Raw genomic sequence first — 110,029 nt, 5'->3', positions numbered from 1 at the left:
ATTGTTTATGTTAACTTGAGAAGAATAATGGTAATATTCTAATGCAGTAATGCTCCATAATTACTAAAGAATGTGAGTGAATTAATCACATTAGTACATAATCGGATGTCATGGACCATATGCTGAGTTTGATGTTACAAACCCAACAATCTCTACCTTGAGAGCAAAATCACCGATTCACCGTCTAGGCGTCGCCCATAAATTTTAACTTCTCTCATGAGACAAATAATTTAATAAGAATTATTAATCTCTCCCCTCTAACCGAACGGTTGAGATTGAATAATGCTAAATAAAATTAATCGGAAATATCAGTCATAGAAACCGAAAGTATCCATCACTTTTTTAAATTGTAAGAATAAATTAGTCATATTTTATTTCTCTCTTAGCTATCTATTTTTTTATAAAAAATAAAAATAATAATAATTTTATAGAAGTTAACACTCCTATCATTAAGGAAACTGTTATAAGAATAAGCAATAAAAAATACTTAAATTTTAATTATTTTATTAATTAATCTAGTCTCTTACATACCCTTTAATTTATCAATAAATAGAAATTATTTTTAATAACTAATTAATTAGTATCGAATCATTGCTATTCCTCAGAATTAATACTCCACCCAAGGAGCTTCCATGAAGTATCAACCCCTTTTTCTTTTCTTTTTTTACAAAACCTCCCATACCCTAGAAGTGCACTACTCGCTATAGTGTCCATGTCAAGAGAACCTTCTTTGATGCAAACCAAAATATGTAACTAAAACCAACATAATTTTCAACAATATGCACAGCAATAATGGTCTTATTCTGCTTCACCATAGAAGACCTTGGTGCCTTATTTAGTCTTTAAAGAGAACAACTTTCTCTTTACAAAGACCCAGTTGATAACAGTTGGGGTTTGGTACATATTCTCTAGCTTTATCAATATGCGAAAGAACATCTTCTCCCGAGTAATCTCAAGGACAAACACCAACTCGAATACTAGATAATCATTCATATTCATCTCATCTAATTATTCGATAGACATCTTCTCTAGTTTTTTTCCTCTATCAAGAGCCTTGTGTTGATCCTATAGCACTAGTAAATCATAAACCATGAACATCCAAAGCTCAAACTTTCTCTTCTTATTTGAGTTTAGCTAAGTTATTTTTTTTTTATCTTTATCTTTTTAGAAATAAATCATTGTTGTAGAAGCATCCAAATCTTCTAAATCTTAGCCACCTTCTACCACCACCGGCCACCTTAACTTATGGCCGTTTACCACCATCCTTGGCCGTCCACCACCCTCCAATGACCACCGTAATGTTAGTTAATTATTATTCTGCGCTACTTTGACGTCGCTCTACTATTTTAACCATAACTTTTTATTTAGATCTCTGATTAATTCATTTCAAAGTCATTAGATTCGGGGCTTCCGAAATTAGAATACTTAACAAATATTTATTTGAAGGTGAAGGACTGTGTCCTATTAGAACAATAAACATGGACGAAATAGAAGCTTTAAATTCTGAGCTGCACGATAGATCATCCTCTTTTCTTTTCTTTTCTTTTTTATTTTATAAATGTTTGTAGACTTAAAACACTTGATATATTTAGATCTGTCCATGAATCAGTCCAAACTTTAGAGTTACAAGCTTGAGAAGCTAAACTGGCTAATCTATAAGCCGCTCCATTGTTAACGCTAACATTAGGCCAATTAACCGTCTTGACCACGGTGAGAGATGACTGTTCTCATTAGATCATCCTCAACCTCAGGAAACAAGCTAACTTTGCTATCTCTTTGGACTGCTCCCGCCCTTGCGATGGGGACGTCGTCGCCTGGTCCGATGCTGCATGGCGTGGCTCTAACGTGGGTGAAGCTGGCATTGCATTGGCTGAGCATCCTACATCTATTTACATTTGCATGGGGAAAGCCACTTTTTTTAAGCACTATTTAAATGCTTTACATGGAGAGAAGCTCAAGCTCTCTTTATAGTCATAATTTGACTTCGGGTAGAAAAATTTGGATTTAGAGTGACTGATATAGTCCAAACCTGGACAAGATTGATTGGATCATGGCGTCTCTGGTCTCGGAATGCCGACAATGGATCTCAAAAGCCTCTTTTTGCTACACTAGTATGAGTAACAAGGTTATAGCTGACAGTCTTGTAACCTTACTTTAAATGAAACTATTTTTAAAAAAGAAAAGAAAAAGAAAGCACTGATTTGTTCATTGTTTGATGTTCAATTGTATTAACCGAGACTCCAACCCAGAAATATCTTTTACCACACAATGCCTTCTGATTGTAATACATGGAAAAGAAGTAAACCCATCCTGGTATCTCTCCTATTACAAACGTGAGCTCTTCTTCCATGCATGAAAGAGAAGTAATGCTAAGCTTACCAACACTATATAAATATTCCACCAATAAGATGATATGGAATCATTTTAAAATTATTGATAGTGATAGTTATAATTTGTTTAGAATGACTATCCAAGGACATCAAATAATCTAATTATATAATTATTATAAAGAAAATTATTTACTAATTTATTGGCTTGACTTAATGTATCTAATCTTCAGACTCTTGAATAATTAAATTTTTTTTTTGTGTAGAATGTAAAATATTTGGAAGCATGGTATTACACTAAAAAACGTATGAATATGATGGGGAGTTTATAAAACGGGTTTGGTTGGATATTCATCAGTTACCATTGGCAGAGGGGTAAGACAGAGAGACATAGATGGGGACAGATAAAAGGGATCTGATTATTTCTACATTTTAAACTCCTTTCCATGCTTATCCACTCCTTACTATATCTCACATACATCCTCTACATAAGGTCCCAAATATAACATACTAGGAGAGAGATCAAATGAGAGATTAGCTTATAAAAGGCGAATCTTAACTCACAATTTGTATACCTAAATAATCGGAAGTAGTTATGGTATACTTTAAATGTCTAATTAGTCCTTTGACAGGGTATTACGATATGTTATTAACTGTACCGATTTCATATATAAAAACTCTTTGTCATCTACTATTACAGCCGTTGGATAAAAGTATTTGCCTATAACATCACATTGTTCTCTCTAATTTCTCCACACAAAAATAGCACATTATTCTTTCTCTAGTTCTTTGTTAGTAGAATTGCAGCAGCTCCAGCAGATGGAGTTCTAATAAGTAGCCTAAATTAGTTTAACTTTAAGCATCTGCAGCATGTTCTACTGGCTCTTTTAACCTCTCAACCAACAATTGATTTGCCATTGCCCAGTGATCGTGGCAAATTGATAAATAGCATAAATCATCATAACAATTTGTGCACCCAACTTGAGACTAAATGAGCTGAAACAGAGCATGCGATAGTGGAATAAGACTTATTTATATTTCAGTATATTGAGATCAAATAATTATTTGCTTGCTATATCATTATAAAAAAGCTTATATTAGAAAAAGTGTTATTATATTCTACTCTTGTTCCACAAGTAAAAATAAATGTGAGAGGCTTTACCATTCTATTTCGAGTTGTTTAAATTAGATTTATTTTTAAATTTATTTATTAAAATAGATAACATCTAAAATGCCGATAAATGTTAGCCTTTTTTTTTTAATTTGAGTAAAATGCTAATCTCATTAGCGTTTTTATTAAAATAATATTCCGTATCAAGTCTTTTAGATTTACCTAAAAAAACATCAGACATTTTAATTTTAGATCAATAAAATATTTAACAATTAAGCATTTTACTTACGGCTACAATAAAATAGACCCGTGTGATATTTAAGTTTAGACGTTGTCTATTTGATAAGTAAAATTTAAAATTAAGCTAGTCAGTCAAAAAAAGAAGAAGAAAAAACTCTATCTCCGGTCATCTACTTTCAAAATGACACTCTTCTATCAAGACGTCGTCAGAGAAGAGACTACGATCTAGCATCAATTCCATAACATTGCATGATCTACAGATCAATCCTGAATTCAGCATTCATAAGGAAGAATTTGGATATAATCAAGCTATATATGAAGCTACTAGAAAACCAGAATCCCTCTAGTAGTCTACTCGGTACTTCCATATACAAAATAGGATTATAATATAGCTAGTTTACTGTCATTATTGTTGCAACAATGCAGAATAAAGAATCGCAGGTCAGCCTCAGATGCACTAATATGCCATAACTCACGGCAACAAAAGATGAGAAAATAAATTTACTCAAAAGGGTTTCAACTTTTGAGTGACAAAGAATGAGCTATTATAACTATAAGAAACTCAACATGATCGGTTTCTAGGTTTAGCATGCCAGTGCTAGAATTTGGCATGATATTACTTCAGCCTGTTCCTACCTAATGCCATCAGACCAACATCCATGTAATAGTATTGCCAATAACAGCCACACCTCATGCATAGCATGATGAGACATACCAAATTGTTTTTGAGCTTCAATGAGTGAGCAACACTACTCACTGCTCTGACAGTATACAACTTGGAAAAAAAGAATAGATATTGTGTTATAGTTTTGGTTCTTGTGCTAGATACACTGCGCTGCACATTTGGATAAAAAATCTTTGAAACATGTATGACATAAAGGAAAACAAAACTCAAAGAAGAAAATGCATTTTAAAAGTGAGACATCCTACATATTCCTTTAGAGAATCAATTAGGTGATCAGGCTTGTGTGTAGCACTTGTACCACAGAAATGGACTCTCATTTCCTAGTCATACTTCATGTTCATAATTTTATTCAAGAAGACTGGCTGTAAGTTAGAAGAATTAAGAAAAACCAGCTGCAAGACGAATGTGAATGATAATAACTGATTTAGAAATTATAAAAAAATGCAAATCTTTTGATGAGAAGCAAGAGCTGTTTCTGCCCTAAACATGTGAACCAAGAATTTTAGTCACAGGGTAGAACATCATACTTCCATTAGATAACTTATGCAAGGAAGAAAAAGAAAACAAGGAGAGGAATATATCAGATAGTAGAAATGGTACATGCACTAATATTTAAAATGGAGCTTAAAACAAGAAAAATCAGACAGCAAATCAATAGGAACTCCAGGCTTTGAAGAAACTAGTATCCTGATTACAAGAATGGTTTTCTCTATTTGCATTCCTAAGAACTGTGCAATTAAAGTGAAGATATACAGTATATGCCTCATATGCCCATACATCTTTCTTCTAAGACCACAAAAGGAGGAAAATACGAAAGACAGAGGGATCTCAAGTGCTAAAAAACGAGGGAAACATGCATCTTTCTAAAGTGATAAGACAAAAGAAAAATCATGAATCATCTCATATACAGATGCTGGCCTGCTGCGACAATTTCCACTGCTTGAAGATTGGAGCCAAATAGCACTTTGAAATCTGAATCACTATATTCAGATAGAGCTAGCTTATTCCACTAATTTAGGGATTTTTGAACCTCATTTCTTACCGTGCAGTTTCTCAGTGTAAGTGACTTGAAACAGCCATCGGACATATCCTTTCAAGTTTAAAGGAACACATACATCTGAATAGGCATTATTGAGAAGCTCAACAAAGTTTCAACCAGGTAGAGCATTTAAATCAGCACTATCATGAATCCATCCACTCATAGAAACAAAATTTATAAAGCTCATTAATCAATGTCACAAGACATGCAGAGGAGAACTGAAATTTATACTCATTCAATTGTTTCTAGGACATGACCCATGACAACTCTTTGCATAACCCAAAAACAGCAAGAACACCAACCTAGCATGGCACATGCTGCTGAGTGCTGAACAAGGCATGCTGGTTATTTGGAACAGGCGGCATGCCACAGTATGGATATGCTAATGTGGCAACAAACTATAGCATGTAGCACATCATCAGCATGACTTGACATGATCCAGCCATGCCTACTAATAAGGTAATTCATACAGAAACCTAAATAAGTGCCGCGTTTATGCACTTCTATCCATGGCTGAGTGATTTCCCAGTCATTTTAACCAAGAGTTTACTTTTCATGGCACAAAGTCATATGTTAATTGTCAAAATGGTCCTCCCTGTGGCATTACTTCTATTCATTTAAGTTCCCACTTTTCTCAACAGGAAAAAAAAAGGCCCTCCCTGTGGCATATGCAATGCATACTTGTGTAAAGCCCCTTCAGCATGACTACATATAGAGGATTCAGTGTGGCACAAATCAACAGAGCAATCTATTCCTTTAGCTTCTGTCCTACTATCCTGAATAAAATTGGAAAACAAAAACTGTAATTCACTAATTTGTCGACATCTCAATCTTCATGGTAGCTTGAAACCAATCAGAAATTATCTAAATTCATCCTTTTGCCATATCAATTAGATCATAATCAATCTTCATTCTTCAAAACTCTTGGAGATAAGATCCAATGGTTCTCAATTTTCTGGCCTCTTACTAAGTTCCATCTTTCATCAGGTTATTTACAATATAAATTATAACAGAGTTTCTTATTCATGTAATTCATCAAACCTAAAGTACAAATGCATCACTTATGGACGCAAGAAGGCCATATATTACCTCAAATAGATTGAAACAAGAATCACTGTGACCAATATGACTTTCTCAAAGTCGAAGATTGATAAGAAGAAGACAACGAAGGGGAGATGATAAGAGCAAAGGCGAGGCTAATCAACCTCATGATATAATATGTTGAATGGACAGTAGAAGATCTCATAACAAATGTGCTTCACAGAACTCAATCTATAGTTACTATTTACTTGCCTTGACTGAAGGGTAACCTACACAATTTAGCTTCCAATGGTCATAAACTTCAATTTTTAAATCTAATATCTTCAGATGCTTAATTTTTCAGGGGTAACCAAATTAGAGAAAATAACTTTTTCTCAATTTGAAGTTAAAGTTGCTCTGAATTTTGGATGAACTTAAATATCAATACCTTATTGGCAGAATGGTATGTTCACAAGTTAATCCATATCAACCAACATGAGCGCAGGCATGATCCATGGTCATACCAATACTTGTACGTTGTCAATGTAAAGTTCGCAAGGGTAGAAGCTAGAAAACTGAAATTATCACCACCATAATGAATTGTTCTACAAAATAAATTTCTATAAAGCCCTCAAATCAACATATCAACAAAAGCACATCCTGCGATGACTTCACATCATTATTCCATTCAATCATTTATACAGAGCACATTTATCTCATATGACAAATGCCTCTCATGACTAGACAACAACGACAAGCATACCAAGCAACGATGGAAATGAAAAGCAGTACACATGAAATGCGAAATCAAGGGACAATCTTGTAAGCCTTCATCTTATCAATCCAAGAGCTGAAAGAATTTACCGTGTTTCGGAACCCCAAAAATCCGTGCTCCTTGCTCTTGTTCATACTATCCAGATGCTCCCCCTCCACGTTGAACATGATATCCGCGTACCACCAGTTCCCGACCTCGTCCAGCCTGACCGGAACGAGCTCGTACTCCTTCACCATCTCTTCCCACACCTCCTCCTTCCCCTTCATCGCCTCCTCGAGCTTAAATCGCCCCTCCTCGCCCTCGTAACCAACCCACTCCACCCCGAACTGCTCCGCCAGTATCGGCCACAGATGCTTCCACTTGTACAAATCTCCATTGCTACAATTGAATGCCTCATTCTTCGCATACGGATCAACCGCAGCCCAGATCTGATGCTCGGCGATAAGGTCGGCATCCGACGCATCGCTGAACCCCTCCCAAGCGACCCGACCGCCAGGCCACCGCAATTTCTCGCCCTCCTTCTTGCAGATCGCGGCATAGACGCAGAGCGTGCCGACCAGATTCATGGCGCTTTTGGGGGAGAATCCGAAGATTACGGAGGGGCGGTGGACCGACCAGGAAACGGCGCCGTCGCGCTTCGCGACGGCGTCGAAGAGGATGTCTTCGAGACGGTAGTAGAAATTGGGGGTGTCGAGGCGGGGGAGGTCTTCGTGGAAGGGTGGCTCGTGGGCTTTAACGACACCGAGCGTTTCAAAAGGGCCGAGGTAGTGCTTGCGACCGGTTTGGAGGCAGATGTGCTGGAGATTGGGGGCGGAGGGGACGACGGCGGCGAGGACGTTGCCGAGCATGGCGGAGTTGGCGGCGATGTTCTCATCCTCGGTGCGACGGTCGGACCACGCGACGTAGAAGAGGTGGGTAACGTCGGTGAGGGGGGAGAGCTTGGCGGCGGCGTCGTCAGGGTCGGAGACGTCGCATACGACGTGCTCGACGGAGGGGGAATCGGAGAGTGGAGAAGACCAGGAAAGGCGAGGACGGCGGGAGACGGCGTAGAGCTTCCAAGGGCCGCCGGGGGTGTCGGAGAGGGGGAGAATGTCGACGAGACTCGTGCCCACGATTCCCGTGGCGCCGATGACGAGGGCCACGCTCTCGAACTTTACGGCGGAGGAGCCCGCGCCGGCGGCGCCAGAGTCCTCGTCGAGCTTCTTCTTGGCGGCGCCGATGGCGCCGGCCCACCACCAACTCATGGAGACGACGGGGTTTTTCTCTTTCGGGGATCGGTGAGTTTATGGCGTGGAAGAGAAGAGCGGTGTGTTTGGAATGGCGTGTGATAATAATTAAATAGACACGCGATACAGGTGTGACAGCGAGGATGATGATTAATTAGATAAAGTTGAAAAGGATAAGGGTCCATAGGGACGACGAACTTTTGTCTTAACTGGTTGTCATCACCGTCCATTTAGTATAAGAAAGTTGTGATCAAGGTTGTGACACCCGTAGAACGTTACGTATAAGAATCGTGTTGGTTGAGATGAAATGAGTCGAATTGATTTAAATTTCTCGGGGGCTTAGAGTAGCACTAGGGAGTTGATAATGATATGAATCCGTTTTAGTTAGGACGGAAAGGTAGCTTCTTCTTAGTATTCGTTAAACTCTTTTGACTGGTAGGAAGCTTTTATTTTCCACTAGTGAGACGTGAGAAACAAAATAGAGCTTTTCTTCCATGCCCTAAGAGTAGATATTTTAATTGAAAATTCAACGGTCAGAATTTATGAGGGTATATTGGGAATGTAAAGGAATTAAGAAGGATGACCCGTTCAATAGGTATTTATTTTTAAAATAAATTTTTAATGAATGAGTTAGTTTCTCAGCGCTCTCTCTTTCCTCTCTCTTTCTGTTTTCCAAATCCTCTATTCGCACGATCCTCTATTCGCACGATCGTTTTCTCTCCTGTTTTCTTTCGATCTCAACCGAAGCCACGCCGCCGGTGCATCGTCGAAGCGGATCCCACAATATTCTGGTAAGACTATTTTTTTCTTTTGTGTTTTTAGACTTCTAAAAATTACCGATGAGTATTTGAGATCAAAACTTTTGATTCTGTGTTAGCCAACATTTCGTTGGCTTTCACACTATAAATCTGATGAGGAGAGATATTTGTTTAGATGTCATGCTATTTATTTTTTACCCCATGCTCTGTTTTTAGTTTTCTTCCCAAATCAAGCATGCCACTATTAAAGTGAAAGTAATTTCTTATTATTGTTCAACTCTTTTGACTAGTAGGAATAGGGGTGAAAATGGATCGGATACGACTACGATAGTGCTCAACCCATATTCGGATCCATATTTTTTATCTGGATACGGATTCGGATACGGATATTTGACGGATAGCAAAAATTAAAACCATATCCTAAGAAAACGGATACGGATAGTTTTCGGATATGGATCGGATAGTGTTCGGATAAATTTTCGGATCTTAAACAGATACGTATCAAATTTTAAACAAATTAATATGAACTTACTACGAATATCAATCAAGTCTAAAACCATTCAAATACAATTTGAACAAAACTTAAAGTATTTGAGAACTGATTCATTGGCAAAAAGATAGTAACGGTGCAAAAAGAAAAAACAAAAGAAATTATAGACTTTAAACAAACATAATATGCATAAACTAATGATCTAAACCTTGATCAAAAAATTACAACAACAACAATAATGAGATTCTAATTTTGTCAATCATAAAAGCAAATAAAATATTTTTGCACAAGTTTATATTGTCAACCATAAAAACAAATATAACATTGTTGCACAAGTTCACATTGTCAACCATAACAGTAAATAAATTATCGTAACACAAGTTCACATTGTCAACCATAAAAGTAAATAAATTATCGTAACACAAGTTCACATTATCAACCACAAAAGCAATTAAAATATACATCAAAATAAAGTTTAGAGTTGACACAAGTTTACATGAACTTCAACAAATAAAATTAACCAAGTTTAAAAAGTATCAACATCCCAAAGTTAGAGGAACAAAACATCAAAACATCCAACCATTCAAACCTCCTCTTCAAGTGCATCTGCAAAATAAATGAAACTAAATTAACCAACTTAAAAGTAATATAAAAAAACTAGATTAATCAACTTAAAATATAAAGTGAAAAATACTTACAATATGATTACTCCCCCTTTAAATCAACATCTTCAGATTGTTCAACATCCTGAATAATTGATGCTATTTGTCCTAATAAGAAAAAATTATACGAAGATTAGTAAACAATACTATTTTATAAAATACTATCGAATATTATAATCATTATCTTTTCTTGTAGATCTTATCCAATCTTGAGTGCATACTAAAGTTTCTACTGATTCGGGATCCAACTTGCTACGATAAGCATCAATTACTCGACCACCTATACTAAATGCAGATTCAGATGCAACTGTGGCGACTGGAATTGCTAATACATCACGGGCAACTCGTGATAATATATAATATTCTGTCTTCCACCAAGATAATAAATCAAATTTACTATCATTACGTTGCCATAAAAGTGAGGCATCCTCAATATATTGACCAAAATCTGTTTTAATAGATTGTTGTTGACATTTCTCACTTAAAAATTGTTCTAAATCTTCATCAACATCAAGATCAACTCTACCACTCTACAACACTTGGCTATTATTTATATTCACATCCGGATCAGACAGAGAAGAAAATTTGGATGCATATTCATTATACAAATTCCTTATGACTTCACAAATTTTCTCAAGTTCCTTAACACTACCAAGAGGATAAATTTTAGGAAAGTAATACACCATAAGTTTCATCTTGTACCAAGGATCCAAAAATGAAACCACTGTTAGTATAAGATTGCATTGCTTCCAATATTTATCAAATTTGTCTTGTATTGATGTTGCCATAGAAAGAACAAGTTTATCAAAACTTTTGCACCATTTTTTAATTTGCAACTAAATAGCACAAAATTCTTTGAAAAATAAGTTAGCTGTCGGATATGAAGTTCTTGAAAGCAATTCAGTAATCGTATGAAATATTTTCAAACATTTGCATAACACTGCTGCTTTATCCTATTGCTCATTTGTTGGACATGCAGCAAATTTAATTGGATCAACACAATAAAGTCTCTTAAATGTATTGCTATAATATATAGTATCTTTAAGCATCAAATATGTAGAATTCTATTTTGTAGATACATCAATTGAAAGAGACTTATTGGTATCTAAATTGCATTTTCTTGCTCTTTTGAGAAACTCCTCCCATTGCAAAGGTGAATTTTTGAGAATTATAATAATATGATGAATATTCTCCACTGCATCTTTTATTTTCTTCAAACCATCTTGCACAACTAAATTAATAATATGTGTGGCACATCTAACATGAAAAAAATATGCTATCACAAATAAGAGCTTGTTGTCCATTCAACCGAGTAACCACATCTCTAACACAAACATCATTAGCTCGATCATTATCTAAAGTTAATGAAAAGAGCTTCATGTTAATATTTCAATCAATCATATTCTTTAGAAATATTTGACAGAGATTCAAGTATGTATGTCTTCCTTCTAAATGTATAAAATTTATGATTCTTTTCTGAATACTCTATTCATCATCAATGAAATGTCTTATAACACACAAATATCCTTTATTTTGTCTAGAAGTCTAGAGATCCATAGTAGCACTCATACGGCATGAAAGTGAAATAAACATATCATACAAAATCTTTTTTTGCTCAATATATAGTTTCAAGATCTCTTTTTTGATAGTAATCCGTGACTTTGTTGGAAAAGCAGGCTGTAGAGATTTTATAAAGTCAATAAAATATTCATGCTCTACAATAGAGAAAGGATATTCATGCATTACTATTGCCATGATAAGTTTTCTTTGACTTATTTCTTCATTATATTTGTATGACTCTAACATTCCATCTTCTCCAACTTTTGTGAGATTGAGTACCATTTGCCCTCTATCTCTATTATGCTTGTTTTTATAATGGTTCCTCAAGTGTGATGTTCCCATAGAACTTTCCCCACTAAATTGCTTTCGACAATATTTACATATTGCCTTGTACTTGCGAATTATTTTTCCATCAATTACTTCTGTCTCTTCAATTTTTTTTAAAATTATTCCAGACATCCGATGTCAACTTCTTCTTCTTTGTTCTATCATCATTAAAAACACTACTTGAGGTGCCACCTTGAACTGATGCACTTGTAGATGCCATTAACTCCTAAATATAGATATTAAAACTAATTACAGCTAAAACATTAAAGATCAAAGCATAAAAGAGAGAATACATTAAATACAAATATTCTTACCAGTCTAATAATTTTTGAAAACTAATTATTCTTCCAAATAATTTGGACCAAATTGCAAAAATATCAGACAAGAGAGGAGAGAAAAAAACTAGCTGCAAAATATGCAAACAGAGGCAATTTAGTCAAGCATGTAAAACATAAATGTCATGCATGTAAAACATATGTCATTATTAATGTAATACTTCTACTATAAGAGAATATGTCTTCAAGGAATTAGACTACAAATTCTATAATAAAACTATAAAAAAAGTTGCAACACTTTTGTAGAATTGAGTGAGGTTCCTGGTTCACAAGAGCACATCCGAAGGTGAAAAAAATGCGAAAGTACTTCAGCAAGTTAGTGTATTTCCTAAACGGAGATCAAATAGATCAATAGTGATTGAAACCAAGGAATTGGGCTTAGAGATATTAAGCACCTTTAAATTAAATTCTCAACATTAAGAAATTGTTCAGCATTAAGTTCTCCTTTATACATTCTATTTGCTCATCTATTATAAATACTCTCCAGTTTATCTTTCCATTTTAGAGTATATACATCAGTCTCCTTTTACTAATGCCACTTGCTATATGTTACATTCTTCACAGCCTATACTAAGTATCCTATTTCGCAATCTGTCGTTTACTGATGGGTATTGAAAATGGCTACCATTTTTTATTTCTCGAAAGTACCATATCTTCATCTCTAATTAATCTCTCTCTATCTCTCTCTCTCTCTTTTCTATTACTCATACTATTAATAGTCATTTGCAAGAATAATGCATCCTCATACATTCCTCTGAATTTCTCTATCTATCTGGTTCCTCGACTCCCAGACTCTGACATGCTGATTTATCTTTCATATAGTACATTGCGTGAATTTGCCACTTGAGCTGCTTCTTAGAGAAGTTATCTTCTCCATCTGTCATCTCTTCTGGCTATCTCTAAGAAGACTCTACAGATGGGTATGGGATTAGTATATTTGTGCTTTAGTTGCAGCCTCTCTTTTGGTAGCCACTGCTGTATATGTCAATAAGGCATAATTGCTATTAGCTTCCCATTTCATCTGGTGAAGTTCCATTCCTCATGCAATAATGACCTGGAGATTCTAATGGAGGAGAGTTGACCATCTCTAATTATCCCACAACCTTCATTCATTCAAGCTGAGAGAGAGTCATAGATAGACTCTCTCTCAACTTTAGCTTGATAAAACTAGTAACACTGTAACAGACTGACGGTGGATGTCACTGAGAGATAGTTTTTAGATAAAAAGAAAATATACATTTTGCTTAAAATGCCTCACAAATACACTTGACATTAACTTTATTATAATTAGTTAATGTAAAAAATAGCTATGAATGCATTAATATACCTGACCAATGGAGTGGAGGGAGGGCCGACGGCGGTGGAGGAGGGAGGACCCATGGAGGGAGGGTCGGTGGCGGTGGACGAGGAGGACCCATGGAGGGAGGCCGGTGGAGGAGAGTTGAGGTCAACGAGGGAAGGCCAGAGGAGGGAGGCGGTGAAAAGAGGTGAGGGCGATGTGGATTTTTGTCCTTAGATGGATGCGGCACCGTGGCTAGCAGTGAGGCTGTGAGGGTGATGGAGATTTGGGGGAGATGGTGAGTAGATGGAGGCAGTGATGGCGATGGGCTAATTTTAGATGGAGGCGACGGGATCGAGGACCCGTGGAGTGAGGCTGGTGGAGGAGAGCTGAGGTCGACGAGGGAGGACTGGTGGAGGAGAGCCGAGGTCGATGAGGGAGGGCCGGAGGAGGGAGGCGGTGAAAATGGGTGAACCGGTGAGGCCGTGAGGGCTAGCAGTGAGGGTGGCGCCGCGAGTAGCAATGAGGTCAATGGAGATTTGGGGGAGATGGTGAGTAGATGAGAGATAGAGGTAGGGTTTAGTAACTTTAGTTGGGTATTTAATCTTAAGCGGGTAAATGGATATCTGTTATCCGAATCCGTATCCGATAAAATCAACTAAACCCGTATCCGTATCCGGATCCGGAATATTTTTGAAATAGCTATCCATATCCGTATCTGAATCCGGATCGGATAGGATTTTCCTATCCGTATCCGATCCAATCCGGATCGGATAGCAGGTCGGGTTGGACTTAATCCGACCCGTTTTCACCCCTAGGTAGGAAGCTTTTATTTTCCACTCGTGAGACGTGATAAAATATGCATTCCTTTGACACATTGAAAAAGACGTCGTCAAAATTAACTAGAGATAAAGGATTTTTTAATCCGTGCTTGTGGGGTAATAAATCTCATTAATGAAAAATTATTTGTAGTTCATTTAATCAAATAAATTCTTAGCTACACATAATTTTTCGTAATTGTGAGATTAAGCTCTTGTGTCATCTCTTGTATAGTTGTATATATTATCACAGTCAGTTATAAAAAAATTTAAAAAATATTGCATTTAAATTTTTTTAGTACAAAAATTTCTACCATCGTGAACTTATCAGGATTTAAATGGATAAACAAATCTAAGTCCAAATTAGATAAGACTTCGATGCCAAAAATCTGGGTTCAGTGACTCACTGTCACTGATAACCATATCCGACCCACTATTTGGAGTCATTGGACCATAATCCCCAGTTTAGAGTCACTATGCGGACCTTACCCGGGGCCCATTGGATTTTATCGGGTAAGGACCTGAATCCTCTTTCCCACTGTCCCACTCCCACATGGCCACGTGTCCCAATTAATTTTATGCCCCTCTGTCTAAGCTCATCTCAGGACTCTCTTCCATCTCCATTCTCCTCCAAGCTCACTACCTCAATTGGTAGCCTTTTGAGCCATTTGATATCTCACACAACTTGCAAAGGGTTTCCAGGGGAAGTGAATCGTAAAGATTGGAGCCATGGTGCTCACGAACTTCACTGGCGCTGGCGTCGGGCTAGGTATCCCATTTCAAACCTCTTGGGTTATTTCAATACGTAATCTTCCAACATTATTCGCCCAATTGTTGCAGGTTTTGGCATCGGTTGCGGGTTTGGAGTTGGATGGGGCTTTGGAGGTCAGTTTTACTGTTGTTATTCGTATCATTATTTGGGTGTTTCTGCAGTTCGATGAAAGAAAATATCGTTCGAGGGTAGTCATTTTGTTGCCTTTTAATATATTAGCCTTAGGTAAACATTCTACACTGAGCTGTTTGTGGGTAGCTAACTCTGGTTTATGATCAAGGAGTTAGAAATAGGATTGGATGATATGCACTTGTGTGAAAACAAAAGTAAGCATGGTGAATTATAGAATAAACCGATCGGGCTGTTAGGCATAATTCTAATGAATATAGATGGTCTGTTCACTGCAGGGATAGTTTTTCCCCTCATTGTATTTATTTAATTCTTCCAATACGATATATAGCAAGAGGCTATTGATGAAAAAGAAAGCACAAGATAGCATTTTTGGTTAGATTGATGGTATGGGGAATTTACACATTCATAACTAAATGATAGAGTACTGCATAATTAGCAGTTAGTAAACTTCAGTCAGTTGATTGTCTTTTTTTATATTCCCTTTTTCATCTAGCTTTCTCTTCTTGCTTCTGAACTGTCATGGGCATTGCAGCACAACTGCTTGGAAGAAAAGTGAAAAGGAAAATAAAAGAATATAAACTTTGACAAAAAAAACGGAAAATGGATAATTATACTAAGACCTCCTTAACTATTATCTATTTGTACATGCACCCTCTCATATTTTTAGGCACATGTTGACCTTTGGAACTACAGAAAATCTCTCACATCTTTGACAGTGTTAACATAAAACATCAAATGGTAACCTTACTCTCAATTTTCATCTCTTTCTTTCCTCTAAAATAAAAGCAAATGGTCTTTATAGAGCCAAAAAATAATTACGTGACATTTACATGTTATTTTTTAATGAAAAATCCAACGGATAACTGAAGAGGCATTTCAAAGGTTTACCATCTCTAAAGGGGCCTATGTGAAAATGAGCAATAGTTCACGGGGCCTAAGTATAATTATCCTAAAAGAACACAATAATTTTGATTGCTCTAGCATCATATTATATCCTAAATCTGAAGCTCATTATTGGTCTTCTCTTTTCAGTTGCTACGCATGACCAGAAATAACTTTTACGCTTCATAACTTATTTCTTTAGTAAGGAAATTTGTGTAAATAATCAGATTTCCTGACGTTGTTTCCTCTGTATATATCGATAATCTTAGGTTATTCCTGTGGCAAATTAATTATAAAGTAAGGTTAAATGTATTTTACCTCCCTGTACTTATACATAAAATTATTTTATTGCCCGATACAATTTTTTATAGGGTAAAATGTATTTAACCCTATAAAGTAAATCATTCAGTATAATAAAAAGGGAAGTTGTTGCATTCCTAGAAGTGACGGAGGCATCTAGGAGGAATTTGGAACCTAAGACAAGTTATCAAGTGAAGAAGCCAATATAAGAAGTTTCTATTTATAATTCCATGGAAAAAAAAAAAACATTAACTCATCTTTTAAAGCATCTTTAACTGTTTTTGTCTCAATAAAGAAATATAACTCACATATGATACCTCATTTCTGATTTCCTGCCTCTTCTTTGCCAGACCTCACACAACACCAATTACTTGTGTCAACGGGTGGCCAGCTAACAAGAAAAAATAAGATGTAGTTTTATACCGTAAATTAGCGTAAGCTACTTAAACTTTTAAGAACTTTGGATTTCAAAGGGCACATAGTTGCAAATTGCTTTAACGAGTGGAAGTTTATTCATCTGTTAGCTCTGGAATTTCCTCCAAGTTGAAATGACTGAATAATTCATCCTTAGGCTTTGGTTCCTCAAGTTAACAATTATGCATGCCTTTAGGCACCAATTCTTACTTGTTACTATTGCATTGAACGTACCACCCTGCAGGATGCTCAATGTAGAGTTCTCATATGCTTTGTCCCTTGTAATTAGGGTCTAGGGCTATAGGTTTATTATTTATTGACTTATTTCTGAATAGGTAATTTGTTGGAGGGTACTGAATTAATTTGTACACTGAGTTCTCCTTCATTTGTTGGCAAAGCTAACTGTGATACTTCTTCACTAGAAAAGTAACAAATAAATGATAACTTTAATGTAATATGTTCTCTTTGATGGACTCAGAGTAGGTAAAGTAGTGTAGAATCTTGTATTTTCCTTTATGCTCTTGACTGGCTGACATGAATGAAAATGTGCAATGTTTTACACCATATCCTTCTTGAAACTACTCCAAGATAACATCCTTGGGTTTAGACTTTCTTTCTTTTCCTGAGCTTAATGAGTTCTATCAACCAGTGATTATTGTTAGGGTTGCTATCAACCAGTGAGAAATGTTATTCCAGACTATTTACAATCAGATTGCATGTCCACCAAGTAAATTTGATTGTGAGCAAGTTCTGCTATTGAGAAACAATCACATAGTGTTATCTTCCCACACTTGTGAATAAACAGGATTTGATGGTTTATTCAAATTTTAAGTTAAGATTAAGAAGAAATTCTACTTAAACTATTGCATTATATTTCCAGGAAATTTAAAGAAGAACAGCTTCAAATTGTTGCATACTTAAATTCTGCCGATATGACCTCTAACATTGTTGTACTCCTTCGAACATCTTGCAGATGGCTGTAAGCAGTTCTTAAGAACTTTAGCCAGAAGAAATTATAGAAATTTCTTTAATTTGTCCAAAACAACAAGGTGTAACAGTGCATCACCACAATAATGAAACATGGTTTCAGTTGATTTTGTTTTACATCATCTAACCAGGCAACAATTTTGCAAAAGAAGCCAACCACAAGTAAGATTTAGTGCCATAAGAGTTGATCTATTTTTATACATGGGGAAAATAATATACATAAAGACATGCAAAAAAAAAAGAAAGAATGTATGTAGATTGCTTGCTTTGCTTAATTATGTATATTACCAGGAATTGGTAAAGAGTATTGCTACTATAGTTTGTTACTTTATTACCATATATCTCAATAATGCTATTTGAAAACCATTATAAATAACTTCTTGGTTTTTACTCCCTTTTCTGATACTTAAATGTGTAGTTAATTCCAGTTGAAGCAGTCATGAATTCTCTTTGTTGATGCAGCTATCAGATGTTGTACTGTTTTTCATTAAATCCTGTTCAATCTTGTTCCAAATTATGTAATTAATGAATCAATTGCTTATTCATTTCTTGCTGGTTATGTTCTGTTGCAGGGATGCCTCTAAATACATTTGGTCTAGGCATAGGTATGCATCACCTGTACTGTTAATTTCCTTTCTTTCATACTTGTGATCATCTAATAAGTTGCTTTAATAATTCATCTGAAGGGGGAGGTTGTGGTGTTGGAGTGGGGCTTGGTTGGGGCTTCGGCAGTGCTTTTGGTTGTCAGTATCTCAATTCCAAAGTCAGGTTTCAGGGTATTGAATTTAATAAGGCCTTAAAAGATGAAAAAGCAGTGCCTATTTCTGCAAAGTATGCTGAAGAATCCCAATCGTCCAGTTGACACGGCTCTAGTCGGCTCTTGCTGTGGAATTTGGAAATTGCGTTGCCTCAAGCAAGTCAGTTTTAAAGAGTAGTTAGTTTCTAAGAAATCAATGAACTGTTATCTTGATCTAGAAAGTAAAAACAGTGTGAAGTTAAGATGTTGCGTGAATTACACAACTAATGGTGGGAGTATCAAATGTTCCGCCATTGTATCTTCTACTTCACTGAATCAACTTTTACTATATTAACTGCAGTACACTGTTCTAATATATGCACTACGGTTCAAGAGACTACTACCATAATTCTGTGCAGTTGCGTGAGTCGCAATTTTCTGTGTTACATTATTTTTCTGCAGGAAACTGACCTACTGTCTTGTGAGCAAGCTATTTCTATTTTAATGCAAACAAAATAACTGATCTGAGAGAGATGTTAGCTGATGGCTTCTAACTGAATATTTTGAGTAGCCATGATAAACATGAGTTGATTGGGAATTAGCGTTTAAGATGCTAAATCTCCGGTGAACTAGTCTTAAGTTGGACTGCTAAATTATCTCTGGATTTCAACTTTTGTAAGATGTGTCAATATTAGAATATATAATATAAAAAGTACTGTTCTCTGTTACCAAAGCCTATATGTTGTTTAAATTTACAACAGGTACTCATCGAATAACTTCACATCATTCTTTATCATCTTAAGCATTTAGAATAATTTGTAAATGTTAACGTATAGAATCATATAGATGCATTGCCTTATATTTGTTTTTCCATCGCTCTTGATCTTGATTAGCATGGGAAGTGATCTAGCTCACCATGTGAAACAAAATTTTTCAAGAAGGATGTACCCCGCAATTGACTGGCATCTAGTTCTTGAAAGATAGCAATCTATGCTTTTGGTCGATTATTATCCACTAAAAAAAAAATCATGATCTAACATTTTAAATTTAAAATTGGAAGAATTTTTTTAACAAGGACCAATTTGTACTGAGTACACTCTGAGTTAATTAGTCGCTCAATTGTCCAATCTACTTAAAGATTGAGGAATGATTTGGCTACTTCTTGCAGCCTTCGAGTTCTTAAATTATAAGTAAAAAACTAAAAACACAAGGTGGCTGAGACATTAGACCAGGAGTGAGGAGGTCTCAGACCTAAACCTAAAATCGGATTTGAACAGGCAAGGCCAATCGAGCCAGGACACCTCTCACCCTTAGTAAATATCAACCCTCGTAAACAAATATCCACTGCTCGCTCCTCTTCTCTCAACCATCGTAAAACCTCAAAAACCCAATCCGCTTCGAAGAAGCTTTCCCACGCTCTTCTTCCTCTTCTCTTTTCATTTCCCCATGGCGGCGAACCCCGCCCTCTCCCTCCCTCTCCGCGTCCCGACTCCATCCCCGAGCAAACCCCTCTTCCAAGACCCCGTCCCTAATTCCACCCCGTCTCCTCTCCCTCCCCTCCTCCACGACCACCTCCTCCCCCACAAAACCTCCACTTCCCCTTCTCCCACTTCTCGCAAACCCCGCCTCGGCAAGTCCCACGACCCCAATCGCGGCAAGCCGTGGTTTGTCCACCCCCGCGCCTCTCTCCGCGGCCACCACATCCTCTACTCCCTGCTCCACTCCCCCTCTAATCCCCCCAATCTCGACGAGATCCTCAGGCCCTTCTCCCGATTCGACCAGAACACTCTCGCCGACCTCCTCGCCGTCATCGAAGGCCTCGCCTTCCACAAGAAGCCTGACGCCGCCCTCGCCGTCTTCGCCTGGGCCCGTTGCGCCCACGGCGACGCCAGGCTATTCTCCTCCGGCGGAGGCCCCGTCGTTCCCGCCGTCATCAGCATCCTCGGTCGACAGGGCCGGGTTTCCACCGCCGCCGAATTGCTCGATTCCCTACGTGACCAGGGCTGCGAAGCAGATGTCTACACTTACACCTCGCTCATCACTGCCTATGCCAGAAATGGCAAGTACAGGGACGCCGTTTCGGTGTTCCGTCGAATGGAGGACGAGGGCTGCAAGCCGACGATTATAACTTACAACGTGGTTCTCAATGTTTACGGGAAGCTCTTTGTACCGTGGAAGAAGGTGGTGGCGCTCGTCGATGCGATGAAGAGGGACGGCATTTCGCCCGACCGGTATACGTATAACACTCTCATTAGCTGCTGCCGCCGGGGATCGTTCTACGAGGAGGCTCACGAGATCTTTAGGGAAATGAAGGAGATGGGATTTGCACCTGATAAGGTTACGTTCAATGCGCTGCTTGATGTGTATGGGAAGTCTAGGAGGCATAAGGAGGCGCTGGATGTTCTCCACGAGATGGAAGTGGATGGGTTTGTTCCAAGCATCGTGACATACAATTCGTTGATCTCTTCTTATGCGAAAGATGGGATTTTGGATGAAGCAGTGGAGCTCAAGAAGCAGATGGAGGCAAAGGGGATAAGGCCTGATGTTTTCACTTACACTACTTTGCTGTCAGGTTTTGAGAAGGCGGGTAAGGATGAATCGGCATTGAAGGTGTATGATGAAATGCTGAGGAGTGGATGCAATCCAAATCTGTGCACCTTCAATGCATTGATAAAGATGCATGGGAATCGTGGGAAGTTTGCAGAGATGATGGCAGTCTTTGAGGAGATAAAGGCTCGTGGCTTTGTGCCTGATGTCGTTACATGGAATACGCTGTTAGCTGTGTTAGGTCAAAATGGATTGGATACCGAGGTGTCAGGGATTTTCAAGGAGATGAAGAAAGCTGGATTTGTACCTGAAAGAGACACATATAATACCTTGATTAGTGCTTATAGCCGATGTGGTTCTTTCGACCAAGCTATGGAAATATACAAGAGAATGCTCACTGCTGGCATCGGTCCAGATCTTTCTACTTACAATGCTGTTTTGGCTGCACTGGCTCGTGGGGGGCTTTGGGAGCAAGCGGAGAAGATACTCTCGGAGATGAAGGATGGTAATTGTAGGCCTAATGAGCTTACTTACTGCTCATTGTTGCATGCTTATGCCAATGCAAAGAAACTAGATAAAATGAATGCTTTGTCAGAAGAGATATATGCAGGGTTCATCGAACCACACAACATGCTAGTGAAGACCTTGGTGCTAGTCAATAGCAAAAGTGATCTTCTAGTGGCAACAGAAAGAGCTTTCTTGGAGCTGAGGAAGAGAGGTTGCTCTCTTGATGTAACAACCTTGAATGCCATGATCTCTATCTATGGAAGGAGACGGATGGTTGCAAAAGTGGAGGAGATCCTTATCTTCATGAAAGAGAGTGGTTTTGCACCCAGCTTGACAACATACAATAGCTTGATCAACATGTATAGTCGGATGGGGGATTTTGATAGGTGCGAAAAGATCCTCAGGGAAATTAAATCAGGGGGTGGACGACCAGATCTTTATTCTTATAACACTGTGATTTATGCCTATGGAAGACAGGGGCGTATGAAAGATGCTTCAAGGATATTCTCTGAACTGCAGGCTTCAGGACTCACACCTGATATTGTAACCTATAATACCTTTGTTGCAAGTTATATATCTAATTTGATGTTTGTGGAAGCTGTTGATCTAGTCTGCTACATGATCAAGCACGGGTGCAGACCAAATGAAAATACTTACAATTCAATTGTAGATGGCTATTGTAAATGTGGAAGAAAAGAAGAAGCGGTGTCGTTCATATCTAACCTTCCTGAGATTAATCCTGGAATATCTGAGGATGTACAGCACAAATTATTGGAAAGATTGGGGAGGATCAGTTTATAAGTTTGTACTTCAAGAAAGAGCATTTGCATAGTCAATTGCACTGTTGGTGAGTATTTAGAAGAGAACAAGAAGCTGCAAAAGCAAGGTCACACCCATCACATCCTTCACCTCACCACTTACACTTGGAAGACAAAGTATAGATACAATTGGATCAACTCGTGGAAGACAAATTGTCTGTGGAAATGTTATTCATGGGTCATCTTGTGCGCATATGCATGCACCAACTCCGTAGTGCAGGTTAAGCTATATATAGTACTATTCCACTTTATTGGCTTGCAAGTGTTCTCCATGAGTTGATCCGCCATGCTTTAAGTTTGTCTGATTTATAAATGTAAAATTGTAAATGGTATTGAGATAATAAAAAAGTTCTATTAAAATGCTAGTATATTGAAACTCTATGCAGCATCTGGCAAAGACAATTAAGTAGGATTCTTTGCTGTTGTTTGGAGGCATCACTTCTATTCCTGTGATCCCTTTTTACAATTATTTGATATCTCAAATATTATTGTATTTCTGATAGTCAAGTGTAAGCATTACTATAGAAAGAAAAATGATATAAGTTCTTGATATTCAGTAGTTGTGTGATGCAATTAGTCCTAAAATAAAATAGCTTATTTTCTCAATTTAATTACTCTTCTTAAGCAAACCAATCGTGTTCAATTGTTGTATAATTTTCTTCATTATTTCCTTTATAAACCTAGTTTGTTATATGATATAATACCATCAAACTCATAAAATGATAAATTTCAAGTTTGCATGGCATGTCTAGGTGCTTCTTAGGACATTTTGCTGAAACTAGTTGTTATGGTTATGACAGTTCCGATAGATGATTAATAGTACTTGCATGTTAATGAAATGATGTCTTATTGTCTGTCATATGTGTTAAACACTCTGCGACAGCTTAAGCGTATCTGTGCATTTATGGCAGTTTCATGTGTAAGATAATGAAAACATGCTAGAATAGATTCTTGACTGCTGGAAAATTAACTAACTATTGGCTTTTAATCATCGATGATAGCAGTTTGGACCTCAGGATGGGCTTGCTTGTTGATATGTTGGAGGTAATGTAGTAGGGAGATTGTAATTGTCGTTAGTCAGAAATATTTTTCTGCTTGAAAAACCATTACTCAGTAGGGTTACCTTGGAGTACTCAATACATGCATAACCCGTTCTCTTCAGTCTGATCCATGATCTGTAAAAAATCATTTATTATGGCTTTTATAACCTGTTAATTACTCTTACAGATGAAATTGTCTAATACTTATTTTGGTTGTTATAAAACTGAAACTTTATACTGGAGAGGTGATGACATGAATCTACTATCGTCTTGTATTCATCTTATTAGTTAATGATGTGGTTCACCATTTGAGAATCTGTGGGTGTTCAATAATATTTCTAGGATTGAGTGCTGTGTGTTTGTTTTTGATCTCAATGAAAATTACAAGAACTTTACCTCGATTTTTTCTTGCTCCATCTATATCTTCAGAATTCAGATCTCTTTCCCCTCCCCATGTTCTAATATTTCACAGCATGACACGGTTTACTGTTGGTTTCCTCCTTTGAAGCATTGGAGCTGATGGCAACTGGACTCTTCAGATTATTGCTGTATGTCATATCTTGTCTATAGTTTGAACACCTCTCATTACGCTACAAAACGAATTTAGTTTCTAACGACAACTTCTTGTGAATGATTTTTTTTCTTTTTCAGACATTTACTCATAGCAGTTGGGTGTGTTTGTCTGGTCTTTTTTTCCTTTACATTGTTCCTTTCATGAAATATTTTAAACTATTGGTTCTTTTAGGCTGCTTGTGCCCGCTACTTTTTCGCTTTTAAGTTTAATACCTTGGGATTTCTCCCAATCAAATTATTGTGTAACTTTAATAAGATTAATGCAGCAGCTTGCATCTCCTACTGGTTCCTCTGAAATTTCCTTAATGTGCTAATCAAATCATCATCCTAGATGCATATAAAGGACCAAGATTACTCTGACAGAAGACCTTATACTTATTTGAAAACTTGAAGTTGCTTCTCCATCGCTTGTCCAAGAGGAGACCTTCAATTTGGAGAAAGGAAAGTTAAGCTAAAAAAAGCCAATAATACTGTGGTTGGTAGAGGTATCAAGGAAGCAAGCACATCAGCAGTTAACCACAAGAGACAGAGATTCCAAAAATTTTATTAAAAAAAAACATAAAAATAAAAACAAAATAATGCAAGTGAATGTGTGACTACAACAGCCTGATCCATCTCCCCTTCCTCAAAACATAACACTTTAAATTAGAGAAAACAAATATAATATTTGGATCTAGGCGAGTATGGCGATGCCTAGCAATAGCGTGCATGTGGAGACGAGACTTCCCACCGTCGCCCTCAACTTCTCTGCACCATTCTGCATCACAACATCATTAATTATTAATCACACACACAATATATATATATATATATATATATATATATATATATATATAAGCATGTGATTAGATCTACAGCAGCGTGATTAATTTTCTTAAGAATAGTTTTAAGGCAACCCTGGACGGTGACTTTTGTAATATTAATTTCCGACCACGGCGTAGGATAGTCGGTAAGGGGTAATTTTACTAACTTGCACGAAACGACGGTTCGAATGCGATTCCAACGGATTGGATTTTCTCGCGGCGAATCGGGTTGGAATCCGGCGCAGGTTAACGATGGGAGAGCTATCCTGCGCTCGGATCGTCTAACCCAATTCGTTAGATCTAAAGATTACGCGCCAAAAGGCATCCGAATCTGGCGCACGTTGACGGTAACGCGAGACAATGCAGGCCGTAGGATCCGAAGTTCCGGCGTATCATAGCAACAGAGAAGGCTACTACTACTACTACGACTACGAGTTTAGAAAACGGAAAATGGTAAAGAGCAAAAGAAGAAGCCCTTACCGTTGTTACATCGGCGGCGGCGATTGGTCCGGGAGCCTCGGCGGACACGAACGGCGGCTCCGACGGCGGCGCTGGCGGGCTGGGTCCCAGAGCCACCGGAGCCGGAGCCGGCGCCTTGGCACCCTTCTTCTTCTTCTTCTTCGGCGGCGGCGGCGGCGGCTTCTTCTTCTTGCTCGGAGCGGGAGCCGGCACGTCCGCCGTCTTAGGTGGGGATGCGGCGGGAGGCTCGACTGGCGACGCGGCCGGCGCCGGGAGGGGAGGAGCCGGCGTCGGCGCCGGAGAGGCAGACTTGGAAGCAGGCGCCGGTGCCGGAGTCTTGGCCGGCTTCGTGGGCGGCGCAGCCACGGGGGCGGTGGCGGGAGCTGGGGTAGTAGTCGGGGAGGCGGCCGGGCTGGTAGCTGGGGAAGAGGCGGGGGACTGGGAGAGGGCGTGGGAGGCGGCGAGCGAGAGGAGGGCGACGAACAGGATTGATCGCCGATCCATCGCCGAGGAAGTTGTAGGAGAGGAAGTAGAGCAGCGGGTGTGAGAATAAATAGAGAGTGGTCGGTGGTCGCGTAATGGAACTCGGTGCGTTTGGGTTTTGGGTTCAGATGGGCCGAAATTATATTTGCTTGGGTTTTTGGGAATTGCTATATTTTTGCAAAATTAAAAGAAAAAAATTCATGTGTTGCAAAAGCCTTATCGTCTCTTTCTTTTCTTCCCATTAAAATTTGAGAGAATTTATCTTCACATCTACTTAATTAAAGTAGATGTCACAATACAGCATGAGTCCAATGTTAACCCTTGAAAACAAAATATTTTATAGAATTTTATCAACTAAAAAATTAATTTTTAACATTACACTTTATATGTGTATATATATAATTTTTTTTCTACATATATAAAGAGCCAAACAGCTATAGTTTTTCTGTCTCTCTCTTCTGACAGTTTGTCAAAATATTAGAATAAAATAAAATAGTTGTAGATTAAAATGAAATTGGTGTTATGTCCTTAGTATGCAAGATGTTATAGCGTCGGTGCAATTGGCAGGAAATGGCAGAGCAATATATATATATATATATATATATTTTGGTCAACCATCTTGATCATTAATTCTATATACTGAAGCACGTCAATGCTCAATAAAATAATCCAATTACTTATCTCTAAGTAGTTCGGATAGTGGTCGTGGATCAGATAACTTGGAACAAAAGCTATCCTTACACCAAACATCTCTTCCCAATTCTAATTTTCTTTTTCTTAAAGATAACGTCCCTTGCAAATGCTTATATTCGAAGCTTACATACATCAATGTATACTTACTACTTATAGTCCGTTTGATTGCAAGATAAAAGAAGAATTAAAATTGAAATAAAATAATAATTATATCTTAGGATAAAGAAAAACTTTATTCTAATTTTTCATTAGGTGTTTGGTTGTAAAAAATACGGATAACCGCTGGAATAAAATTGTGGGATAAAATGGTGCTTGGTTTGGATAGTTGAGATGAAAAATTAAAAATGATCAAATTGACTTTGTTGTCTTTTTCCTAGTTTGATGTAAATAGATTTTTATTTTTCGGAGAAATATAAGAAATAGATTTAAATATAAATTATAATTTAATTTTTATAATAATTATATTATAATATCATGATTTATTTTTAGAATTTCTAAAAAATAAATAATATAACATAATTCACTTTAATTTACACAATATAAATGCTTATGTGAACCAATCTTAGGTGATATTTGTGATGGTTGCGGGTGGTTTGGTGAAGATGTTGGTGATGGTGAGGGCATGGATAGTGATGATGGCATGGGGGTAGATTTGGAATTTAGAGAGGAAGACGAGGGGGAAGTGAGTTGCACTATGGGTCTAGGGTTATGGCAATCGAGGAGGAAGGAACTGGTATCAGCTTGGTGGCTCAGCCTTATCGTAAGAGCATGGGAGGGAGGAAGATCAAGAGAGATGAGAGATAGAGAAAGAGGCAAATGCAATATTCTTCATACCCTAGACTAGGCTGGTCTTCACATATTTAGAGCCTAGCCCTAACTTAAACAAACCTTCAAGCTAATCCTAATAAACTGAGATTGGTGTCGAGCGTTCAACTGTGTCAAAGAAGGTTGCTCTTGATTTTGGGCGTTCGAATGTCGTTCAAACGTATCGAAAATTAGTGCTCTCGGTCTGCAACATCATGAAGCTGTTCAAATAACCCATCAAGCATTCAAATGCTTAAACCCGAAAACAATATCCTCTATAAAGTGATTCGATCGAGTTCAAACTACATCAAATACCATTACAAATAGCATCACAAATGAACATACACTATAAATATATTTTAATCTATTATATTGTATTAGAATTCGACTTTTAAAGGGGCAATTTGATAATTGAAAATGATAAATAGGTAAGGTATTCTAATTTCCTTATCCTTGCTAAAAGTCAAGATAAAGATATTAGATAAGTGAAGTATATCCTGCTTTCTTATCATATTTTTGTATCCTTGTTTGGCAAAGAGTTTCACGGTAAATCCCCCTTATCAAACATACTAAATAGGATCTTAGTACTTATCTTTTCGATATTTTTTGTATATTAAAGTGAATAAGTTCTCGCAATATATATATATATATATATATATATATATATATATATATATATATATATAATTTGAGTGCAAATCCACCATGCAAATTTGTCTAAAGTTATCATTGTATTATATAAAGTTAAACAATAGTAGGCTCCCTCAAACCTTTACCTGAGGAAGCTAGTTCTACTACTACTAATTAGAAAACACCTACTCTATATCTATAGTCTTTAAGAGCTATGACTTAGAAAACACCACATTCTAGAACTTATTATGATTCTTTAAACAACTATCCAGAATTGCAAGCTGTCTCTGGTTCATATCCTACTTAGAATAAGACATTTATGTTACCATCTGTAGGTGGGTGATGGGGAATACAACTAATTAAAAGTTGTATTTATGTCTTCATCAACAAAAAATGATAAGAAAAAGAAAAAAAAAGTTGTATTCGTGTCATAGTATGTGACAACAAAAAGATTGTTTAAGTAGCAGTATCATTTTCATTTCTTCAATCATTCAATAATCTTTGTTGCAGCTTTCTCTTAGTGTCCTACAAAATTATGTTAATAATTTATATGAAATTAATAAAGTTCTTTGTCTGTGAGCTTTCCCCTAAACAAAGAAAAATAATAATAGCATTCATGTATTAAATTTCCTACTCACTTCATGTGTGTGTGTTTTATACTTAATTTTTATTATGAACCTAGTCAAGACTAATTAACTTGTTAAGAATATTAATTAAGGTCGTAGGAGGAGTCTATATTTTTGTGACCCTCCTCGTAGTCCTACTTCTTATGTGTAGATAGTGCTGTTGAGTAGGATCAAGGATGAAACTATAGATAATCTATACAATTTTCTTTTTGAAATATGAATAGTATAGTTGGTGACCATAATCTATCTATTGATGGGGAGATAAAAATTTGACACAAATCTTACTAACTCAACTCAACAAAAATATCTTTTTTACTCCCTTTGAACCCAATATCAATTCTGCTCCCCCTCAAGCCCAATCTAATACTTCATTTATGTTGTTCGAGCTTGTGCACTAATCTCACGCATTATTGTCCTAAACTAAGATCCTTGTTCCATTAAGTCTAATCGAGTTTGCACACTAATCTCATATGCCTGAGCCCAATATATTGCCTTGACTCTTCAAGAAGAACCCTTTTAATAACCATTTGTTAGGGTGATAAATGAGTCATAATCCAAGTACCCAATATAGTTTGAACACAAGCCTTAGAACCTAAATTAACCCAAAATATTCAAAGTTGTTAAGTGAAGGCTGAAATGTGTATATAAACTCTTTTCACTCTTTTTTTTTTTCTCACTTTTCAATATGGGATTAAAACCCTAACATGTGATATTCAATAAAACATTAGAGGATTTGCTATGTAGATTGTTTTTATTTTTTATTTTTATTATGGCTTGTTTGTTTAGTTTTGATTGTGGTTAACCCATTCTATTTGCATAATGATAGAAAAGTTTGTATATTAATTTATGCTCCTTCCTAAGTTACATATCTACATATGATATATGAATTAAAACAAAAATATTTGATATATGAAGGGATAATAAATGTGATATACTTCAAATTTATAGTATGTTTATGTCATGCAAAATTTTATAAATACATATGAAGTTACAAATTTCCTTTGCCATCTGGTTGTTAATTTACGAAATTAAATTCCAAAAGATAAAATATGAAGCCCAAAGCAAAGCATGTTGGGCCTAAAATGTGAATTGTTATTCATATATACCAAGCCAATTGAGATCTAAATGAGCCCATAAAAGTTCCAAAACTTTGTAATATAAATATGATAATATTAAGCTTCTTTTGAGCTATATTCTATATGGATGTAGATTATATATTTATCTTTATGGGCTTAAATGTAACAAGTGGTTATCTCGAAAGCAAAGATCTTAATTACCTTTTTAGTAATTATAGACACCAAAACTCTAAAATCATGGAACAAAGAAAGACTTGTTGTTAAGTTCCACCAGGAGAGTTAATTAGGTTTTAATTTTAAGGGTTTATTATACTTAGACTTTTTAAACTATTGCTCATTTTTATATAAACAATCTTACTTATTTTTTTGTGACATTTTGCCCCCTCTTATCTAGCAATTTTACAAAAAATGTCAATTAAATATTTTCCTCTTAATTTTCTCTTTTTGTTCTCTAAAATAAAAGTACAACAATCCCTAGAGGCTTATTAAAATAAATCATATTATCGTCACTTGATATTTTTATTAAAAAAATAAAGACTTAATTACGCTATACTTTAATCCAGTATCACTTTGCCCACTATAGCATACAAATATCTTCCTAAAATTTTAAACTACTACTTCTTAGATGTCGTTAACGATATCCTAAAATTACATTTCTATTTCTTTGTAGTTGAAGAAAATATTAGATTTTATTAGATACTAAATTAAAAATTACTTATCTACTCTTAAATAGTATTAATTAGAGATCCTAACAACTCTTAATCCACAATGACAAAACACATCTTAAAGTGAAGTCGGTTTGGTGTTGCTAATACTCCTATTAAAAGTCACGTGGAGAAAAATGGGATAAAAAGATAGAATTCATTTTAGTCAGATCTGCACCTCATTAATTGTTTCTTTTTCTATTTGTAGGTGAGAAAATAAGGGAGACCCCCAACTTTAATTAATTATTTTTTTATCACCGTTAGATTAGATATCTCTAGGTATCAAATTAAGCTAAGGATTGTAGATTAGATGGCTTCCTTCAAATGTAGAATTACTTTTTAAAGATTGATTGATGCGGACATCACACAGGCGCATGTATCAGTGCAGTTCCTCCTTTAGGAAATTAGTCTTAAATCAAGTATTTTTATTATACATTTTCTATTTACGGTGTTTAGGGTTATATTTGCTTTTTCGCAATTATTTAGGGTGTTATGTGCTTATTGTCATTTGTAGGGTCTATAAATTAGTCAACTGTTTACTCAATTGGGGTTAATGAAGAAATAAAATTTTTTTTGAGATCTCCAATGCAAGTTTTGGGTGTGAAACCCTAATTGAGAATGGAGGTGTGAAACCCTATTCTTTTTCTCTTTCTTTTACCATCATCGTTCCTAGAATCCTAACGATCCATTTGTTTCACATCATTGATACTTCTAGAGTTTAACAGATAAATGCATAATGCTAGAGATTTTCTAATTTGACACTTTTCACGTCTTTTTATTTATATTTACTTATTTTAATTCAGCCATTACATATACCAAAAGATATATACCTTAAGCAACCATTGTACTTTATATTTTATTTTTCGGAAAACACTTTGAATATGGGATTTTATGCGATTTAATAAAAAAAGATAAAATGGTTAAATTAAGAACATCTAAATAAGAGTGTGTAAATTACAAGCAAAATATAAAAAATTTGATAATACATCCATATCGACTTTGAATAGATTAACTCCGAATAAGACTAAAATTCAAAATGGTACGATAATAGTTATTTGATTTTAGGTATAATCACGATTATATATGGGCAATCAATTTACTAACTCACATTTGACAATAATTTAGATTGATCTAAGTAGATTGACTTGCACCAAATCTGCAACATAAATAAACAGTTAAATATATTTTAACACTTTATACTTATGCTCAAAATTACTTTAACTCTACATACTTAAAAAAAATCTCAAACTAATTTTACCTCAATATATTCAAAAAGTCTCAAACTAGTCGGCTAAACTTATAATTAAAGTAAAATCGTTAATTTTTTTTGTCAAACTTAACTAAACGTTATAACCAAAATAGCTATGGTACTTAGTTAAATTTGATAGAAAAATTAACGGTCTTACTTTAATTATAAGTACAATGATTGATTTGATATATTTTTAAAATATAAGAATGTAAAATAATTTTAAACATAATTACATAATAGTAATATATATATATATATATATGTTAAAAACAAAAACAAAAGGATGGGAGAGTAGTAACAACTACCAAGGCAGCAATGAGATATCAAAGAAGAGGCCAAAATATTATCTATATTATCTTGAAGTGCAGTTAAATTTGAACCCAATTACTTGGATTAAATGACAGAGAGATAGACAAAGGTGGCATATATATATTTCCCCCTTTTTTTGGAGATAAAATGTGGCATGTGAAGTGTACTAGAAAATTCCATCTGAGCCTCCTCTGCCCCTTGCTATGGCTTTAAAGCAAGTGGTTGCTACCCAATTACCTAAGCATATGTGTCATACTTTTCTTTGTCTTGAATCTTTGACTCTTAAAATGTTTCCATCCCTACTAACTTAAGCTACATATTTGTAGACAAAATGTCTAATTGTTCAAATGCTATATTAGAATTTATATAAAAAACTTTAAACAGTTATCTAATGAAAATAATAACATCAAACATACCTTGATATATATATATATATATATATCTGACAGTATGATAAAAGAAAAGACCAGCTAGTTTTTAAAAGGACCAACTAGTTGAGAGACCTGAGACCAGAAAGGAAACCCTCCAATGCTAGTTCGCTTTTGTCCAGTCTTTGTAATCAAAATAAACCAATCCGAGTTGTGGTCACACGTGAAACCTGACTCCAAGTGTTGGCTCACCACCAAATCTCTTATTAATATTTAATGCCACCCCAGAAGCTCACTGCCCCAAAAGAAACAGTCCCAGTGCCAACCCATCCTTCTGTATATATATATTCACTCTAAAATTAATACTTGCTCCCATTATTTTTTTTCTCCTATATTTTAATTAATTTTTATTATTATTATTTATTATATGTAAGTCATATAAGCAACTATATGACATATTTATGTTTTTTTATTTTAGATAGAAAGAGAGAGAGAAATTTTCTTTTGTATTTTTCATTTATGATAGTAAAATAGTTTTAATAGTTCAGGACGTCTGCGAAAATCTGACAATTTAGGAGGGGTCTAAATGTAATTATCTAAAAAATAATGTCAGGTTTTTGCTATAAATATGCTTCAATAACTCAGCACTTTCACTCACACCACCATCACTGCTCTCTCTCTCTCTCTCTCTCTCTCTCTCTCTCTCTCTCTCTTAGAAGATAAAGATGAAGCCTGTCTCCTATACCTTGGCTCTCATGGTGCTCCTCCTAATAACTTCTTTTTACCTCCAAGATACCATGGCTTCAGGTAACAATGAGACGTAGATGATTAGTTTTTGTTCGTGGGTACTGCATGCCCACAGTTCGTTTTTTTTTAAAAAAAAAAAAAATCAAATTAGGCTTCGAGATCTTGAATAGGCATGGCCCTGAAGGTCCCTGAAATATTATCATAGTAAGTAGGTTTGATATTCAAGATGTTTAATAGGCAGAGATCGTAAGGTTCATTTCTACCAGCTTTGACTGTTTTAAGTTTGACTTTTTGAATAAAAAGGGAACCTCTGAAGTAAGAAGGATAAATATGAAGGAAAGAAGAAACCCTCTACTATTTAACATGGCTATAAGTTAAAAATACAGAGACCTTTTTCTCGTCAGATAGTAGTAAAAAAAAAATCTTAATCCCTTTAGTATTCTACTATACGTAGATTATTAGTTCATTTGTCAAAGATGACAATTCTAAATTGCTTATCTTCAACTATATGGAGATTTTCTTCTCTATTTTTTTTATTAAAAAGCTGCTTATCTTAAGATAATTTTATTTGAATTCAGTGTTTTGTTGTGTTTGTAGTAACTCATACTAGTAGAGTTTTAAATCTCCAAAGAAACTTATAGCTATTTTATTTTGCAATCTTATTTATTTTTAGAGTATAATGTGTTCTACATTCTTAGACAATAAAACATTCACTAAAATTTATATGATTATAATGTTAAAATAGTATTATGAAATATGTTAGTATAAAATACAACAAACCAAGCATGTGTTTAACAAATACAACATTATTAAATACAATCAACCAAACAATTAATTTATTTCTTTGGATAAAACATGTAGAGAATATGTATTTTTTTAATACATATGTATTTTCTAAATACAAGAATCAAACCACCCTAACTATTTTTAAAGCTTATGTTGTTAAAGAATGATTGTATTATCCACTTTACATTCTAACAAATAATATACTAAGTAAGCTGAACAATATGGAGTCAGTTCCAAATACATATCCTATACTGTCTATATTTTCTATGTAATTCCTACATAAACTCCTTGACACATTTCATGGCATGATGGCACCCATTTCTTTTCTCTCTCTTTATTTTTTTAAAAAAAATATTTGGTTAAAATCTCATTTCTTTGCTACTAGGTGACATGCACCATGGTGAAGTTTAAGTATTCTTTGCATGCGTACTAATACTAGCTAATTGATTGTTTTAAGAATTCTGCGACTCCAAGTGCAAGGATAGGTGCTCTCAGGCTGGAAAGAATGGCAGGTGTCTGAGGTATTGCCTCATGTGCTGCGAGGAGTGCAAGTGTGTGCCTTCAGGGACTTATGGGAACAAGGACGAATGCCCATGCTACAGAGACAAGCTCTCCTGGAAGACCAAGAGACCCAAGTGCCCATGAAGCTACCAATATATCTGGGACTTCTTTCTAGCACTAATATGTGCCATTGCTTAGTTTGTATCACTAGTGTAGTGTGTTCTATCAAACTGGTCATCTTTTGGTGCTTGGATATTGATGTTGTTGGTAGTGAAGTACTAGTAGTGTAGTTTGTAATTGTGAGGGTTTTGTTGTAGTTGGGATGATTTGGGTTGTAGAGTTGGGGCTCTTTAGACTTTAGGGTGCCAAATAAAGATAGTGTTTTATTATTATAATGAGTTCCAGTTTGATCACTAGAACTAACTAAATAACTTGGATATGAATTGACTGGAGACGATCATGTAAGTGACTTGGCTGATCAACTTAAATTGTAAGCATAATATATGAGAGGTTGAAATTTGCTATCAACAATCAAGTCAAGCAGTGCTTGACTTAATTTGGATATTAATAATAAATTAGATTTTTTTTCCCGTATAATAGTAACTTCGATCGGAATGCACTGTAGATCTTAATTTGATTACCACACAGCAAACGATGGAACTATAATTAAGCAAGTTCAAGGATAGAATAAACAAAGTTTTAGAATATATTTTTGGGTTTTGTAGTACTTATACCCCCTAGGGTTCCTTATATGAGGTTGTTAGATTATTGAGAAGTAAAGAAAGTGAAAGTTTTTAAAGAACTTATTTTTTAATAATAATTGATCACTTCCTAATATTTGGTGGGACAAGGAATATAATGTTGGAATTGTGTGAATGTTCTTTTTTTTTTTTACTTTATATTGCATTGTTTAAAAAAAAATAGACGTTAGAATTTCAAAACCAAATAAAAGGATATGTTTACAACTATATCCTTCAAAGTTCTTTATCTATACATGCTCTTTTTAATTTTATATTTATGTTTATATCTTTTAAAACTGAAGTTTTTCTATAGATACTGTTTATGTTACCTTTCACAAATATAAGCTAAATCTTCGATACTTAAAATATAAAAAATATAAATATTATTAACTGAAATGAACGTGTAAGAACAAAAATAAGGGTATTTTTATCCTTCTCGTTCAGATTGTTGAGATTTTAGTGGTTAAAAATATTGGAAGGGTATTTAGAAAAAAAAAATAATAAGAAGAAGAAATTCATGTAAAAATGAAGTGTTTTAAAGAAAATAAACATTAATATTAAGTTTAGAGTGGACTATATATAAATAAGAGATTCTGGAAGAGTATACATGTAGGAAAAGAAAATGATACGGGTTTGAGATAATGTCTTTTAAAAACTTAGTGGTCATGCTTTTGAATTTGATTTCGAACTTGAGATAGAAATTGGACTCTTCCTCCTTCCATTGCCGAAAGTAAATTATGAATTTATAACCAAGCAATACAAAGTGGGTTCATGAAACTACCCAATCTCAAATAAGAGGAGGAGAATATAGCAATATTTTGGGTATATGCAGTTATCAGTTGAGAGTTCATATTATACAGAAAACCAAGGATCTTAATGACTATACAAGCAATTTTAGAAAGTTATACATGCAAATAAGAGACTTTACAGATACAATCATACATTTAAAATAAGAGAAATTACTGAGACAATCATGCAAAAGGATGAGTCAATTGGCAAATATTATAATATAAACAGTTTTTTTTTTTTTGGCATAAGATGATATGTAAGTAGTGGCATGCAGTAAACCAAAGAAAAGAAAAGGAAAAATATACCTATGTACAGAATGATTAGGTTCTGCAGCACCTAAAGCCTAAAGACCATAAGTATATTTTTAACTGTTTCCTGAAAAGGCTAGATCATCTCATCGCATTTCACAAAAGACTATAATTTCCATTTCATCGAACTTGTTCTCCAAAAATACATAAGGCAATTGACCATTATAAAGCTCTCGAACTATTGCTGAAACTGTTGATTGTTTGAAGGAAATTATATAACATGACAAAGACCTTGTTGTATAGCCAGCTACAGGGGAAGCTCTTGATCTTAATTTCTGCACTGGTTATGCACAGACCTTTACAATGAGAATGGTGGTATTTTGCTCCCTGTAAAGTGTATACTTGTATACAGAACTGAATGTAAGCAGAGAACCAGGCTAGTCCAGCGGCAAACATGCTTCAGTGCAATATGTTAGCTTTCTCATGATAGTATCACGACTAAAGAATCATCTGAGCATATAATTGATTCAACTGCTATAAATTATAATGGTTGGAGCTCCTGCTCTGGAAGAGTGGCACCAACAGGCCTGTATGTACCTGGCCCTCTGATTTTATTTCTCCAGATGTACCATACCAAAAGCGCTGAGAAGCTGAGCATCAGCACCACTAAGATCCCAACTATGACTGCCACAAAATGTTGTTGCCACCATTTCCTGCAGAATAGTTCATCTTTATGAGTTAGTAGAAGGAAAAAAACAATGATTCACCTTTCTCTTAACATATCAAAATGCAAGAGGTACCTAAGTGCAGGCAGTATAGAACTATAATGAGCTAAAATCATACAAACTTCCGCAAAGGTCAGGAGAATTTCTAAAAGGACATCTATAGACCATATACAATTAGCAATCGCATTGATCCAGGAGGATCATTGTATTTATGACAAAATTATAGCTTCCTGTGAATCTGTGAAATGATTCTGTCAATTTTATGATACCTGGAAAAATTCCCTAGTTCAACTGGACCCTCAAGAAACATATTGGGATGCCAAACGACAATGAAGGAAATTTGACTCAATAAACACCTATATCACCAATATACAAGTATTTCTCTTGTAGTGTCTTAAATAATGGTTTTTTGCTGAGATGGAATGCATTTTAATTACTGAAAGTATATAGCTGTGAGGTTGAAGGAAATTTGTTGTCCAAGAGAATAGCAATATGAAGGTCAGTAAAGGTAATGGATCTGCAACCAAAATAAGATTAAGATTTGTTTATATATATTAAGAGCTTGAAAATTCTGATCGCCTTCTCAACCTTTCATATGAAAGATTCTTAGAAGGTGATGAAAGAGGGGAAATGCAACATATATTTCAGATGCAAAATGGTATATGCCAAAAAAAGTGCTAGACTCTAGTAAGATAAAACTTTAAGTTCAGAATATTGAACCAGAAAGTTTTCTATTTGTTATCTTAATGCCATCAATTGAGTTATCGGTCTCTTTTCTCGATTTATTTTGGGAATCATTAAGTTTAAAGTTTAAACTGAGTACAATCCCTAAATGCTCTTTGTCTATATCAGTTCCATTGAAAATCTGGCATAAACATCATGAGATTTCCCTATTTGGATCATAAGTTCATACCAAACGTTTCAGTACCTTCTCGATGGAGGCTCAACATTCCATTCAAGTAACTGATAACTCCCAAAATTATCAGGTAGGTGAATACGATGTTCAGTTAACCGAGATATGATGGCCTGCAGAAAACCGTTGTTTATATATCAATAATCATGTAAATGATAAAGGGTTACATGTAACTTCCACCAAAAGATGATGTAGCATTACCATAGCTATCTTATTGGACATGAATTTAGCAGATCCAGCTGGGAAAATAGCCCATTTTATGAGGGTGTAGTTTCCTTTACTTGTAATATTCATCACATGTACCTATAAGGACAGCAAACTTCAGCTTAATTAGAGGAGTAAAATAAGTTAAGCAAATGCTTGAAGAATAATAAATGAATAATGGTCCTGACCAATTAATTCTAACTCATTGTTATCATTTTAATGAATATTCAGATATGTTAGCCAAGACATGGCTCTCGGTAGAGTATTTTTCTAGAGCATTCAAAGAAGTTTTACTTTACCTGATCTAAATCAATTTCTAACTCATGGGCTATAAGCGCAGCTAATTCTGTGATGTGTGGTACCAATTCCGCGTACGTTACATTTATTGACATGTCAAAGTTTATGAGGCCAACTTCCAATTGACCTGCAAAGAGATAGGAAGAAAATAATGACTCCATTGAATCTGTAAAGCATGTTTCTGAACAATTGCAAGAATTTCAATAAACTAAAAATTCAGGACATAGAAGTCACTATTTTCATATATAGTAATTCAAGTATTCAACATAGTGATACAATGTCGATAGAAACCTTGCATCTTATTGTACCAGATACGAAAAGTTGGAAACTATAATTGTAACCTGCATCTTCTGTATCCATTTCTTGGTTCATCCAAGGATGTTTTGCTTTGCTGTTGCATTGGCAATAGATATATTCTCTACAACAACAACAACAGCCACTGCCCATCAAGCTTTTAGTTCCAACCATATGAGGACGGCAGTAAGGATCCTTTCCCCATCTCAATAGTGTAAGTTAGTATGACAGTGTCAAATCAAGTGATACTAGCTTTCTTTCTGCTTTCTCCTAACAGTTATTTCAATAGTAATTTTCTCTCAGAACAAAATTCTTGAAATCTGCATATGTCAGTCTATAAATTATTCGAGTTTCCTGCTCTATGTCGAAGATTAAACAGAAATTATAATTATTAGATCATCGCAATCCATCATTTTTCTTGAAAGAATACATTGTTTGTCAATCAACCATTGTTTGTTTGATAAGTAGAATATCCCCAAATCAAATCATTAAGCTAGCATCCCAGAACCAATATGTGAAGTCAACAATTTACCAGTTAATTTCTTTAACACCTTACTTGGCTAATTCAACATGACATAGTAAAACTAAAGAATGAAACATTGTGCAAGAAATTGCTACGAGATAAAGTCTTTAATATAAATAAATGGTTAAAATTTATAATCTTAGGATCGGATAGGTGACAAGGTTTAAAAATTTTGTATAGGATAGGTGTCAAGGTTCAGAAATTCTGTGTAGGCATTAGAGAAGCAGAGACAGGATAACCTAAGCTTAGGCGCCAGATAGATGCCTAGGTGGATGTCCAGAAATCAAGGCAGGTTAAAAGATAAACAAATAAAGGAAATAATAGTTTACACAAAGTTAAAATTACTACATAAAAAAAAAACTAATGCATTTCTATTAAGAACAATGCTAAGCAATTAGAATCCAAAAGTTTTATTAGTGTGTACAATGAGTTCGAATTTCAAGGTCAACATACATATTAACCTACGGAGGACCTAAGTAGAGACTAGGGGTATTCCATTTAGCCTAGGTGATAAGGGGGTCATTTTTAGAACTATAAAAGCATCAATTGTCATTTCTCTGGGTAAAGAAATCTTTTGTAAGAAACTCTAACATCATAATTCCTGATAACTGCAAGTTACATTGACCATTCTTAGTTACATAGATGTTACATCAAACAGGAACTAGAATCACATGAATATTAGCAACATTGTACATCTTAATTGTGGTTGCAAGCAACGAACTCTTGAAACATTAACAAATAGGTGAAATAAAGTGATTTCACAGGTAGACAGATTGTAAACCTGGTAGAATAGTGTTTAGTCCACTAGGGGAAAATGCCGGTGCCATATTTATGTTTGAATTTGTATCAGATGAAGACGAAGGTGCTGGTGAAGGTGCTCCTTCACTTGTATGCAGCTGCTCCCACAACTCAGAGCAGTTTGTTTTCCAAAATCCAATCCTTTCGTTTTGACGATCATAAGTTACAAGAGTATTTCGGACAATAATCCCTGCCAGATTTATCACTCAATTATTTGTCAATTAAGCATGAAAATAGTAAGGTAGAAGTTTCTCATAATGTCAATGCATTGCAGGCCTCAGGCTATGTTGTACACATGAAAACACAAATAGCAGTATATAAGGTAACAAAATATTACATTGTACAATAAATAAGTTCCTCTAGACAACGAGTTTCATACCTCCTAAAAGTGTTGTTGGATCTTTTCCATTTTGAAATACTCCCAAGCAATAGGCACCTTCAACTTTTGAGTGCTTTAATACATGACCAAAGAAAAGATAAATCACATATATTGCTTTCAAGATAACTAGAATAAGAATGAAGTATTGATATAGCATACAAGCAAGCCAGCTTCCTGGCAGTGCCATTAACTATTACATTTCTCAGAAACAACATCTTACCCGGAACAAGTAGTTTTCTGGTGAAAGTGAAAGCTTTTGTCTGTTCTCAAAAACCATATCTACATCTGGAAATGCCTTTGACAGTTGAGAGATGTCACTGAAAAAGTTCATTTAAGATTAAGATGTCCAACAGAAGAGAAGAATTTTCACATTGTACAACTCTTATCATTATAAAGCTGTTACCTTCCAGCACCTGCAAAGCAGATATCATTATAATTTGGATCTGGACCACGTATCTGCTTAAGAGAATGTAGGTTGCTCATGATCTGTGAAACATGAAAATCATCAGTACATCAGGTTCCTTGGAAGTGTGAAGAACAAGAAGTCCTTGCCTATATATACATCATCGAGGTCCTTGGAAGTGTGAAGAACAAGAAGGAAGAAACAAAAATGCATTACAGACATCAAAAATCAATTCTGCATTCAGAGAGAGATTCCCCAAAATATAGCACTTGAAAATAACTCCAAATATCCAATAAGGCAATGGCAAATGAGACAGCATAGAAAGTGAATTTGAAGCAAAGAAAAGCCACTGCATCTGATTTTCTACCTTCATGTAATTGATGCAGAAAACATGAAACATTATGATGAGAGATTCAAAATCACTGGTCTGATTCTTAACCTTCCTTCAGAGACAAAAGGATCACCCTCCGTAATATCAAGTTTCCTGAATAGTCCACTCCAGCAAGATCCACAACACTCTTGTCATCCACTTTCCTCCCACCTTTCACCCTTTGTTTGTAAAATCCTTTTCATCTATTGCAGTTGTGTTATATTATTCTTGTTTTACTTTCCTATATTACTATCAACTGTAAAATCTTCTATAACCTAAGGTAAATATTTAAAGCATCATGCCTCTAACGTGTTGTGTGATTGACTGATCATCATATATTCCTAAAGCAAAGAGAGAATATTATATGATTGCCACGGATCCTGCCATACTTCTTGGACAAGAATGCTAAGCAATTAAGAAACAAGAAGATAAGTTGAGTGTGGCCAATATGAGGATGTTGTGGTGGATGGGTGGCATTACTAGAAAGGATAGAATAACAAATGATTATATCAGGCACAACAAGTAGCAAAACTAGAGAATAAGTTACTGGAAAATCAATTGAGATTGATTCACATTTCCTATAAAGGCCATATAGTAAAGTAGGTGCACACATATTGTTCCAGTGGAGGGCACCTAAGAGAGAGCATGAGCTAACTTGGCATGGCAAAGAGTATAAAAATTTGATTTGGTTGAAAATGTTGCATTCAATGGAGTTTACTGGATGAAGAAGATATATATATAGCCAACCCAAGTAGATACCACCCAAAGCTTGATTCTTGGTGTATTTCCAAGAAAATATAATTACTTCTTTCAAGCTAGCAAATAACTACTTTATACATGTACATGGAAGTTTCTTGACTACTCTGTTTAGACTTTAGACAAGTCAGCCAAATTTAGATTAGCCTAGATCTTAATCAGGTCACCTCCAATTGATGTTGGATGGACACATGACACTGCCACCTGTCGTTGTATTTGTCCTGAAACCCAACTCTCCAATATTCCTAATGCATAACAAGAAGATGCTTCCTTATAACAATAAGAATAAGGTACACAGATGCAGGTACATGTGTTATAAGAATAAGGTACACAGATGCAGGTACATCTAAGTATATAAAAAAACTATTATCCATAGCTTTGACAAGTCAATAGTATTTTAGGTTCAAGAACAAATGATCATCTTTTCTCATATCAACACAAAGGACAAAAAAGTTAATAAAACTCATTAAACCTAAGAAAAATCTGTAGGTAGAGTTCACAGAACTCTTTACAGCTAAAGGTCATAAGTATGTTGCTACCAAATGTTCAATAATAGATCACCATAAAGTTGATGCGACAATATTTCAAGCTAATAGAGAGACTCTATTTTCAGCTAGCAGGAAGTTCTTTGAAAAATAAACTGTTTCCATGTTTCCAATGTATCAACTTTTAAGCTGGAATCTGGAAAAATGCCAATATTGAGAGGCAGCATGCCTTCGGATAGCAAGAGTACCATTTAACTACATATTATTTGAAGCTCGACTTCGGGAATCAATAAGCCAAAATAATTTAATAAATAAAAGAGAGTCAAAAGGAAGCTCACAGCATCTTTAAATGCTACAAAAGCTTGTTCGGGTAGATAAGCATATGTTGTTCCGCTATCCAAGACAGTTCCATGCTTCCTATTGAAGATCTTTGGATCCAACCGCAATGCCTTTCCAGCGACATGTAGTTCCTTCAGCTCAATATTGTAATATGGGCTGTTGCCATCCCGAAACTAGAGTAAATGTGGGAAATCTATTAAATGAACTTCAAAAGAAGATCCTTTTCATAATTACCTGTAGAACTTATGACATCGTACCTGCGAACTGGGTCCGAATGGGAGAAGACCATATTAGGAGGAGGAGAGATTCCACCAAGAACCATTGCCCCCCCACCAATATTCATTCCACCATAACATAAAGAAAATGAATCACTTATTATACCCTTATCAACAAGTTGATCCATTATGCTAAGCTGACCACGACCAAGACCCATAATGCCATCAGCATGCTGAGTAAACAAATCACCTGTTTCAGAATTTTCACAACCAAACACAGCATGCTGTGGCTTAAGTGCACTTTCTTTGCCAAATGAAACAATATCCTCGCCAAGAACCCCACTGCTAGAGCTCATTTCAGCATACTGCCTCTCATAAACACACTGATTTTTCTCGTTGTCACAAGAACAATCAATATTGCATTTTACCGGCTCATATGTGCTTGACAGATCTGGCTGGAACCTTGGGTCCTACTCATCAATCAAAAATTGAATTAACATGAGAAGACTTACACAATCAATATCCTTAGAGGAAGTGAAGCTTTGTAAATGGCAAGTCCATAGAAAAAAGCTATTATATCTGATAAAGATAATGTAAATTATTCTTTATACTCTCTGCATCAAGCGAAATAAACAATTATATTGTGAAATGAGATGTTGTTCAATGAGATCAGTCAAAATAATGATAATCATATAAACGCACCAAAATGGAAAGGAAAATCCATGGAGAGTAAAACACTTAACAAAGAGTAAGCAATCTATTGAGTAGGAGGAACTCGATTTGCATTGACAACATAACCCTATTCATGAATCTAAAATGACCTAAAACAAGAAAAAAAATCCAAAGGTAATCCCGCAAAGCATGTCAGAAATTACTCTAGTGGAGAGATTTTTGCTTGTAGAAAATCTGTCACCATAGTTCTCTCACTTTTCTCATTAAAGATGAGACGAGAAGTTTGAATCCAACACCACTCACTCTCTTTGTGAAGGAGAGTACCTTAAGGTTCTGGTGACAATTGTGAAGAATCCAACACCACTCACTCTCTTTGTGAAGGAGAGTTCCTTAAGATTCTGGTGATGATTGTGAAGAAGAATGAGGAGGTCTTCATTCTTCACTAATATGATCTATATATGCAGAGGACACATCTCCTGCGAGCTTCCAATATGGGCATCAGTGCATGTGATTCCATGGGTAGTTACACTATATGTCTATCTTTCAAGCATTTCTCATTGTTGAGGAAAAGAAACTCTAATAGTCTGTTTCATGGTTACCACCTTCTAGACATTGGTATTTATCCATGCACAGAGATATGTTGATGTTGCTAGTTGCTACCTCCTTTCTTACCACTTTCATGTCCCTGTCCAGCTGTACCTCTGATTAGGTTGTCAACACAGAGTTAATTATAAATGACTCTTCCCCTTTCCCACCCTTATGAGGCTCGGAAAGACTACATCCAACTTGTCTACTTGGTATTTAGTAACCTCATCTTGCCCCTCCACACCATCGGAAAAATATTTTCCCTCGCCTTCTTTGTCTATGGCTCGTAGATACGACTCTCGCTGACTGGTTACAACCCGTTGAACACCTTGAGGAACTTAATGTAAACCTCCGACCACTTATTGGAGCTATGGAGAAGATGAAAGTGACACTAATGGGATCGAAGTTGATGCCAGAAGTGGAAAGTCAGGATGAATACTGCAGGGAACTAGAGGAAGCTGTTGGATCTAGGATTACAGTAAAGAGTAGCTTCAGCTATGGCCATGGAACTAAAAATGGCAATACTAGTGAGGGTGGGGTGTTGTTGAACTTGCTTGGGGGTGACATACTGGATCTCAAGTCCTTTTGTCATAAGCAAATAATCTACTTATGGTTCATCTATAAAAAGTTTTTTCTACAACATAGACATACAGTCAAATAGTCAATAATACTATAGGCAATAAGATTTTCTATCCACGGCCTTCTTCATACTTCTTCAACTCCAAGACTGTATAGGACTAAAACTAACAAAAAAACTGAATCCTTTATCTTAGAGTGCATGAATGAACCAATATTAATCCACAGGTTCAGATTGATAAGACAACAAAATAATGCACTCCCATCTGTTCAAGTTTGCTTATACGAACTCTAGTTTGTCATTAATGTGACCATACAATGATAAGTACCTTTTACTAATTTGTTTATATGTACCATTTCTTCCATAAGAATTCAAGAAAGATCCAGTCAATCTGTCCTTAATTATCCCATTTATACCCTTCTATAGCATTTTTCAGATCATAGGTGTTGCTGTATACACATATCAAGTCATTGTTTCCTCATAAGAAAATATGTAATATATAAAGCAAGTGCGATACTTTGACTATTCATGATTCTTGTTCATTTCATCCGGAAACGAACAATCCGTGAAATATATCCCACTATGAACTTCAAATAATGGACCAACACATTCCGGATCTCGAGAAAACTTTCAACCAATTCACTTATTCTAAAGGTAATCTCTACAAAAGAACACAAGGAAAAAAAAAACATCGCTCTAGTACGACATCAAAGTAGCAAGTAACACCTGATGATTCCCACACTGCTCACACGAAGAGCAGGGCACGTACGTGACGGTACTCCCCGAATCCACAATTAAAGCAAATTCCTGCGGAGGCGTCCCAATATAAAGCCTGGTGGTGTAATACCTAAACGAATAACAAATTCAAATTCCAAATCCACGAATCAAAACATCAAGGCTAAGAAATTGCCGAAAGAGAAAGGGAGAGGGGTAATTGCACCCGTTGGTGAGGAGATCGTCATGGAGGCGCATGTGGGCGTTGGGGTGGGATGGGTCCTCCACTTTCTGGAGATGGCGCAGTCGGAGGAAATGGTTCGCGGCGGCGTCGCGCCGCGTCGAGTTGGGGTAGGAGAGGACAAGTGGGAGTACCAACGGCGGAGGCTTGGCGGCAGCCGCAGTGGCTCCGGGGAGTAAGAGAAGGATGATGAATGCGGCAGCGGCAGCGGTGGCGGTGTCGCCGAGCCGATCTATCTCTCGCGCCATCGATGGAGAGGAGAGGAGAGAAGAGAAGAGAAGAGAGGGGGATCGGAGGAGGTCGTCGTCTAAAAAGCGAAGTCTTCGAAGGGGGTAATTTGGGGATTTCCCGTCTTCGGAGGCTCCGTTGACGAGTAATCAAATTGGATGGGATGATGGGACTGGCTCAGATGGTGGGGCCCGTATAGAGAGTCAAATAGTCAATAGAAAATAATAGACCCGTTAATAAGTTCTCCTGGGGATAACATATCCTTTAATATTTACAATTCATATCTTTTAATTTTAGTTCACTATTTATTATTTACAGAACTATAGATAAGATAACTAAATTGATTACATTCTTAAATTATATTATCAAAATCAAACATATTCAATTCAACTCAACATAATTAGAAGGGCAAATTTAAAATTGCCTTATATTGGTTTTGCATAAAATTATATTATTTTGTAAACCATAATATGTTAACTTTTCATTCAAACACTTAGTAGTAAAAAAATTTTAAAAATGATAAGAGCAAATTTTTCCACCATAATAAATAGTAAAATATCATAAATTGCCCTTCTCTTTTTATAAAATTTATATTCTTATTTTTTAGTTTAAAATAAAATATATTTTTAATCTCTTCTATATTTCTCTATCTTAAATAATGAGATTCAAATTTTAATTATTATCTTAACTATCACATATCTTTCTTTAAATATATGATTATGGAATAAAAATTTCGATCATCTTAAAAGATTCACATCTACTCAAACAACGAATTATTAATATCATCATCTATACTTTGTTATTTTGTTAAGTTTGGATAGAAAAGTTAACAATTTCCCATTAGTTAAAATCATATGGGAGCTATTGACAAGTGATATAAATAAAAGTTCATAAGATAATTTGAAATTTCTCCTAAGTAGAACTAAAATCAAAACTATAGGAAGGTTAAAGATACTTAAAAAAAAGTTAACTAATTAATATTGTTACTTGTATATCTAAATCTTTAATGTATCATTTCTAATATAAAGACAATATGATAATAAGACTCTTATTCCGGATTTAGATCTCTAGCCGTATATATTATTTTCATACCAAATATAAAATATTTGAGATCTACGTAACAACTAACTTAATCACACCCCTTATATCCCGAAATAAATGCACCCGTGGCCGGAAACGCTGGCTCGAATTGCATTAAGATGAGCATCAAACTCTGCATTACTTCTATGGTTTACTTAATTCTACGGTACCAGAGTCCAGAGATACGTTCTGATTGGAGTTGAGAAAGTCAACGAGTACTTGAATAAGATTATTTGGATAGATATTAGGGAGGTCAAAGCTAATAACTAGGTAGATAAACTTCTTTTAAGTTTATGCCGCCTAGCTTAAAGATAAAAGAGAATAATTTTAGTGTTAGAGAAACAAACCAAAATTATATATTAGTCAAGGCGGGAGGGATTGGTATTGGCAGTTCGGAAAAACGATACAAACCGTTTGTATTTGATCGAACTATTTTTTAATTATCTAAAATTTTAAATATTATTTAAAAATACAGAAAATTTTAGAAAAAATATTAGAAAAATAAGAAAATAAAAATTACTCACATATGAAGTCTAAAAACTTTAAAAATATATTAACTTACTCAAAATTTAAAACTTTGATGAATACCGAGCTAGTTCTCGTAAATTTCTATAGTTTTTATCATCATAATCACCATAAGTTTGTAAATATTGATGTCTGGGACCAGATGCTCCAAAAAGTGATTCCATCATACTAGTAATATTGTATAGATCTTATTGTGTGACTTGCATCTGAGGAGGATAATAATTAGCATATGGATCTTATGATAACTTCAAACAATAAATACTCGATGTACCATAATCATAGGAAGCAAAATTCTCATAACGACGTCGCTGATATGTATATACATCCTCAGTTTCTTTGTCTTCAATCCTTAACCTCCTTGACTTTCCTCAACAAATGTAGATGGGACGATCTCACCACCATGTGTATCATTAAGATTATGACTAGTACTGGTAGGTATACTATCTCTCACTACTGAACAACTCATACCAGTGTCGTGGTCTCCCCCAATATATTATCTAACCATGGGGTTATCTCTATCATCTAATAACATGTCCTCTATTTCTCTAATCCATAGAGTCAAGAGGTCTTCTTCATAAAAAATATAATTTAAATTAATTAGTTGTTCATTTTTTTATTTCTTCTTAAATTTCTCTCCCTCAATCTCATATTATAATAATAAAAAATTAACTTCTCTAATCTTTTCATTGTCGATTGTGTATTTTTGTGTAGATTAAGGAGAAAGTAGTACAATTTCTTTCACACTATAATAAAGACATAGTTTGACTTAAAATCTTATTTGTTATTGGCATAAAATTTGGTGCCTCATCATATTCATAGATAGACCACCGTTCAGCTGGAGTGTTATGAGATATAGCTATAGCAATTTTAGCAATACTAAATTTCCCAGCTCTCAATCTATATCTCTCAATCTAAAATCAGAAATATATTATTGCATACTAATTATATTGAAAATTAAAACTTGAAATAAATAATAATAAAATTATTTAATTGAATCATAACTCACTTCTTTATCGTAAATGATTTGTTTATGAATATCGGGCTCAAACCTACTAATTACCTTCCTAACTCCCAACAAGATTTCATTATCATTATTGACATTTGTAGAGAATTGAAATCTTGGATTAAGAAAATACCCTATAGAAATTTAAAATTTATAAGCATTCAAGTTTTTAAATATTTATAAATAAAAATAAATTAGTAAATTAAAACTTAAAACTTAAAAGCATGCCTATCAACAGCGTGTATATCTCTATGTAGTTGTCTGTTCCATTTAGAATCAATTATCTTTCACCACTTTCTATAACTTTGGCCCACATTTTTTTCTTTTGCTATGTCCATTGCTTCATATAAGAAACTCATCTCAGACTTGTCATTAATGTCTATAAGTCTTAATACTTTGACAAGATGTTCAAATACTGCGATGGTAATTATAATATCATCCCAAAATATATTTCCAAGAGTCATATTTTTCTAAATTTTATCTAAAGATTTATTTTTAAGTTTTATATTCTTAATTTTTATAGACCACTCCTGTGATGTAAACTTCCACATAATATCATCCTTATAACGCATGATGCTCTTCAAGGCTAAAAAGTGAGTGACAAATCTAGTGACGCCGGGAGATATTGCTATTGATATTGCTATTGACAGATGAGAGAGAAAAAATAACCCGTAACTGAGATGATCGATATTTAATAGAAGAGATAGTGGAGAGAGAGAATCTGAACCGTAGTTGAGTTGATTTGTAATTAAATATTATCTAATATAAGAGGCAAAATAGTAATTATAGATTATTATTATATTATATTCGTTTTCTTCTTTTATTTATTTTTTCTCATCCTCATATTCAAACATAGGATTTGAAAAGAAGAGAACAAGAAATTCTTAGACCTTGTAACTTCGTACTAATCACATGACTGTAATTTTATTCACGTAAAGGAAAGTGTTTACCCTAGTAAAATTTCCCCCTGGTAGGATAATGAACCTTTCTTTGATTTGGGATATTCCAACCTCATGGTTTTTTTTTTTCTTTGGAGAGTTCCAACCTCATGGTGATTTGTCCTGCAGCTATCCAAAATGGCTCAGGAAATAAAGAGGCATAAGAGTACTGAACTATCTGTCGGTAATCACTCATGGTGTACATACAAATTTATCACAATAAATATTGGTCTTAATATTTAACTTGCAATTTGTCTCAATAACATAGCTCATAAGATCTGTAACGAGACATATTATAGCAGAAATAAGACAGAATAAAACGAACTTGTGCCTACTAACATATATTACAAGATTTGCTTACTCTGAATCTAAAGGAACACCTGTGAAGAGAAAAGCCAGCCATAGAAAAATTAAGTGTGTAAAGATTCACTACAGTAACTTCTCCACAAGGTATGCTCATAACAACAGTGCAACTAAAGCAGCACACAACTGGAAGAAGATACGGACAGGGAATTAGTATCTGAGACTTTGCAGTTGTATTCACAATATTTCAACCTATGTTGAACTGAGAGAGTATCCTGATGGTATGAATCGCTCAAGAACTCTTCCAGAGTGTACCAAGCCGGGTATATAGTGGACTATCTCGCAGGACAAGATAGATGACGAATGCCACATAAACTGCCAAGGCAACAGAAAGAGCAGAACCAAGCAATAGTCCACGAACTTCACCAGTGAAGAAGTCCAGCAAAAGATAGCCATTGATAATTATTAGAAAGACCGTGACAACCCAACTTACTACCTACAAAAAAGAATATAATGCATGATTAAAGCTGATATAATGAAGATACAGCTACTGAATGCAGAGATAACATACTCTTTACCTTTTAAAAGAATAAAATATTTTATCAGCACAGCTACTGCTGCAGTGGGATTTAATTCGATTGGATGTTTGTGGAGGAAAAGAATTTTAAAACTCTAGAGACTTGGAATTTTGAAGAACTTGGCAAATAGATGCAAGAAAAAGGAAATATAAAACAGAATCTCAAATGCAGACAATAAGGTACAGAACTAAATTCATCAGAAAGCAGTTAGTCTGAGGATAACTATTTAACAAAATATTGAAATATCTGTGAGTTTGTATTGCCTTACCAGTTTCCAAGAAGTCATGAAATACCACAAAAATTAACCAGTTTCTATACAGGTCATGAAATACCACAAAAACCATGTACTACAACTAAAGTTATTGAAATTAACACAATTTTGTATGGAAAAGGACAAATGAATGAAAATACTCCAATCAGGTATGTATTATTTCAGGTGCAGTTCGTCTATCAACACACATGGTACCATGTATAAAAAGTTTAACAAGAGAAAACCAAGAATTGCAAATGACATGAAGTCAAAACAATGATGGTTCAAAAGAAAATTTAGTCTCAAAATCTGTGGATCCTCCAAATAGGAGAGCATTATGCCTCTAGCAAGTGGAAGATTCTTCAGAGTTACTAACTGAACTAAAAGTTAATTTAAGCAGGCATGCATGAAAGGAGTTGCAAAATTTGCTAATGCTAGTTACTACTGAAACTTACTTTGGTAATAGGACCGATCTTGAAAGTTCCCATGACTTGTTCCTTTGAGACCAAAGCAATCAGGGGTATGAGGGCAAATGGTATCTGTACAGATTGAAGAACATTAAGTGACTCGTTCAGAATATCCATGGCAGGACCCTCAGTATCAAAAAGTAAGGCTACTATGATAGTTGGCACAATTGCAAAGCTTCTGGTTATCAATGACCGCATCCACTTCTTCAGGCGAAGATTCAGGAAGCCTCCCATAATAAATTGTCCAGCATATGTGCCAGTAATTGTGCTACTCTGCCCAGATGCTAACAATCCAATTCCCCATATATAAAGAATAGGAAATAATCGGCTGCCATATTTCTCTTGCAGAAACTGCCCTGCATTCTCAAGACCTATAGTACTAGCTCCTTTAGAACCATAAAACCCCTTTGCAAACACGGTCGTTACACAGATATTGATTATGAAGGAAACAAGGAGAGCTAGTGTAGATTCTATGGAATAATACTTCACTGCTTCCTGAACATGACTTTTCTTTCTGGTATTTATCTTTCTCGACTGAACAAGAGCAGAATGCAAGAAAACATTGTGAGGCATGATTATGCAACCCACAACTCCCACTGCCTGCCTTATGGTTTTGGAGCTCAGTTTTGGAACCAAAAGGCCTGCAAAGTACAACTAAAATTAGTTCTCATGGTACAAGAGCTCAATAGAGGAAATAAGCAAAGGACTAAGTTTGACGAAAACAAAAGCTACAATAATAAAAGAACAACTACCAATCAGAAGTTCCTTTCCACTTGGTTCTGTTTCACCAAACATTACTGCAAAAGATATTGCTATTGTTGCAATGAGAACTCCAAAAAGTGCTTCTAATTTCCTCACACCATAGTTCTCCAGGAAGAGAAATATAAAGCTGCCAGGAGCGCAAAAAGAGTAAATAGAAAATCAACAAGAAATAATGCAGATACTTCTGCAGAATTCACAGCCTTCAATAAATTATGACATCTCATAGCAGACTAAACAGCTAATAAAATGTTCTCAGGAAAATAAGTATCGTCAGCATAGAAGTTTCTTTAATTATACTAGGGATGATTTCACTTAGACACTAAACTCTTGCTAATTTCTACATACACCTTCTGAACTTTTTTTTACATAAACTTTTTGAACTATTGAAAACTTCTCATCCATCCATCTTGACATTGTTAACAGAAAAGTGAAAAGACATAATGCCCTTGAATACAGAGAATTATGGTATATTAATATTTATCTTTCCTTCTTCTCTTAAAAAAATAAAGGTGTATAGAGGTCCCAAATCTACTCATGTGTGAGCCATATGGTAAATTACGAATGAAAAAACAGAGGAAAATTTAAGAGATTTCTAATAATATAGGGGGTTTGTATGTACAAAAAAAAAAGTTTAAAAGTTGTACGTAGAAATGAGCAATAGTTCATGAAGTGTAGGTGGAATATCCCATTATAGTAGTCAAAACCCAAGAAATTCCATAATTAAATTCCAGTGAAACTAATTTTATATCGTTCAATTATGATCGATTATACATCGGCCCAATACAAACCCATGTTGCAATTTGAATACTGGACATATGAAGTGTCGCAATCCGCAACCAAAATAAACACTTTCAGTCCTTATCATTTCTTCCTTTTTTTTTTTTTTCCCCGTCACCGAAGTGTTGAACTCTATCCATCTTTTTCGCCAAAGTCAAATAAAATTTAATCAGTAATGCACTAATCCTAGATAGCCAAATATTTGGTCAGGAGAGTGAAAACAGCCCAGCTTCAGTTCTAGTAAAAGGATTTTTTTCCCCCTCAACGTGTGAACCAGCTTCAGCTCTGATGATTGAAGAGATACAAACATAAGAGGAAGAAAAAAAAAACCCACGAAAGAGGAAGAGTAAACCTGAAAACGAGAATTTAATTTCGAAAAGTTCAAGCTTAGTAACAAGTAAGAAAGACAAAATCAATTTCCAATTTAAAAAAGCACCAGAATCGTCAGAGGAAAAAAAAAATGAAGACCCAAAAAAGTAAAAGACCCAATTGTCCAAGCAGAGGCAACATAACTTAGCTTAAATTAAGATAACATAAGAACAAGAATTCTTTTAAAAGAGAAAGCAAGGCGTCTCAAGGCAAAAAGCTTCTAACTTACATCATCTAACAAAGAGATAACGCAATCACCAACAAGATATCACCCAATAAAAAGACCAATCCATCCACCAAAAAATTACCATGACGAATCAATATAAATCATTAGAGTCCATACCAATCGAGTGCGGTGATGAGGACGCCACCCCAGAGCGGAATTGTCCCACCACTTAGTATCTTAATCGCGATCGCGCTCCCGATCACCTCTTGGATGTCGGCTCCAATAAGCGCGACCTCCGCCATGATCCACAGCAAAACCCTAGCCCAAACCGGGTACTCCTCGCGGCAAAGCTCCGCGAGGTGCCTCCCGGTAGCCACCCCTAGCCTTGCGGAGAGCAACTGGATCAGCAGCCCCATGGCCGTAGCCCACATTAGTAGCCACAGAAGCGAGTACCCCGCGATCGCCCCGGCTTGGAGATCGCCTTCTAGGTTTCCGGGATCCAAGAAGGCGATGCACATGAGGAATCCGGGGCCGGTGAATCGCCACAGCTTCCGCCACGAAAAGGGCCGCGACAGCGCCTCCACGGCCGCGGGGTCATGTTCGTCGTCGGAGATGTAAACAGACACCTTGTCGTCGGAGTCATACGCGTTCTCTTCGTCGGGTTCGGCGCCGAGAGAGGAGGTTAAGAGAGGCTTCTCCTCTTCCGCCATGGCTGATAGAGGGGGGGCTATTGGATGAGAACAAGGGAAAAAAGGAGGGAAAAGTGTCAGTGAGCAGCGTCAGGGAGCAAGGGTGAATGCTTTGTTTATTTATCTCCACCAGGAGGTTAGCAGACCTGTTGCGTAGCAACTCACGCCACGTCGACAAGCACTGGGACTTTCGGGTGGCGCGTACGTATTCTCACTGCATCGAATCCTACCACGACGGCTCCACTTGGTTCGAACAATGTTGAGCTACCGGCGAGTGACCAGAACGCGAGCACCAGGATGAAGTGGCATGCAAGGAGAGACGAGATGAAACGAGGATAGGAAGGCAGGCATCCGAAGAGTGGACAGCGACAGGAGAACACGAGTCGGGCACACAAGACGTGAGCTTACCGGCAGTTAGAAGTGTGTGCCCCACGTGGTTCCACGATAGGGGAGGGGAGGGGAGGGGAGTTTGTCCTCGTTCGTTCCGTGCCCTAATAGTAATTAATGGACAATTTTATCATCCCCATTTCAAGCGGCGGGCTAGCTTCATTACTCATTAAGCAGGTTCCGAGATCGAGTCAATATCATATCAAACACGAACACGTCAGGAAAAAATAAATGGATAGTATGCGTATAAAATAGTAAACTCAAAAAGATATATAATAAACTAACTGGGAGGTAGAGAGACAGCGAGGGATGGACGACGGTGGATAGGTCGACGGAGGTGGAAGTTTGACAAAAGGTGCACCGAGATGGGAGGATAGTAGATGAGCAAGAGAAGGAGAGACGGAGAAGAGATTGAGATAAAGGGTGGGAGGGAAAAAGAGAGAGAGGTGAGACAGGGCCCCATGAAATTCCGAAGAATTATGAGTAAATATAAAAGATATAATTTCTTTCTTACTTTTATTTAGACATCAAAGATCTTTCCTTATCTCTATCTCTAACAAGATTGGAATTTTTTTTTTTAGAAGTGAGAGCTTAATGATATCTCAATTAAACTAATACAGCTAGGATTCAAATTCAAAAATGCTCATAATATCCCTCTTCACTGTGTGAGTATATCTCTAACTAGGAGCGTAAACGAGCGAGTCTGAACGAGCCGGCTGTAGCTCAGATTTGGCTCGAAATCAATTTCGAGCCTCTTTATTGAGCTCAGGCTCGGCTCGCCTCAGCTCGAGTCAAGCCTAAGCCGGGCTTGATCGAGTCCGAGTCTGAAATGAGCCTATTACTAAGCCTCATTCAAGCCGAGCTGGCTCGAGCTTGTTAGGTTTTTTAGTATTGGCAATTGTATACAAAATATTCTAAGTATTTTATATATGTACATGAGCATTCATACGAGTCTAGGAAATATTTGGATTTAAGAATTGCAAGATCAAAAGAAAAAAGTTTTCGCGTTCACACCACATTCACACCGTGTTCGAATGCGAGCACTGGCGTTTGTACAGACAGAGACTGTCATTCTTGCGCATGTTCGAACGCAAGCACTGGCATTCGCACAAACAGAGATTGTCGTTCTTGCGCGCGTTCGAATGCAAGCATTGGCGTTCGCACAAACAGAGACTGTCGTTCTTGCGCGCGTTCGAACGCAAGCACTAGCGTTCGCACAGATAGTGAGTGATGTTTTTGCGCGCGTTCGAACGCACCCTGCTACGTTCATAGCGCGTTCACACATACAGATAAGTATTTTTGCACGTTCGAACGCAACCTGTGAAAATTAAGCCACCGCGTTCGAATGCACTTGGGCCCGTTCGAACGCTCCTAAGAACAAGTCAGGTCGCTCGAACGCACTCGGACCGCGTTTGAACGCACCTACGTAGTTTGTAGTTTTTGGACCTTCGTGAGTTTGGATATGACTTGGATTTTGCTCTATCTTGAGATCATATATAAGAATTGTGATGCCCTAACTCTAGGGTGGTTGGGGAAGCAATTTGAAGGAAAATTCTTAAAGCTACATCGTTTCTTCAACCAACAAGATCCGACTCTTCTACAAGGTTGGATATCTAAACTTTCATCTTATATAAACTTTCGTCTTAACTTTCATCTTAAGGGCTATCTGGACGAAAGATCATATATAAACTTTCGTCTTAGGGGGCTATCTAGACGAAAGATCAATCTCGAGAGCTACTGAGGTTGGATATCAATCACGAGAAGTGGTGAATCGTGGGTTCCAACGAGCAAGACTGAGAGGAACAAAGTCGTGGGGATCGAGGGGTTATTTTGTTAGTCAGTCTTGTAACTACTACTATTCTAATGATTGGTTTTGATCCGAGTTTGGATTCGTGGTTTTTTTCCGTTTAGGTTTTTCCACGTTAAAATCTTGACGTTCATCTTTGCTTTTATTTTTTTAATATTTCTTCTATTTTTTTTTACTTAAGCAAAGGAGTGGTATCATTGCCTAGGGTTTAGATACATACGTGTGTCTAGGTTTTTTTTCAGAACTGGACCGAGCCAATTCAAGCCTCTTGCCGATCGATGGAGGAGGACAACGCAGCGGCTGCTTGGAGAAGGAGGACGAGGCGGAGCTTAGAAGATGGGTGCCAACTGTCGAAGGAGTAGGAGGCAGCGGATGGCAACAACTCGAGGAGACGAGCACGGGTACTGACTGCTAAAGGAGTAGGAGGCGACAATAGCTCGAGGAGACGATGGCTTGCCTTCTTCGCGGAGGAGGAGGAGGAGGAGGAGGAGACGACGATAGCTCGAGGAGATAAGCAAGGGTGCCAACTGCCAAAGGAATAGAAGGCGGGGAGGGATATGGGGTGGGAACGTGGGATTGAGAATTTGGGATATTAGATTTGGGGATTAGGGTTTATGGCTTATGGATTTTATACCAAGCCTATCGAATCGAGCGTGAGCGAGCCAGCTCTAGCTCAGGCTCGGCTCAATATTAATATCGAGCCTCTTTCAGAGGCTCGAGCTCGGCTTAGCTCTGATCGAGCCAAGCCGAACTCGAGCTTCAGCCGAGCCCAAGCCACTCGCCAAGCTTGACACCCCTATCTCTAACAAGATACTAAAAATATTATTTATCATTAACTATAATGAATTTGATATAATCTTTCTAATCTTTTAAGAAATATTTATCATATTTTTTAACAAAATTTAAATCCCTCCCAATCTCAAAGAACATCAATATTACTGTAAAATGTGTCAAACAATAGATAAGTTGAGACAATATATAAATACCCTAAGAGATTGATCTATCTCAACACCACGGATCAAAACTTATGCATTATAATTTTTGGTACAAGATTACTTACAAACCATCCCACTACTCGACACTCATGATTAATGATTAAAGTTCTTCTTGTTCACTAGACCTCATGATAAGTTATTCCTCGTGAAATAGTCTATCAATCTGCTCGAATCCACGAAGTTGAAATGTCCACGTCTCTGTACTCCCTTAAGATGATGATGCATATGAAAGAATGTAGAGCATCGTTGATCAATGATCAAGTAGATGTTGGTCCCGAAACCCCTCCCCTTCCCTTACTTTGAGCCCTCATTCGCAATGAAACTTCTATGGTTTATGTGAAATATATCTTCAAAAATCTTTTATGATAGTCTTTTTGATCTCTAAATCTCTCAATCAATCTTCTCCTAGAGATGATCTAAATTTAGGTCAAAGGATCCATAACTAACTTTTCATAAATATATATATATATATCAAAACTATCCCTCACAACAATGTAAATTGGCATCGGAACTTCATGATTATAGTCTTGATTCAGTCCATTATTAGACCTAATCCTCTTAGGATTGCTATTGGTACTCATTAGAATATTGTTTCTCGTCCAATCATGATATTCTCCATCATCTTGATTATATCTTTACACTCTTAGTTAATCCATAAGTTTTTCCTTATGATGTTATTCTTGGTCTCAGGTAATAATAATAACTGCAGCCTTGAAAGTAATACTATTGTATTACTATAAATTTAGGTAATTTGACTAGTGAAATTAGAAAAATCAAAACGCTTTACTAGTTTCCTGGCACATTCTATGTATTGAATTTTGTATGTGCTATATATCATATAAATATAGGTAACCACAAGAAATTAAATCTAGATAAGAGCTGGATGAGTAAGACAAGGTGATGATCATATTTACCTTCTAGAATTTTATAAATTGTTGTCCCATTTAATTTCTGAATTATCTTACATTTCGCAAATATGTAGATCAACTATTGATTATGATAATGGATTAAGACATTTCCTCCAATGGAAGAGAAAGTTATATATGAACATTTAATATGTGATGGATTTATGTAAGGCTAGATATGCTGGATCTTTCAAAGAGAGCAAAATGAATGTGATGAAATAGATAAAATGTTACCTGATGCTTTTGATTATTTTACTTCATATTTTGGCAAATATGATTTTTGATTTAATAATCTAAGAGAGGAGACAAATGGGGACACAAATTTTTTTTTTTTATCAAATAATGAATGATGAGAATCAAGAATTCTATCCAGGGTGCATGAAATTTTTCAAAACTATCATTCCTTGTTAGATTATTCTGGATAAAATATTTAGGAGGATGGAGCAAGTGAAGCTTCAATTTGCCCATTTAGTTATTAAAATAAGCATTATCTATCTGCCAAAAAAAAAAAACTTTTATAAGACAGACAAGGTTATTAAAGATTTAGGTCTAGAATACGAGAAGATCAATGCATATCCAAACAATTGTATATTATTTAGAAAAGAGCTTGCTAATGAATCATCAGTCTATGTTACTTGGAGCTTCTAGATAAAAAGAAATATTTAAAAATCCAAGAAACATTGTCATAGAGTACTTATAAAGATAGAGATTTTTCTCTTAAACGAGGATTTTAAAGACTTTTCATGTTGTATAAAACAGTATCAAGAGATAACATAGCAAAGAATGCACTAAGAATGAAATGCTAAGACTTTTCAATGGAATCTCATAATCGTACGACTAAGACTGGCATGTGATGGCTTTAATCCATTTTGATTAATGGCATTAGGCATAGCATTTTGTTTGGATTCCATATAACTTACCTCTCTGGATGTGCATAAAATAATTATATTTTATTCTCTTTACCTATTCCTGGTCTATTATCATTTGAAAGTGATATTAATGGGTATATACAACCTTTGATATATGAGTTAAAAGAATTGTGGATTGAGGAAATCAAAATTTTTGCATCATCTTTGGATGGAGAGAATAGGAGAAGAGAAGAGAAAGTCAGAAGAGAAAATGATTTTTTTTTAATTAGATTGAATTTTATGAGAGAAAGAAAGAGGAAGGGAGAAAAAAATTAGCCTCTAAGGATTACTTCTTTTCTCTTTGAAAGTGAGAAAAGGGGGAGAAAGGAAGATACTACTTTTCTATTATAACATTCCAAACATGCCCATATTTTATTATAATATTTACTTAATTTTTTCAAGATTCTATTAACAAATTTAAAGGAGAATAATTTAAATATTAGATATTATAGTTTGTTTATATTACTTTATTTATTTTTTAAAGAGTAATCTTATGGATATTATAGCTAGTTTATTTTAATAATTAAATATTAGATAAAGGGTATAATAGTACTCACATATTTTTTTTCTTTCTTCTCCTCAAATCAAATAGAGTAAATTTATTTTTCTTCTCTTTTCTCGATTACATCCAAACGAGGTGAAAGAAAAATTATTTTCTCTTCTTTCTTTTCTTTCATTTTCTCTTCTCTTTTCTCTTAATCTCTCCATCCAAACAGAGTATTTGTGCATCTTATATCTACAACTTTATGGACTATTTTTTTTTTTAGGTTATGCATTCTTATATAGGTGGAATATTGTAGGTTGACTTTCATATCATTCTTGTAATAAATACTTGCCCTAAATATTTGAAGAATAGTAATTAATATGGAAGTAAAATTTGGGCCATTGTAGATTCCTAGATAGTGCTAGCAAATTTCGACAAGATGCAACCTCATTTGATGGTAGTACCCATGTTTCAGAACAAGTGGAGATGAGTTTGAGATTGTTAGGCATCGTTATATTTTTTCTATTCACATACTTGATGTAAACACATAAATATTATCATATTATGTAATTCTTTATATATTATCATATTAAAGATAATGTCACTTGTCGAATATTAGGTTTATCCATATTGACTCATGAAATAGATTGGTTAGGATCATAGCAGAAGCTTTCTGTAACAATTTACTTAGTAGGACATAAGATGTTTCTTCTTTCTTTTGTGTTGTAGATTTAAAAAGGATATGTTTTAATCCTTATTGTAATTTAATTTCACTACCTACTCTTGTACTCGACCGTTTTACTCGCTTTTGTGCTCACTTTACTATTGTCTGTCTCTGTTATTTTAATCTTGATCAATTGATTATATGTATGTTATTAGCTCTTTTACTTTACATGCGACTCTCATGTGTTTCGTTGCTTCCTAACTTGTGCAATATAGAAAAAAAATTTGTTGCGTTAATTACTTTGGGAGGAAAAGAAATCGCACTGAGGTGAAAAGTAGTAGTTTGTAAAGAATGTTATTTGCATCTCATATATATTGGCAAACTATACCTACTTACCTTATGTTGGCAGCTTCGTTAATCCTTTGTTAATCTCTGGTTCTTATACTGCATCATCCAGCAGAGTTAATAGGGATCAAAACCATTAAATCCTTTCCTCATCTCTAAGGGAGCTATAGAACCAATCCATGGTGGTGCACATTGAGCATCTTTACGTGGATATTTTCTACTACTTTTTGACATGCTGAAGTCATATGTATAGATCTGCAAGTGGATCGCTGAAGCAGAAATGCGCCAAACATTGTAGCTTTGCGTAGAGAAATTGCTATCTTGATCGAAGTTGTTAATGACTGTGGCTTTGTTTGGTAACTCTCACATCTCCTATACTGCATGCTGCTCTCCTTCTGTTTGCAGATAAAGGACGTGAAATATTGGGAGAGGTAAACTTGCTAGAGCTACTAGATTTGGAAATATATAAAAAAAAAAAAATCTAAGTCAAAGTAAAAAGTAAAAAAAAAAATTAAAATTGATTTGGTTTAGAAAATTAAATCCTACTAAATCAAGTAGGAGACCCTAATTTTACTCTAACTATGTGAATTAAACTCAAGTTGGTAAGTAAAAATATGAGTAAGAATAGAAAATAAAAAGCGGAGTAAAAATAGGAAAAGTAAACACATCGAAGAGCAAAAGATCACTACATGATTTTAAAACAAAAATCTCTCACCCAAGAAAGGAAAAAAAAAACCTTAGAACTGTCTCGGAAAGCTCAAAAAGCCCATGGGCTTAAAGCTCATTCATATTCAAACCAATAAATTGAGTCAAAGCTTGGTTTGAGCCTGCTTTGGACCCGGCCTAGCCTGACTTGAAAGTCTATTAATTGAATTGTCACCTCCGATTCTAAATTGAATTTCCTGCATGCACCTTTTCGAAGCTATTACTCTTCTATCATCTAAATTTTCTTAATTAAGGCATTTTAATTGTTCGAACAATTGCTGAAATTGATTTCTATTTTGAATATCTTAATTTTTCAGACGATCTAATTATCCATAAACTATACGACTCAACCATATACTTGAATCAAGTTTATACAACTCAAACTCAATTACATGTGAATTTGCCAACAAAAAATTTATCACTACAAAAACATCGCACTGAAGTGCTACATGATCAAGGAGCTGTTAATGTCTAAACACTAATTGTGTCGCTCAAGAACTCGACCAGCTGATGTGTTTTGCCAGGTAATTTTTATATATGAATGAAAGGTACTCACCGTGTTTATCGCTTTCTAAGGATTAGTTTCATTTGCTTTCCCCTAAGAGACGCAAATTGCCACTGCATCAAAACACCATGCTGAAATCAGATGCCTTTACGCTATAAAAAGGGAGAACTTATGCTTTGTACATAATCTGATCAGATGTCTATTGGTGAAAAAAAGGAGGAGGAGGAGGAAGAAGAAGCGTGATGCTTTACATCATTCCAGAGAGAAATTAGGAGGACAGTTAGCTGCAATAAAGCAGTCTTGTCTTTGCTTGATGGTTCTTGCCTTGCAAATGCTCTCCCACCCATCTATTTTGCCACCTGAATGCACTTTGACAATGTAACTTTCATACGCAAGTTGAGTCTTAATCTTTTCCAGGATTGAAAATATATTGATGCGTTCTACGTTACTTTTCGTCGATCAGTACGTTTGATTTACTCCAAATGATTATGTGAGGCAACCAAATTCAAGTCTAACTTGTTAAACTTAGGCTTGGATCTACTAAACCGTAGCTTTGAGTTTCATTTGGTGTTTTCTCTTGGCTCTGACTCATATATAAAGACAAATTTCTGGGATCGGAGTTGCGTCTTCATCTAAACTATTTCCTTCTCTAGAGTATCTTATCTTTCCAAGATTGCTCTAAGGTTGCGTGCTGAAGTATAATTTGTGAACCAAACAGTCAATTTTATCCAATCAATATTCTCAACTTTTAGCTTTAAATCGCAGTGAGTTCATCATTTCGAGCATCACTCCAGATTTTTCATACACTGTGTGATGATGCATGCATATAGTAGCTAGGCTGTCGTTTATTATGATAAGCATCTTTTATCTTTTCCTTTCCTGAACCTGATACAAATATACGCAAGTATATATTCATGGTTCATAAACTTTAGGGGCTCACGAATAGGTTCAGAAAAGCAATTAATTGCTTGAGAGAAACAGGAAGCTCCTAAAGGTTCATGGGGTTGATCAGGATGAAGGAAGTCAAGCAAAAAATGAATAAAGGAGTTGTCTCATTTTCATATTAGTATGATGCATTAGTAATCAAATCTCTCTCTCTCTCTCTCTCTCTCTCTCTGCAGTGTATGCTAAATCGTTCACTAGCATCTTGTTATGGTAATCTATGTTACGATAAGCATATCAGTAGTTTCACTGTTATAAAGTTAAGTGCAAAAGCTATGATTTATTATTAGAGGGGCCTAGATCGCTAATAAATATTCATAAAAACAGTAGTTTTAGATAGTGGAAGGCCGACTATATTTAATTTAAAAACAAAAACAAAAACAAAAACATCCCCTTGGTGATGGTAAGATGGCAAAGTTTTATTTTTTTTAATCCTCTTAAGAAAAATGTAAAAATATTTCTATTTATTTTTTAATTATTTTTGAGAGCTGGAAGAAAATTAAAACATGAAGAAAAAAAATACCAATTAAGCATAGTATTTCGTTCAAAATCTTTTTGATGCTAGCTCAATAGACTAGTGGCCACATCACCTGGAGGTTAATTTTTCACTTGGTTAATTACGTGTTGGGCCTCTCTGTAGCACTTTCATCAAGTGGGCAGATCCCCTAAACTATTTAATGTACCACTAAAGCTCCTCTATCAATATTTTATTAGAATTTTTTTTTATAGAAATATTTAATAAAAATTTGACCAACTTATATATGGACAAAAATACCCTCATCTTCCTTCCATATCTTTTCATCTTCTTTTTGTAGCGATTTTTATGGTTATTTATCCAAATGTTAAATTCTAAACATTCCTGCTTTAGTTCCCTTAAATTTTGCTTTTAACAAACAGGGGAAGAGAAAGTAGAGATATTTTTGTCTATCCATTTAGTTAGTTAATATTTAATAAAATTTCTATAAAAGTGTCTTACCAATACTATTAGATAATTAATTATCTAATTAATAGGTACATTTTATTTTAACGTACTTATGTCCAAAATTATTTTACTCTCTGTATTTTAAAAAATATTAAAGGAGTCCACATACTTATGATTAAAATGAAACCGTTAATTTTTTTATTTTTTTTTGTTAAAGTGGATCATGTTCAAATGATTAAAATATCTCTGTGTGTTTATTAGATAAAATAGATGAGTTTTTTTATCAGATTTTTTTAAAACTATATTTATTTTGTTTCTAGATATGATATAATATTAAACTTCATAAAAACTCAGGTTTAATAAAACTTAATATATAGTTGCCATAATCTAGAAATTAGAGAATAAAATATGTAGTTATTTTTTTTAAGAGAAAATGCTTATATAGGAGGGGAATATATTTTTGTTTATAAAAAATTAAAATTAGAGCCAAATCAGTGCGCTATTTAATTTTTGAAAGTTTTTTAGCGCTCCATTAATTTAGATAGAAAAACTAACTATCTCACTTTAGTTGTAAGTATAGACTGATTTAAAAAATTTTAAAATATAAAGAATAAGGTGATTTTGAGTAGGGGTGGCAATCGGGTCGGGTTAAGCGGGTTCGGGTCGGGTTAGATTCGGGTCGGGTCAACTTTATCCTAACACGAACACGACCCGATTAATAAACGGGTTGCATTTATTAGACACGAACACGACCCGATTATTAAACGGGTAACACGACACGACCCGTCTAACCCGTTTAATAAACGGGTCGTGTTAACACGACACGGTAACACGGCCCGTCTAACCCGTTTAATAAACATGTCGTGTTAACATGACACGATAACACAACCCGTCTAACCCGATTACCCTATATAAAATTTAAATTTTATTCTATAAAAATAATGCTTTTAAGAAACAAATTAACCTACTTTCATCATCAAACTCATTCAAACATAAAAATTACAGTTCTATTAATTTTAGCTAGATCCCGAGCAAAAGAAGGGCGCCCGCCGCCGAGAGGAGTGCCGACGACGACCACCGGGAGGAGTTGCTAGATTTGAAGTCGACGGGGAGAAGGGAACAGAGCTCCCAACTATGCGATTAACAAGGCGGAGGCGGCGGGCGGGGCGGAAGCAAGGCGAGCGAGACGGAGGTGGCGAGATGGGGGCGAAGGCGGAGGCGAGATGGAGGCTAAGGCGAGGCGGCAAACGGAGGCGAAGGCGGCAAACGGAGCGAAGCGGTAGACGGAGGCGGAAGCGAAGCGAGCGTGAGACGAAGCGCGAGAGATGGGGGCGAAGGCGGAGCGGCGAGATGGAGGCTAAGGCGAGGCGACGACGGGAGGCTAAGGTCGAGACGGCAAACGGAGGCGAAGCGGCGGAGACGGAGGTGAAGGCTGCAGACGGAGGCGAAGGCGGCAAACAGAGGCGAAGGTAGAGGCAGCAGACGGAGGCGAAGGCAGAGGCGGCAGAGACGGGGGCGAAGGCGGAGGCGGCGAAGGTGGAGGCGGGCGAATTTTTCCCCTTTTTGTTGAGGCGGGGGAGAGGAGTGAAGAGTGGAGAGGTGGTGTTAGGGAAATGTAATTAGATCTAGGGTTTTAGTTTATATATATATTAAACGGGTTAAACGGGTTAGCGGGTTAACCGACTCCGATCCGATCCGACCCGTATGCTTAAATGGGTCAAACGGGTCAAAACAGGTCAGTAGTATAAACCCGAACACGACCCGATTATTAAACGGGTTAGACGGGTTGACCCGTTTACGACCCGAACCCGATTATACTAAACCCAAACCCGATTAAGAGCCGGGTTATCGTGTCGGGTTATCGGGTCGGGTCAAATTTTGCCACCCCTAATTTTGAGCATATAAGTACAAAATGATAAATATATTTAAACTTTTTTTTTAATTGAGGGGGGTGAAAATAATATGGAGTGAAAGTTTGAGGTGGTAAAATATAATTAACCAATATTCACATTCCGAGGGTCCTTTAGATAATTGTCATTATATTGTATAATATCTCCAAAGACGTATCATTTTCCAAATCGAGAAACTTTGGTAGCTGTTACTTAGAATAACTCAAAATCCTACCCAAAAGGAGGGGTTCTGTCACGTGCCTCCCTGTTCGTCTACCACGTGCGGCGGTTATGTATGTTGTTGTTAGTCCAGTCCGCATCCAAATACGCCCGATTCCTTTGTAATAAACTATAGGTGGGAAGGCCCCACGAAACAAACATGACTCGGAATCCGACCACGGGGATCACGAGATCAAATCTCCAGTTCTCGTCGGTTCGTCTGTTTCTTATCCTTGGACTCGAGCTTTAACCACATCGAGGTCACGTGACTCCTTCTAAAAATCCCATCGCGATTTCCAAGGCAACACGCATCATCCCCATAACCCTCCCATTGGATTTGGATGGACGTAATAAAGAGACCCAACTTTAAGCATCTTGCAAACAGGACAGGGGACTGCTGCAAAGAAAACCAGGTACGGTGTCCCGCACCCCAAGGCCCCAGACCAAAATTCCAGTAAGCTACTCCTACACCTACCCTACCTGACGAAGTTTTGACGAAAAATCCTACTAACTTGACTTGTACCTTGAAATCATCCTACATATATAAGTATATATATATATATATATATATATATATTAACGTACCTTGACCGAATTTGAGGAGGAATGTGGTAGCGTGGAGTCCCAAAATTGTGTAGCGATAGTTTAATTTCTAATTAATTCTACGGGTATATATGTTAGAAGATTCTTTAAAGAAACCATTTTGCTATTCAGCTAAAGATAGACACAACATGGGAATCCTTTTAAACAAGAAAAGAGATAATGAAAAGTTACAGAAAGAAAATAGAAGAAAAGAAAGAAGAAAGAGGAAGTAGGCTACGTCCGGAATGAGGAAACTGATGCCTATCCGTATCCGGCACGGTTTTCTTGACCTAATTTGTGGACAAAACTACCCCCGGTCGGTACGAACCCAGTCGTCCAGCTCAGACGGACCGGTGCGGGGTCCACTTGGGCGGGGCGGGGCTAAAGTGCGCGGAGACGACACGGGAGTCGAGCAGTTCCAGGATGGGTGGGAAGTTGACACACCTCGGCACTTTGTACTGGTTGATGGACGCCCCCCTCGAGATGGCGTAGTCCATCAGCTCCTCGAATGTCCCCGATCTCACAACGCGGATCTCGAGGGGCCCGATCGACCCGTCCGCTACCCGGCTCTGCCGGTACACTGAGTTCATTGCCTCCTCCATCGCGAGGCAGCACTTCCCCATCACCTCCCCGTCCACCGGCCCCTTCCCGTCCCCTGCCTCCCTCTCCAGCAGTTCCCAGTAGATCACATAGTGCCCCGGTATGCTCTTCGTGTACGCGTGGCTTGTGTACTCCACCACCGTCGCGTTGTACGGCTTCAGCAGCTCGGATGCGGTCTCCACCGCCCTTTGGAGCTCCGACTCGTCCGTTTTGTCGGACTCTATGCTTAGGAGCACGTTCTTGCGGCGCACGAACCGGAACTGCGGGGCGGAGTTGTGGAACCCGGTAACCCGGAGGATGTCCCCGACCCGGTAGCGGTAGAGCCCCGCGTAGGTGGTGATCACGAGCTCGTACTCCTTGCCGACCTCCACGTGGGCCAGATCCACGAGCTGGGGGGTTGCTGCCCCGCACGTGCCGGCGGCGTCGATGGTGAGGAACTCGAAGTAGCCCATGTTGGGCATGATAGTGTAGGAGACCTCGGAGGGTGCGCACATGGGGCGCAGGTTAATCCCGAAGTAGCACTCGGAGGAGGCGTACATGGTGCACGCCATCGGGAGACCTCCGCTGTAATACTCCAAGGTGGGTATGTACTGCGCCATCGCCCCCGTCACGATCACGTCCAAGTACTTAGTGTTGGGCCACACGCGCGTCACGATCCCGGACCAGTCTCCCTTGGAGCACTCGAAGGTGACGAATTGGGCTAGCTCCGGGTCGGGTCGGAGGAGATCCGAAACCGCCTCGCGGACGGAGGGGTCTCCGATGCGGGGGTTGAGGGTTCCGGAGGCGATGTCGGCGGCGAGCTGCTCCCAGTGAAGCTGGAGGAAGCGGATGGCGCGGAGGAGGCCGGAGGCGAAGACGGCACCAACGCGGAGGACGTCGAGGCGCTGATAGAGGCCGCAGAGCATCTGGGCGTACATGCTCTGGAACGAGTCGGCGCAGAGGATGGCCGCCGTCGGGCTCGTGTACACGTTGTAAGGGTCGTAGGGTCGGGACTTGAAGTGCTCGCTCTTGTAGTAGCTCGTGAGCACCGGCCGCGCCGTTAAGCCTCCAGGTGTCTTCGTCTCCGACTTGACGAACAAGAAGTAGAGCCCCTTGCCCTTGTCCAAACCAGGGACATAACTGTTACATATGTGCATACGCCATTAGAACAGTTAGCTCATGTATTATATTGAACTTTCTGATTCTTAATTAACTGAGTTTCAATCGAATGTATATATGTGGATATAAACTCACAGGTTCATGACGGGCATGAGGAGGCTGTAGAGCAGCTGCCGGCGATCCAACTCTTCTTTAATAGTCGGCATCAGCTTCCTCTCACCGGCTGACGTCCCGGAGCTTTACAAATAGAAATATTTAGTCGTAGAGATATTTGAGCTAGGAAGACACAACGTATCTAGAAACGGAGGTTACCTCGTGAGGAACTCAGAGATGGGGTGAGCAGAGAGGATAGCAGAGCGATCGCCATTTGCAATACGCTGGATCTCTGGCTGCAGGTCCTCGTAGGTCACGACGGGGACCTTCGCCTTGAAACATTCGCGGTCGGTAGCGCCGTCGAGCTTGCATCGCTCGAGGTACTCCGTCTTGGCGTTACGGGATAAGATCTCGGACAACACCTTCTCCTGGACGGCGTCGGCGTCGGCGGTCATCTCTTCGATGAACCGCAGCTTCTCTGCGTCCTTCTCGTTGGCCGCCGGCCCAAGAGGGGTCGAGGAGACCGTGGATTCTATAGTCTTGATCACGGCCATCATAAACTATATGACTAGCACTAGAACAAGCTAGAAGCACTCTAATAAGCAAGTACAGAAAGTGAGAGAGAGGGAGGGAGAGTAGCTCAAGGATTGGAGATGGAGAGCGGTGTGGGAGAGTTGGGCGGTACTTATAGAGGCGAGAGTGTGGGGGATGGGAGGCGATCGTGTCACGCGTAGCGGACGGGGCCCACGGTGGGGGAGGGGGGGAGAAGGGAAGGGAAGGGAAGGGAAGGGGAAGGATGGAACCAGGGACGAACGACACGCTGGTCTCCGACGTACGTGTCGGGCCGAGACGCAGCACTGTGGGCCCCGCTGTCGCGTCGCGACGCGGACATCCCCCGACCGCCGCGGGGCCCACCGACAGCCACGTAGGACGCGCCAGGTGGGCGTCTGCTGCCGTCCAGCTCGACATCGGGACACGTGGCGGGCGCCCGGCTGCTTTTCCGGTGGACCACGATAGCGACCCCATCGATTGCCGGCGTCATAAGCCATGCATAATTGAACATCGATTAAGCTTAAAAACAAATAAGAATATTTTTTTTTATTTAAAATATGTTACTATTTTTTTTTCAAAAAAAAAAAAAAAAAAACACTGAGAATTTCTTAGTGCAGATGGCCCTGGCCCTCCCAAGTAGCTAGCTAGACAAAATGATATAGTTTTGATCCTGTGGGCTTCAATTAGCAGTTGCAAGTTTAGATCCTTAACTAAATTAAGTGATGGTTATTAAATAAAGGGGGTAGCCATGTGATGCAAGGAGCTTGACAATTATACTACCATGCACAGGCTCATGTGCACAGAGCTTTTAATAATCTAAGCCCCTTTTGGACATATCTCTTAATCAATGCAATTCGTTTCAATTAGTATCTTTCATCCAATCCCTTCCAGCTATGCATATCTATGCAACTAGTTCAAATCTTCTCAATCATTCACTTATCTAATATTTCTATTATATACTTAATAATATATAGGGGGATAATATGGTCAACAAATTTGACTCTAATTATGAGTGCGAGTACATGGAATGAAAGACAATGATGGTAGTGATACGAATGACTACAAACTCTTTGAATGCAAAAACCATCTTCTTTTTGAAGACCGGCTAACAATTGTGGCAGTCACTGAGCCGCATATGGACTTTCTCTGTCCATCACAAACGTACTCTCTGTAACAAAAAAAGTCAACAAAATTGGTGCATTACAGTCCCTTTTCCTCCTTTTTTTCAGAAGGGGAATTATCATCACCCAGTAATATCTACTTTCAAATACAAAAGTAATGGTAAATGTTTTGAGTTTGACTGTTAATTAATTAAATTGTTTGCTTTTATATAATATAGCAACATTTAATGGATATCATATGTTTATAACTACAACGGCGTGGCTGCATGGAGGCAGAGCATTAAAAAACAATAATAAAAATAATAATAATAAATCCCAAATTTTGACTACGGTAGGATGGATGGGAAGGACGAGATGATCTCTGTGACAAGTGATAGAAATTTAATGTCCTCGACCTCGGTGCAGCTTTTACTCTCCATTCATGGCGGAATTATCGTCTTGGGGGAGATTGTCCCCCGTTGTGCAGCCCACAGTTCAGGTCGACTATTTGCCAAGTAAATAGAAATTTTTTTTATTGTTATTCTACAACATGTTTGCTCTTTCTATTGCATGTTTAATATAGAATAATAATCAGATAGAAACATAGTAGTAATATAGTATATAACACCATTCACTTCTCACTAAAATTTATTACATTTTTTTAAACAAAAAATACAGGCCCCACAGTAGTTTCCTACATAATTTATAAACCAATAATATATATATATATATATATATATATATATATATTATACCTATAATATTAATAATTATTTAAATATGAAATAGAGAATTTGACATAGGCTGCTATTAGGAAAAGTGATTCCCTAAAATAGGAAAAGAAAAAAAGAAAAGAAATTAGCTAAAGAGACCATAAAAGATTTAGTCAATCTCATTTATATCATTTTTTTTCACAAACCTTTTTCTGATATGCTTCCAAATTGCATATTCCTTTGCCACTATTGACTATTCTACAGTCTACATCCTTATGGATTTTATGTGATTTAAGCAAGTGGCTGCATTGGTGGATACAGGGCTTAATGGATTAGTAGGAATCTTATAAAGAAAGGCTATATATATATATATGTATGTATATGTATGTATGTATGTATGTATATGTGTGTGTGTGTGTGTGGAATTAGTTAACATGTTAACTAGTGAATGGATTACTCTTTTTTTTTTAATTCTTTTTGCTTGAAAGGGTCATGATTTAGTCTTCAAGAGACCATGGAAATTAGTGATATTGACTTCTACTAAGAGGCCACCAAACCCAACATAGTGGAGATGATATCCACGATTCCAAAGAATAATTTTTTTCTATATATAGTCTTCTTAATTAAGTCTATGTAAGTTAGGCATGGATTATGTGATAAAATCCTACTTTATTCCTTGTAATCAGCATTAGCTTCCCCTCTTTAGTCCAAAAGGGAGCATCTCATGTCCAAGATGGTGACGTCGAGGTGGAGTCTTAAGCCGGAAGATTAGACCAAGAATAGGGTTGGGGATAAGATTTAAGAGATTAACATATTCTTGGATTGTGGAGCTAATCTATCTTTGGAAGGAAGTGCTAATTCGTCAACTACTCTAAAATTCTAAACAGAGAAAAATAATAATTAAAAATTATTTATATTATAATAATTTTTCTTACTTCGGGCATTTTTAATGTCCACTTCAAATATTATACTATGTTAATTTGCTAATTATTCTAAAATTTTTAATTCTAACATTCTCTTCATTTCTAAACTTAAGATATTTTGATAGATCAAAGTGTGAAACAAATTGATTTCACTCTAACCTGTGCAGAATTATATTTTTAAATAACACATGGTCTTGTAAGATTTGAAACTAAGACTATTACGATCCAACTATGGGTGTTGAGTTAGTTGGCTTGAGTCGAGCTGAGTTTAGTCGGTCGCTTTTGCTTATTACTTTTATATTTGAATTAAAACAAATAATTTGTGTATGTAAACCTAGTTTGGTGAGTTGAATTCGACCCACTATATCTCTACTCCTATAAATATGAGTGGTCATTGCTCATTTAGAGTGGAAATCGTGGATTAAATATCGAATTTAGTTAATTTATTTATCTTGCATTTATCTTTTTATCGTACCCGTCTATTTTCCTAAGAGTATATCTTAAACTTAGAAATCCTATCAAGCTATCAAACCCTAATCCACACCACTCTTCTACAAGTCACCCACTCATACGGCCAACCTCCACCCATCTTATAGTTGTCCACCACCTACCAACGATTGCCTCAACGTCAGTGTTTCTATTTGTATCAAGTTTCAACTTTCCTCCACTATTTTATTAATATTTTTTTATCTCAATCTTAGAATCACTTCATTCTAAAATTATGAGCCATAAAAATTTAAGAATTTTTCTATGAATGAATCATTCCAGATTTGATTTTAGATAGATAACAGAAGCATGGTGGACTCTTACGATCCAACCATAGGGGTCAAGTCAGTTAAGTTGAGTCGTGCCGAGTTTAGTTAGTTGCTTTTTCTTATTACTTTTGGATTTAAATTAAAATGGATAATCCACGTATGTAAGCCTAGGAAAACAAGTAGGATCTGATTGGTTGTATTTCTACTCCTATAAATAGGAGTGATTTTTTTGGCCTAGGAAATATGGAATAATTATTGACTTTAGTTAATTTATTTATCTTGCCTTTATCTTTTAATTATAACCGTGCATTTTTTTGGGAGTGAATATTAAGCTTAGAAACTCTCCTAAGCTACCAAACCCTTCCCTCAAGAGCCATCCCACCTTACGGCTGCCTTCCACTATCCCACAGCTATCTGCCACTCTCTAATAACCGCTGCAACGTCAATATTTCCATTTCAGCCCATTTTGATATTCTTTCACCCTTTTGGCCATAACTTCTTGCTTTGATTTTCATAATTTTTTTATGAATAGATTGTTCTAGACCTAGTTCGTAACAAGGACCTTTACCTTAATATTATAATAATTTGTAACTCTAACAAGTTAAGCTATTAGAGAATAATAATTTTTCTATTATATTCGACCATATGTATTAGGAATTTTCTTTGACAATATGTATTAGGAATTTACTTTCTTTTTTGTTGCACAACATGATAAAGAAGATCAAAAAAGTGTTTTTCACCAAACTAGCTCTCTCCCAAACTTTATTACTTAAATGCATCGCATCCGAAATTTAATACCAAAAGAAATCTACTTTTGCTGGTCAGCATTCATATCCTCATATTGTCAGTAAAATATTAAATTTATCAGCATTTTACCTATAAGATAAGTCCCTAACAGGTTCAACATTTTACTCTAAAATAAAACACTAAAAATGTTTTATATATTTCCTTTCCAAGAAGCGCTAGTCATAGTAGTATTTTATCTGATACATAAGTATATTAAGTCTATGCCTTAATCATTTTTTAGTTTAAATACATTTTACCCTCCTATACTTATTCCTAAAATCACTTTACCTCTCAGTACTTTAAAAGGTCTCAAACTAGTCTTTGTACTTATGACAAAGTGAAACTGTTAGTTTTCTGTCAAAGTTAATGGAGCACGCCTAAATGACCAAAATACCTCTTATGTGTTCATTATTCAAAATATATGGGTTTTTTATTATATTTTTTTAATACATATATATATATATGCGATATTACTATTAAACTTCATAAAAATTTAGGTTTAATAAAATTTACTATATAATTGGCACAATATAGAAAGTAAGAGAAGAAAATATATATATGTGTATTTTTTGAAGAGAAAGAAATACTTATATAAGGAGCAAGATACTTTTGTATAAAGATTGATGCCGCCAAAAAGTAGTCTTTTATATACTTATAGATTGACTGTCGCCAGAATTAGTCTTTTATTTTTTATTTTTAAGAAAAGATTGGCTTGATTCTTGATTTTTTAATTTTAAATCTCTTTTTCTCCAACACTAAATTACATATGCACACTCACAACTAAAGATACATTAAATGAGCAAAATATGGATTCTTATCTCCACTTATTTATATATATATATATAAACATTTGTAATTTAATATATGAGGAAGGTACTTTGAAACTCTTTATAAATCAAAGTAAAATAGCGTGGATTCTCTTCATAAATTAAAATTGATACATTATAATTTTAAGTACAAAATATTGTTATATTGTTTAATACCCATGTCTAATGGTTGAAATTTTTTTTGCTTATTAGACTCCCTACTAAGTTACTTTCCACATAATTGTTGGTCAACTCTCGTAAAGCTCACAGAATTGTAAAACTTTCATGTAGAAACTCTAAAATACCTTCAAAAATTTTCAAATATGACTTCAAATTTTCACGAACTATTCATGCATTTTAAAGAATAAATCAATAGCTAAAATATGACCAATCAAGTAAATTCATCCGAAACCACACAAAGCCTCTAAAACAAAGAAAATATTTTTGTTCTTTTGAGAATGTATATTTTGGTGATACAATTTAAATCTCTGAATCTCCCACAAGATAAAACACTTTACATGTATAGATTCACTATAACATACAATTGAAAAGCACGCAAGAGATTCATATGTATCAATGTAATGAAAAAAATAAGTAAAGTCTTATTTATTTTTATTTTTTTGAGAGAAAGCTCGTAGACAGATAGTTCATTAATATCTAAAGATTACAACGAAAAGTCATAATACATAATAAGTAGGGGAGATAGAGCGATCAACTCTTTAACACAAGCCCCACACTTGGCCTATAATAGACAGCACTACAAAGCAATTAAGAAGATCAAGCACGTGGGTACAATACAATAATAAGATTTAGAAGCACAATATGATTTAGAAGTATGCTAGTAATAATGCAAAGAAGACCTCTTGATCCAATTAAGTAGTTAAATCATCCTAATCCACATGCACATTTGTTTCAATAATATATCGCATTCAAACTTTTTTATTTTATGCAATGACGTATTCACAATGCATGGTAGGTAGCTTGTTTCATGTAGTAATTTTTTTTCATTCTTCTGATATTTTGCTTATCAAATTGAATATTCATTTCAAGGTGACTTTCACACTAGACACAACATCCCTTTTCATTAATATTTTTAGAATTAAATATATTTTACCTCCTTATACTTATATCCAGCATCACTTTATCTATTTGTATTTCAAAAAGTCTCAAACTAGTTTTTATATTTATAGCTAAAGTGAGATCGTTAATTTTTCTGTTAAACTTAATAGAACGAGACTAAAATAACTAAAATGCCTCTTTCTTGTTTGTTAGAAAAAACATGTAGATTTTGAGATAATATAACTAAATGACCAAAATAGCCATACTGCCCAGTTAAATTTAATAGAAAAACTAACCGTTTTATTTTAGTCATAAGTAGAGGAACTGGTTTGCGACTTTTTAAAGTAAATAAGAGTAAAATAATTTTAGGCATAAATATAGGGGATAAAATATATTTAATCTATATTTTTAAAATAAATGTAATAAACTATTGTGAGTGTAATTAGATTAAATGGTCAAACAAATGAAGCTAAAAAAAAGTCGCTAAAGAAGCTACAAGCACTACACTTATCTAGAGGAACAAAACAAAATTTAGTATATATAAACACCACACTTAAATAGTAATATATCTAATATCGATTAAGGTGTACTAACAACTAAGAAGATAATAAATATAGTAACTCAAGAGATATTTCAATTAATCTCAACCAATAGAAAATTAATGTTTTATAATTTTCTTTTTAACTTTTAACTCAAAATAGAAAAAAAAGGACAAAAGCGAACAATAATAACAACATTAATTAAAAACAAGCATTTTTTAAATTAAATGTATATCAAACCACATAACTCGGACACGAAAATAATCAGACAAACTTTCCTAGCCGAAATGTCTCACTAAAGGATCACTCAAGAGCACCGCCCTTTATTTTTATTTTCACATCAAAACTTTTTTAATAATATCATTGCCACTTCGGTCATGACAATGCCTTAATCCCACATACTACTCTTCTTAATCCACACGATCTTTATTTTTACTTTGACATCATTTTTATGATATACATACAATATACTAGATGTGGAAGCATATAAATAATTAATACATGCAAGTCATTGTATCTGGATACATAGTAATAATATGTGTAATTCAAGGGCTTGTCATGACTCAAAAAAGCAACGAGATTTAATGTGATCATTAGTACCACATTAATGATAATTGTGGACATGTAGTTTTAATTTAAAATCTCCTTAGTTGTATTGTTTTTCATACGCATATAGATTTCACAAATAGAAAGAGATTATGAGTTACATTGCTTTCTTGTAGAAGAATATAAAGTTTCACCTTTCTATATCCTAGCCATTCCTTCATCTTTCTCTTTTTTTGAGTTTCAAATAATTTTCATAAGTTCTTTGAATATATATCGAACGATATAGATTTGTTGCTCAAGTCATCTTTGAAATTCTAAAAAAATTCTTAATCATTTTCACAAAGAGATCCATAAACTTAGATCAATATTTGCGCTCTCATCTAACTCTAAAAAATCTTGCATCTTGGCTTTCCAATATGAATACTTACATTGGTCTAACAAAAATTGTCAAATAGTAGATTATTTTTTTTAAAAAAAAATCTCATAAAGGATTCCTCTTGAAGGTAAAAAAGATTTGCTCTGATATCAATTTAAAAAAATATTTTAGGAATAAATCAGATCTAGGACATGAAATTTCCTAAGTCAATCTACACAAATTACACTAAAAGGTAAATAATAAACTAGATAAAAAAAATCAAGACGGTCGCGGCAAACACCGTAAGATTTTTCTATGGAAAACCCCTTATAAAGCAAGGGGTAAAAACTACATATTATTTTCGCAGATCAAAATTGTTACACTATAATCAGAGGTATAATATGTACTTATAATATTTCTCACCGCTCGACAGACACCCACTAATAATGGTAAAAATTCTTATCCAATAGTCATCAATATTGCTAGAAGTCACAGAATTGAAACTCTCATATCTCAATACTCTGGAGAAGCTGATGTATGATGTAGATGGATAAAATGCAAACCTCCAGATTTTCACATTGTAGCTATGCTGATAGTTTAGATCTCGGACAGAACAAAACATTCTCTCCCCCTTTTCAATAAAGATCTTATTAGGGTTTTGATGTGAAAGAGCTCTTCAAAAGCCTTCCAAATAAAATCACATTCATTCCATTTACATACTATGTGCATGATAAAACTTATTTTTAACCCGGACTCGGAAATCCTAAAATATTCTTTAAAATCTTCTTTAATACAACCTCAAAAGTTTCTAGAACTGTTCAAGCGTCGAAATGGATTTGTTGGGCGAACACAATACTATTCATTCATTCGAATGCACTATTCATCTCAATGTTCATTAGTACTATTCACCAGCACAATTCATCGTCTGTCTTTCGTCGAACAGTGTGCTACAGCATACACATGATTAGTAGGTAAAAAAATACAATATAAATCACTTTGTTTGGTCACAAATTTATTACTTACAAAATCCAGTGATTAGGCAAACTTAATCCAAAAGCAACACGAATGCAACTAGGAGCGAAAACGGATCGGATACGGATCGGATACTGTTTAACTCATATTCGGATCCATATTTTTAGTCCGGATACAAATATTAGACGGATAGCAAAATTTAAAACTATATCCTAACTAAACCGATACCGATAATTTTCGGATAGAGAATCGGATCTTAAACGGATATTGATTGAGTTTAAAATAATTATAATATTTTATTTAGATATAATTAACATAAAATTATTAAGAGTTTTATCACAAAATAATTTTTTTGTATGTCAAATTTATAAAATTAGAGAAATTAATCTCTGTAAATAATATATAACGTATTATTAGTAGCAATATTAATATTTATTATTTAAATAAGCAAACTAAAAACTGTAAATTATTTAAAAAAATATGTGAGTAAACGGATATCCGTATTCGAATCCGAAAAATATATCCAACATGTATCCAAAAAATATATCCAACCCGTATCCGAATCGGGTCGGAGTTAATCCGACCCGTTTTCACCCCTAAATGCAACTCATTTATTAGACAAATTGAAATATTAAATACAACCACAAATACGGTCTTATCGGGAGATTAATATTAAACGAGTTAAATAAAATTAGAGCTAAACAATTTTCACAGGTTAGTTAGATAGATGAAAGAATTAAATACTTCCATGAGATAATTTGGGTCAAATAATTCTCACTGACTTCATAATCCTGACACTGTTCTACCAAACCCAAACCAATTTATATAACTTTATATTTCAAATCATCATCATCATAACATTGGGTCAAATATAATTGTGACGAGTTCGTCTACTAACGCAAATTAGCAACAGATTGCTGCCCATTTGACCACCTGTTAGCCCTATGCCTAGCTATAAAAGCTTCGACCAAACTCTGCCCATCCCTATCCATCCATCACAAGAAGAAGAAGAAATGGACCAAACTACTACCAAAACTAATCATTCACATTTATTATTACCTCCGACCACCCCTTCATTGGTCTCCCCACTCGTCGGCACATAGCATAAAGGGATTTTTTTTATAACGTAATTATCCTTAAGAACTTTTAAATATTATAATTATCGCTATAGTTTTAAAATAATAATTAGATATTATAATCTAAAAATATCTTGAAAATTTTGCATATAACACCTTATTTTTTTAACGAAATTACAGTTTACACCATATATTTTTATTATTTACAAATCGAACTTTATAATTTAGTGAGCAGAAAACACCTTTGATTAGATTTTGAACTAACACCATGAGAATATTCCTTTAAGTAGAGATATTTTATTTCTAATATGACTAAAATACTATTATTTCTAAAATAACTAAACTGTTCTTAGTATGACTTAGTTGAGGATATTTTCGTAATTTTCTTAGTATAGAGGTCCGACAATAAGGTATTTTTTTGTGCATATTTTTCATAAATTATAGGGCTTGATTTGTCAATAGTGAAAATTTAAGGTGTAAATCACAATTTCATTAAAACAAAGGGCTTCGTGTACAAATTTTTCAAAATTCTTATTCTTTTGCAAGAGAAAAATATGCAGTAAATGAATTGCATTCTAACCTTCAAGAAAAAGTTCTTTTAGTTAATAACTATTTGTTAAAAATATTTTATAAGTACAACGGCAATCCTTTGCATAATGCGATCACATTATCTAATAAGATATCAAAACTTTCCTCTTTCTTTTTTTTTTTTTCTCAGTTTTTATTCTCTCAAAAGCTTGAGTTAACAACATAGGATGTCGACTTTGATCTGATTGAGAAGAAGCATACCTAATTAATCCTTTTCCAATAGGATTAATTAATAATAAGCTAGGTTGTAACTCTAAACTTGAAACGGTTTAACTTACATGAGGACAAGTAGCTTAGATTCCACTCTCTCTTCCTCCCTAACTATATTTAGCTAATATTCCGAGTGGACCATGGCATCTCCTTGTCAGCCATGGACATCCATCAAGGGACCAATTAGGAACAACAACTCATGGTGGGGAAGGAGACATGCAGGGTTGGTGGAAGCCAAGAGGCCCCCACCAACTAGTATTTCTCCTCTTACTTTTTTTTAATAAAAAAAATAAATTATTTTCCAAATCAAATTTGATTTTAAATTATTTTCAAAAGCTAATCACTTTCGAAGATAGCATTACTTTGGCATATTTTTAGGTGTGAAATAAATCGTCCATTCTACTAAATAATTTTGAAATTCAGCTAGTCTCCTTTTAGAAAAATAAAAAGAGAAATATAGTGAAAATATCCTATGTTTTTATTATTAAGGAAATTTGCAAATGATGCCGTGCCTTATAATGGAATTGCGTTTTATACCCTATATTTTCACTATTTGTAAATTTTGTTACCTTGATTTAATAAATATATGTAAAAAATACCCTAGTGTTAGATCTGTTAGCTGAATTTAACCCTTATGAGAAGTTAGCTATATTAGAAAGATTATAAAAATACTATTACTTAAGTTATACTTACCCAATCTATACTCAACACGATCACACTAAATCTAATATAATCCAATCCAACCCAACCCAATCTAAGGGTATTTTAGTCATTTTTATAAAAAAGAATTAAATTTGACGCAATATTCCTATTTGTCTAAACAATGTTAATTCAAATCTAGCATTTGATGTTTTTTCCTCTATATATTCGTTAAATCATAATGTTCGATTTATAAATAGTAAAAATGTAGAATGTAAATTACAATTGAATTAAAACATGGATGTTAACTTTTTTTCCCTCTTGCCAACCCTAGCTCTAGCTATGCTAGGTTTGGCACAAGATCTCCTCTCTCCATCAAAGGAGAATTTCGCCCTCATTGATTGTTGGTGAGGTTTACCTCAGTCCCCTCCCTTAGCTAACACGCTAGGGAAAGGGAGAGCCCTCTTCTCTCCCTTCCCCTCACTTCTTTCTCTCCGTTAGTCTTTTTCCACTCCTCTCTTCTCCCCGAGCTCTTTTCCTTCTTACCATCATGCCGAAGTTACTACTCACCGTAATCATCGCCTCCACTCTTCTTCGATGTTCTCCATCACCAAAAACCCACTCGCCGCCACCACTGCTTCCCTTCTCCTCCTCTCCCTTATCGGACCTACACTTAGCCACCACCCCTCCGCTGCATCTGAGCCTGCTACGCTCTAAGGCCTTGTTGCCTCCCTTGTCGGGTTAGGATCTGACCAAAAACCCCTTGTCGCTGTTGCTCTCCACTGTCACCGCCACACAAGTTTGGTCGCCATACTACTGTTGGTTCTTTACCCAATCTGCTGCTGCCATGGTATCTCTACCGCCGTAGATCCTCCCTATCTCAGTAGTGCTCTTAGGCGGCAGGCCCATAGCCAGGTAGGGTGGTGAGGCCTTCTGGTGGGGTGTGGGCCCATGACTTATTCACAACTATTGTCTGTGCTCACCATCACTAGATTTGTTTAGACACAATTGCTATGCTTTTTAGCGATCCTTGGCTGGTTGACTTTGTTTTGCTCTATAGCAGTATTAGGGTGTAGTAGGTTTTATTAATTTGCATTATAAGTCTACCTTTGATTATTTTCAGGACTATATCTTGAGCTGTTGGATTGATGGAACTAGCAGTTAGTAGGTAGATAATACTGAACTCGAGGCTCTTTACTCCTAAAAATCTCTTGGACTATTCTTTATCTTATTATTGTATTGTGCCCTTGGGCTTGATTCACTGGATTAATTTATTTGTTGTCCATTATAGACCAAGTATGAAGTTTATGTTAAAAAATGTCACTTTATATTTGCATGCAAATTTTCGTTATTATTTTTACAGTACTATATGCAATTAATGGCTCAAGAACACTCTTACTAGCAAAATAGTAAATATTTATACCCCACTTTTGACTTTAAAGACCGATCCCCCCTAGACTCACCTTGGTCTTAAAAGACCTACTCAGGGGCATTAATGTCATTTTTCATATATATATATATATATAGTTGATTTATGCAGGGTGTTTTTGAGAAGGATATCTCTAATAAATTCCCCCACAAAAGAAACCATTTTTTTGCATTTACTCTTTTACCCTTGGTCCCCCGAGGCAGGAGGAGGAGAGATACTGGAGGCCCGAAAGTCCACGCTCGCTAGGGCCTAAGGGGCACAAGGCCGCACGTGTTGAAGAAGGTTTTCACGTGCCAGAATCGCTGCCTCGGGATTACACACGCATTGACTGTGGTGGTCCCAAGTCAAAGCCCCGTACTTTCAACTGCACGGTCAAAAGTAACAGCAAAGGTTTACCAACACGGCAACTCGAAGCTTCCTCCCTCCCTCGCTCTTCCCGTAGAAAACTAAAAAATTAAAAAAAACAAAATCCCGTAGAGATCTCCAAACCACGTGAGTAAAAGATTTGCGATAATTTTGTCACCCGAAAGCGGTCGGATTCTCGCCATGATGGTGGCTCTGAGTAAACGAATGTGCGTTTCACGTGGTTGTTATATATATATATATATATATATATATATAATAATAATAATGTCTCAAGACTTTTGAGCAAAATGGAGAGATTTAATTCCTTGTTCGTCGTCAACTCCACCACTTCAGAAAAGTCGGGTCTTCCGAGATGGGCGAGACGCGGAGACGAAGACCTGCGACTTGATCTCGCTGACACTGCCAATGGCAAGATGGAGAGACAGGGGAGTGTGCAAGAGTGGAAAGTGATTAACGTTGGTCGTGGAGCTAGCTAGCTAGCTAGTTGGATAGCCACTATTTGGAAGTCACTTCCACTTCCAACTAATTCCTCTTCGTTGAGCAGTCATATACCGGCTCAATATCTTCTTGTACGAGCTTTTAACATCTCAAGGGACCCAAAAGTGTCTCACTGCTTGGCTTTAAAGTTTAAACCTGAATCTAATTGGGAAAAAACCAAGAAGAATGTCTCAGAGTCCCCCAGGTATGCTTTAAACCACCCATTGTCAATTAATGGCCAGTGCTGGATGGGTGGAGAAGGAGATGGATATGAAGAAAGTGACCATAATATACAAGGATGAGTAGGACGCAACGATATGATCTGACGAGGGACTAAACAAGATTAGATTTAATGTAGACAAATTTGGATCATAGATGGATTGACTTCTTTTTTTATGACCGGCTACCTTGTTTACAATCCGACAACTCAATTATTATCCAAATAATTTTGTTTATCACTAGAATAAATTCGTCTATGACTCGATTAATCTATGGAAACCTAAATAACCTATTTAATAAATAAGTTAGGTGAGTGACCCGTCTAACATAACTAAACGGATCATATTAATGTGGACCCGATCCGACTTGACAAATTGTCACCCACTAATATTTTCTAATAGATATTTGTTTACTTTTTATCCATGACAGAGATCTGGCCCAAGTTCTCCAGAAACAAGCCCAAAGTCTGACTCGAGCCCAATTTATCTGTTAGAAAATATCACATCATCAATTTTAGACCTCCCAGGAACCGTTTGATTATTTTCTTTAGGGCGCTTGATTACTTTTTTCTAAAATAACTAAAATACCTTTGCTTTCGCTTTCTTTTTCTTTTTTTTCCAACCTTTTTAGAGCACCTGATTACTTCTTCTTCCTTAGGCAAGATAGCTTAAACAAGAGAATGAGAGCATATTAGACTAAAATGTGTTACGGTCGCTTTTGATTAAAAATAAGTTTCAATCTAAATTGATAATTTAGACAAAATTCGACCTGGAACTTACGAAGATAACTGGGATTTATCTAACCGTTGGATTGATCTGAGTTATGGATAGGTTGTTCATCTATGAGTTAGAAATCCAACGCAACTGGAATCACGATAATCGAATGGGTAGATCAAAAGTTTATGTATAAAATAGTGACCGAAGATCATAAGATAGCGGGATATGGAATACATGGTTAAAATTATGGGAGATGATTATGGTTTGATGGATGGAATAGTGCTTAGAATTAGATGAGGGGAAAGAAGGGAGCTTCCAAGTATAACTGGTAGCTAAAGGGAGGAGGGAGAAGCGACAGAAGACTAACCTCGGTCATAAATGAGAACTTGAGTTGGATACAAGGGGGAGGAAGGAGGAGGAAGAAGATGGCTCAAGCTTAGATGAAAAGTAATTTCAATATTTAATAATCAAGAGAGGCTGCTCTTCCATATATATAGAGGCTAGCCAAACATCTAAAATCCTAGACAAATTCTATTACAGCTTAATTTTTTCGTCGTGCGTTTGATCACCAAAATGCGTTCTCTATATATGTGAATGCAAGATCAGGCATTCGAACAGTCAAAATGCATCATCTATATGTGTGAATGCGAATCTGGCATTTGAACGACTGCATTTGAATGTAGTCCATTTGCGTTCGAATACACTTGCTAGAAAGTATTTTATTTTTCTAAAACATAAATAAAAATTGATATAAATTGAAGCGGTTTCACTATGCACCTAAATCAAGAACCACACCAAAATACTCTTCTTTCTTATTCCTCTTCTTTCTTTAATTAATAGAGTATGAGATTGTTTCTTCTTCCTTAGACAAGAGATCACAAAGTAAGAGAGAGAGAGAGAGAGAGAGAGAGAAAATAGCTAGTGTAATACCCAAGTTGGGTATAGCTTGCGTAAGAATATTTTTATAATTTTTCTAGTATAATTAATTTAATTTAGGAGTTTAGTTAGGTTTAATAAATATATCTAAATGCCAATTTCTCTTAAAATAAAGGGAAAAAAAAAACTAAATGTGCCTAGGCTAACCATCACTGTATAAACTTTTTATAGTGTTGAAACTGACCTCTTCTGCTATATATTCTCTCTTTTACATACTCACCGTATAAGTTTCCGCATAAAACGTAGAGGCAGCAATCTTGTCAGTTTATTGGGTTCATATCACTTCAGATCGGATCAGTCTAAACAACTTCAAGCCAACACGAACACAATTTATTTAAGCGGGTTATAAGTTGTTTGAGTTTACGCAAGTTACTCGAATTATAAACGAATTATTAGAGTTATAATTTGATTGTCAGATCATAAATTAGTCAAATAGTTGAGATAATAAATAGAAATATGATCCGTTTAATAATCAGCTGAGGAGGGCCAACCCATTTCTAATCCTAACTCGAGCCTAATTGAAATTAAACTCATTTTAAGTACTAAATGCTACAGTGGAAGCATTACCTATTTTTTTGACAAAGCCTTCCTGCATGCAGTTGATCTTGGAATTCCTGATTTCCCCTTAGATTTGTTAAAGCGATAGTAAGGAATTGTTAACTGTTCTTTTTTTCTCACAATATCTGGAATTGCAGCCATGTCACACTATTGGGCAATCTATATGTACTTGTGATAAAGGTCTTCCTAATTTAAATATGTAGGAAAATAAATATTTTTGTGAAGACTTCTAAAGTGATGTTGTGAAAATAAATTTAACTAGTGTTAGGTCATGGCAGCAGCAGGAATGCTTTGCATGAGTAAATATATAAGAACCTAAAATATTCTGATTAATTGTAATTGACCATTAGCTGCAAGAAAAAGAGAGAAAAAAAAAAAGGAATCAAATTCAGTGCTGCACAAATATTGGCTTCATAAAGAAAGAGAAAGTTGCTTACAATATTATAATCTGAGACTCGAAGTCAATCTTTTCTTTCTCTTGTCTGTTGCTCTGCTGAGAATTTACTTGAAAGCTTCGTGGCCATAATAAAACCTCTTGTTTCTTCAAGTGCAAGGGGTCCAACCCATTCTAATGGTAGGCTCCATGCCATCAAACCACGCTACCATAATTGGCACAAAGATTGGCTATAAAGCTCTAACAACCTAAAAGATGCAAACATGATGTCCATTAACAAATCAAGAGAGGTAGGGTGACGATCCTTTGAACAAGCCCCTATATAATTTGGACAAGTTACACATTACAAGAAACAAAATATGGTATTAAGCTTAATGGGCATATAAGAGTAGCATAACATTCATCCCACGCAGGAACACAAGTCGGACGTCCAACAGCTCTATCGCGATCACTGTTAACCTGAGCATGCACAATCCTACGTTCACCAAATATAGTAGAGAAGTAATAACAGATCAAACAACACACAGAGAGCAGTGCCTTAGAAAGTAAATGACATATAAGTTTCGACCGCCAAAGAACCACAAGAGAGAGAGAGAGAGAGAGAGAGAGAGAGGAGGTTTCAAACCACCATAAAAAAAGGACTGGGGATGAACCGCTGCAAAAACGAAAAACCGATCTTTCATACTCCCAAAGTCCAATTCTACCACCCTCGCAGCCCCTCTGCCTTGCCAACTAAAAGTGGGAATAGATGGAGGGAAGGTAGAGAGGATTTGAGGGGTGGTGGAGATCGAGGCAGGCGAGGGGGAGAAGGGGGAGGAGAGGGAAAGAGGAAAAAAAAAGCCCAGGAGGAGGATGAGGGGATGAAACACACCCCTCGCAGGGCACCAAGCAAACACTGTTGCGAGGAGAGGAGGAGGAAAAAGAGAGGGGAATAAGGAAGGATATGAGAGGGAGGAGGCAGACGAGGAGCCTCTCATCATCTAATGGGAGAGGAGTAACTAGAAAAAAAAAAAAACCCTAGCAGACGGGTGCACGAGGGCCAGCTCATATAGGGAACTAGAAGTAAGATTGGGTTCATGAAGAAGAGAGAAAGTTGCTTATAAATATTAAAGTCTGAGACTCAAGTCGATCTTTTCTTCCTCTTCTTGTCTCTTGCACTGCTGAGAGTTTACTTGAAAGCTTCCTGGCCATAATAAACCTCTTGCTTCCTCAAGTGCAAATGGTGCCCAACCCATTCTAATGTTAGGCTCCACGTCATCAAACCTCGCTACCATAATTGCATCCTCCTCTCCCCTCCCCTTTTGGACCATTCCATGGGGATGAACTCTTAAAGATTGGAGAAATGAAGCATTTGAAATTGGAGACAAACCCATCATTATTTGCTGCAGATGTTGAGACCTCTTAGCTGCTCCTCTCTCCCTCTTGTGGGCATTCTGATGCCCACCAAGAGCTTGTGAGCTGAAGAACTTTCTCATGCAAAAGTTGCATGAGAATGCCTTGCGAGTGGTTGTCTTGGACTGGGCAGTGGAAGTTCTCTCAGTTGTTGGCAAACCAAGGATAAGGTTGAATCCACAACCATCTTCTTCATTACTTAGATGTTGTTCTGAGTTCTGATTGCTTGCTTCTATATCTATCACTTCTTCTTTGCCCATTGGAAGTACACAATCTCTCACACACTGTCTTTGATCCCTTAAAAAGAAGCAGAAGAAGGCTAAAAGTGGGAGTAGAATTATCCATTACTATTTTAAGTTGAATACCTATCTCTTTTCCCATTAAAGGCCCACATTGTGGTGCCTGTGTCAACTTTCAGATTCCCTTCATCTTTTACTTGATCAGGGGATATACCCAATTATTGATAGTATTCTATGAAATCATAGAGGTATGTTGCCATTCTCACAACACAACATTGGGCATATGAGAATCTAGCATTGGCACAGCTAGGAATACTTTTTTTTTCCTCCGGAGAAACAGCCCACAGAGAAGAGATATCATTCATTATAATAAGATATTTACAAACTTGATACACAGAGAAAGGGGTATAAAATATACCCAATTTTTGATAGTATTCTATGAAATCATAAAGATGTGTTGGCAATCTCACAACAAATTCCATCATTGGGCATATGCGAATCTAGAATCAGACACAACTAGGAAAACTTGTTGGAGATCGCTATTTCCAATACTTCTTTGATCATAGAAATGTTCCTTAGTCCTTCATTTCTTCGTTTATGTCTTCTTCTTTGAGACATATCAGTGTTGAATTATTACAATTGATGCCAAGTCCCTGTTGTTTGATTCTCAGGAAATTCTAGATTATTATATGATTAGCGATGACTACCTCGTGGGATGGATTAGATTAATAATTACACGCTGCTTAACTGAAAGCCCCAAGCACTTCTTTGTAGTTATCCGCAAAGTTATCTCTAACATTGTACATTGACGTAGCGATTAACTTTTAAGCCCAATATTAGATCATCTCACTGCTACAACAACAAGAATGGCAGGCCTCATGCAGAGTGTTATTAAGGTGAGTGGAGTTGCCATTTCCTGTATATCCCAACTATCTCTTTTGTATGTTGTGGTGTCTGTGACGCACCAATAATGGCAATATTTTAAGCTTATAAGGAAAGAAGCCAACGCAGCACTAACTGATCTTTTAATAGTAGCTACTTCTATTTCTAGTGGAATGTCTGATGGGAGTTGTTCTCATGGGACTTGGATGCTCACTCATTAGTGGAGGATGCTTCGAAAGATATTGCATTAATTTGCAAATAGTTTGTATAATAGGATTGTGGATAGCTCAATTTTAACATAGAAAAACCCTATAATATGTTCTTACTACACAGCTAACTTTCATGATGTAAAGCCAGTGGATTCATGAGTCAAGTCCGATCAGGAGAGTAGAATATGAAAGCCTCATCATCTTCTTGAGTAGTTTTTTTTTTTCAAAAAAAAAAAAAATGCTTGTGTTTCTTTTTCCTTCTATATTTTTTTGGTTTTTGTTTTGTGGAGAAAGTGAAACATGCTTGTGTTATTTTGTTTTATCTGCATGCTGTTGAATTTATAGTACCAAAGTGAGAAGACTTGGAATGCAAATGATTAGCATGAGAGTAGTTGAAAAGCATATTTGCAAGTAAAACTACCAAAGAATTTTTATCTCTTAAATAATTTTTATTGCGAGGAATCTTTAGCTGCTTCCAGTGTTCTCTTGTATCCCCAAATCTTGACAGACAATAATGTCATAATAGAAATGGTAAAATAAAGTTATGGGGTTGCTTGTTTTATATATTAATGTGCCACATAATAGGGCATTGAGATTGCCCTTCTATCAAATAAATTGTAAACAAGATCTATTTCCTTTCCCACCTTGTCATACATGTATCAGTACCAATGAACACAAATATTGCTATACTGTATATGTGACATCTGGTCATGACAATGGTTGACGATCACACAATTGATTCTCGAATTCTCAACACTTGAACAGTTTGAGGAAAGTATACCCACTTCCACAAAAAGAGTAAACACAATAATGTTATATGCAAAAGCAAAGTGGGGAAACAGGAACTTCGCCAAGAATCAACATAGGCTTTCAAATGTAAGTTCTTAGGTGCTGGTAGATTCAAAAGAATACTCGCACAAATTAAGCCCCTTTAACTATGTGAGCACAATTATGGAGAGTGCAAAATTATTTGAGACCACTAATTCCCCTATTACTTGCAAACAATTTGGAAGAGATTGTAAGTTGCATCTTATTCTCATGGTCTTGTAATGTTTTTTTCCAAATTAAAAGAAAAAAAAGGAAAAAAATTTCTTGATCTCATAATAGGGAAGAATAAGTTAGATCTACCACATACTACAATCTGACTGGAATGTTACCACACTTGCCCTTAAAATTTAACCCAAGATATTTCTTTGTCAAGTGTCGAGTCACTTTCTAATTAGATAGGACAATTATTTCACCAAGATAAAGAGATGCTTACCCTGGCATCTAAACATGAGAGACACAAAATAGATCTGAGAAAATTAAAATTCTTCACAAGGAAAATTTGATCAAAGAGAAAACAGAGAAAGTTGTCTACAAGCAAAATTACAACTAAACAAAAGCAGGCAATGTTCCATCAATACTAGCCATCCAAAAAGCAAGGTCTAGGTTCTTACCTGTGGTTGAATAACCTCGGTGGCTCATGGGCTGCTTGATCTTGACTTGAATTACTAGCAATATCTTGCATATATGCATAAGAAAATTAATCTTTGTACTTCTGCAGACTATTGCAGACTATACAAAATGGTTCATGATCTTAGTCTATAATGCTTTGCATCAATGGTGGAATATTGAGAACCATATGAAGTATGGTCTGAATTGTCATTCAGCATAAGTTGATATACTTCACCACATGGTATAAACCCCTTCTTATTGAATGCATTATCCAATATTTAGCTGCAAAAAGCAGTATTAATGGCCAATATTGGAGCATTTCACAGAAGAACTCAAAATTCAGTTGTTTCTAGTTGTTTTTTTCCCTACTACTATGAGCTAAAAGACTTTCTGAAAAACAAATTTGACCAAATAATACAAATAAATAATTCCTTCTAGAAAGGATTCTTCTCTTATACAATGTCACCTAGTGTTGCACATTTTCCAAGTAAAACTTATATTAGAAAGGCTTAGAAATTAAAAAAAAAGGGAATACAGAAATTATTTGCTTTTCATTGAGATTTAAGAAAGAAATAGACTCAACTTGATGTCCCACCTTTCATTCTCTAATTACCATGTGATTTATGAGTTGGGACTCAGCAAGATCTAGAGGGTTCAGATATCAAATGAGTGATTTGGTCTATCATATGAGCTATCTGACATACTCTTCCTAAATAAATTTACTAGACAACAACTTAATACTACTTCAAGTATCAACAATTACTATTGGCTGGGTATCTTTCAGTCTCAACCCCTGCCTAAATTTAACACCAATTAATTCCAAATTCAGTAAATTAAACTGACTTCTAGGATCTTGGACATCTTCAAGCATGATTCAATTGTTCCTTTCTGCCATATTGAAACCTCACAGGAGGCCAACAACAGAATGTCCTCGTATATGCATTTGCTGATCAATACACATTTGATCTGGGCCAAGAAGTCAGTTCTTTAGCTAGTAGTCCTACTCAGTCCTCAAGGAAATCATGCTTCTTTGTTGCATATGATACATTTGGAATGGTGAACAACTTGTATGAAGAAATTATGTAGTAACACTGATACATGGTCCTACCGGGCTAATGCAAGTAATTTAGGACTGCATATGCCCATAAGCCACACATATCTCTTGTAACAAAATTATGCCATGCTAGCAACTTCCTAGAAATCAGAGATGTCTTATAGTATGCTAAAAGGATTATAAAGGCAACACATGCTTGAACACAGCAAAAGTTGAGGAGTTTCTCCTTTAAGTAGACCTTCATGAGCAATTAACAAAATGTAGCCTCTACATACTATTCCTATACTCAATCCATCCTAATTAACATGGCACACATATTCGTGCTTTTCAAAGGACTCCGTACTTGCATGTTGCACTACAACTTTGAAGTGGTACGATGATCTAGACTTTCCAAAGGACTTCCAAGAACTTTGAAACTTTTGATGCATGACAAGTCCAACACTTGGTACCACCAATGGCAAAGGACGAACAAATTATGCAGAAATAAACATAAGAAGAAAGAGAATAAACAATGAAGAATCCATAAAACCCAAGGAAACTAACGTGGAATATAAATTCTAGCAAAGACCAACACTTTCACTCGAGAAGTCACAAGAGAAGCAATTCACCAAATACCTTTCCGACACTCAAAAATGTCTAAATCCATCAGAGCTTCGAAAGCATCAGCGCTAGTTGCTCATCCATCACCTCCACCTCCCGATGCGCGCCAACAGCTTCTGCAAGCCGAGCTGCTATTTGGTGCTTGCACTAATAAATCAAATAAAACTAAATCAAAGAAAGAACAAGAGGAAAATAGTAAGGTAGGATCAAAGATGGATAACGTACACAGAGCTGTTCACCCCTGTTCACGATGTCGTAGAAGAAAGAATAGCAGGTGCAGAGATGCTCTGGAAAGCAGATGTACTCTTCCTTCCTCCTCGACTCGCCAACCACCTGGGCACCTCGATAAGTGAAAGAATAAGATGCGGATAGTGATAAAGAGGTAGTAAGAATAGAAGCAAACCAGGAATAGAGAACGGCCACTGGGAGCGGCGGAGACGCGTCGGACGCCGCCCTGGTCGACGATTCGGGCGGCGCGCTCCAAGTTCTTTCCGAATAGGAAATGCAGGCTAGATAGGTTATGTTATCACTTGCATTGCATTTGAAATTAAGAGGAAAGATGAGGAACAGTACTCACATGGATAGGTGATCGTCGGACACTGAGCGAGTGGATTTGATCTGTTCCCATACGGAATTTGCGACGGCGGAGGTGGCGGCAGGAGAGGACATTGGTGGATGCTTGCGAAGAGTTGGTTGAAGCGCACGCTAGGTATTCGATGTTTTGAAAATGATCTCGAATTCTAGATAGATTTTATGGTTAATTACATGGACAATCCCTTCACGGAACTCTTTAGAACAAAATAAAATAGGCAACGGTGATGACCAACATACCTCTAATAAGTTAACAAGTTCATAAATTAAAAAAAATACTTAAATAATCTCAAATCACGTGTCTCCTCTACGATAAATCAGCTTATCAGAGTACTCCGGCGGAGGCGGTGATCTAGTTGCTGCCAACTCGACGTGTAACCTCCCTCTCGAAGCCTCGCCATCACAACTCTTCGAAAAACCCAACCGGCTTGGATGGAGTGCCGCCGGTGCCATCGAACTCCTCTTTGCTGTCTGATTTTGTGGCAGGCAGGGCGATGCTATTGGGCTCGAGGAAGGCTTGGACAAGGCCGGAGAGCACGCGCCATATTTTAGTGACTGATTTAATTCGAGTTTGGATATGTAATTTTTTTTTTTTTATTATCTGCGTTAATTTTTATATCTTTTATTACTTTTTCATATCTTATTTTCTGCATATTAATAATGATAAATTTTTCAGTGCGATCAGTTCTCGTCTCAACTTCAATAGGATCCAATCTCTTTTCATTTCTCTCTCACGATCATGCATGTTAGACTAGGGAAAAAGTTGACCAGGATCTTATATCTAAATATCTAAGATTATATAAACGAAGAAAACCATCTTGATTGGTCTTTGTTTTAAATTTAAGAACTTTAATATTTTTTTTAATATCTAATTAAGTTTACTCTTTAAAAAAATTGAAACTAAAAAATAAGACTGACTAATTGAATTTGAGGCTTAACCTCAAACTAAATAAAGCCTTAAATTCCTATAACCTGGTGGAATAACAGTTGTGTAAGCTTGAACTTGGGGTGGGGGGGAAGAAAGACTGGGATGGGCTCTCTCGCTTTCTCTCTCTCTCATGTTAAGGCTGTAAATGGCCTATGTGACTGGATTACATATCCTACAGCTTAGGAATGTGTTACGTGGACTTTTATGAATCTCTTTATCAGGATTTGTTTTATCAAGATCGTGTGAATTCTTAAGGACTTTCACAAAAATTAAAAGTCCTATAACCTGGAGCAGATCCTTCGTCTACTTATTGAAGTCTTTGAATGGAGGCATTGTATCCGATATTGGAATTTATTTATTGGTAGTATTCGAGTAATGCTACAGGCACTTTACAACATCTTTAAAGTGATCAGTAGAATTTCCTATATGGCAGGGAAATCCAACAACTTTAGTGTCATTTTAAGTACATTCCAAAGCAACCAAAGCAGTTGATTTCCTACTGTTTCATTTATCGATTTATGTGATTTTTTAATTTTATTTTTCTGGTCAAAATTTGCTCTCTTATCCGGTTTACGAAGGAACGTAAGCCACGTAAACGAACAAGACAGGCCTCGTCTCCGTCTCCAGTCCCTACAACTCAACTCCTCATGACCACACTTTCTAGCTAATTAAGCAGCAGTAACTCCGGGTCTTGCACGTAGTCCTTTCGCCGGACCTCACAGTAAATACGTAACTCTCCTAATCTAGCTCCCTGAAACGACTCCACCAGAAATAAAATCCAGGACGACGAGGCCCACCCTATATCCACCCATTCTTCCCTTCCTCTCCTGTGGCCACAACCCCTCTCTTCTCCAATCCCCACAAACTCACACTTAAGTATATATATATATATCAATCAAAAGGTCCCTGGTATTTGATACTTACCCAAATGGTAATGGACGACGTGTGGTCATGGATTACCACTCTCCCAATTACCCCCGCAAACTTCCCATCCTCCCTCCTCCTCGCCTCCTCCGAAGAGAAATCCATCCTCCTCCAAGTCGACCGCACCGCCGGCTCCGACTCCGAGGCCCTCGTCACCTTCTCCGTCCTCCTCCACGGCTTCTTCCACCCTTGTAACCAAAATCGAACTCTCTGGGTTTCAAACCCGTGTCCTCTCTCCTCCCCGTCTTCCTCCCACCTCCAGCTCCTGACCCAACTCATACAGGAACTCATCTCACTGTCACCTTCTGCCTCTCACTCGTACGCCGACCTCGATTTCTCTTGTATAAAGCTCGAGTTACCTGAGCCCATCTTGGATTCCCCTGCTTTCTTCTCGCTGGCCCTTCTGTTACGTCTCTTTTGGCTCTGCGCCGTCGACGCCCCGAGCGACGCCGGCTTCTTGTTCTTCTCCAAACTGGGTCCCACCATCGAGAGAGCAGTAGACTTCTGCGGCAAAGCCATGGGGGATTTCCTCCGAGCCGTGGGGCCCGACGTGGAGGAGCGCTTCGTGCGGTCGCTCGGCTACGTGCTCGCCAAGTGGTGCCTCCTCCGGGAAATACACGAGGGGCCCAAGGTAATCTTCAAGCCAATGGGGTCCGCCTACGTGAAGGACTCCCACGGTCTCTGGGTGTTGAAGGGATACGCCCCCGTCCAGGCGATGAACCGGCTCCGTTCATGTCCGGTGCACGAGGCAGGCGAGTCGGCGCTCCACTACGCGCTGGCCCACCAGCAGCTGGAGGTCGTGGTCCAGCTGGAGTACTACGTCAGCATGCGCGACCCGCGGTTCATACGGGTTGGGGTTCGAGTTGACAACCTGCGGGTCCACGTGGTCCGGCTCGGGTTCGGGAAGGATGGCGAGGATAGCGAGGAGGACGTCGCTGACGTGGTCGGCGAGCGCCACTTCCCATCGCGGGTTCGGTTCTGGGTCGGCCCCGAACCGGGGTCTTCGTACGCGACGGGTCCGACTCTGGGCCGATCGACCGGCAACCCGGAGAGGGAGCTGGAGACCATTCGGACAGTAAAGGGCCGGCTCGGCGGCGGCGCGAAGGCGGCCATGAAAGCGAAGGCGCGGTCGGCGGCTCGGTCAACGAGCCGGAGCTGGAGGTGGGAGCAGGAGGCGGACGGCGGCGCAGGCGTCTTCGAGGGGGTGCTGTGCGATAGCGCGACGGGGGCGGAGGTAGCCACGTGGAGGGTGGGGAGTGGCGGTAGGGATCCGCGTGTCGGGATGAGAAGAAGGTGGGGTGGGCCCGGAAGGGCGTTCAGCAAGAAGGGGGGCCTGGTGGTGGCGGGAGACGAGGTGGCGGAGGAGGTGACGTGGCGGGTGGGGAGGGAGATGGAGGGGAGGAGGGTAAGGTGGAGGGTCGGGGGACATTTTGGGTAAGTTATTGCGCGAACGAGGTGAAGAGTGGCTACTTCGAGACTAGGTGGGTGGAGTGGAGGGATGAGGTGGATTTGGTTCTTGTGGCTACTGGAGGTGACTTCGGATTATAATTAATTAGCCTTAATTAATTCGTATTATAATTTATTTTCTTTTCTTTTTATCCTTACAAATGTAATATAGACTAGTAATTAATCTATGTGATCTCCAAAGACTCCAACAACTTTATATTATAACTCTTCGAGTGGTTCCAGCTTTTGACACAATGTTGCCAACCTTGGAATGCTGAAATCCGCTACTCATTCTTATCTTGTAAAGCAGACCTATCATACCATAGCAGTCGATGTCAATCATTTACCAGAAATCAGGCCGGGATGCACGTGGAAATTAATCAAAATTACCAGAGTTAAAATAGTCTATTTAGCCCTCGTAATTAATTTCACACTAGTTACTATACGCAGAGTTAACCGCAGAAGCATGAACTAATTCAAGCAACCTACTTAATTAGGCTTCACAATCTCGAGCCCAAACGTCAATCGGTCCATACATATATGAACCTAGATAAAATAGACCTCAAAAGAGTGGAAACTCCCGATTGGAGAAAATGAGAAAGAAAAATGTTATCACAAATACGAAAGCCAACTCCTCATATTAAACAAACCTTGGTCAATATTTAATTTGTAAGTAATAAATTAAGCATGGACCATGTCAGACATATACATTTGCTGCACTTGCCAAAGAGTAAACCAAAGGCAAAGTAAGGTAAAGTAACATGAAGATCGATCATGTAGAGAGATATATTAAAAAAAACAAAAGAAAAGGTAAAAAACTATCGACGGTTGTGAAGAGGATCCGAGGCGTTCGGAACTCTCCTCTCGCTGGTCCGGAACAAAGCCCCACCAGCCGTGCACGGCGGCTTTCTCCTTGGCTTGAGACCGAACAACCCATTATTAAGCTGATCCTTCTCATGACCGACAACTCCTCCATCTCCGCCGCCCTTCTCTCCCATAGCTACGCGCACATAACAGAAGAGGAGTAGGAGGAGGAGGAGGAGGAGGGAGAGGGAGAGGGAGAGGAAAAACGGCGAGTGCTTGGTGTTCCCTGCCATGACGCATGCATCTAATAACTTAAATAGAAGAATTAATAGGGAGAAGAAGAGTATAGGACGGGTATAGCGTGGGTCTGTGGAGTTGTTGGAGTTAAGTGGAGTGGTGGGTGGTGGCCTGGCCTGGAAATAAGGGGGAGAGACTGGGGAGAGGGAGGTGACACAGCTTTCCATGAGAGAAAGGCCTGGAGCTACGAGGCGTACGCAGCCGCTCTTTTACTTGCTTTCAGACACCCCCAAAACCGGAGCATGCACCCCCCACACCTGATACGTGCGCATCTTCGTCTTGGGCTCCGGGCCTCTGTCCCCCCCACCTCGGTTGCGTAGGCCAAGGAGTGGGTGGAGTTATTGCCCACGGAGTATTTGGTGTGCTACGTACTTGGTTTTGGGATATGTATAGTTTATTTTGATTTCTTTTCTTTTTTTTTCCTTTTCTTTTCTGGGCACATCAACACATGTTGTTTGTCACATGATAAATTTTTATCTTTAAACCATTAGTAGAGCTTACAAAATAATTCCTCAACTATAATCGATTTTTATCGGAATTCGCCAAAGGTTTTTTTTTTGTCACAACGTGTTTTTAATTCATCCCTTCTATTAATATATCATCTAATAAATTAAAAGACTCATATATTCTTCCACTTTAATGTCATCCTTCTATTAATATATCATCAAATAAATTGAAAGACTCATATATTGTCCCACTTTTCTCTTTTCCTCCAACTTATTCTCCTAAACCCTCCTCCCACTCATTTCTTCCTATCAACCAATTCTCTCCTTATCTTCATCTTTCTCCCTCATGTTCTCTCTCTCCATCCTTTCTTCCTTCCTATTTTTTTCATCCTCTACGATTATTGCATTCTTTAGTAGTAGCAGTCACCAAATAGTGAATAATGGCTTGATTACATGCTACTGTGGCTTAACGATAGTGATTAGCTCTCATTTACAAAGTACAATTCTAGAAGAAGGTTAACGGGTTATGTCAATTTCACATAACTCTTCTATATTTTATTAGCGAAACCATTACCATATGCAACTGAAGTACCATGTTTTTTTTGTGTGTGCCTTTTCATCATATCAATTTTTTTTATTGGATTTATTCTCGTACTTCTTCTAGGAGAAAGACTTTAGAAAAGCCAAGTTAATGAAGAAGATTGAGATCCTTCAAATTGATAAAGTGGAACCCGAGAGGATATTTGTGCATATAGAAGAGGGATACGAAAATGTACGCAAGAAAAATAAAATATTGTAAAAAAAAATAGAGGCCGAAAATAATAGAAATATAAAATTAAAATATTTGTGTGCTATTTTTGTTACATTAGATTTATAATATTTTTAAAGAATAATTATTATATTATATAGTACTGAATGACTCTGTTGTTAACTAAGCAAGTTGTTATAATATTAACAATAAATATGAATGAATGAATAAAGTGTTGTAAAAGAAAATAGAGGCCGAAAACAATATATAGAGATGTGTAATTAAAATATTTGTGTGCTACTTTGTTTACATTGAGTTTAATAATGTTGTTAAAGAATAATTATTACATTCTATAATACTAAATGACTATGTTGTAAGTAAGCAAGTTGCTATAATATTACCAATCAATATGAGTGAATGAATTATATCTAAGTTGAATGTCTGAAACATTATAGTTACATAGTTGCTAGAAGCATTGCTACTACAAATTATAATAAGCAAAACAATCTCCAAACCACCACTACAGTCTAAAGAATTATGGTTATAGTTACCAATACAATCACATCTAATAAGCAAAATAATCTCTAAACCAAGGATGGTGTGTCGGTGGTGGCACGACACTTGGCACAACTCCATGGAGAGCTATGTTGACCGGCACGGCTACTTGCCGAGCCATGTTAGTCCAACACGGATGCATGTCTATTCATTTGTTGTGGAGCCTATTTTTTTTAACTTTTCTTTCCATCGATATTATCAAACAACTTTAGTGTTATTTTTGTGCCCGCAAATACAGTCATTATCATCAATATAATCGAAGATTACCAATAGTATTTAACACAATATTCTCATATTATTTTTGTGTCTACAAATAAAGGAACCATTAAAAATGCTCATGATTGACAAACATAGCTCATGAGTTGTGATATGAACCAACTTGACCCGATTCAAAGCAGTTTCTGGACAAAAATTTATATAGAAATTTTAAGAGAGTTTTTGATAGATTTGATCGTTTGATTGATATGAAATTTTGATAGGCTGTAGCCTTGAAAAAGATCTTTCTAATAAATCTAATTTCTCACAGATTGGATAAACTAATTAGAAGATATCTTTAGAAAAGTGGATGAAGGTCGAAGGGTTAGCTCTGATACTAATTGTTATGGACCAGATCTAGATCGATCTGAACGTAAAAAAATTATAAAAATTTAGCTACTAGTAGCTTCACGAGATAAGGTTTTAATGCTCTAGTTTCACGTCAATTAGATTTTTAGATAAAAAGATGTAATTAAAATAGTGGAGTAAAATTAGAACTAGGCAAAATAGTAAATATTCAATGTTGCGGCGATCGTTGGAGGATGGCAGATGGCCAAGGGTGGTGGTGAATGACCGTAAGGTAGGGTGACTCATGGTGATTATGAGTATAGGTTAGAGGTAGAATTAGGGTTTCTAACTTAGATGTATTCTTAGAAAAATACATGGCTAAGATTAACTTACTTCTACTCCTAGATTATCTTATTCTTACTCCTAGGGGTGTCGAGCGGCTTGAGTTCGGCTCGAGCTCGACTCGGCTCGGTTTGAATTGAGCTGAGCCTAGGCCTAAATTCAAAACTTGATTTGAATTTTGAGCCGAGCTTGAGTTGAAATCGGCTTGCTCAGACTCGGCTCGATAGGCTCGGTATATAAACTTATCAAACCATAAATCTTAAAAATTCCCAAATCCCAACAGCTTTCATCACTCCGATCCCAAATTCCCAAAGCCATCGGCCCGCCGCTTCTCCTCCTCCTTTCCCACAGTCGACCCTCCTCCTCATTCTCTACTGTCGACTCACCTCCTCCTCCTCCACCACCATCCGACATCCGATCTGTAGCATCATGAGGTCGAGGAAGCTGAGGTCGAGGAGAGCGGAATGAGCAATAGTGGCAGGACGGGGAGCCTCCTAACGGTGGAGACGGGTGCGAAACCGCCTCCTTGCGCTCGAACGACCTCTTCGGTTCAAACACAGGCAACTCCCATGTCTACCAATTCTTCTACTCTGCCATTGCCGGCTCCCTCGATCAAAGCCCTAGATCAAGATTTTGTCGGAAAGGAGAGAAGTGGATAGGAACTGTTAGGGTTTCGTCAAGGCGAGGGGGAGGGAAGGAGGAAGGAAGCCTATCTACAAGTTGCAAGAAGCGAGAAAGGGAGGAGAGACGGAGGCTTGATAATAGGCTCGAGCTTGACTCAGGCTCGGTTTGGTCAGACTTGAGCTAGGCTCGAGTTGAGCTGAGCCGAGCCTGAGTAGAATTATAAGGCTTAAAAGTAATTTCGAGCCGAGCTTGAGTTGGAGTCAGCTCGCTCAAGCTCGGCTCATTTACAACCTTACTTACTCCTAAGATAAACTCAAGACTAAAGTAATTTCTCAATACTGTGATGCTTGGAGTCATAAATAAAGAAGCTCATCCCCTTTATATATAGAGATCAGATACAATGAGTTCTATTTGGACTTAACCCTAAAACCTTATACGACTCGAACTAAGAGTTGCCTTAGAGGCTTACATGACTTAATTGAACTTATTTTAGTGGCTTACATAACTTAACTAGACTTGCCTTAAGGGCTTAAATACGAATGAATCAATTAAAACATAAATAAGCTCAATGTATTGAGCCTAATATCCTTATAATACGATCCGATCTAACCCCGTTTGTATCAAGTTGACTTAGTAGAAACAAGTTTACTAAGTAGTTAATTTTGTACAAACAAGTCTATAGTCTCAAACTTAGTTAACTTAATATAGACAAGTCCATAGTACTAAACTCCTATCTGACTGCTTCGTGTCCCAGGATTAGCTTGTGTGATAGAATTTTATCAGTAGTAAAAGAAGAAGAAACTCTAGATGCAAGAATTTCTTTTGTAGTAGAAGTAAAAGAACCTTGTGATACTCTTTTTGGCTGTAATAAAAATATTCCATCTCCAATTTTTTTGATTCTTTGGCCCATTTAAAAGAGAACTATTAATAGTTTATTAAAAATTAGAAATTGTTGTAAAGGAAAAAGACTTTACTAAAAATTGAAGAGTAACAAATCTTATTAGCTCAAGAACCATCTTTCTGGTGGACTACTAGCTGTTGGAATACTAGTTGTTGGATCACTATTCATTAGTTGTTGGATCACTAACTGGTGGACCACAAATTGGTGGACTAGTAACTCCATATGTATTTGCCTGAGCAGTAGCAATTATAGCATGCATATAATATAGAAAAAGGACTACCAATCTCATTGCCGCAACATTGCTGCAAGTTTTTACATTATGTCCATATTGATTACATTTCCTACAACTTAAATCCTCGTCCTCAGAAATAATTTTTTTTCATTATGAAATATAACTCCTCATTTCAGAATAATAACTAAACATAATAGTTACCATATTCTATAAGTCAAATATTATTCATCAAAATTAAATCTTATAGTACACACTGACCGAATCATTCTTTTACTCTTAATATCTATCCTATCAACTTAGCATCCACACTCTTCCATTGCATACCTATCGTCCTTACTTTTCATACTAGGCGCACTAACATTGCATATTTAATAGCATTACATAGCTAGCGTTGTAGCATTCCATACCTAGCACCTCACCCTAACATTGCATACTTGGCACCGCATGTTAGCATTGCATATTTAGCACCTCATGTTAACATTGCATACATATAGTATAATAATTTAATTTTTATCTTTCCCATCTACTTTATATCAAATTGAGGGGTATTTTAATAATTTTTTATAATAATAATTTTATATTATATTAAAAATAATTATTATACTCTTATTTCATAATAGAAATGAACATATGAATAATTATTCTTAAAATAAATCTATCATTTTGGTAATAACAAATATGAATTGTTATTACTATTTCAACCATATTCTAGATGTGAACTATACCAAAGTAAACAAGGTTGTAGAATGTTTCCTGACTTTATGTGGTTCTTTTTTGGCTCATCTATAGCTTTCCTTCTCACTTTGTTAGGTATGCCTGATTGCTTTCTTAGGAAAGACAGTTGTATATGATTATAATTATAGTTATCCCACATCTTCTAATCTGGTATATGATTTACCATGTAATCGTATGACCTCAAATAAGTTGACAAACGGAAGAACTCATGGACATAATTTTTTGGTTGCTCTCTATCAAAAAATATGTCTAGAACTACATGTGGGCAAGATATACCTATCGGATCCTATTTTTTATAAGTGCATGTTTGTTCCCCAAGGTTAACTATTAATGTACTCAAAGTTGTAATGACCTGAAATATTCTCCTTTCAGCATAGATAACATTAAATCTTCTTGCTTTTCTTTATTTTCTCTAGCTTACTCTTGATCGTAGGTGTCAAAGTGTTTTGTTGCTTCAAACTAAATTATATTTTATTTTGATATCTAGTCATGATCTGTCTTCTTATCATTTCAAGTATTGTTATAATTAGTTTCTCTTGCATTTTTAATTGACTTATTAAAGCTCTTACTCATATTGTTAGCCGCTCTGTTGCACTTAATCGATGAACTACACAAGCATCTTGCCTAATGTTTAGGGTTTTCTTTCATAATCCAATCATAAGTAACTTGAGTTGAGAGCTTTTATTTCCTTAATTTTCACTTCAAACTCTTGAATATGTATGCACTAGCGGCCTTCTATATTAGATCTTTATATTGCATTTCTTTAAAAATTTTACTAAAATTAGCATACATATTCTTCATACAATATCGGTGTTCAACATTAGGTGGGAGTTGTTCAAATGTTTGACCAAACCCTGCAATAATAAAATAAAAATTAAATTAAGCATATCATAAATAAATGATTAAAGAATACAATATATATTATTTACCTTCTCCTTGTCAAATATAAAAGTCCATCTATTATAATTATCATTGCTAATAACTTGAATCAAAATTTACAAGAACCATGCAACTTTTGCATTCACTCTCTTCAATGGTAATCCCTAAAGAGTATATTTGATTATCTGCATCTCTTCCAACAGCATGGATGAGTCAACATAGTAATCGCTAAATAGTACACTTAAGAAAATTTTGAAATAATGGTGATATCAAAACAAACAAGATTCAACTATACATTATAGGGTTTCTAAGATAAAATGCTTTATATAATTATTACCGTGCATATATGACAGAAAAATATCTCAGAGAACAAAAGTAGGCTGCAAATACATAGTTTTTCTTACTTTAACAACCAAATCTTTCAATTCTCTTGCCCTTACAAGAATGATTTCACCCTTCCAATGGTTAGAGAAGACTAATCCCTCACAATATGGGAAGAATGCTACATAGCATTGTGGTTATCAAATGCGAGATTATTTGCTAGGGTTTTATAGGATTTTGAAGTGGATTTGTTGAACAAGGAATGACCGAGACACGAAAAGGGTAAAGTGGGGTCTTAAAAAATCATAAGTTTTGCTAACTAAATTGATGAGCTCATTTACTTATTAGGGGTATAATTATTCTTAGGCGTTTTTCATGACTATAGTTAGCTATTTCACTTTGCCCCTAAGGACATTGTAATTAAAAAAGTTTAACATGTCCCTATGAAAACGCGATATAATTTAGAGGGTGTAGACATAACTAGTAGACATAACTAACTCTAATTTATAAGTAGTTCAGCTACTCTAGACTCGAAAGTGAGTTACTTCAAACTTGATTTGCTGAAAAAGTTTAAAATTAATTTCGAGGTGAGCTTGATCATTAGCTGGCTCAATTAAACTTACTTCGTAAGGCCCAAAAATAATAATATAATATTTAATAATATATAATTTATAATAATATGATTAATATGAACTTTTAGATCTTGTTCATAATATTACTATATTATTTTTCATACTTTTATCATTGAATCAGGTCTTATTTCAAGTTTGATTCAAGCTTACTCAAGCTTGGTTTAGACTTTAAATTTTTTATTGATAAGCTCATTTAGGAATTCTATCTCAACTCAAGTTTAAAATTAGCTCGAATTAAAATTATTTTAATTTAAGCTCGATTATATAATTATTTTCAAAATTAATTTAAATTCAAGTTTGATTAAAGCTTGGCTCAACCGAGCTCGGCTCGATTACACCAGCTAACAATAAGATAAGTTTTTATCTTATTACCAAAAGAGTACATAACTTGTTTTTTTAATTATATATATATTTGATAGAAAAGTCAATTGTGCAAAAATACCTTATATATCTCGGTAGACAATAAATCTAGTGAGAAAATTAGCTTAGAGTTAATCCAAACTGAGAAAATATTGTGATTTTCTCCTAACAATAAGAAACCAAATAAAAAACATTCAGCTCCTTTTATAGTATGAGGTATGCTCACAAGTGTATGCGTCCAATGCCAAGAAGCAGCATTTTTGAGCTAGAGGATGTGTTGATGTAGATGAAGCAGCAAGGATGTCGATGATAGGATTTTGAACCCGATTTAATCTAAATATTGTGAAAATTATGAGCACTACGTGCTAGCACAAAGGAGTGGGCGGGCCTCGACATGTAGTAGGGATTAGGTGCTTAGCCACTGCGTTTAATCGCCCGGTAGAAGTAATTATCGGACGGGCCGGATCGAATAGACCTAAATATTTGTTCATGATTCAGCCCACTAATCACTCATGCTGGCTTAGACTAAATAGTATAGCTCATTACTATATAATGAATCCAACCCAACTTAAATATTATTCTGCCTAGTCCTAAAAGGTTTTTTTTTTCCCTAACACATTTGACAAGGAGAGACTATCTTTTTTTTTTTTGAAGGTTGAGATAAAATAAGAGAGAAAAAAATTATATATCAAATGTATTTTAGGTTGATTTATGGTGGATATTGTATGTTGGTGCCATATGTGTCTGATTTATTTATGCTCTTTGGCTGGTTGTATAATTAGAACGATTCCAACTCATTTTTCTCACGCCTAAATAGAATATATCTAACATAAATTAAAGAGACAAGCAAAGTTGTATTCTTTTCTTCCAGAATTATAATTCTGTCCATAAATTTCCATAAGCAATAAATCCTCAATCTTTAACCTTGTTACTAATCATCAACAGACTTCTTCTTTTAAACAAATTAAACCTTATACAGACCCTCACCACCCAAATTCGAACCCACCCTCCTCCAAGCTGTAAAGACTAGCCACGTCACCTGGGCTCCACTGCTACATCTCCTAGTCACTTCTCTTTGCTTTAAGTAACCGCAAACTCAGACTCCCTACCCTATTCCCCACTCTGGAAAGCACCAAAAGGGAATAAATAAAATAGAAATAAAAATAGAAATAGACTTTTAAATCCCTCTTCATTCCGATCTCCTCTCTTCCCACACTTCGTCGGCCATGGCGGAAGAGCTCGAAGCTTCGAATCCCCCGGCCGGAGAAAATAACGCCAAGTCGGAGGAGACATCTGGAGAAGTCGCGGCGAAACCTTCTATCGCCTCCGCCTCCGCCTCTGCCTCCGCCGTTGGCTTCTCCCTCAGCATCTGGCCGCCTTCGCAGCGCACCCGCGACGCCGTGATCCGCCGCTTGGTGGAGAACCTGACGTCTTCCACCGTTCTCTCCAAGCGCTACGGGACCGTCCCCGCTGACGAGGCCGAGGAATCCGCACGTGCCATAGAGCAGGAGGCCTTCGCCGCTGCCGCCGCTGGCGTCGTGGATGGTGCCAGCGACAACGTGGACGAAGGGATCGAGATCCTGCACGTGTATTCTAAGGAGATCAGCCGCCGCTTGCTCGATTTCGCGAAATCTAGGGCTTCCGCGTCCTCCGCCGCTTCGTCTTTGGCCGCTGCTTCGTCTTGTGCTCCGTCGGAGGCTGCTGCCGCGGAGGAGGATTCGAATGCCGATACCACCGTGGAAGAAGCCTCTGCCGTTGCATCTGAGTCTCCGACCGTTTGATCTCGCCTCAATCTCGATTTAAACGGATGGATCTTGAGTAGATTTGAAGCCTTTATAAATGTTGCTAGAATTTATCGAGATAAGTCGTCTTCTATAAGTTTAATCTGTGGATTTCTATGATAAAAAATCTTTGCTTATTAAAACCTAATTTATGAGATTTCGCAGCTAGGAATGTCTAGAAGATCTGCTTTGGTTTGTTATTCTATGTCATCGTAGATACTTCAAGATAATGAATGTTGTTTTTCTTAATGTATTAGAGATCTTCTTGTATTCATGCTATGTTATGAGGAATGTTATCTAAGTTCATCAGTGCCTAGTGTTTTTCGGAATAAATGTTGTAAGGTAAGTTGCATGGACTGTAGGTCTGGTACTACATTTGAAGATCTGCACAGGGGAGGGCAGCATAAGCTGAAGTTATTCGAGAATCCAATAGGAAGTGCACACTATTGGCTTAATCAAGAGAGATGCATGTTGTTTGAAGCTAACGAAGCATTGCAAGTGAACCAGAATATTGGTATTTTTGCGCTAGTAATGTAAGAATATCTTAAAAGAAAGTCGATGAGTAATGGCAAGCTTGTGATCATCAAGAAGAAATATTGATTGTCTGAATTCTATTCTGTTTTTGAATTTTCTACCATCTGTTTCTGTCTTTCTTTTGTCTCTTGCTAGTTGCTATCAAGGTGCTGTTGGCCTTACTGCTCCTTTGCCAATTTAGCCAATAAGTTGCCCCTTAGTAATCCATTATTGTCAGAGTGAAGAGACAGATATCATTCATTTTCATAATTGCAAAGAATGTCTACATAGTATACTGGGAGGGAGCAACAAAGCATATATGTTCTTTTTTCAGCCTAAATGGTGTATGTGGTTAGATTCTAGTGGTTTCAGCTTTTCAATCCGACTTTGTTGGGTGTAAGATGCTAAGGTCATTGTCAACTACTTTTGCATTTTACTTCGATCTTATCATTGAATACTATCTGTGGAATTTACAGACGGGTTATAAACAAAGAATCATACTTTAGCTTACACGCTCAAGTTATGTCCAGTTAAAGATACCTTTTCATTTGTTTCCTTGTGTAATTGTTTTCTTTTTCTACGTGCTTATTTTGCTTACATCTCATCAGGTATTAGTAAATAACTAAACTTTACATATGGGTGCTTCATGTATTTGGAAAAACTACATTTATATATAAAGAGACACAAAAATCAGTTTTTAGTTTCTGGATTCCTTGAAATATCCTTTTCAATTGCTAAAATGGGCTCATCTACAGCATCTTGATATTCACTTTAATTAAAGGGATGTCAAAACACATCTTCTTAATCTTTAATAGGACGAAAAAAGGAAATATACAAGACTTTCGTTTACATGAGTTTCTCATTTAATACTATAGATGCTGCATCTTGAAACACATGAAACTCAATGACTCCATATTGTTTTAAGTCTTGCAACTATTTTTTGGTTTTGTTTACTTTTCATATACTTTTTAATTTTTTTCTAAAGTTTATATCTTGTTCCTTTTGGTACTTCTTTAGCAATTCTAAAAGTGTTAATGACATATTTGTCCCTAGTAAAATGTGAAACACAATAATGTCAGATCTTCATGTTGTTTATTTGGATTTTGCTCTTGCTAATTTTGTGTCTATTAAGATCTTTTATGAGGTATCAATAGATTCTGATGTTAGATAATCTCGCTTGATACATTAAGAGACATAAATAACTTATGTTGCCTTCGCTAGGATGATCCTTCCCTTCAGCAGATTTGGTGCCTATCACTTCGTTGTAACTTGTTAGTACTCCTTTGACTACTACTTTTATCATTTACTTGCTGATTTGGGACTTATTGCTATTATAGTTGAATGAATAAAATTATGTGTTGACTTAGTCATCTCCTATGAAGCACAGACACGGAAATGGGACACGACACGATACGAACACGGCAAATTTTGAAAAAATAGGACACAGTATAGGACATGGCGAAATAAATAAATAAATAAATAAAATATAATTATTGATATATCTAAAATAAAAATTTGCAATCTAATAGTATAAAATACACATACATCAAGCTATAAGAACTAATAAGTATTCATTAAGCTATAAGAACTAAGAAGTATATATCAAACTATAAGAACTAATTTAGAAATAAGACTACATTAAAACTACATTAGTAGAGAAATACGTATTAGGAGATTAACAACTTAAACAGACTTTTATATCACAGTATCAAAGATTACAATATCAAATTAATGATTAAAGCAATATCACCCGATCTACCTATCACATTATCAGTTTACCACACTAATTAGAATTAATATATAAACAACATAAATTTAAATTAAACCCTATCGATATAAAAAAAAGGGAAAAAATGAAAGGCTTTAAAGGAGAGGTATGCTTGCGGGGAAGAAGGGAGGGAGAGAGAGGTCTGCTTGTGGGGAGGGAGGGAGAAAGAGAGGTCTGCTTGCAGGGAGGGAGGGAGGGAGAGAGAGGTTTGCTTGCAGGGAGGAAGGGAAGGAGAGAGAGAGAGATGTCTGCTTGTGGGGAGGGGGTGAGAGAGAGAGAGGTCTGCTTGCGGGGAGGAAGGGAGGGAGAGAGAGAGGTCTGCTTGCCGGGAGGAAGGGAGGGAGAGAGAGAGGTCTGCCTGCGGGGAGGAAGGGAGGGAGAGAGAGAGAGGTCTGCTTGCGGGGAGGAAGGGAGGGAGAGAGAGAGGCCTACTTGCAGGGAGGAAGGGAGAGAGAGAAAGAAACCTTGCTTTCTGGTTCCAAAGAAGTTGCTCGTCTATCGTAGCCGCTCGCCGTGCTCACTTTGTTGGAGCCGCTCGTCCATCGCAACCAATCGTCTGTCACAACCAATCATTCGTCGCTGTCGCTTGTCCATCGCAGGTGAGAGATTTAGGGCTAAGAGAGTGAGACAGAGATTTAGAGGGGGGAGGGGGTGGGTTGGTTATTATTTTTGCGTTTGGATTTGAATTAACAAAATACCCAAACCCGACCCGTTAATGCGGTTTAGATCCCTCCTGCGGTGTCCTGCCAGTGTCCAAAAATTTATTTATTTATTTTTAATTAAGGATACTTCAGACTCGTGTCGGACACGGACACCTCGTACTGGGAGAGGTGTCAAGTGCTTCCCAAGTCATCTCCCTATGTAGACATTGTCTGAATAGGTTGTTCTACTGATGGTGCTGCTTGGCCTTATGGTAGATCATCACAAAGTTGATATTGTTGAGTCTCTCAGATCATTTTATTGATAGAGAATTCTCCCACTTTGCTAGCCAAATTTTATTATTGAATATGCAAAATGTTTAACTTGATTATGCCTATTACATGATTTAGTGGACATTTGGCATTATAAGTTCTCTGATGCTTGAGGTAGGAAATTTGCCATGATGTTTAGTTTGTTTGTGTTCAAATTTATTCAGTTTGCTCTTATTAGTCAATCAATGCCTAGAATAAATATGGTATCCTAGTAAACATAGCAAAAAGGTCCATGAAGTGCATGTTGATGTCAACATGCTTACTAAAAGATTGGATGTGTTATTAGTCCTCTCACAAATGCTCTTCAAAATGTTACCATGTACTTATATAACTTGACATGCTTAAAATAGGAGAAATTATGTAAATGTAAGATTTCATTATGGATGTGGACTAGAAGTTTCTTTTATAGTCTTGAGTACAGAATTTGAAAAACTGCTGTGGAAGGAGGGTGTGCAGAAGCTAACCAGTTAGCAACTTCTGCCAAAGGCCTTTTGCTGATGCAGAATTATTTGGAAAGCTAGCAGTCGGTGCAAGGAAAATGTTTGATGTATAGGATATGGTCCAAACAGTTGGGAGTGAAAATCTTGGAAGGTCAGGTGTGATTCCGTCAGTTGGGATAAAGGAAAGTTTGATAATTACAGTTTGATGTTTCCAAGTTGGTACATTTTCCCATGGCTACGTTTTTAAATATATGGGTTTGAGATATTGTTAGCATGCTAAACTAGAACCATGCAAGATAAGTTTTGAGTGGAGAAAATGTGGGAATTCTTTTTACGATGGTCTGATTTGGCGTCTGCCAAAGGTGCAATCATTAGGAGGATTATTCAACTAAACCTGAATGGTGATTGTTCATTTCCTCCAATATTTTCTTTGTAGTTTGATTCTTTTATCATTGATTCACTTGCATTATAGTCTGACTTAGATATTGTGTGTTAACTTTTATTTCCTAAATATCTGTTATGCTATTATATATGTGGATCATGTTTTAATGCAAAAGATAAATGGAAATTAAAATAAAGACATGAAGCTTCTGCTTTGCCTGCTATGATGTTTGAATTATGTAACTTGATCAGCAAGCATTCATCTAGTCTTGCCAGGACATGAACAAAGCTTTCCTTTTTCATCTTCCATCATATGTTGAAATTATGTTAAGCTCATCCTTCCCTGTGATGATTTTCTCCTAGGCTGTAATGCGCATTATTTTTGTGTTTGTTTATACTGTTCAGGCTAGGCAATAAGTGTGGAATAACGAATGTCAGACATTGAATTATGCACTCTTTCACTGTCATGGGTTTTCTTTGGAAGGTCATACAATTGAGAAGGTTGTATGATTTTGTTCAGTCATCAGAGCTTTGATTGGCAATCGACTTGTTAGTGAATCTGTCTACTTACTGTGTAGTAGTTTTTTAGCTCATTGACATTGTTGTGGTTGCAATTTAAGCTAAGGTGGTAAGCTCTTTTCTCTGGTATCCATTAATGCTTATAGCTAAATCTCCGGTTTCTTTTATTCTACAAGTCAGCAAATGCTTTGCTCCTTCTCCGTTAAACTGAAGATCATTGTTTCCATGAAGAGTTAGAACAGTCGAAGTGCCTTTAGAACTTTTAAAGGATGATGGGTAAGACTTAGTGAGCACTTAAAGGCTACTCTAATTTCATATTCACCTCTCCTTGAGAACTTTCTAAGTGAGCGATTTAGATGTGTTGCACGTTTGGGACTTATTTCTAACTACTACGAGTAAACGTTTTAGTTCTTAAATTGCATAATCTAGGAGAGGTGCTCCAGCGATCACTTTTAGTAAGTAGCCATTATTTATAGTGTTTGTAAATCAGAAGTCTTTGTGAAAGTGAGTAATTATATTAATTAATTAATTAATTAATGATGCCAATGTGATAGAGCTCAACTCGGGTTTGAATTCTAATGCCTAATGCCATCAGTTTAATTGAGATATTTTTAACTTTTTGTTTAAAAAAAAAAGAAGAGATTATATCAATTAATAATGAGTTTTATATGAAAAGTTTCATTCTCTCATTTGAAATGAGTAAAAGTTAAGAGTAGTTAAAGGTGATTTTAAAAATGTGTAGAAACTTATGTTTTATTTCACTCTCTTTAT

General features: G+C 36.5%; 11 protein-coding genes and 1 long non-coding RNA gene across 13 annotated transcripts; 5 read left to right on the top strand and 7 right to left on the bottom strand.

Annotated features, from left to right (window-relative positions):
- Positions 1-7,022: 7,022 nt before the first annotated feature.
- On the bottom strand, positions 7,023-8,545 carry LOC140785851 (3-oxo-Delta(4,5)-steroid 5-beta-reductase). Its single transcript, XM_073133918.1, has one exon. The coding sequence runs from the start codon at positions 8,439-8,441 to the stop codon at positions 7,230-7,232; it is 1,212 nt and encodes a 403-aa protein (XP_072990019.1). The 5' UTR covers positions 8,442-8,545; the 3' UTR covers positions 7,023-7,229.
- A 6,694-nt stretch (positions 8,546-15,239) lies between these two features.
- LOC140787608 (protein TRIGALACTOSYLDIACYLGLYCEROL 5, chloroplastic) lies at positions 15,240-19,284 on the top strand. The gene is made up of 4 exons (XM_073136615.1): positions 15,240-15,421; positions 15,493-15,537; positions 18,712-18,744; positions 18,826-19,284. Exons 1-4 carry the CDS (start codon positions 15,382-15,384, stop codon positions 18,999-19,001), a joined length of 294 nt encoding a protein of 97 aa, XP_072992716.1. The 5' UTR covers positions 15,240-15,381; the 3' UTR covers positions 19,002-19,284.
- Positions 19,285-20,235: 951 nt separating this feature from the next.
- Positions 20,236-23,115, top strand: LOC140787577 (uncharacterized). The gene has a single exon (XM_073136572.1). The coding sequence runs from the start codon at positions 20,322-20,324 to the stop codon at positions 22,728-22,730; it is 2,409 nt and encodes an 802-aa protein (XP_072992673.1). The 5' UTR covers positions 20,236-20,321; the 3' UTR covers positions 22,731-23,115.
- Positions 23,116-24,872: 1,757 nt separating this feature from the next.
- Positions 24,873-26,340, bottom strand: LOC140786791 (uncharacterized). Its single transcript, XM_073135447.1, has 2 exons — positions 25,644-26,340; positions 24,873-25,117 (listed from the first exon to the last, which is right to left on the bottom strand). The coding sequence occupies exons 1-2, from the start codon at positions 26,124-26,126 to the stop codon at positions 25,034-25,036; spliced, it is 567 nt and encodes a 188-aa protein (XP_072991548.1). The 5' UTR covers positions 26,127-26,340; the 3' UTR covers positions 24,873-25,033.
- A 6,876-nt stretch (positions 26,341-33,216) lies between these two features.
- LOC140787011 (uncharacterized) lies at positions 33,217-34,993 on the top strand. The gene is made up of 2 exons (XR_012108733.1): positions 33,217-33,371; positions 34,555-34,993. It is a non-coding gene; the product is annotated as an uncharacterized lncRNA (long non-coding RNA).
- A 1,536-nt stretch (positions 34,994-36,529) lies between these two features.
- LOC140787558 (aspartic proteinase 36-like) lies at positions 36,530-46,149 on the bottom strand. Its single transcript, XM_073136540.1, has 12 exons — positions 45,851-46,149; positions 45,637-45,757; positions 43,119-43,546; positions 42,861-43,017; positions 40,912-40,994; positions 40,729-40,825; positions 40,509-40,581; positions 40,113-40,319; positions 38,517-38,641; positions 38,215-38,316; positions 38,029-38,126; positions 36,530-37,088 (listed from the first exon to the last, which is right to left on the bottom strand). The coding sequence occupies exons 1-12, from the start codon at positions 46,111-46,113 to the stop codon at positions 36,917-36,919; spliced, it is 1,926 nt and encodes a 641-aa protein (XP_072992641.1). The 5' UTR covers positions 46,114-46,149; the 3' UTR covers positions 36,530-36,916.
- A 3,700-nt stretch (positions 46,150-49,849) lies between these two features.
- On the bottom strand, positions 49,850-54,113 carry LOC140787412 (metal transporter Nramp2). Its single transcript, XM_073136312.1, has 4 exons — positions 53,489-54,113; positions 51,990-52,126; positions 51,226-51,878; positions 49,850-50,438 (listed from the first exon to the last, which is right to left on the bottom strand). Exons 1-4 carry the CDS (start codon positions 54,019-54,021, stop codon positions 50,235-50,237), a joined length of 1,527 nt encoding a protein of 508 aa, XP_072992413.1. The 5' UTR covers positions 54,022-54,113; the 3' UTR covers positions 49,850-50,234.
- Positions 54,114-66,365: 12,252 nt separating this feature from the next.
- On the bottom strand, positions 66,366-68,807 carry LOC140785891 (indole-3-acetic acid-amido synthetase GH3.8). The gene is made up of 3 exons (XM_073133980.1): positions 68,270-68,807; positions 68,093-68,194; positions 66,366-67,978 (listed from the first exon to the last, which is right to left on the bottom strand). Exons 1-3 carry the CDS (start codon positions 68,605-68,607, stop codon positions 66,601-66,603), a joined length of 1,818 nt encoding a protein of 605 aa, XP_072990081.1. The 5' UTR covers positions 68,608-68,807; the 3' UTR covers positions 66,366-66,600.
- A 17,063-nt stretch (positions 68,808-85,870) lies between these two features.
- Positions 85,871-86,416, bottom strand: LOC140787780 (zinc finger protein 7-like). The gene has a single exon (XM_073136881.1). It carries the CDS (start codon positions 86,414-86,416, stop codon positions 85,871-85,873), a length of 546 nt encoding a protein of 181 aa, XP_072992982.1.
- A 4,086-nt stretch (positions 86,417-90,502) lies between these two features.
- Positions 90,503-91,619, bottom strand: LOC140787039 (uncharacterized). Of its 2 annotated transcripts, XM_073135783.1 has the most exons (5): positions 91,409-91,619; positions 91,155-91,317; positions 90,981-91,086; positions 90,803-90,910; positions 90,503-90,724 (listed from the first exon to the last, which is right to left on the bottom strand). In XM_073135783.1, the coding sequence occupies exons 2-5, from the start codon at positions 91,244-91,246 to the stop codon at positions 90,623-90,625; spliced, it is 408 nt and encodes a 135-aa protein (XP_072991884.1). In that variant the 5' UTR covers positions 91,247-91,317; positions 91,409-91,619; the 3' UTR covers positions 90,503-90,622. The 2 variants fall into 2 exon arrangements, with proteins under 2 accessions (XP_072991884.1, XP_072991886.1); XM_073135785.1 differs by lacking the exon at positions 91,409-91,619 and having other exon boundaries at positions 91,155-91,371.
- Positions 91,620-92,992: 1,373 nt separating this feature from the next.
- Positions 92,993-94,713, top strand: LOC140786865 (uncharacterized). Its single transcript, XM_073135563.1, is given in 2 exon segments — positions 92,993-94,441; positions 94,444-94,713. Coding segments are annotated over 2 exon segments (1,542 nt in total). The 5' UTR covers positions 92,993-93,024; the 3' UTR covers positions 94,569-94,713.
- Positions 94,714-104,003: 9,290 nt separating this feature from the next.
- Positions 104,004-104,975, top strand: LOC140787338 (MFP1 attachment factor 1-like). Its single transcript, XM_073136208.1, has one exon. It carries the CDS (start codon positions 104,112-104,114, stop codon positions 104,664-104,666), a length of 555 nt encoding a protein of 184 aa, XP_072992309.1. The 5' UTR covers positions 104,004-104,111; the 3' UTR covers positions 104,667-104,975.
- Positions 104,976-110,029: the final 5,054 nt, after the last annotated feature.

The sequence above is a fragment of the Typha latifolia genome, chromosome 4 (assembly GCF_019914945.1).
Source record: "Typha latifolia isolate L0001 chromosome 4, TyphaL0001v2, whole genome shotgun sequence".
Classification (NCBI taxonomy): Eukaryota; Viridiplantae; Streptophyta; class Magnoliopsida; order Poales; family Typhaceae; genus Typha; species Typha latifolia.
Note: the sequence above shows the minus strand (reverse complement) of the source record. Positions and strands in the feature narration are given on the sequence as shown.

Bases quoted from the DNA above. Each gene is read 5' to 3' on its own strand.
- LOC140785851 (XM_073133918.1), bottom strand. From the start codon at position 8,441: ATGAGTTGGTGGTGGGCCGGCGCCATCGGCGCCGCCAAGAAGAAGCTC.
- LOC140787608 (XM_073136615.1), top strand. From the start codon at position 15,382: ATGGTGCTCACGAACTTCACTGGCGCTGGCGTCGGGCTAG. The intron at 15,422-15,492 runs GTATCCCATTTC...CAATTGTTGCAG, and splicing joins TGGCGCTGGCGTCGGGCTAG to GTTTTGGCATCGGTTGCGGG. The intron at 18,745-18,825 runs GTATGCATCACC...ATTCATCTGAAG, and splicing joins TACATTTGGTCTAGGCATAG to GGGGAGGTTGTGGTGTTGGA.
- LOC140785891 (XM_073133980.1), bottom strand. From the start codon at position 68,607: ATGATGGCCGTGATCAAGACTATAGAATCCACGGTCTCCTCGACCCCT. The intron at 68,195-68,269 runs GTAACCTCCGTT...CTATTTGTAAAG, and splicing joins ATCTCTGAGTTCCTCACGAG to CTCCGGGACGTCAGCCGGTG. The intron at 67,979-68,092 runs GTGAGTTTATAT...CATATGTAACAG, and splicing joins CTCATGCCCGTCATGAACCT to TTATGTCCCTGGTTTGGACA.
- LOC140787577 (XM_073136572.1), top strand. From the start codon at position 20,322: ATGGCGGCGAACCCCGCCCTCTCCCTCCCTCTCCGCGTCCCGACTCCA.
- LOC140786791 (XM_073135447.1), bottom strand. From the start codon at position 26,126: ATGGATCGGCGATCAATCCTGTTCGTCGCCCTCCTCTCGCTCGCCGCC. The intron at 25,118-25,643 runs GTAAGGGCTTCT...GTTGTGATGCAG, and splicing joins CCGCCGCCGATGTAACAACG to AATGGTGCAGAGAAGTTGAG.
- LOC140787780 (XM_073136881.1), bottom strand. From the start codon at position 86,416: ATGGGCAAAGAAGAAGTGATAGATATAGAAGCAAGCAATCAGAACTCA.
- LOC140787412 (XM_073136312.1), bottom strand. From the start codon at position 54,021: ATGGCGGAAGAGGAGAAGCCTCTCTTAACCTCCTCTCTCGGCGCCGAA. The intron at 51,879-51,989 runs GTAGTTGTTCTT...TGTACTTTGCAG, and splicing joins TGGAAAGGAACTTCTGATTG to GCCTTTTGGTTCCAAAACTG. The intron at 50,439-51,225 runs GTAAGTTTCAGT...TCTTTTTTGTAG, and splicing joins AGATCGGTCCTATTACCAAA to GTAGTAAGTTGGGTTGTCAC.
- LOC140787039 (XM_073135783.1), bottom strand. From the start codon at position 91,246: ATGTCCTCTCCTGCCGCCACCTCCGCCGTCGCAAATTCCGTATGGGAA. The intron at 91,087-91,154 runs GTGAGTACTGTT...TAACCTATCTAG, and splicing joins TCCGACGATCACCTATCCAT to CCTGCATTTCCTATTCGGAA. The intron at 90,725-90,802 runs GTACGTTATCCA...TTGATTTATTAG, and splicing joins ACAGGGGTGAACAGCTCTGT to TGCAAGCACCAAATAGCAGC.
- LOC140787338 (XM_073136208.1), top strand. From the start codon at position 104,112: ATGGCGGAAGAGCTCGAAGCTTCGAATCCCCCGGCCGGAGAAAATAAC.
- LOC140787558 (XM_073136540.1), bottom strand. From the start codon at position 46,113: ATGGCGCGAGAGATAGATCGGCTCGGCGACACCGCCACCGCTGCCGCT. The intron at 43,547-45,636 runs GTGTTACTTGCT...ATTGATGAGTAG, and splicing joins AGCAGTGTGGGAATCATCAG to GACCCAAGGTTCCAGCCAGA. The intron at 38,642-40,112 runs GTTTACAATCTG...ATCTCTTTGCAG, and splicing joins ACTAAACACTATTCTACCAG to GTCAATTGGAAGTTGGCCTC.